Source organism: Oreochromis aureus, linkage group 2 (genome assembly GCF_013358895.1).
Source record: "Oreochromis aureus strain Israel breed Guangdong linkage group 2, ZZ_aureus, whole genome shotgun sequence".
In the NCBI taxonomy this organism is placed as follows: Eukaryota; Metazoa; Chordata; class Actinopteri; order Cichliformes; family Cichlidae; genus Oreochromis; species Oreochromis aureus.
In genome coordinates this window covers 18839644-18981277 of record NC_052943.1, presented here as the reverse complement: position 1 = coordinate 18981277, position 141634 = coordinate 18839644, and the positions used below count along the sequence as shown (strand labels likewise).

Here is a 141634-nt window from a genome sequence, read left to right as displayed (position 1 = left end):
TAATGTAAAGCTCTTTCAAATGTTGTTTGATACTTAAGAGGTGATGGTAATAATAAAGAAGTAATAGGAAAGAGCAGAGCCCTTGTAATAGTAAGTACTTTGACTGAAGCAAGGCTGCAGAGCAGGTGCCTTCTCAATCGAGCCATTGCGAGATGCAGACACAGACTGAGGCCCAGACCTCTGCCCTTTCCTCCTCCACTCCTTCCTCCAGCCTTGCCTCCCCCATGAAGAGATACAAGGTGCTTGGTGAGTCTGTTTCTTCCACCTCTAAGTGTGTTCAAGAAGAAAGGTAAATCTGTACAAGCCTTCCCTGCCCTCTTCACCTATAAATTAGAAGATGTTGATTTTTGGGGGGCTTTTTTCTTTCTCTGAAGTAAATGATTGAGGAACCTATATCGAGAGCTAAAAGCATATTCATTTTCAAGTCTAACAGCACTTTTGTCATCTGCTGTCTCCTTGCTATTTTCTCTCTCTGCCAAATGGAACATTAATTGACATGATGATGGGTTGTATGTAATGGAGGGTCTGGCATGTGTTGCAGTCCTGGGTCTAATGGACCATATATGAGCATATCTGATTGGTAAGTTTCTTTGAACCATAGTATGAAAAACAGCTGTTTTAAGATGCAAGTTAAAGCCCAGTTGAGATGCTCATTAATAACAAAATATGTCATAGCAGAAGCAGCAGTCAACTTGTGCAAAAAACTTCACGTTGAAGGTAGGTGGTGGTGCAAATCAGAAATGTCGCTCCAATTATCAGATGTACTGCAGAATTATGAACATGGAAATTCTGTTTATAATGGCTCATGTTAAGGCCTCTGAGTAAGAGAAAGCAGAAAGATGCATATTTAATTGCACATGCTGCCATCAGAAAAGACCCTTTTGTGTTATTGCCATTCCTCACTCAGTCCTTAAGCAATACACTCACTGGCAAATCATACTTTTATACATATATAAACATACTCTTAGATATCGAAAGTTTTCAAATCTGTTATGTTGTTAACACTGTTTACATCAGGCCTTGGGGGGTTTTCCGTTCTTTTCCTTCCTTGCATACATTAGGGTGCACAGTATGACCCTAAATGTAAACAAAAGAGACCACTGTGGGTGGACACTGCTACTAAATATGTCCTGATACAAGGAAACATCCCTGTTTAAAACATCCTTCGAAGTGTTTTCTCTTCAGGCTGTTTTACACTTACAATCGCTGAGAAGAGATTTAGACACTTCATGACATTGTGTGCTTGAGTCAAAGTGAGAGATAAGTGAAGTAATTTCAACTCTAGCTGTTGGGTTAGCATAAACCCAAGTTGAGTCTTTATCTCTGACTGTTAGGGCTCAGGAAAATGGCCTGGGGAAAAGTGAACGTAACTAGCGAGGTCACATGCAACTGGTAGGCATCTTCAAGTATAGATTAACCTAATAAATCACTCAGTGCCCTTACTCGCTGTACATTCAAACACTGTGAAGTATTTTAGTATCTGTCAACTCATTGCTTTGGATCAGTCTTCCACTTGAGCTTAACCTGCAGCACGCAGAAAAAGAAGACTCTTGTAAAATGTATTAAATAAATAGGGAACAATTACTCAGGTATAGAAAAAATCAACCTCTAAGGAGGCAAGGCTCCTTTATGCTTCACTGAATGCTTACAATTCCAAAAAGTGCACTTGCATTTTATGATTGCTTACAAGAAACACATCCACGCCTTTATTGCTGGGCTGGTACAGCGCACTCAGCTGCGTGAGCTGGAAGCTGTTACCTTTAGTTATATATGGACGTGTAACAAGAGCTGTAAGAGACAACTACACATTGTGTGTGAAGGTCAGAGAACCAAAACAGTGGGTTTAAAAAGTCAAAAACTGCATGTGGCTGTAGAGGTGGATGCTTCGACTTTAACATAGTGCCATTAAAGCTGATAATTTCTTTACATTACTATCAAAATAATGACACGTTTGGTTTTATTTTGGTCATACCTATCTGTTTTAGAGGCTGTAGTGCTTGCAGCCACTGTCCAGTGTATAGAGAATAGGTAAGTAAGTGTGCTTGTTTGGGGACACATCAGAGAGAGCCAGTATCACTCTGTGGCCTAAAGGCGAATAATAGAGGGACGGGCAGCGCTGTTGAGGAGCTGCAGCTCACAGGCAGAATCAGACAACAGCTGTCTCTCTCCATCACTGTTTTTATGTGATGTGCTGGTGTATATGCAGTGGATGTGTGCTTGTACACAGAGGGTTGTGTGTCCACATGTGCTGGTGTGTTTAGAGTACCTGTTTGACCTGTGCCACGGGCTCAGGCTGATAACATCAGCTGACAGATGGTTTTAAATGTATTTACTCTTGGGCAGCTTTTTGCTCCCTCTCCGTTTTAGAAAATGTTTTCAATCTGTTATTTCGTTGATTTAGCACTTTTTATCTACTGATGGTGATTGTACACACAGAACTCACCATATGCATCTTTCCGTATTTATTTCAGTAAATAAATGTTTTCATATTTCACTGTCTTTATTTCATTGATTGCCTAAGAGACACCCTGTTGATAATGTGTCCTTGTCTGTGTAGTTGTGTGTAATACATACAGAGAATATCATGCTTTGAAAAAAATCCTTTGAAAGACACTAAAGGCTCATGGAGGCTTGTTAAGTGATGGCTTGTATGTTTTGCTGTTGTTCTAAAGCACAAATGATATATTTAATGATTTAAATAAATGAATGGAGGTCAAAGTTTGAATCACTTTTGAACACTAAATGCTGTAAATGAGTGAAGTCGCAGGAGAGAGGAGTATCATGGTGAAACGATATTGATCAATGCCTTTGGCTTCAAATCGGCTGCCTCACAGTTCAACCTTTAAGCTGCAACGAAGGTTGAGCTCTATACATGATTGTGCAGCTGTTATATTAACAACTGCTTTCATTGTATTCATTAATATGTGTTGCATACATGTGTAAATCAAGTCATGACCCCTTTTCAGCAGCACAAGCTAAAATATTAGGCATAAGCCTGTCAGAGCATGTAATCGTGCATCTAATGCATCATATATCTAAATTAGCTGTGCATTATAATTCTGTTGAGATGTATATTTTACACTAAAATGCAAGCATGTTACATAAAGGTGCAGACACAGACCAAACAATGAATATGTGGTATGATAGTCTTAGTATTAACAGTCGACCATGTGTTTATATCACAAGGATTTAATTTGTTTGTTTTGACTTCCTCTCAGCACAAACCTGGAAGGTTTTGTCTCAATTACAGCCACTCCAATTCAGTGGTATGACCTTAATCTTTAAACCATTTTGAAACCTGCTTCTGGTTACTGGTCTCCAGATGGATGTAGTCATTAGCGATTCTGTCTGTGAGGGTGAAATGAAACAGAGAAGATTGGTATTTTACAGTTACTGCTGGTGTTTCCAGATGTGCCCTCAATTAGAATAAAACATGGGCATAAAAACCAACAGCAGGCACAATGTGCACCGAGACACTTATCATGGTTCGTTGTTGTGAATCACTGTGTAGTGAAATTGAGGAGCTTTGATTTCATTGACAGATGGTAGAGTTGCATTTGTATGGCTGCTTTAATGTGTAGTGTTTTTCTCCAAGTACAAAACTGTGAGGTCTCATTGTATATGTGCTACCATATACCCCATTTCCTAGCCGTAGAAGGAACTGAGCCCTAGCTCTGATATCATCCTTTTCATCTCTCTGCAGCTGCACTCCTTTGTTCTGTCCCGATATGTTAAAAGTTTTCCTTTGCAGCTCGGTTTTCCTTTAGCGTCAACTTTGAAGGAGTTTTCTGATCAGCACCTGCTAAAATGTGCATCACTCTGGAGTCTTTGCGGTTTTGACCCATCGCTCTTTTCACTGTGTTTTGCAGGAGATTAGAAACATGCACAACGAGCAGCTGATGGGCATCAGACGAGAGGAGGAGATGGAGATGTCTGATGATGATATGGAGGATGCCCCTGACAGCAAGGACTCTGAGGACTCAGGTATGCATATGCATCCACAGTTCAGCACTTCTGTCATCTTGACAGGAAGTACACTGATCACGATTTCCAAAGGATCAGCACAGAGACTGTTAAATAACTGAGGGAGACAGCTCTGTTTGACTGAAACGACAGTAATCATCCCCCAAGCATCTGACATCCCTGCATGAATAAAAAACGCATTCAGACTACATCAAGTTGCTGACAATATGCACGCTACCCTGAGTTAATGTTGAACATAAGTGCTGAATGTCATTCACCTCAGTCCACCCCAGTGAATGTACACATAGGAGCATGTACATGTGCCAATCTGTCCACATCTGCCAGCTGCCATCTAATTTCAGATTGGGGTATCACTGAAGTGCCATAATCTTCTGTTGCTCCCTCAAAGGAGGCTCTTTGTGTTTGCTGAAGCAACAAAAGTTAATGATGCTGCTAATCCCTCAAACCCCATAACAATAACCCAATAATTCTATAGTAGTCATTGGTGCAACATGCAGGGAACCACATGTGAGGTCTCTTCATCCCATGTTCTGTGCCTCTTTTCATGTCTCAGATGTGTGGTTTCTTCTTGGCTTTTTATCAGCCTGATCTCTGCCTTTTGCTAATATGACAGCATCTCTAATTAGCATGCAAATGTATGTAAATGCACTCGTCACTTCAGCCCCATCTCTTTTGCAACCTTGCTGTTTAGCTATCATTAATTAGCATTGCTGTCAAAGACCTGTCATTTCGCTCAATGCTGCAGGATTGGCTGAGGTGGCAGGTGTTAATGTGACACTTTTTCGTATTTGTGTTAACAGGCTGAGTGTTACACCCCCCCCTTACTCACTAACCTTTAAGCAAAGGGGCATGTTTACACGTCAACCATCCCGGCTAAAAACACCTGTGTTATGACTGCAGCCTCTTAAAAAGTGAATCGATGCTCCGCATCTGACTCATGTACAGAATAGGAGGCAAAAGAGCCGCTTCTGTGCATGACTGTACACCCGAAGGTGTATGCCTACGTGCACACTCGCGGATATCTGCAGGTCGATAGCTTTGCCTGTTACGTAACAGAATCTGGCCAAGCAGTTGACATCTCCTCACACCAAGTTGATGAGGCTCTCAGATCAATACACTTCTCACCTCAAACCTTCATTTTGCTGGGAGGAAAGAGCACACACAAACCCAGCATGGACACACACACATGCACACGCCCAGCAAGAGTTCATTAACACTGCCAATGGTCCTCCATGATAGACTGCAGGCAGCACTCGTGAACACCCACACAAAACCTAACAAGACATGCTTTCATGCACACTCACACTCGCACAGGATGGGGCTTATCTCCCCAGTCCAGTCAGTGTATTGCACTTTCCCAAAGAGCTTCTGCTCAAGGCTTGCAGTAGGAGAGCAGAACCGATATAGTAGTGGACATCTTTGGAGCTAAGCAGATCTCATGTAATAATACCTCCTCCCAATCTACTCTCTTTTACTCAATAGGTCAGGTCAAATGTCCAGTTGAGAGCTACTGGCTAGAACACTCTGGGATTATTACAGCTTTGATTACGTTAATATACTATAGGTGTTTGATCCCTGGACATGGTATATAGAAGTGACAGTGCTCCACCAACTTGACAGCATTGTACTGTTGGACTTTGGGCGCTTTGTGTTAGATAGAATGCTTGAAAGGTAGCTAAATATCATTTAAATTTGGTTACTCGGTCTGCTTTCTAAAGGGGACCTTCAATGCTTGTTTGCTTGTCTTAACTACCTTTTCTGCTTTGGTTTAAGGGAGATGGGGGGGGGGCACCTTTTTCAGCTGACATAAGGGTACATCCTGGACAGATCAGCAGTTTAGAATCACCAATTAGCTTTACACACACATCTTTGGACTACTGGAGGAAACCGGAGTACCTGGAGAAAACTCACACAGAAACAATGAGAGCATTCAAACACCACAAAGAGAGGCCACAGCCGACAGCAACCTTTTCTCCTGTGAGGACACTAACCACCTCTGCCTTATGCTCATTTCCAAAGTCTTGTTTTCATTTGTGGACTCTAAAATTGTAGCTTTGCATCAGTAACAGTTCTGTCAAATCTGTATTTATCTTATACTGTGGATTAGTGCAAACCCCTCAGCTTGGTTCAGCCAGTCACTGGTCTAAAACAAGCTGCTTTCGTTCCCTTCCTCTTTCCTTTCCCAGCTTTTCTTTGATTTGCTACCCCTACTAAAAGCGTTTGAACAGGAGTTGTTGGGGCCGTCTTTCACAGCTAGTGCTGTTCGCCTGATGTGTCCATATCAGTTTATCCAGTCTCATTGACATTTTACAGAGCCCAGAGTAGAAAATATGCCTCAAAGTAAACATTTGGAGCAGCCTGAGCTTTTGGCTCACAGGGATAACTTTCATATATATTGACCTCAGTGTTTGAAACTTCTGCAGTGCTTAATGTAAGCATGCACTATTGTAACAGTACACAGAAAATAAGGAAAAGCATTATGGGTAGAATGTAAAGTATCTCCAAGCTTTCCTCCCTGGGTCAGTTATGAAATTTCATATAGTGAACTTGTTCATCAGTCTGGATTTACTCAACATGTGATGTGAGTTGTTTTTTCTTTTTAATATCTTGCCAAGCAGCTGTCATTCGAGTTATGAAAGGGAAGGAGCCTCTGGTTCCAATTTCAAAATGTCTTTGAATGATATCCTCGCTGTTAACCTGGAGACACAGCACTTTCTCAGTTGATCAAACATCATATATATTTTTTTGCTATAAGCAGGGATTAAATTGGGATTTGTATGAGGTTCATAAGTGTGTAACTTATAACTGTGACTGGCAGAAAAATATTTCTGCATACAAAAGGTCCATATTGAAGCAAAGAAAGTTGAAGCATCGAACTTCGAAAAGATGGGAATTAATAATCATGGTCCAGCCTTGATTACTCAGTACTTTGTATTCAACAGTGTGCAAATGTAAGCTAACCCTGCTAGCAGTGGAACTTATTGGCTGGCTTATTGTAGCAACTGGCTAACTGAAATAGACTTTCATAGTTTACTTTCATGAAAGGAAACTACAATAAGCTTCTGTGTCAATTTTCTGACCTATTTCTCCCCCTACCTTGACTCCATCTTCTCCTGGCATCTATTTTATCTGAATGAAAAAACAGTGAGTGGATATGTAAGGTGGCTTTTAGACAAACCCACTGGGAGACCATACTTCATGCACACTACATTATTCACAACCCTGTTAAACCCAATGGTTTGTTTGAAAATGTGTTTTAGAACCTTGGCTGAATTATTAAGATAAAGAATTACATACATTGTTAAAGATAGATCTGTGAGGCTGGGTGTCCCCTGATGGCAGTGAAAAGTAGATGTGCCTGAGCTGAAACCAGCCCAATTTAAGTCCAGGATATAACAGTGAGTTGTTGCCAGCCGTGATACTCTAGCTGGCATGATTTTCATCTTGTGAATCTGTATGTGTCTGTGTGTAGACGTGGCGAAATGTTTCTCTGGCAAAACCTGCACCAAAGGGAGCGTCTGCCTCTGAAACTTTCCAGGTGTTCAGTTTAGATCAAAAAGAAGGCACATCTCAAAAATCAGCGTAGTACTGTTTTGATAATATATTTATTACAAAATTAGATTTTTACCAGTTCTATATCAGAAACATAACATGTTACAGGTAACACGATCCCATCACAACACATTCTTTAGCCTTTTTTCAACTTTATTTCTGAGATATCAGTTTTTGTCCATTATTTCTGACCTTTATGGCTGCCTTTGTGCCTCAGCCATTATTGTTGGGTAGCTGAAGCCAGTCAGAGGTGCAAATCAAAGTGGTTGCAAACAGAAAATGCTTCATTATAGATTGTGTGTATTCCTGAAGTTGATCAAGGGACGGGTGGTATGTAAATTTCATGCCTATCCATTTGAAAGAAATCCTCAAACTGCGAACAAAATAACAATGGGTAAAATCATGGGATGTGAAACCAAGCTTTCTGGAGCTTTAATGTCAGCTGCTTTATAGATAAATACCATCTTTTTCTGTCATGCTCTGCCCTAACTCTTTTGTCATCAATGCTCTAATAGTCACCTCCTGCTGTTGCCTCTGTGCATGAGGAGCGATGCGATCATGACTGCACATGTCACTGTCAGAGGTGCAGCCTTTACTATCTTGTTTGTTTGTTTTTTAATATATACGTCTTCAGAGAACAAACAGGTCGGGGAAAACTCAAGAGCACCATGTCAGAAGTGACACTGTAAAACGGAGCCTCATCTGAACTAGAATTTGTATTATTAGAGGTGTTAAATGAATACATGGAATGATCGGTGGCCATCCATGATAACCAGAATATTTAATTTTCTCTGTGTTTATAATGTAGGAGTTTCCCAAGCAGAGGCATTAAAGGAGGAGAACGACTCCCTACGCTGCCAGCTGGATGCCTACAGGAACGAGGTGGAGCTGCTAAAACAAGAACAAGGCAAAAATCAGCCAATTAGGAGCGAAGAGGACAACACTCACTCACAGCAGCTCAGCTTCCTGCAGCAGGCTCTACAAGGCATGCAGAAGGTGATGCTTATTGTCTACACAGAAGCATACAGAGACACTATCTTCCAGCCTTCTGTCCAACAATGGGTTTAATCTCCTATTCGTTCCTGTCTGCACTGGGTACTTTGTACCAACAAGGTCACTCAGGTTAACTCGTTGAATTTTCTATGCAACGTGAAACCTTCGCTGTCTTTTATCCATGACCCAGCACTTTAAATGGTAACTAAGTGCTATTTGGGAGCACGTAGAGAAGCACAGTTGTCTGGAGCATCTGTGAAGAGCAGCTGAAAAATATTTTCACTTTTACAGGAACACTTGTTCACTGTCAGAATGGGTTTTATTTGGAACTGGAGAGCTGTGTGCTGTGATTCAAACAGCATATTCTTGGAACGAACCCAAGGCTATTAAAACCTTTTCAGACCATTTAATCAAAATAAGATATTGAAAAAATATTCTCTATTAGGATTTTAATGACATGAACTAGGTTTCAATCTAAAAGTTGCTGAATAACTTTTTACATTTTCCTACTTTAAGAAGAAACCCATCTAAGTGTTTTAAAACATTTTCATGTCACACTTAGACAGCGTACACAGGATGCAACACTTTTTACCCCTCAGCTGTTGAGCTGATGGCTTTTTGTTGTCACCCACCCAAATTTGTGAATGTGATAACTCGAAAACGAGGCAACGTCGGATTTTCAAATTCATACCACAGGTGCATCTACTAAAAATCAAAGACAAGTTTCAATCTTGGTGACCTCAACCCCAAGGTCAAGGAGTGAGGTCAAGTTTTCTGAAAGCATGCACAGACAATTTTAGAGGTTGAAGTCTACAAAGTTTAGTTAATTGGCTGGTAAAATTCAAAAAATAATTTGAATTCATGCATTCTCACATGCAGCATTATCTTTTCATCTTTTCATGCACCTCTGGACCCATTTTCGTTCAGCTGATGTTTTACATCCCTACACAGAAGTGTTTTTTCTGGTCTCCTTGCACTTGTGCCTCCACAGTGCCTGCAGAGTTTCCACCTGGTTTCCAGATTGTGGAAAATTGCAGTCAGAACAGTCTGGGGACAAAGTGAAGGTGCAAAGTGACCCAGATCCCCTGGATCACCCTCCTGACCCTACACACCTACATGCTGGGTCATAGCTGAGGACACAGCTCTCATCACCACTGTTGATCCTCTGCAAGGAATTGGCTTTAGTATTTTTTTTGTTCTGGGGGAAAAAGCACCCACACTGAAAGCTGTCCAAAAGTAGAGAAGATAATCTTTAAGAGTATATTGGCTAAGTCATTTAACGTTTTTATTATTTGTATGGGTTAGTTTCTGGTCCCTTTCATTCTTGACCTTGAAAACAGCAGATCAGCAAACAGTTTTATAAGGTCTGTTGAGTAGTTCTGCAGCAAAATGGGGAAACAAATGTCAAACAAGGACATGCCTAAGTTCAATTAACTCTAATTCTGTTTCAGCAGTGTAAACCGGATCTGCTGATTAAGATCAAAAGGACCACTGGAATATTATCTTAACTACTAAATCTTTACCTTACAGGATAATAATCTTTCTAAATTTTAAATAAGTAGCCATAGGATGTCAGAAATCCTTAAATTTGCCTTTACAATGCTAAAGTTTGACTCATTCTGGGTGTCTCAGGTAATGGAAATTATGATCAATTCATGTTTAGAAGAAGAAAAATCCATTAAACTCCCGCTGCTCATTTCTGCTCAAGGAGAGTAATTACCTTTCCAACTTACATATCCCGTGGTGTGTTTATGAAAAGATTAGGTGAATGGATTAAATGAACTGGAAGGCACTGAAATGGGATACCTCTCCTTTGTCAGCGTCCACACGTTGTTTTGCATAGTCGCTCAGACTAAAAAGTAAATAAAAATATCAGCACATACTGACAACCTTGTCTCGTATTCTTGTGAATTATAGTGTAACAGACAAAAAGCACTGAGTGATTAGGAGTGCAGATGAAAATTCCTAGCTGCAAAGACCCCCCTCCAACAAGCGTACCGCCTTTGTGTTGAAATTAACACAGCAGGTGAATCTTTTTATCTGTGTTCAGTAAGAAACTTCAGACAAATTGGACACAAATCTAGTTGTTAACCTTCAAAGCTTTCTCAAAACTGGTTCTTCTGGAACTCAAAGCAAGTATGAAACCCAAATGAGCGTTCCTATTAAGATCCCTATTAAGAGTTTTTCTTCTATATGCATGCATATTCATTTTGGACTAAAAGATCTGCAAAATTATTCCTCTTGGACACATGCAGGAGAGCAGAATTTTTCTTTCTGTAAAAATGTTTATTAATCATATAATTCACGTCCATATCTAATTGCTTTTTTGTATCGAGCTAAAGTTCCAATTACCAGTATGGGGATTAGATGCTAAATATTAATGAACAAATGGCGTATTGTTCCTTTGCTTTCAGTGCAGGTTGATTATGAGGTTAGCATTGTCACGGTTAGTTAGCTCACAGAGGCATTAGTGGCTTAATGTGGTCGCTTTTTTGTTTTTACAGCAACTGTTAAAAATGAGGGAAGAATTAAAACAGCGGGAGGCCGAGCTGGAGAAGAGTTTGGAGGACAAACAACAGTTGAAGAATCAAGTGCAGAACTTGAAGGAAGGTCTCCAGAACCTGCAAAACGCACAGGTAATGCAGGTAGGTGTGACAGACATGCACGCTTTCACTGGGAACATGTGAGCGTTGCCATGGTGCGTTTCATAGGAGAGTGAGTTTATTTGTTTGTTAGAACACTTATTATTCTGCACTTTAATGGGAAAGAAATTAGTCCGAGGCCCTCAAGAAGTTTCAGTGCACAAAAGAAATTAAAGATGTAAATCATAAATAAATAAACAGCGAGGAATGTGAATGTTGCAGTAAGTAGTTTGGGGTTGAGAAAATCAGTTTGAACTAGTTTAAACCTTTTCTAAACTCATCAGGATCCCAAAATGGCCACATTGGGTGGACTTTAATACTCAAGAAAAACCAGTGTGCTTGACTGCAAACAAACAAACCATTCAATGGATCATGGACCATATAAATAACTATATATGAGAACCTTAGAACTCACAATTACATGTATAAAGTATTTAATATCAGAAGTCTGAAAAAAAGAAATTGATGCACTTCAGCATGATGGGTCTTCAAAATATCAAAACTGGAAAAAAGGACAGACTGCAATGAGATTTCTGACTTTTACTGGAGGTTTCGTTCTCATTTTCCTCCCTGGAGTGTTTATTCATTTTTTAAACCACAGTATAATCAAGTTTTTCATTTGTAATTTTACTCCAAAAAATATTAATATTGCAACTTTCATGTTCTAAGTAGTTCAGTAAAATGACATTTATGAATTCCCTCTGCTTATGTAATAGTAATGTGCCCTACTAAAAAACAAAAGAACATTTTAACCAATACTCATTTAAAGGACTCTGTGTCATTGGTGTATTTAAACATTGTTTTTCAGGTTCTGCATGCATCCATAGAAACAAATTGAGCTAGTAAATTATAGCCGCACCATATCTTCTAGGTATAAGTTCCAGTTGTTTCAGCTTCTTTCAGCTCTGATCACTTCATCTGTTGACTGAAAATCAAAGTAGAATAAAATAATAATCAAAAAGTAAAAGAACTTCTCACTTTCACCTTCTCTTAAGTGATGTTTGGTGGCATTTCTTCCCCTTGTAAATGGTAACAGACTGAATGTCATTGTTCTCCATCTTCAAATCATTTTTCCTCCAAATGGCAGCTTGTTGCACGAGCTGACTGTAGAGCAGAAATATGACTCTCGACGTTAATTGCAAAACTAACCAGTGGGTTTCAGCCTCTGTTTTGTTTATTCGGTTGCACCATTTCTGCTTGTGCTTCGACTGTGCTGGCTATATCAAAGGTTTGAAAAAAAATTCAGTCCACAGCACAGCTTGACCTAGATCACATCCTGGTATTCACTTAGTCCTTCTTTACAAATTTTCATATTTTTATGGGGCCAAACTCAGACCTGCACAAGAAACTGAAATCTGTACAGCTGTGCACAAAAACTTCAGGTGCACAGGAATCACTGCTATAAATTTGGCCAGTGCCACTTTGAAGGTCACCATCTTGTTCACTTCTGAACTACTTTCAGTGGGAATGCTATTTTTGGCTCTCTCATAGGAAGTGCTTCTTATGTATTCTTCCTCTTTTAGAGTGTCAAAATGGGAATGTTTCAGCTTTATTTTCAGGATATAGATGAAGGGAGGCAAATTTGGCAATCTAATGATCCGGGTTGTGAGTGAAGATTGTGTTTGTGCAGCCAACAAACTCCTCTGTCTTCATTGCGCGCTGTGAACCAGCACACACTGGCAGTTCCAGTTTTTTCAGCTGAAATTTCTCTGTCAGACGCCTCAGGACAGTACAGTAAAAGTCCACATTAACAGTCTCACCCTGGGGAACCAATTCATGATGCACAACCCAGTGGGGAAAAAATGGGATTTGTCTGAGTGTTTTCTCACCTGAAGTGCCGCCTTAAGCCTTGGAAAGTTTGGACTCCACTGTGACTTCATATAGTATACAGTTTAAGTGATCAGAACAAGGCTTACAGAGACCAATCTATAGTAGATGGTTTCTGGACATGGTCAAGAAGTTGACCTATGAGAAAATGACATAAGCTAAATGTAAATCAAGCAAGGCTTTAGATTTTCATGTATCTATTCTTAGAGTTCAGACTTTATTCAGTGTTTAAGCTGGACTATACAGAAGACTGGGCTGTGATGCCTCTAAAGCACCACTCCCTTGGTCAGCCAGAGTCTCATCTTTGAGTGGGTGACAGCACAATGAACCAGAATGTAGCATTATTTCACCAAAAACAGCGATCACTCTTAGCAAGGCTTGTTTTTCTTTTACATAACTCCCTTAAGGCCAACTTTCCGCACGCACCCTCAACAGCATCCTGCCCAGTCGGGTACATTTAATCAGTCTCCACAGGCTCATCAATCATTATCTCTACATCCTTACTATCATAAAATGAAAACCTGCCCTTGCTGCCTCATTATAACAGTGCTGAGTATTTCAAGGCCCTTATCGTTATCCAAGTAACATACCTAGGTGTAAACAGAGTTTTTAAAAGCTCTCTGCAGAACATCCATACCAGCAAGAAGATTACTGCCAAAATAAATACCTTCAGCCTTTAGGTTGTAACCTGTTTGTCTAACAGTAAGGCAGCGCCAGCAGCAAATCCCATCTCACCGTGCCCTCGTCTGCACCAGATAATGCAGTTTTTAAGAGTTTTTCTCTTCTGTGAGGCAGGCTGTCTAACCATCTGAACTGTATGTTCTTACAACACCCGCATGACAAAAATACCAAAGAAATTAATTCACTTATTTAACTAGAAGCACATTGAGCACAGTTGACCAAAGTCAAATGGTTTCTTCACTTTTCTGCAGCTGAGATTTTATGTCACACCGACCACCAGCCTTACCCAGTCATGCGCTCTCAGTTCTGAACATTTTGTCCTTTGTGTGATGCATCTGCACCGGCATCACAGAAAGCAGGTTTTTTTTCTCTCAAAGAGGTTGTAACTAACAGATCGCAGCGATGTCAGAGTACGGTCACCAGATTGGGGGATATTACCTGCCAAATAGGAGCCACGTGGCCACACCTGCTGCTTTATTAATCGCTGTTTTTTGTGACAGACTGGTAGTAACAAAGTGCCTAAAGATACAATTTAAAATTGATTCTTTGCTCAGTCATCTGTGTTGACATAACACTGGCTCATCCCTTGAGTTAGGTGCCTTTATTTATGCTTGAATGATTCATAGGTCAATGTTAAGTGGTTCCACAAACAAACAAAAGCATTCCTCTGAAAACGGTTGGGTACAAGGACTGGAATGAAAATGAGTGAAACCTTTGAAAGACCTTCAGAAAGCCTTGAGAACTATTGCTCAAGACCACTTAAAAAATACAAGAAAGTCTGGCTCCTTGGAAGCAAAATACAAAGAAATGAGGAGTACAGCTCTGTCTATAGGGCTGAACAATGAATCTAATTTTCATTTCAGTTACATTTCAATTCAGTTCAAGCTCGCAGTGATGAGTAAAACGAGGTGATTTAGATAAAACGACTATTGTGCCACTCTTAAAATGACTCTCTTTAGTAAATTTAGTATTTTTCCAAACTCTGAGTAATTGTGGTAAATGGTCATCTGAATATTGATCATGATAAAAGGATTTTTGCCACCATCGAGCAACCCTGCCTATCCCCAAAAAACACATTAGTTAAATGTGCTTCTTCCACTGAGACACATTTTTCCATTTAATATTGATTCGTGTCAAGCTGTATTACTACACTCTTCCACTGATAGACACACAATCCTCAATCTTATAAACAATTTCAGTTTTCATGGGTCATTTTTCTCTGCTTGCTGTGTCATGTTTACTAATGTTTCAGGTGTTGTCCCATGCGCCGAGTGCTAAAGTGCTTATGTTTGTTAATGTTCCTTCTCGCTCGGTATAATGAGAGAAATGGCTGTCATTAAAATGAGCCTCAGGTTAAATCGCCTATTAAATTGGATGATAATACAAACGAAAGGCTCTCAAACTATGTGGGGAGCCTCTGCGTGTGTTGTCTGTTAGCTCGGAGATAACAGGTTTCATGCGACGCGGAGCTGAATTAGTCATTTGTTAACGGATCTCTTCTTCTTCCGATCAGCTGGAATGACAGGGTTGTCAATAGCTTGTTAAGGGTGATGGGTTTGATTAGAAATGTGTCCCTCCACAACTGTGAGCCCTGGGAAATATGCTAATTAAATTCTTGCATATGGGCAAACATGAATCATGAAAGACAGTCTCATTAAAGGGAGAAAGAGAAATCAATTTTGGGGTGTTGGTTTCTCCGAAGATTAGCAGGCAATGTAGGATGATTTGTCACGCCGAGGACATCTCTCATGCCATCAGTTCTCCTTCACTGGTTCAGTCACTGTCCTTACTGTCAGCGAGCTGTCGCCGCATATCACTTCACCGACGCAAGTGCAGGTCATTGAAGCCATTAACCTTATTATTATGATCACAACAAACATCTTTATCATTTCTTTATATGTATTTTATTGTCGTCACTAAGAGTTTTCAATTGGGATTTATCGGCTGCTTTCCTTTGTGAGTAAAGGGGCATTTCACTGACTTGTGAGACATTATAAATGATAAAGCCAGGATATTCAGACTTTCAGTACCTAATATATGGAAAGCACTTCCCATTATATATACAATAGTGTATTTTCACTGGAAACCTCCCACACTGTAAATGTAAACTCAGCTTCACCCACAATTATTCTTTATGATAAAAAGCATAATTTAGAGCCAGAGATAAGGGTAGCAATCTGAAACCAATTCTAGTTCAGTCCTATCCATTTAATTGTATGCCTTGTAAGCTTGGCGGGTTTATCTGACAGTCTAACTTGTGGCTTTGGAGCTTTGCACACCTGAGTCAAATGCAAGCCTTTATTAAACACAGTTTTTCCGCTGTGTTTGGGTACAGAGCCAGTAAATTGTTCCAGACAGAATATTGATTATAAATCAGTAAAGAAATTGATAAAGCAATTGATGTGTATGTGGAATCCATAACAGTCCATGATATCTCTAGCCATAAATGACTTTATTTGTAGTAACTGCTTTTCACAAGATAAAGGTGTCGGTGAGCTACAGTAGGTCTGTTTGATACTCTGACAGCTTCTGAATCGCCTGATTTTTATATTTGGACTCAGCTTGGTAACATAGCAGGACAGTGATCCGAAACACACCAGCAAGTCCACCTTTGAATGGCTGAAAAAATAAGTAAATAAACAAGCTCAAAATTAAGGTTTTGGAGTGGCCTAGTCAAAGTTTGGACTTAAATCCAAATTAAATGCACAGACTGTACATCCGTGAAAACCCGTCCAGTGTGACTGAATTCACTTATGTATAAAATGAAGAAAGCACCATAACAATTCGAGCGGTCAAGAAGACTGAGAAAGTGCCTTATAAATGTAGTCAATTTACCATTTATTCCAGTATTTGAATTTTACACCACCCTCTGATACACTTTTGTGAACAGCTACAAGACTTTTGAAGACTAGCTCGTTTTGAACATTCCTACATCTGAGGTTGTACTGTTGTTCATCTGTTGAATTGATTATGTCACTATAATGAATTAATTACGTAGTTTAAATTAAATTATGTATACATAGTACACAAGCTTGTTCAGTTTCCCAGACATCAAGGTGAAGTCTTCAAACTGTTTATGCCCTTCAACCAAGAATCACCAAAACCATCAGTGCGCTACAATAAAAGACAGCAACATGCATTAAATCCTTACACCTGACAAGCTGGGGTTTTTTTGTTTTTTTAAGCTGATCATTTAGCAGGTCTGCTGTAGATTACTTTGCTGTTGATGGACTAACATATCATTAGAGCTGTTTTATATTCCAGAAAAATCAGGACGCACACTGTTACATATTTAATAGCTGACTTGTTTGTGCCAGTTTTGACTCAGAAAGAGTTAATTACATCCATATGGAGTTTACTGTCTTAGGTTTTCTTGTTTCTTCACAATCAGCTCATTTCTGGACATTATTCTAAAAATAAACAACTTTAAGACCTCCCTCCTCCCTGTCTGCATACATTGGTGCCTGGCTTGTTTCTCAGTGTGTTATTCTTCATATGTTTCTAATGTGCTACAGCTGGAGATGTCGAAGCAAGACGACAGAGGAAGCGAGGAGAGCGCTAATCAAAGCAGCGTAAGTGGGGGAAAATGCTCAATCCTCCTCAGTCCTCCAAGTATTGTTTTGTGTCCTCATTCTCCCTTTTTTCTTCTTGTTTTCCTCCTCCTCCTGACTTTCCCCTCTCTCCTCTTCCAATGACATGACAGATCATTACGGGCCAAACCAGTTCACTGCAACTGCATTTGTCATTTAATAAATCACCCAGACACAAGTGGGCTAGGAAATAAAGGAGTCATAAAGTCAAAACAGCTTGCACATGTGCATATGTCTACACACCCACACACCAAGACACACTCACAGGGTGTTATGGATGGATTAAAAAAAAAAAAAAAAAAAAGGCCACCAGGGATCCCACACTAGAAGTGGAAATGGTACGCACCGTACTATGTAGAACAACAAACACAGACAAAATCTCTTCTGTTATGCTGCCTTTTTTCTGCCACCTGTCAGAGATCTGAAACAAGCAGCTTGATCATTCGCCTTCCAAGTCTCTTCCCCTCTCCCTCTATTTGTTCTTTTCAAACTCGTCTCCTCTCTTCTGTCATTGTGTATGTGCGAGACACGCTTCCCTCTATTAGAAATATAGCTGCTGGCTGAATATCCTCCCTCGCCTCATTATCCCCTTCCTCATTCATTATCCCCGTTTTCATTGTCTCTCTGGATTGACATGTTGGTGGTGAAACTTTCTGGGGTGCTCGTCGCACTTATTTGTGCATGATTGTCTTTTTATTCTGTCCCATGCATCAGCCTAAATTTGAATTTGTTTACATTGCGCCAGATAACTCAGTCAAACAGTGCCAGTGGCTGTCTGCAGACTCATTTATGCTAACCGTGTGTGTGTTTTGTACACGTGTAGGAAGCCACAGCATCAACGGTGGTGTCCTGCAGTCAGGAGAAAGAAGGTCCCACAGAGAGGAATCCACCGAGTCCTGTCCACTCCGAGAGGGAAGCTCTGCTAGTTGGTACGCTGACACTCTGGCTTTTTCCCAGCACTCTCACTGAGACATTTATTAACCCATGAACTGCTCAGTGGTAGGCCCGGGCCCTTCTGTGTGGAGTTTGCATCCTCTCCCCACGCTTCCTCCGGGAGCTCTGGTTTCTCATCAAAACATGCTAAGCAAATTGTCTTTTCACTGTGCCCTTTACCAAGACACAAGCTTACAGCTACATTTGATCCCTGGGTGGAACATGGTTGCTGCTCTTAATACCTTGGTGGGGTTAAATATAGAAAATTAATTTTTCTGTAGGGAGCGCTAAAGGTTATCTTCATCTTAATATCTAGGAATATTCAGCAGATACAGGGAATTAGTAACTGGCAAAGGAAACCTGAATGTCCTCTCAAAGTTAAGTTGTTTCACTTACATCTTGTGTTTGTTGAATTAAAAATAAGATGTTTTTTGACATATTTGTGTGTTTCATGTGAAGCAGACATCAGCTCCTGGTTACACTCAAATGCCTCTTTCTACAAAAATGTGTGTTTCTTATATGCAGAGATTATTATTATAACACACACCTTACTCGAGCTGCCCTCGGCATTCATGGCCCTGCACTTGCACACAAAGTGTCAGAGTGCTTTGAAGACAGAAAATAGGAAGGTTTGGATAAAGATTCAGAAACGCCAAACCTGACAAGTGCTGCATAGGAAGTATGGATGCTGCACCAACCACTGCATCTATGGCTTATGGGGAAAAAAGGATGATGACTTCCTTGCGACAAGTAAAAATCAAAGGTTACATTGTTTTTCATTTTTGGTGACCAATTGCAAATAGTTGCCGTGACCAGCTGCTTTTGACTACTTAAAATTGAAATGCGATAGCACAGGTTGCCTGGTGAGAGGCAAAATGTCTCTAAACAGTTGCGATCTTCCTTAGACTGACTGCAGTCACACTCAAATAATGATCAACTAGAACACATGTTCTAGTTTGCAGTATGAGACTCAACTCAGATGGTTGCCAACTGGTTGCATTCTGGTTATAATCTTATTGAAAGACAAGGTTCCACAGTGCCTGTCATTGTGCAGGTAAATCACCATCCTGCAGCTACTTTTCAACTTTTTGTGAAGGAATTTCTGAATTGCAGTTTTAAATCTATGAGTTTGGACTCTGGATGTAGTTAATGCAAATTTGTTTTTTGGGATTTTCAGGTTTTATAATTTTTCAAGTGCCAACTTGACCTCATTCAGTAGCCGACTGACTTGGTTTTATTGTTGTTTTTTCAATGTCTTGATCCAGCAAAGTCACTTTGAAGACAACAACTGACTGCAAGTAGTCTCAGTCTTCAAGGCAACCATATCAAAGGCAACAATATTGCAAGTTTGTGTCTCGGTCTCCAACCACTGTTTTCATTAGTGTGACTGTAGCTTCAAAGGTTTCCTTTCTATAGAGCGATCACCTATTTTTGGAATTGCCTCTTGGAACATTTTACAGAAACTTTTAATGTTCAAGTGTTGTTTATATCTATTGGTTTGTTTCTTCAGGTAATTGATAGTTGTGTCAGCTTTCAGACGTGATAGTTATACAATTCTTAGAAAGAAATGTGGTGTAAAATAAGAGGAATGGCAGCAGTGTCTGTTCCTTTCTGGAAGTGAAAATCACCATTTGTCATCTTTTATGGTCTCATCAATGTAATGATCATGAGCTCTGACACTAGCACATTCTGGTAATCTACACACACAGACACGCAGAGAGTGGGTGCATATTGCTCCAGCAAACGTCTGCTGTCAGTTGGAGAACGTGTTTATTGGCTGCATTTTAAGGTGAATAAGCATGGACAGCAAAACGATTGTAGTGGGCGAATTGTTGCAAATAAATCATCGTGAATTTTAACTTGGTGTGCTATCTAAATGCGCCATTAGATTCTCAGTCGGTCTCTTAATCATTGTCAGTGGAGCAGCTCCAGACGAGCACGCTGTTTGTGTTCAAGTATCGATTGACCTCCTGCAGGTGACAAAAATGAAGTCTTGGAATACTGTTTTCCTCTAAAAAGACTCTAATGTTTATTATATTTTTGCTTCGGTGTTTGACCCAGCAGAAATCATCGTTGCTTTCACTTTTTTTGTTATTGTTGTTTGTTTTTTACTTGTTTTTGCTTTTCTTTTTTTTTTTTCCAAATCAGGGTACCTCAATGCTGCATAGGTGATTTGTAAACAGAGGTGGAGGATTACCTCTCTCTCCTGGCCCTGTCTGTGAGCTGATAGCAGATGGTTTGTTTGAGCTAGGGGAGAGTTGGGCTTTGATGAGAGACAACGGCATCAAAGCCACCATTAAACACTCTCTCTAATCTGGAGCCACAATGTACAAGAGGCTCTTAACACTAGTGGGACTCTGGGAGACGCCACTCGAAGCCCAGCCAGAGGACAGGAGAAAGAGTCTGATAAAGTGGCGTTGTGAACATACTTGTGTAGTTCATCGACGTTTTATGGGTGACAGGAGGTTTGTGACATGGCTCTGTGTTAACATCTTCCCACGATTTGTTTGTTCTACCTCAGGGATCATTTCAACGTTCCTGCACGTCCACCCGTTTGGAGCCAGCATCGAGTACATCTGTTCATACCTGCAGCGTTTGGACACCAAGGTAACAGACTCGCACGAATCAAAACGTCTTCTACTGTGGATTAGATGCACCTGTACTGGCAGCGTGTACCCTTTCCTGTATAGGACTGATGTATGGGCTTGTATGCCAAGGCCCTGCTGTGCCATCAAAACAAGCTGTATTGCTTTTAGAGCCCTTTGACAATACAAATATTTGTTTTCTCCCCAAGAGATAGGTGAGAGGAATGATAACGTGTCTGTCCAAACAGATTTACACAAAGCTGTGTTTTAGCCCTCTTTGGTATTTAGCAACATTTTTTTTTGTCTTTGACTTTAACTGGGATAAACTGAGAGCTTGCTGTTTTAATATATATATGTTTTTTTTTTCATTAGCCATGTAAATGCTTCCCTGTAAGTTCAAATGTGTAAATTTTGAGAATTTATTCAATATTTATCTATCACCATTTTATGAAAAGTATGTTTTTCTAACAACAAATTTCTGTCTCTCTTTATGATGTAGATTAAAACCATTTTTGTTATTCATATGTTGTAACACACCTGGGTCATGTGAGTGGCTGTAAGAGTCCATCCCCTATCTTCTTATATAAGCTGGGTTCCTCCTGTCATTTAAAGGCTTGGTGGTGTTTGACATGTACACACCAACACATCTAAAAACTCATTTACACAGTGCTTATTCTTCTTTGCCTTCTAAATGTGTACAGCTTGGTATTTATTATTATTATAATGTTAAATGTTTTGTTAAATATAGAAAAATGTGAGCTAACTGTGGGTTTAGACACTGTTTTGAAAAGGTCTCTTGGAAAAGAGACACTCCACTTTTACTGAGAAAAATACATAACCAATCACAGTAAACATCAGACTGGGGACTGTGAAGGCCACTTGAGTACAATGAACTCATTGACATGTTCAGGACACCATGCCAATGAGTTCATTGAGCTTAGTTTATTTGAGCTTTGTGAGATGGGTCATTGTTCTGCTGGAAGCAGCCATCAGAAAAATGACTGGATATGCATTAAGTTGCTGCCGTGCGATTGGCTGATTTAATGTTTGCATTAAAAAGCAGTTGAAGGAGTGTACCTAATAATGTGGTGAAGTGAAAATGGTTTTCGAGAAAGTTTAACTTTGACAGTTTCACTTTTCTTTATGTGGACTTCAAACATGTCTACTCATATCTGGCTTGTTGTGACTTTTCCTGATGCGGGAACGTATTAGAAGTAGATCCTTCTTCATGTCACTTGAAGCCAGACACCGCCCAATCCTCAGACACCCTCAGCTTCCACTCTGCCCGCTGAGGCTATTTCATCCCCATCTTTCCGACGAGGCATTTTAGACACATTATCGCTCTTCACTGCCACTTATATGAGGCTTTCAAGATGCCAACTTTCAGTGTCACCTCCAAAAAAGCAACACTAAGATTAATGGCCACTTCTCCTCTCCGCCCCAACAAGAAGACCTTCAGGAAAAAAAATGGCAGCCCATCCCTTTATATTCCCAGGCGCTGAGCAAACATTAAACCCTTACAGATTTCAGACAACTTATCATTTAGTAGAATTAATTGGCAAAAATGCGGATGTCTCAACCGCATCGACGTGGCTGCCCCGAGAAATGAGTGTTCTCTGTAGCAACTCTTTAAATATGCTCATCACCAACCTGACTCATTCTCACACATGCAAAGAGTGTGATGGACTTCTCTGATGCCTTTTGGGGATTTTTTTGTCTTGAGTGTGTTTTAATGTGAGCGGACGCCCACGCTTGTCTGTCTGTGTGCGTCTGAGTTTGCCTGTACATCTGTTGTTCCCACACAGACTCTTCGCTACACACATTAAGCAGCCCACAGAGTTTTGTCAATATCACCGGCTGGACTCCCCAACAACGAGTCCAATCCTCTCTCCTTATCTGGTCGCTCCACACACACAATCACGCACGGCTCCATTGTGTGTAATGACACTCTAGTCCTATCTCCATGATGGCCCTTAATGCGTCCTGACACGAGTGCAGCTCTTAAACAATCTACTTATTAATTCAAGTCACTGTGGGATGTTTACAGCAGCTTGTACAGTGAATCTTGGCAGCGTCACCTCAGGATTTAGGTTGACTGATCCTCAGCCCACCCATGTGACTGAACGTTTTTGTGAGTGTAAGTGTAGAGGAGGTGTGGAGTGTGTAAGAGAATAAAGCGTGAATGTTATGAACAACTCACTGGGTGACCTAACAAGGGCTGGTGATAAGCATTTTTCTCTCAAAGTGGTTTCCTGCCTTAAAAGACGGTTCCACTGAAAACAAAGTGGATTGAAAAGCATGAGTACACTTTCTCACTAATGGGTATGACTAAAATGTTTGCGATTCAGTTGTAAAGTTGTAATTATGGGCTAAGTATATTTGTCATCTGTGCCGAGTTTAATGTGCGTCGTTGTGCAAATATAACTGAAAATTAGCTCAAAGACAACTGATGGCAGACATCTGACAAGCCTGAAGTTTTGAGCACTACATTAAGGGGATCCAGAGATTCTGTTAAGCCATAGAAAGCATGGTTTGGGGTTAACTCGCCCCCTTTTGCAATCTGCAGACTACACAAAATCAGCCCGATAATTACCAGATCCAGATGAAATTGGGTGTTGGTTGATGTCTGGAACAAAGATGGGCATCATGCATGAAAATTGATCATATTATCTTGCATAATATGTCGTAATGAGTACCGACACTGCATCTGGGACTCCTCGCGGCTCTCCTGACAAAAAGCCTAGAACATTAGAAACTTCTTCAGCGCACTTCTGTGAGATTAAGCAATATGAGCACACAGCTGTTCAGTTTCTTCTACAGTAGAAGAGAGTTTCCAAAGGCAGCACACATGTAAAGAAAGACTGTCCCTATAAATGAGGAGCATTGCTGTCTGTCTCACAGTCACAGGAAGGTTGAGATTTTATTATTCTAACATGCGTAATTTGACGCACTGCCCATCGGAACAGATGAAAATAGTTGCTCTGAATGATTTATCCTTCATCCTATAATGAAACTTTTCCATTAGGGTAAAAACTTTTCTAGGATGACAATGTCTCCATCCGCAGGATACCATGAGTCACTGAATAGTTTGAGTAGGAAAGGGATATGAATCACATGCCACGCTGTGCAACCACCAGATTTAAGCCCAGGTGAATATGAAAGATTCTGTGGCCAACGTCTCCCACATTATAATTAAAATACCACAAGAGCCTTGAGTACATTTTGGAAACCTGCAGAATCTGTACCAGGACTGATTAAAGATGTTCTTGCGGCATATGGACGCCCGTCAACTTACCAGCTTGCAATTTGGTACACATCTGTATAATAGTAAGTTAGAAAGATTGCAATTAAAACTACTAAAGTATTGCAAAAAGTTTGGTAGTTAGAAGGGGTTTAAAAAAAAAAAAGAACTTTTTGATGGTTAAGTCAAGCATTGAGTTCTTCAGCTAATGAGTCTGTATGGCAGTGACAGGACAAGGCAAAGCTGTGTTTGAGTTACACAAAGGGTCCCACTCCCGCAAAGTTTTCAAAGATAGCAAAAATCTTAAACTCCTCTAATAAGAAGTCAGTGAAGGACGGTAAGGACGCGGCTAATGTGATAGATTATCTCCACCAGCAGGACTCTTGACTAGCTGTAGTTTCTTAATGTTTTTCCTGTAAAACCCCCCAAAAAAGCACATCACTATAATTAAGTCTGGAGGAGATAAAGGCCTGAATGACCTTCTTCAGGTCTGCTAACAAGAGGAATGAACCGATCATAGTCACGTGTCCCAGCTGATTAAAACACAGTTGCACCGCTTACTTCAGTGCCATGAGCAGACTTTGACAGTTTTAAATTAAAAAAAATTAAAAATGATTTTAAAACAAAAAATAAATCTAAGGGTTTTACGTGTAGTGATAAGCTGTCCAACAAGATATGATATAATTAATAGTTCCACTGCTTAACTCCAACATCTGGCTTCTAACAGCTGTGTAAGTGTTTTATCTGTGGATAATGTGTCTCATGTAAGGACAGTAAAAACAGAATTGTAGGAGAGCCGAGTGAAGTCACAAGAGGCTTGTGGGACCGTAGATGGATATGACCTGTGGTCTGATGCTGGTTCTCCAGAGGTTTCACTACTTTCGAGTGTGATTTGTGCAAGATCTATACTTTTTTGATACTTATTTTTTTCTTTTTTAATTAATGTGATTGTGTTGTGCACACGTGCAGATAGATCTGTCTTAAACATGTGGGCTTATAATCTGTACCTGTGTTTGCAGATCAACCCCAATGAGGTGGAGTCTCTTCTCTCTCGGCTGCCCTGCACCTTCAGACAGGAGCTAACTGGTGTCGGAGCCAGTCTAGAGAAACGCTGGAACTTCTGCGGCTTTCAGGGCATCAAGAGCACGTAGAGACCGCCGGTGGCACTTGTGGAGAAGAAAGCAGGCGGACAAGGCAACACTGAGATACTGTAGACATGTGAAAGAAACCGTGTAAAGTCCACAGCTATCAAAGACCGGACTGCGCCTGACTGTACGAGGACACAGCAGACTGAGCACAGATCAGAGAGGAAAGTTAACAGCATTTCAGGGACTCTGTGTGGGTGGCAGAGACGTGAAAATGCTGCATTTCTATGGTTACAGTAGTGTTGACACCAAGCCCTGGTGATGCAGTCTTCATGAGCTTGAACTCAGTTTCTCGATGTCGGCTAAATATTTTTAGACACGATGACTCCCTGCGAGTCGCAGAACAGCACCAATTCCTACAGTCACTGGATTATTCTGTAGTTTTTTGCCCACAGGGGCAGGGCATTGTGATTCCAAAGCCTACAGTTGGCTCAGTGTGGTGTCAGTGTGGGCCGGGTCTACAGGGCTACACTGGGAGGTAATCAGGGTACGCCTGAACACTTCAATCCTCCAAACCCTTTGGCCTCCCTCTCTTCTCTTTTTTGCTGTTCCTGGTTTGTAACATAGATCAAAAAATAGATATATTTCTTCATTTTCTGTAAAGGCGGTTAACAGTTGCATAGAATCATTTGTTGTAATACACTGTAAATGCTTGGATGATATTTTTGATTATAAAAAAGATGTTTGAGTATACATAAATGAGTCTGTTTATTTTTTTATATATGTTTTATATATGTCAATGAAGGTTAGCAGGGTTAGGGTTGTACATATTTCAAGTATTATTTGGAGCCAAGGAGTATAATAAGGACTTATAAATTGTCTATGCCATTACAGACATGTTTTAAATACCTAAACCTTTCTGATTTCTCACTCTTTACTCACAGGTCTCAAGACAGGATCAGTTTAGGTTGCAGATTAGGAACTTCTGCATGCAAGGTATGATATGAAACGATTCCTGAACATGTTATATTGAGAGTGTATATCTTAATCCTACCATGTTTAATCCACGTGGAAAGGTTAGATGACTGGTTAGATCACAAGCCTGCTGTGTCAGCTTGTCCAAAAAGAGCCTCACAAACTCTGGTGATAAGTGATCCGGCTTCTGGTTCTAGTGCTGATACGCACCATTGAAAATATCAGAAAAATGTGGATACACAGAATTGATGTAAATTTGGGCCACAATGCAGTGCTGTGAGGAAGAGCCGCACCTACCATAGTGAAATTGTAGCCCTTTTTTTGAATATTTAATACTTTCTACATGTTTATTCTGAGGTATTTGAATCAAATATTTTTTCCTCAGCTGTCTTAAAACTTTCAGAAGATTTCCAGGTTGCTAATAGGAGGATATCATATATTTGGGGAAGGGTCATCCCATATAACGTTGTTTAAATCAGCAAAATAAGTTCTGTGCTCAAATTAGAAGGTTTTCAAAAAACACTTCAGGACCTGTTAATAGTGTGGACACATGACACTCATTAAACAGAGCGTGCTTTTTTTTCTTCATTTAAAAAGATAGGACTCTAGTAGAAAGTAATTTTGAAGCAGATGAAATCACGACTAGAAGATGAGTGTCAAAATGTGATGATGTGCCCTCTAAAAGTTTGCCCAAAAAAGCACTTTTCATGGTATTCTCCAGGGTATTATCAGAAAATTGGAGGAAAAAAATCCATTTCCTAATAGCCTACGTCATGGACATTAAATTGGTGCAGTGTGGAACATCTCACAAAAAAAAAAAAAAGATTTTGTCTTTAAATTGTGGCACTGGAGTGGGTGTAAAATTGAGCTGGTTGCAGATTTGAACGGAGCTGAAGTGTGTCTTTCAGTCCTGGAAATTGCACGCACTTATGAAGGTATAAGAGCTCGGAAATCCTGGAAAAATACGGTGAATTAAAAAGCACCTAAATTTGCAGTTTCATAGAATAAAGGTATAAATTTGCATGGCTCCATTAAAAATACTAAAGCTACAAATAAAAAGTTGACAGAGAGCTAAATTTATTTATAAAGCACATTTAAAACGGTGTTCACTGAGCAAGTGCTTTACAAAGTATGTAATACACACAAGCATTAATTAAGAGGCTTTCAGGGCAAAAACAGAGTTAGAGATGTGTGTCTTCTGTCTTCCTCCCCTCACCCTCAACCGGTCATGGCCGCCCCTCCCTGGGCCTGGTTCTGCTGGAGGCTTCATCCTGTTAAAAGGGAGTTTTTCCTTCCCACTGTCACCAAGTGCTTGCTTGTAGGGGGTTGTCTGTGTGTTATTGTACGGTCCTCACCTTACAACATGAAGTACCTTGAGGTGACTGTTGATGTCATTTGGGTCTATATAAATAAGACTGAACTGAATATACATAAGAACAAATGAGAGGTTAGTGGGTTGGAAGGGTCAGAGAGTAAAGGTGTTCTGAGTTTTTACCAGTGGATCTGAGAGAACTGGGAGATGAATGTAAACAAATAAGACTGTTAAAGGCCTTACAAACAATAAATTCTTAAACTTAATTGGAGAGGAAGTTAATGTAGAGAGGCCAGCACTGGAGTGATGTGCTCATATGTTTTAAAAATGGGCTTATTCTGAGAGGGTGAGGGGGGAGGCAGCGATTGATTGATTTTATTTTTTATTTTTTCATGGTATGACCCTTAGGGAGTATTTTATACTTGAAACAAAAAGCGTGTTTATCACTTTGTCCAGATAGGGTACTGTCTGCTCCTTTGCCTACAGCTCAGCTTTGTGTCCTTCATGTTACTGCAGACACAAGTAAGCACATGACAGACACCAGAGAAAGGTTTCTAGGCCTCTAACAAAATCCACTCATGTTCCAGAGCACAGCCCAGAGGTTTGGCCTTTTGGGATTTTCTGTTAAAAGGAGCAATCTTGGCTAAAATCTTTTTTTTTTTTATATATATATATATATATATATATATATATATATATATATATATATATATATATATATATATATATATATATATATATATATATATATATATGATTTTCAGAGATGGGTGTATGGGGGAAATGGATATATGATATTCAGGTGCAGTTGTTCAAACATCTTTATGCCTGTCATCCCTTACTATCAGTCCTGAGAGACACATACATAGACCTGCACAGAACAAGACAGGTGGTCCACTTCAGTTTGTGCTCACTCTTGCTTGAAGGGCTGTATTTCTTTAGATTTCCTGTTGTTCTTACAGAAGCTGTACTCAAAGCTGGTTTTAGAACCTTAGAGCAGGGCATTTGTGTCTTTTAGAAGCCAATTAAGCCTGGCTGTCAGCCTGACTAAAGGCACAGTGCGTCCACATCGCACTTAACTAGGAAGCACACCTAGGGGATCATGTTAATGATGTTTAATTGGTGAGGCAGTTAGTTTGTGAGCATTCTGGCATACATGAAATGTTTGTGTTTGTGTTCCGCTTGCCTGGATCCATATATTAAGTGGTTATACAACACTCTTTCTACAGAGGGGAGTTTTCTTCTCCACCTTCGCTAGATAGAGAGTTCTCGCCGCCAGGACTTGGTGGTTCCTCCCAGAAGCCCAGTCAAGCATTCTTAATACGCCTCCACTGGGCTTTTTGGCGGCATGCTTTCTTCCTCAGTTGCTCTGGGAAACAAAGGTTTATTATTACGCATGATTTGCTCTCATTGGCCTCCTCCATCTCCTGCTTTCACTGCATTTGAAAAATTAGCACTCATGCACTTAGCATACTACTTCGTCTTGTAGCTGAATTAATAATGAGAAATGTTTTTGCCTACAAGCTCTTACAAGACTTTCCTTCCTGTACGCATGTGTCCGTTATTAAGAGCGGCGGTTTCATGGATGGAGAGTAAACTGTCTGTCATGGGAGTGGAACTGTTTGCACGTTAAATATAGTATGTAATATCCAACCCACTTAGCCTGTAGGCTTCTGTCAAGCGTGATTAGGAAGGAGAGGAAATGCTGGTGCTGTAATGCAGGGCGTTATGTTTTTGTGTGCAGGGAAATCCAGCCTTCTCTCTTCTTATAAAAGCATGCTAGAGTTATTTGTTATGATAATGATGTTACTGATAGATGTGGAACTGTGAATCTGTAGTTTTTAGCCTCCCGTCTGTGTGACGGTGCACTTTGGGATTGTGAGAGATGTTGCCTGTGCAGAGTTGTGCATCGCTACACTTCCTCTCCACGCTGCAAGGCTTGATTTCAGCAGAAACATCCCTGATGGCAAACTCCAGCACACCTCACACCAGCCTCTTCACTCTCACTCACTAGGCTCGCTCTCTGACATAAACAAAACACTAATACGGCGAATTCTCTTTTCAGAAGCTGTTTTCTGTCTGCAGTTTTCTCCCAACTGAGCTGCCATTCCTACGCACTGATAGACCGGAGGCGCTTGCAATTTATCACTTTTATAGCTGTTTGTGCGCAAGCGTGCGCGCACCAACGTTCTTGTGACTGCGCGTCAGGTTCTTAGGCATCACACGAGGAGGTAAACAGACTAATTAAATCCACCGGCAGTCCCTGGTGAATGCCGCTCTCCATTCATTGTTGTCGTCTCATCGCTGTGGCACGGCGAGGGACTCCTCATTAATTCGATTCAAGGTGTATGCAGGGGAAAAGGGTGTGATTTAACTCACAAACAATGACGATGCCGGAGGACAGCTCCCACCTTGTAAAGTCTCTGAGAGAGATATTTGGAGATGTCCTTGGGCATCTGCTCACGTTGAGCTTGAACAAATTCTTAGCGTGGATTTAAAATTTTAGGGCACAGGTGTCATACTGGGGAGATTTCTTCAAATGATTTTGTAAATCCATTTATAAGTGTAAGATGGGTATAATTGGACGTGAGGAGATAACCAGGTTCTTGTGGGTGATATGATGATGCTTTAGACACCCTTAATTACCTTTTCCTCTCATGTTGCGTCCTGAAGGCATCTTCATCTACTTAATTATGATTATGGCCTCCCTTAAGCGAGCAGGTAAGATGATGCTGTCTGCGTGTGCAACATTTGTGGTCCAAAATAAGATAAACAATTACCTCAGGAAGTGGATTAGAAGAGCACAGAGGGGCTTCGCTTCTAAGCTCGTCTGCGTTATGGACCTGGATGAAGAGTTTAAACTCTCTGACCGGCATCTCGCAGCCTGGCGCACTGCTGTTTTGGCTGTCGCCAGATAAGCTACAGTTTATCTGGATATATCACTGAAAAAAAACCTCAGATGGCTCTTTGACTTGAAGCGTTAAGTCAACAGCTCCTCCTATTGAGCCTAACAGCAAGTACACCTCACACTGTAATTCTTTTTCAGTCTGCAGTCCAGCACCAGGGGTGATTTGCATTGACAGCTCGGCCACAGCACCGGGGGACATGCTCATGCAGGTTTCTTTCTCAATAGAAGCTCCACGGTCCTCATTAATTTATGTATGCATAAAAGCCCCTAAATTGTACTCTATATCCAGGGTGCCAGTTCTGCAGTGCAGCTCCAGAAATACTTGCCTGGAGGCACTTGGAATGACATCTTAGAAACCAGAAACTATGGAATATTAAAGCTAGAACTAAAGAGATTTGTTTCTTTGAGGCTTATTAGTTTGGCAGGTAGCAAATCTTTTTTTGTGTGTGTGTGTATGTTTTTTTTTTCCCCACTGTGTTTTGGTAAGCTCAGAGAATTGCATGCACTTTTAGCCTGAATGAACATCAAGTGTTAGAATAACTGCTTTACACTGTGCTCCCCAGGGTGTCAGAGTACAGGATATTAAGCTGAGGATTTCAGTGGCATATGTCACGCAATGCCAGCGCCGCTCACTGTTTCCTCTGCCCCCTCGTCCCACACTTTTTCCTTGTACATTGCTCCTCATACAAAGTAGGCACAACTTGAAAGCACAGTGGTGAATGCCCACGAGGTATATGAAACCGCTAAGCAGATGTCCGCAACATCAAATGCTGAAACCCTACAGGTAAGAAGAAAGGTTTGGTGGAAAAAGTTGGAGGGAAACTCTCTCTGTGTAGTTCAGGAAATATATTCATTGGATTCTTTAACCCTGTTCACTGATAATAAGATGTTTGGACCGAACATCCTCCTGGGGTGAGGTCCTACACTGGTATTTGTGGCCCATTAGTTGATGAAACCAGTCGGCCTGATGAGTGTGTTTGATCTGAATGCCAGCACAGTGTGGCCCATGCCAGGTTAGGTGGGACAGTGATACTCTCTCCTAATGAGCGATGGACTCTCATGCTGATATGAATCGAGTGACCTTTACCGGAGAAGAATTGCTTTGCACTGACAGCAATTATCTGCACTGCGGACATTTATTTGAAAGAGGTTTATTTTTAGAAAGGAGAAGTGGTTACGCTAGCATCAGTGCTTTGACATTTTCCTCAGCAGATGGGTTTTTTCCTTACACGCTCATTTTAAGAAATTCTTGTGTTTGACAGCGGAGCTAGCAAAGCATTGCTGCGTTGTTTCGAGTTAAGTGGATGTAAGACTTTCATCAGCTTCCTGTTAGACTGAAAACAAAGACAGCCTTCAACAACAGTCCTTGAGCCTGAAAAAAAAAACTAAAATTCACTTTTAAAAAACCACCTTTGTGTCCATGAAATAAATATTTAAGATGAAAGTAGTTTGTAGTTTGCATACAAATCCCATTGATTGTATATTTAATTTTAAATAGTGTACCAGTGATGAAATCTAAGATAACTATTAATGGAGCTACCACATAGCATTGTGCACCGTGGCTTTTACAACTGAAAACAGTGATTAGTGATCATTAGAATAAACTCAAAGCTTTGTTATTATAAAGTGCAAAAAACTAATATGATGTGAGTGCGTATGTATGACTAAAGAAGCCAATATTTGCATGAAATCAGAATCAAAACAGAAGATCTGGTGACGACTTGAGAAGTCTGCTTGTACAGTGCTGTGAAAACACATTTGCCTCCCTCCTCCTTTCTTAGTTTTTTGGTATATTTGTCACACTTAAATGTTTCAGATCATCAAACAAACTTGAATGCTAGACAAAGAAACTCAAAACCCCTCTGATGTGGCTGATTTATTAACAGTATTATTAAAATCCATTTGATCTGAAACGTGTAAGGGTGACAAATATGCAAAAAAAGAGAAAGAAATCAGGAAGGAGACAAATACTTTTTCGCAGCACTGCAACTTGAGCTCTGGGTGGATGGATTAGAAGAAGATGGAGAAGGGCCTGTGCTATGGATCACAACGACTAATGAAGGTGGAGCACAGCAGGGGAAGTACATCATAGTGCTAAGAACAGGAACAAGTTTAACTCCTGACAAGCACACGATGACCAGTGTCATGCTGACATCGCATTAAAGTTCACAATCAAAATCAGCTTATTAAGCCCTCTCAGCTGACACTGAAAAATATGATTACATACTACTAATATTTTCTCCATCACGCCCTGCCATAGGCTGGTCACCTTTCCAGGGCATACCTCGCCTCTCGCCACTGGGATAGGCTCGAGGAGCCAGGTTGCAGATAAACAAGGAGCCCTCGTTGGCTAAAGCACGAAGTCCGGCTGCTTTTCCTTGTAGACTGGCAGCGCTCCTCCTTCAATAAACCAATATGCCAAGAATCGTCTGTGAAGTAAAAAATAATTTATCACAAATGAGATGCAACCATTTGTCTGACTAGCAGGGTCAGACTAATGGTTGTACAACAAGAAAGAAAATGGATTCAGAGGATCTGTAAACAAACTGCTCTCCATTACTCACTCTATAGTAAAACAGGAAGTTTTGCTTTTTTTGCTGAGGGGAATTAAAGTATGTTCTACCACACAGTTGCACTCCACATATCTAACTTGAAACCTGATAAATGGTGTGTAATAGTTAAAAAAAAAGAACATTTTAAAGCACATTTGAAGGTAATTTACATATAGCATGAACAACTGCAAATTAATTGAATTTCATGCATGGAAGCCACTGAGTAAATGTATAATTAACATCAGCTGGATTAGCATAACCGGGTACAACATAGCATAAGGAGGAGACATGGCGCTGAGAGCGTCCTGAATTAAAATGTATGGGAGAATTCCACAGCAGCAAATATGATGATAGAAAAATGACGTCCACCGGGGGGGGGAAAGGGCCTAAAACAAAACTCATTTGGAGGAAAAGTTGGAAGAATATTTAAGCTCTTATTCTATAGGTGCAATTTTACATAATGCTTCAAAATAACTCAAAAAAACCCCCAAAACAACACATCTAATTGCCTGGAAGCATTTCCAGATAGCTGCCAAGTTTGGAGACTTGCATACATTACACAGACTTTGGCATATGTCTACTGATTATATGAATACAAACAAAGAGCATGTTCTACAGTCAGGTCATTAATTGGTTGGATAAAGACAGTTTTTGTACTTTTGCTACTGAACAAACAGTGCAGACTTTCAGCTTACAGAAGTATTGCATTAACTGTTCAGGAGGTGCTGTGGTATGATCACGTACAGTATGGCTGCCAGTGGAAACAGGTTGCAAGTGTTTATTGATGATGTCAATCCTGATAGAATGCTGAAAGCTAAGTCAGTGACCTGATCTCGGTCTGATGGAGCATGCTTTTCAGTTATTAAATACAAAACTGGATGTGGAGCGACCCACAGATAAGTAGCAACTGAAGCCTTTACTGCCTGCAGTAAAGGCGGTCATTAACTCTAAAGTACTTCTATCCAAATATTAAAAACCCATTGTTATATTCAAAATGATGTTCGTTTATACAACTGGAAAATTCATGCAATATGGTCTCTGCTGGATAATAAACCCAGGTATGCTTATTGTTTAATGGCTTGTTAAAGACAAGCTGTTACGCAGGTTGTTGGTTGGTTTCAGATAAACCCTGAGCTTCTGACATCTGGTTTCAAAAAATCGAGGATGGTGGAAATGCACAACTTGAGGCTTTAAAACAGAACTTCACTAACCTATGAGTGATATTACAGTAGCTTCATTCATCTTTTTTAAAAATGGTGTGTAAAAGAGTCTTATGTGGGTTCTTTTTTCCTGATCTGACCTCTAATGCAAGAAAACCAACTGCTGTTATTGTCCCTCGCCCAGTACAGTTACAAGAAAGGTTTGTGAATGTTCAGCACTTTATTGCCAAAAGTGTTCACTTAACCATCCAAATCACTGAATTCAGGTGTTTCAGTCACCTTAGACAGTTCATTTAAACAAATGACATGAAAATATTGGACTTAGTTCTTGATTTATTGAGGAAAAAAGAAAGAAACATATTTTTAAAAAGCAAGGTACAAATCGCCACTGATATCTGCTCTGACCCTCGTGTTTAGCAGTAACTGAAATTGAGCTAGTTACTGTAAATCAATCAAACAAACCAGACATGATGAGGGATTGGTTGGCTCTGACTGACAAACCAAAGGCACTGCATGCCGATTGGCTAATGACCTATGTGTATGCTGATGATCATACCCTGGATAATTCTCCTTTGTCACTCTAATAAAGAATGTTATTTAAAAACTAAACTTCCTGTTGTTTTAAATATGACTTAAAACTAGTGACTGACCCCCTAAAGTCCCCACCTACCCGAACAGAAGTCTTGGTCATTTAAAGTAATACACACCAAGGTTATATCCATCTGTTATATGCTTCTTCATTTCTAAGAATTAGATTAACCATTAGTTAATCATGGTTAATCTAATTGCAATACTCTTTTTTTTTTTTTTTTTTTTTTTCTAAATGGCAAAGCCTAATAGCATCATGTCATTTGTTTAATTGGATTCTGTTTCCACTTTTAGGACTTGTGTAAAAATCTGAGTATGTTGTAGATTTTGTTTATTCAGTAATATCAAAAACCTTGATGTTAAGAGTAAAGCGTTAAGATTCACTGCATGCCTGTTATGTGTGCACCTATCCATCTCCTTCTTATTAACATATAACATATTACAGTGTTTCATTCCCAAATTACAAATTTAGAAAAAATATATTTAAACTTTTTTTGCAATTTGTAAAACGTACTTTAACTCCTTACTTTCTATGAACTGTGGAGCTGGTTGTCAGTAGAACTGCGTCGGTTGTCAGTTAATGTCTTTTAATTCTTTGCTGCACAGCTTGATCGAGATCCCAAGGATACATTCTAGGAAAATCAACAGTGACAGCCCTGGAGCTTTCACTCAATGCATGACTGACCCTTTATTAAACCAGACTTATTGTCAACGTGTAAGCTCTGCTCTCTGAGTCACTGTCAGGGATTTTGTAGTAACTCTAAAAAAAAAAAAAAGTGCTGAAACAAGCAGCATGCAGGCTCAGATTTTCACAGCTTCTGAGACACGTAGCTCAGCAGCAGGGAGCAGTTGCTTTTACATTTGTAGTTTTGTCAGACATGACAAAGACATGTTTTTCTTTGCACGCTATAATCAGTATAGAGGCCTTTATTTTAATATTTTGCATAAAAAATTATTGTTAGGCTTTGAACTGTTGGTCAGACAGTTTTCTAAGAAACGTGTTAAAATGGCTACAAATAATAATGGATAATGAAAATAGTTCTCAGTCATGATTCTAACTAGACAGCATTGTTACTGCACTGTACTCCACATATATAGATATTTTTGCTTATTTGCCTTACGAAGTCTGCATTAATACGCTTACAATTTCCATAATGTGTATTTACACTCACCAGGCACTCTGCCTCTCCTTTTCCTCCAGAACTGTCTTAATTCTTCATGGCATGAATTCAACAAGGTGGTGGAAACATTCCTCAGAGTTTTTTGTCCGCACTGACATGATAGCATCTCACAGTTGGTGCGGATTTGTTGGCTCCACATCCATGATATCAATCTCCCGTTCCACCACAACTCAAAGGTGCTCCGTTGAGATGTGGTGACTGTGGAGGCTTTTTGAGGACAGAGACCTCATTGTCTTGGTCGAAAAATCAGTTTGAGATGATTTGAGCTTTGCGACATGGCGTGTTATCCCGCTGGAAAGAGCCTTCAAAAGATGTGTAGACTGTGGTCATAAGGGGATTAATTGGCCAGCATTAATACTCTGGTAGGCTATGGTATTCAAACAATGCTCAGTTGGTACTATGGGGCCCAAAGTGTACATAGGTTCAATAAGGAAGATCTGTAGTAACTCATCTGTCTGCTTCCCAAGTGTTGGCGGCTAATCTAAGCTCCCACTTCCACTTTCCTACACTGTCAAGCTGATGGTGACATCACTGGTCTAGTCCAATTATCTTCCTGCTGGCCTTCTTCGGGCACGGCCATTGGAGTCTAACCACCAAATACCTCCACTGAATTCTGTACATCATGTTCAGTTACTTCTAATTATCTCTTGTTATTGAACTATTGATACAGCACAAGGCAGGATGATCCATTCTTTCATGTTGCTTATGCCAATTAATATCCTACCATCCCAATATAGCAGGAGAAATCAACACCAACAGACAACAGACCAGGCAGCATTTTTCCAACGTCCTATTGAGGCTGTGTGAGTTGTAGCCTCAGTTTCCCGTTCTTAGCTGACAGGAGTAGCACCTGGTATGTTGTTCTGCTGCTGTCACCCATCTGCTTCAAGGTTCAACATGTTATGTGTCCAGAGATGCTCTTCTTAATACCTTGGTTGTAACGAGTAGGTACTTGAGTTAACTTTGCCTTCCTATCAGCTCAAAGCAGTCTGGCCGTTCTCCTCTGACCTCTGGCATCAACAAGGTATTATCACCCAGCGAACTGCTGCTCACTGGATATTTTCACTTTTTCAGAAGGTTCTCTGTAAACTCTAGAGACGTTTGTGCGGTAAAATCCAAGCAGATCAGCAGTTTCTGAAATACTCAGAGCAGCCTGTCTGGCACCAACAGCCATGTCGCGTTCAAAGTCACTTTTTGCATATGCATAAAGGATGGAAAATGAAAAGAATCGTCTTGAAATGAAATGAAACTGCACACTGAGGCACCAAACACAACAAACAAGAAAATTCATTTTGGGGAAAAGTTATGAGTCAAACAGAGATTCATTTTCAGATGGCGCTTACAAACAGAGGCCAAGCCTCTTTCAGACTTTCATCCAAGGGCTTCTGTTAGTTATGAGTTTTCTCTAAGATAATGATTACAGTCGTGGCGATACATATTCAGAGACGTGTTCTGCTGCTTTAAATAATCCAGGGGCCTCGACCTTGTGTGTCAGCTGTAGGTTAATTTCCTTGCACAAAAGCATGCAACATTTGCAACATTTTCACTATGTTAAGAACCCCGGTTGCTAATAAATGCCAACTAATTAAAATGTGCAGAGCTACTGACAGATTTATGAATATTAATGGCATTTGACAACTCTCCTAAAAGAAAGAGACAGGCTGTGCTCCGCATTTATGTGTGGGAACATTTAAGGTATCATCAAGGAGTGATGAGTTTGTTAAAAAAAAAAGCAACAAAAAAAAAAACATGACAGCTATCGGCAATGTGCTGCATATATTTTTCTCTATATATTTCTCTATATATTTATATATATATATTTTTTTGTCTCTCACTCAACGGCGGAGCAGCCTGCTCCTTTTCACCTCACCATTTTGCACGTATATTCAACAATCAGAGAAGAGGCAGAGAAACCAATTTATTTCTGACAGCAGCCCCAACTGGCCATAACCAGTGGAAATGTCTAGCCTAGAGCAAAGCTCATATAGTAAGGCACTGTGTGATGATATTGTGTGAGGGCTGCGAGAAGATGAAAAATTTCAGATGAAGCAGTGAAAAAGGGCCATATGAAGCTCCAGTCTCTACTTAGTGTAAATTTCATCTGTCCATAGCTTTAGACTCAGGGATCTTTTCCACTTCAAATGTACTTGTACAAATCCAGCGTGTATAGCAAGCCTTTTACAGAACATGTCCCTCATGGTCAACCAGTCCTCCTTAAATTGTAGAAAAGAAAGGACTGTGTGATTGTACTGTGCTCCAGGCTTAACTACGGCGTGGTCGCTATCTTAAAAGTCTCAGGAGGTTGATGGCAAAGCCCACATTCAGAGCATTGATTGCAGAAGTTCAGCAAATTTCCCAGCTCAGTAAAGTGAGACCCTATCGATGATTTTCTTCTTTGTGTACTGCTTTTTTTCTCTTCTTTTTCTTTCTCTGCTGCCAGCGAGATTGCACAAATGCTGCAAAATAATTATAGGTGGAGTCCTAAAACTTTTGAACTTCTCCAATAATGTTTGGATTAATCTCATGAAAATTAAAAAATCAGTCCATTCAGATGGATTTATCCACTTTAGACAAAAGGCTGTCACAAAAAGGCTTCGGTTAGTTCAGCAAATCAATGAAACCTTTCCATAAATCCTCCCAGACAGCATAATTTGTCTCTTCCAGTTTAAACTGTTTCGTTTTTAGACTGAAGATGGTGAAGGGAAACTGCTTGAGAGAAGAAAAAGTGGCCACTGCACCTGTCGCCAGTGATCTGCCTGAGAAATTCAGCTACTTACTTTGGGTAAACATCTGGTCTTTCTCAAAATGTGAAAAAATTAAAGAGATTTTTGGGAGTCTGGGGTTTTATAACAGTGGACACAATTTACATGTTTCACCCGCAGCTGGTGTATTTTTATTAGATAGATTTAAAACTCCCATATTACTTTTGGTATTACATGTTTAGCACAGGACAGATTACCCCAAACACCGGGCATATACTCCATAATGTAAAGCCAGATAAATATTTTTTAAAAGATCTATGGGGAACATTGTAATGCAGCATACGTAATAATAATAATATGCCGTATACAGGTGGTAACTTTTGTTACCAAACCTTGGGGAAAACTTTTGGCCAGTGTCCCGGATGCACTTTGGATGGTCTCTGTTTTCATTGCTGCTCCACCTTACAAGTATTTTTAGGATTTTCTTTATTGATGCTGTGATAACAACCCAGGGACATTTGTAACAATTGGTGTTGCTTATCCTGAACCACAAAGCAAGCATTTTAAAAAGGTGCAAAAAAGTCTGATATGGAAGGAGCCTGTGTCTTGATCTGTGACTATATCAGCAGCAAAGACAAAGCCCTTCTCCCCACAATTATTTCTACCCTCAATTATTATTATTATTATTTTTTAAAAAGAACTATTAATTTGTAGAGGCTACCATTTTACCCGAGGAGAGTGTAGAAAGATGGGTCCATTTTATAGCTAAGCTGCAGCTGTATTGTTGTGTTGGGTGGCTTTATTTCCCATCCTGTTGTGCTCGGCTGAGGCTTGTAAATTGCCGTTGCCCGACTTCTTTGGCTCGTTACGAAGTCTCAGTGAAGCTTTTATTTGTAAAGCCAGCTGAGCTTGAGGTCTTAACATTTACATGAGGACAATTTCAAGTCACTGTAGAGTCATAGTTAGTGTAGTGAAACTCTTCCAACCAGTGAGAGTATTTTATTAGCACCAGCAGCACAGCTTTATACACCTCTCAAGGCCCTTTGTGTGATCAACCATCTTCGTTTCTTTTTGCTTATGTCCTTCAACCTTTTGAATCCCTATCCTGCCGAGCATGAGCCGTGCTGTTCAGACCTAACTGACATGTTAATGCTTTGAATAGTCTCAGTTTATGGGATGCAAAATGATATTTTCAGTCTTATGGGCATTTAGGAAAATATGAAAGGACATAGTCTGTGCTTGGATCGGTACCTTATGTGACTTCAAATATAGTGACCTTCAAAATTAAATAAACATGTGCACGCAAATAGGATTCATTATAAATGCTCCCACAATGTATGGGAAGATATAAAGCTGAGTAGTTGTTAATTACCGGGCATTAGGCCGCAGATGAAGGCTGTCAGCTTTGCAAATGTATTCATCTTATTGACTAATATTCAGTGTAAAGTGAATCTCTTTGAGTTTTAAAGTAGTCAGACGAAAAATACATGTGATTAAATGACCTTGTGCACCGAAAAACTGCAGTAGTCATTTTTTCAGAGCTTTCAGGTCGAAGAACTTCAAGAAGAATTTAGATTATAATTAAAGTCTGCAGATAAATAAATAATTTCAGTCAGATTAATGAACTAATTGTTTATAGCACGTGCAGATCAAAATCCATATGAGACATCTGACCAGAAATCTTAGTTATTTAAGCCAATTCTTACCTTAAATATGGATTTTTTTTTTTTTAATTAGTGGCCATAATTTAGAAGATTATTAATATTAACAGTCTTGCACTCACTCACTTTCCCCTGGCCACATGCATTCAAAGAAATTCTGCCCAAACTTCTAACTTTAACTACTTTAATTGCATGTAAATTTTCCATGTAATTTTGTACCATGTTATATTTAATGGAATCTGTTCGATGAAATCTGCTCAAATGGTGTACATTCAGTTTATACCGAGCACATTTTCTTTAATATATATCAACCATTGATTTTATATATCTCAGTTGCCAATTTACTCAGAATTATTGCTTCATGTTTATTGAGGGTGATATATCATTTTATGTCTGATATAACAAAAAAGCCCATTCCCTTCTGAAAGAGTAAGAAATACCTGATAGGGTCACTCACTATATATTATTTCTTTAGCTCTAGGACATTTCTCTAACCTAGACTTTAAAAATCTGGAAGTCATTTGAAGCTTAGGTGGGCGCCGAATGATCCATTAGAAAGCTGTCTACATTCTGATGTGTACATTGTGCAAAGTACAAGGGCCTGACAGTATATATGTGGTGGACTTAGAGTTGTAATGAGAACCGGGCGAGCCAAATATGACCAATGATGTCATAACCAATCACAGCAGAGTGGCCCTCCCATTGCCTAACAACCTAGCAACCAATTAAAATGCAGCCTTCTTCCGCCTGTTTAAAAATATCCTCTTTGGACCCGCCTCTCCCTGCTGTGTGCACTTCCTCGTTGTTATCCCCGTTACTAGGGTGACCGCTAATCTCTTTCAGCGGTTGGTGGAGACCGTGTGACATAAGAGCGTTATCGGGAATTCCTCTCCCCTCGGGGCTCCGTGTGACGGCAAAAGGAGGTAGCTTCAGTTAATGCCGGGAGAAAGCAGCACGCATTTTATACACGTGAGGCGCTGAAGTTTCCCATGTTTCCTGAACGTATATCCATCCGAGCGCAGCTCCGCAGATGAGGAAGATGTGTCTGTGCGGAGTTTAGACTTGAATGAAATGACAAAAGTTAGAGAAGAGATACCATGGTCGTTAGAATCTTCTTCTCTGGTTCCTGCTTATAGGCACAACATCTGAGATCTGTACTGACCTGACCAAGGAAGACTTAAAAGTAAGTGTCACAGTGAAAACATAAATTAATCCCTCTGTTTCCTCACCGGTAACAGGAACATGTGATGTTATGGTGTCTCTATAATTTAAGTAGGATGTCAAGCCATTGTAGTTATATTACGTTTTACGTCAGTAAGGACTTTCTAAATAAAGACCTTAAATGCCTATTCAGAGGGAGGCTGTGTTTTAATATTGATTTATGATAAAGTCACCTAGGAATCTAAGGGACGGCAAAGCGTGTAAGTATGTCTATCCTAATATCAGTCATTATGTTTACCTTAACTCCAATTATTAACTTCTTTGCCTCTAATTTCAACTTTTCTTTGTGTCTTTGCTACTTTTTAGTTGATATGTTAACTTTATATGTTCATGTTTTGGTAAAATGAAAGCTGCAAAATGACTTCTCTTATGCACGTTCATGATTTTGCTGTGCAATGTGAAACCTGACTAACAAGTTAAACAACTATACAGCATATTTAGTTTGAACATACTTTGTTTTGCTGTAGGAGCTCTTTGCATGCAGGCTGCAAAGGTTTATATTTTAAACTAACAGCGTGCAGTCTTCCCCTAAAGAGAGCTTTGAAACTTCACAGCCATATGACAAACTTCACATGACTGGGGCATTGAGGACTTTTTTTCTGTGTTTTTCCTGAACTCAGAGTTAGGTTCACATCATACTTTTACATTAGGAGTTACAGCATGTTGGGTTTTTTTTGTTATGCAACTCTGTTTATGCGCCTTCGGTACGCACTGTATCGAATCTCACTATCTACCACGTTCTCTGGTGAGTCTCTTGGCACCCCACTACAGGTCAAGCTGACCTTGTCACGGAGGTTTGCCATACAAGGGATCAGTGACGGTGTGTAGACACACCGACAGCTCAGATGTCTGTTCCCGAGCTCCTGGGGCTGCTGGCAGGTCGTCTTTAAATAGATAAGCACTTTAGTTGTACACTGGAGAGGGGCTGTGACCTATGAGCAAGGTGATTTCTTGAGCCTATCTGTGTCTCAGGGGATGATTCAGCAAAACACTCACCATATGTTATAAGCCATAAGGAAACTCCAGAGGTTTTGATAATGCTATAATGAAGCAAAACTGCTAATAAAATCACAAGGTCCTCAAATATGAACATATGTTATATATTATATAACAATGTTTTGGGGTTTTGTACTATCGATCAGTTACTGTATCTCTTTTATATGTAACAACTTAGTGTAAATAAATAGAAATAGTTGTACAATGGCTTTCACAATGCTCTTTTCTCCTCAGAGGGCCCAACATGTTCCCTGATGCCCTGGAAGCAGCCGGGTGTGTAGAGGGTCTGTCACTGCCCTCTCTGCAACCGCTGCCAGAACTGGAGGAAGAGGAAGCAGAGGCTTCATTGGAGAGGGGACCAAAGAGGCCAGGACGCTACAGGAAAAGCCTTCAGCTTTTAAAGCCCTTCAGGATAAGGCACAAGTAAACAAAATCAACTTTAATTGTATTTGATGACTCTGGTAGCGAGAGAGATGAATGAGAACATAAAGGCAGAGACAGTTTTAAGCTCCTACAGTGACAGATATGTTGAAGTGTAAAGATACACACAGACTCCGGAGTACACATTTGCTCTGTTTGGCCCCTCCCTAATGTGCTGACTATTCGGGTGTAGCCTGAGGCCATGATAAGGGCTTGCAACATATCCCCCAGCAGCACGCTGCCATGTCTGAACATATACCCACTGATAACCCCCCCCTAAACTTCTTTTTCTTTTCACTGCACTCTTAGATTTCTGTGAAGAGCGTGTAAATTACTATCCAAACACAGCCGGCATGATTCACCTTTCATTGACTCTGGCGAGTCAAAGGCGCCGATTATTTCTCAGAAAACCTATGTCTGTCTGCTCCCCCAGCATAGCGCCTCTGTGTGTGTACCTGTGCTTTTATACATCTCACCTATTTCCACGTCTTCCACTCTATTCCAGGCACCAGCATCCAGTCGATAATGCTGGCCTCTTCTCATTTATGACTCTGCACTGGCTCTCGCCGCTGGCAGTGAAAGCCTACAAGGCGTCCAGCTTGTCTATAGATGATGTGTGGGGACTGTCTTGCCACGAAGCCTCTGCAGTCAACTGCCAAAGGTGAGGTAATTGTGCCAGTGCTGAGGTTTGCCTGATGAAAGGGACCCGCGGTGTTAGGAAGACTCTATTTATTGTTGAAACACAGTATTCCCACAATACTGGAGCCTGGTGAGGCATGAAATAAAAAGGTGAGGTAGGAGTTATTTGGAAGGTGTTAGATTTTTATGTTTTCTTTATGACAGTGAAATTTAATATACAGGAACTATCCCCTCTAAAAAAAAAAAAAAGGGTGGGGGAATTTTGAGTGAAATCACAAAGCAAAACTTTAATATGCTGTTTACACAGACACTACATATTGTATACCATATTAAAATTGAGTTTTGATGAGCCAAACTGCTTCTTCTGCTTTCTTTCTTTCTTTACAGTCAACAATCTGGGAATTATTTTAAATCAGTCATCTGTGTAGCATACCGCTGCGGTAAATACAGGCTAGTATATCTTGCTGGCTGTATTTACCCAGCATCAGATGTGCTGTTCACTGCTTTCTGAACAGCATTTACTAAAATTTGCAGTGTCATTACACAAAATTATAGCCTTATTCAAGATTTATGTCTTCATTAACAAAGAGAGCGTGAGAATGAGGGTCACAGACAGAGTGTTGGAAACTACTGAAAAACAACTGTTAAATGGATCTGCCATTTTATATTTCTTCATTTTTTCTTCTTCTTTGTATTGTTATTAACATCCAACACTACATATACAACATAGATACAAAGGAAAAAAAGAAACAACTTTGAACAAGCAGGGAGGCTTCAACTGGTCAATACAATTTAATTATAGATGTTCAATAATAATATACTCATTAGAGGAAGTTTTCAATTAAAGTGTCTTTTATCACCCTCCAATAGTATTTAATAACAAGATGATGAAAAGACAAGGTAGTACTTTGTTTTAGAGATAGGTGGTAGTAGTTAACAGGGAGGTTAGCCCTCTTTAGCCCAAGATTTCTGAGAGGGTGAAATAAAAAATCTTGTCAAATTCTTCCAAGAAAACCTAACCCGTTTATCTTTTTTTCTTATTTATGTTAACATTTATTTATGTTAACATAAATATGACTTATTAACACTTATTTATGTTATTCTGATATTGTTCCACAAGTTGGAGATGTGATATTTTTTATGTTTTGCAGACTGCGAACCTTTGCCTATCTTTGCTTCTATGACATGGCCTCTCTAAGACACTCTTTGTATAACCAGTCATGTTATTGACCTGTTCTCTTTGGTGCCACTTACTCTTCTAACCTTTTGTTGAGCCCTCCACAACTCTTTTGAGACGTGCTGCTGACGTCAAATTCAAAATAAGCTAATACTTTTTTGTGAAATGGTACATTTTCTCAGTTCAAGTATTTGATAGGTTTTCTACAACCAGCTGCAAATAAAATATGGATTCATGAGATTTGCAAATTACTGGATTATAGGTTAATACATATGGACAAAACTACAGTTTTAGTAGCCTAACCTATAGCATAGATTAACTGGATGGTCTGTAAAATGGATTTCAAAAGGAACCGGTACCACAAGGACAGTCGAGAGGGCACAGACTTAAATGAACCCAAATGAAACCTGGCAGGCAGGCTAAACAGCCCCTTTTTGGCACTAACATCAGCCCTGTCTCTCAACAAGAAATGAATAACTGAGTTACCTTTTTTTGGTTCAGTGCAACAACATTAATTTATACAGTTTTTTCGAGGGGAACTCTATGTTGACTTCCATTTTCAGCCCTTGTAGTTGTTGCTTGGTTTCTTCATAAGTGTTGAGTAATGCCAGTGTCATCATTTTAAGTAACATGCAGTCAGCTCACTGCACATGACTGGCATCTTCATTATATGCTCTAATGCTTTAGCTGAAGGAGTGAAAATGAAGTTACTAATTTTCAAATATTCAAATTGCTAATTAACATCTAGTGAAGTTGTAGAGGAGAGTTGCTAATCCATTCTTGGTTAAAATGTGCTTCGGTCACTTGTATAAGTAGATTTTCTCTGTGCTGTAACCCTGAGCTGAGATTGTGTTATTTGTCCAGAGTATCCTGTGGAGCTTGCTGTTTGAGGATGAATTCCAGTGATATGATATGTAACTGTACAAGCCTGTTTCAGTCTCGTGGGACAGGATTGTCTTTTTAAAATAAATATGGAGAAAGGCCTTTTGTTAAACCTGGTGAGATTAATTGTGAGGAAAACAGAATATGCAGGTTCACGTTTCATTCACAGTGTTATTAGTCAGGGTTTTTGGAGTGATACAGCTGTTATACTGTCGTTTTAGTATTCATATTTATGTACTGTTTGTGTGTTTGTGCAGCAAGTAGTCAAGCTATAACTTGAGACTTAACTGATGAACATCCTGTGTCTGTTTACAATACAGGAACGATGTGATGGGATAAAGGCGGGGGAGTGTTGCTAAGAATGGCTGGGATTACAGATTACCGTGAGAATCTGTGCCTCTCTTAGACAATAATGGCATTATGTGTGTACCTGTAATGCACAGTGTCTCTCATTCATTAGCTGTCACTGACAGGAGCCAGGCTGGGGCAGACTGTGAGATAAAAGGCCAAACTACAGCTTGGGAAATGCCTCGTAATGACGCTCTGATTCTATGAATGAACTTAAATGTTTTACATGAAGCTTATTATTTGTGCTACTCAGGGAAAATAAAACCAGTGGTTTTTTCCATTACTGCTGTGACTCAGCAGTAAAAAGGAGAGCGACTATTTGAGGAAGTTCACTCTTGTATCTGGTGACAACTGCGTAGGTTGCCAGTAACGCTTGTTCTGTTTAAAGATCGTGGCTCAGGGCTGAGAGTTTTTGTGCTGCTTTGTGTATGTTAAAAAGAAGCAGAGACGAGAAGCAGCAAAAGAGCACAAAGCCACTGGGTGGGTGTCTGACACAGTTTACATAGCAAGAACATTTACAGAATGGAGATGCAAAAGCACAGATGATAGCAAGACGGGAAATTGGAAAGGCACCCTGGGAGAGTTGACACTTTTTGGTTGCTCAGTGAGGTGCGAACCTTGAATGCTGTGTCCTGTTCAAACACACTCCTGCAACATCAGCTTTGCCTGCCATCTGGCATGCTGAAACGATGGCTGTCAGGAACATTTCACTCCTGCTCGAAAGCAAATAATTCCTGCTTTACAGCCCACACTGTTGCCCTGCTGTTCTCCTTTTCATTTATATGTAGGTACATGTACGCACATGAGATCTAATATTGTATTTCTAAATACACATGACTTTGGATTTGTGTGATCAGAAGTTTGCATGTGCTCATGATGCATATAAATATGATGGCAGCTGTTTAGAAATGGCTCAGAGAGACCTCCCCCGCTCGTGTAAATCTAAAATTTTCCTTCACAGATCTTCACTGAGTTCCTTGGACTTTCTCATTGTTTTGAATATTGGTCAGTCCTGTCACACAAATGCTACGCATGTACATATTTTAGCCTGTATGTGTACTTTTGACCCTGTGTGGATTAAATCCAATATAAATTCATACTTGTGCACCCAGTTCTTGCTTTCTAAAGTAATGCTATAAAATCGTTCCACCGTGGAAAAAGAACAGTTCAAACTCAGACTCATTAAAACTCATTAAAAATCCCAAATTATCTGTAATCTTCTGACTACAATTGTATATTAATTTTTGACAGTAATGGGGGGGGGGTTAAAAAATCTCTTTTTTGTTGTTCTTCCAGTTTAATTTGCTATTCCTCGCTTGGTCCTTTGATTGGATTTAGGAACACTAGTCTAACTTTCTATGAATCAAACTGTGTCTGTGCAGCATTTGGAGTGCAAATAATTGCAATTCCTTAGATTTAGCACCATTTGACTTCAAGTAGCAATTACCAGGCCATGCAAGAGTGTAGCGGGTATAATGTTCTGTCTATCTCTGATACGTTTTTAATAAAGTCGTTAGGGCGTTAATTACTTTCTGCAGCTGCTCGACTGCTGCTTTATAGAGTCATTAGCCGTGATGCATTTGGCCAACAAGATATTTACCCACTTCAAATGGCATTATACAGCAATAAAAGTGCATTAGCACATCTTTAACATGTTTGGTAGTACCTTTCTCAGTGCAATTATGTGAAGCGTGATTGTATATTGTAGGTCACCTTTATACTATTATCACCCTAGCTATCTTCAATTGTCTTTTGGGGGTTTTGATTGCATTGATTGCCTTCTATACTGTTTTTATCCTCTATTTTAGGAAGTGCTGATTTTATCTAATTAAAGAAAAAATATCCAAGAAACTTTTGGGCTCTTTACCACCACATTGGATAGCACTGATGTGTGAAAAAAGGGGAAGCAGTTAGAGAGTTATATATATTTAGTTTAGTGAGAATGCACTCATGTTTGGCTGAACTGTGCACTCCTATAGTTTGTCACTATTTGTGATCCTGGGTTTTGGTTCCAGGCTTGAATATTTGTGGCACGAGGAGCTCAAACGAAGCGGGCGAGAGGGGGCATCCCTGACAAGAGTCTTCTGGAGGTTCTGCCAAACCCGTACGCTGGTGGCCGTGTTCTCCCTGCTTCTCACAATGGTGGCCGGCTTTGTTGGGCCTGTGAGTACAGTCTAAATCCTTCTTTCCCTTTTATATTTTTTTGCTGATTCAGCTAAAACGCCTTTCAGCATGGTCGCTGGCTTGGAGCCTCAAGTCCATGTATTTTCAGAAAATCACTTTATCCTGTTTCATGCTGGTCTGGAAATTGAAATGAAAACATACTGGGAGATTACAAAGCCTTAGATACTGAGAGTCATATTAATACCATAGATTAGCTGTTTTGTACCCAGTCACACTTTGGTCCAGATATACGCAGGGCTTTTTATGTGGCACACTTGTAGCTTTAGATTCCCTGCCAAAACAGCTCTCAGATGATTATCGGAGAACAAACTCAAAGTGTGAATATTTCTAAACATTCCTTATCGGAAAACTGAAAACTGAAGGGTAATTATGTTTGAAGTTCTAAGTCTGTGGCATGTCTGAGTGACTTTCATTGTTCTTTTTGCTCCAAGCTGTTTCTTTTGATGTCTTATGTGTATACTATGTGATTCCTGCTACCCACAACTAATAGCATTAACTGGATTTAGTTCTTAGACAATGACGCATTTGTCACATTCTTATGTGATTTTTTTTTTTTTCTTTAGTGCATTTAATGACAAAGAAATGTTGTATGTATTCTTTCTGCTGTGGAATGAGTTATTGACTAATTTCACTTATCCAGGCGAGCAAAAATATTGCTTCTCTTTTCCGTCAGGCGTTTTGTCATATTTTATTTTGTCCACTTTTAATCCAGTTATATGTAAAAAAAAAAAAAAAAAAAATCCCATGTCACTCTGTCCTGTCACTCTATGTCGGCAGGCTATCCTGGTTAAATCTCTGCTGGAGTATTCCCAGAGCTCAGAGAGCTCTGTGTGGTATGGCCTGTCTCTGGCAGCCGGGCTCTTCCTCATGGAACTGATACGCTCCTGGTCTCTGGGACTCATGTGGGGCGTCAATTACCGCACTGCAGCACGCCTCCGTGGGGCCGCTCTTACCCTGGCCTTCCACAAGATCCTCCGTCTGCGCAGCACTAAAGACATCAGTCCGGGCGAGGTAGGTGGTGTAACCCTGGAGGGAACTCCTCTTCATATTAAAGAAATCAGCCCTCGCTGCAGGGCACCACATGCAGATGATTGAGATGGATTTAATTTCTGCTCTTACACCAGTCCTACTTAGCTTTCGACAAATCCCATAGCCTGAGGGAGGGGAGGCTGTCTAAGATTAGTCACTACTCAGCTTAAGAGGAATCATTGTCCAACAAGTAAATGTGGGAATAAGGATAACTGTATTCATAAAACTGTTTTTGTAGTAATATTTGGAGGAATTTTTAAGCAGTGCTTTATGTAAATCACTGTCTCTCTCTACCTAGCTGATCAACATCTGCTCCAGTGATGGCCAGCGGCTCTATGAAGCAGTGTGTATGGGCTGCCTTCTGGCTGGAGGGCCACTTGTGGGAATACTGGGTCTGTCTTACACTGCATTCTTCCTGGGCCCCACGGCTCTGATAGGGTCATCCATTTTCATCATCATTTACCCTGTCATGGTACGACTTTCACTATAACATCTAACCAAAGGCAAAGAATGGAAAACATGCTTGCTAGTCTGTCATTCTTTTTAAAGTGGACCTTTTATGCTAATTTCTGGCTCCTTTTTTTAATTCCTGGACTCTGCTAGACTTGCATGAGTCACAGTTCAAAAAACTGCTTATTTATCTTATACTGTGGCTCGGTTGCAGCACCTCTATTCCTTCTCTGTCTGAAGCTCTGTTTGAGCTTTTCTCCTTTTGCTCCCATCCTCCCTGTAAGCCAACTTTTTTTTAACTCCAAGACAGAGTGGTGTGCTTTAGATGACCGTATTAGGAATATCTGCTCTCTTTGACAAACAAATCCAGCAGCAGAAGAAACTGAAATGGAGCGTTTAGGGCAGACTGAAGCATTTTGGCTCATGTGGATTACGTGTATATAAATTAACATGATTTAAAATTTTGGTAATGTTTAATATGAGCATTCATCAGTGTGACAGTTCATAGATATGAGAGAAAATGAAGTAATAGGTCCACTTTAAGGCAATGTAATTATAGCAGCTTCAAAAAGTTTTACCAAAACTTACTCACCAGAGAGTTTATTATTGCTGATTCATTCTTTTCAAGTTAGATGTTTTTTAAATCTAATTTGGTTAGTTGAAGACAGAAATCGTAACGTCATTAAAGTCTTTAAGTTAATTTAGATTATTGGAGAGCCAAACAGACACTTTTTAAAAGCATCATAACTCTGTGGCTATCAGTCGCCTGTCAACTTTGTAACTGTTATTTTCAAATTACACTCAGTCTGAGCTGTAGTCTGACAGCCAGAGACCCTGCTATTGATGGGGAAGGCGTTTATCACTCTGGTCTCTGGGACAGGCCTGCAGCACAGCTAATGTGATTATGTCTGCTTTCATTTCCTCCCCCGCCACTTGTTCCTCCTGTCATCATTTCCCCCGTTCCTGTCTGGACAGATGCTTGCATCGAGGTTGACGGCATATTTCCGCAAGAAGTGTGTGACAGTCAGCGACCAGCGCGTGAGGCTGATGAACGAGATCTTGGGCTGCATAAAGTTCATCAAGATGTATTGTTGGGAAGATGCCTTTGCAAAAAACATTCACAGTGAGTGGCAGTCATGTGACTCAGCAATATATCTAGTGCTCATGTCTTGAATGTGGTGAAGAATTGAGAACTTTGTGCTGGTCAGCATTTTTCAGAATAAGGTGTCACTTCACTTGAACATCTTTAACTCATGCAAATTAGTCACTAAATGAGCGGTTTATCACCTAAAATTAGAGTTGTCCTCGTAGCAAACTGGCATGATAACCCTGCCCCTTAATCCATTTCCATTAACCTGCCCTGTTTAAGTGTGCCATTGTCTATAATCAAAGGCAGTTTCAATCCCTGCGCTTCAAGATTAATTTGCAAAGTGTTTGGGGCCCTATGATACCTTAAATGGCTGTCAAGGCTGCTCTACTTATTCATGACTAAGCGATGGCCTTTTCTCGTGAGGTCCTTGCTCTAGGTCATGGATAAGCATCATTTTCCCTATTTAATCTTCTCCAAATTAGCCAGCTGGGTCTCACTTTCATTGCTGTCCTGTGATTACCTGTTATAATAACAATGATAAATTGGCGTTCATTGGTGAATGAGTCTTAAGCGTTACAATGTCATTCCAAATTTACAGTCAGCAATTGTGCCTATGACTCCTCCTTTGTAGTTTATGCAGGAACACACATATCCCAATGGGGTATAAGGACAATGAAGTGACTCAGCGAGCCCATGCAAACGGGATATACAAACATAGACGAGAGGGTCAGGATTCAGGAATTGGACTTGAAAAGTTTTCAAGGATCGGCAAGTTTTGAAGCCCCTTTGAAGAGCGAGGCTCTTGTCCTCTCTTGTATCCATTTCTGTGTGCTTGCTGTGTTGGTTAGTGACTCTGATGGTGGTGTGGATTGACTGGGCAACGCTTTCAGAGTCACTCGACCCTTACTTCACATTCGCATTCTTTGTGTCTGTCCTGTGTTATTTATCATCCCTGTCTTTCTTATCTCCTGGACAGAGGTGCGGTTAGAAGAGAGGAGCATACTGGAGAGGGCCGGGAACGTCCAAAGCATCACAGTGGGACTGTCTCCTATCACTGTGGTGCTCGCAAGCGTGTGCACTTTCTCCTTACATATGGCCTTAGGTTATGACCTAACCGCAGCTGAGGTATTTATATATAAAAATCTACAGGTGTGTGACAAGTCAATAGGAAAAACAAATCATAAAGACAATGAATTACAATTATGCTTTGTGGTATGTATAAAAATACCAAGCCCGGCCCAGAGGATTCTGATTTTCAGATCAAAATGGCAACAGGACAAAAAAAATCTAAGGGACATGTTGGGGCAAGGATGGTCCACTGGCTAAATCATTAATAAATGTTGTCCAAAACTGAAGCACTAGGGTGTGGTTTTCCTATAATTTGTCACCCATCCGTAGTCAGCATGTTGACTGCATATTTATTTAAATTGTGTAACCTTTAAGATCCCCACCAAGTCTCTGGTCATGATGAGCATATATACGCATTTTAAAGTCAAACTTCATGAATATAAATAAATTATTGAGTATAACTCTCTCCATGTCTACACATCCTCAGGCTTTCACTGTGGTTGCAGTTTTCAATGCTATGACCTTTGCCCTGAAAGTCACACCACTGGCGGTGAGGTCACTATCAGAGGCTGCTGTTGCAGTCAAAAGATTTCAGGTGAGGAAGATGGACTGGTGTCTTGTAAAAGTGGATAAATGATAGTATTTCATGTAAAGAATAGTGATGTAGCTGTTGGTGTCTTCATGTCTTAATAGTATTTTAAGATGTCAAGGTTGATAAAGCATAGATGAACTTATTTATCCATATCACTTGTCAGAATAAGTAAATTTTTTTAAAGGTCACACGCTAAATTAAACTTGCATAGTATGTCAGTGGGGAAGCAGTTTTTAGCCTATTCACGTATCACATCTGACATTTTTTGCTGTTTTCCAAACACGTGATCAAATTCACATGTTATTCAGAAAGCCAGCAAGAGCGAAGTAAGGAAACATCTTGGCAAAGGTACACCAGTGTATAAAGTACTAATGTCTAACACGTGAAACTGTGAACATTTGTTCTGTGATCAAGTTCAGGGTTAAGTTCAGAGTTTGTTCAACCTGTTATTAGGAACAGGGCCTTGTTTTTTGGGGGGTGGGGGGGTGACTGGTGGATTTGTTTTGTTTGTTTTGTCTTATTTGTTTCACAAAGCTAGGACTTTTGCGGTTAGCGGAAAAACTGGAATTTACAAAGGAAAAACAAACAACATAATTACAAAATTGCGGTATAAATTGGGAGATTAATACAAAGCTAAGTAAGAAGCAATTTTTTTATATACTTTATTAATCCCCTGTAGGGAAATTACTCTCTGCATTTAACCCATTCACTCAGTAAAGCAGTGGGCAGCCACCAGTCCAGTGACCAGAGAGCAGTGTGTAGGGACCGTACCTTGCTCAAGGGTACCTCAGGATAGCCGTTCGGTGGATTTGAACCCCCGACCTTCTGATCATTAGATTTATCCTTGGGTTTTCTGTATTTCTGTATTTTTTATTTTCAGTCATTTCTTTATTTTTTCAATTTTTTTAGTACTTAACGTGTTTACCACATGTAAACATGTTTTTAAAAAAGGATTAAACTGCGCTTCTTTTTTTTTTCAAGCACTAAAATATTTAAGTAACTATTAAACTGGTCATCACAATGCGTGTTGCCTATAATCCAGCCCACTACGTTTGACTCCACAGAGGCTCTTCATGATGGACGACAGAGAGGAGGTTGTAGAAAAAATGGAGGATCCTGGCAACGCCGTAGAATTTCAGGTTGCCACGCTGGCTTGGGAAAAGGCAAAAGGCAAAAAACCAAACCCGGCTCCCAAGAAGCGAGGAGTAATGAAGCATGTGCTGCGAAGGGAAAAGCTTAGCTTGTACATTTCCACAGAGGATGGCAAAGGAAACAAGGAAAACCCCAATGTCCAAAGTCTCCTCACAAATATGGAGCAGGAGAGTCCACAAAGTACCGTCTCCTCCACTCAAAGCATACGCCCTCCGCTGCACAAGACCCTGCACCGAATTAACCTGTGTATAAAGAAGGTAACACCACAAACACATATCAAGTCGATTAATTATGCTTTTTCTCAGTTGTTGTTCTTACATACATGTTACTTACAGTGGTTAGTGCTCATTTTAAACATGACAAAAGGGTCTGCGCCTGGGCCCAGTATAAAGTAAAAATCATTTTAAACAGTGATTCATACAAGGCTACTTAGGTAGCATTAGCGAATTTAAAAAATGAAGTTGGAAACGAGCTGTGTTCTCTATTTTTCCACTGCTACTAGGGGTCGCTGGTTGGAATCTGTGGAGGTGTCGGGAGTGGAAAGAGCTCTCTTCTGTCTGCTCTGCTGGGACAGGTGAGATTCGAGTGAATGCTCAACTAGATGCTCACTTTAGGTTTCCTCTTCAGATAACCCTGAATAACTCATGAATAACAACAAGGACAGCTTTTCTTGCTGAAGTTTTCAGTCACACACAATGTCACAGAATAACCTGCAATTTGAAAAGGACTTTTTCAACTATTTTCTCTGCTCCCTACCTTCTGCCTTTGTGTTTTAGATGACGCTGTTAGAAGGAAAAGTTGCTGTCAGCGGTGGCTTCGCGTATGTGTCCCAACAAGCCTGGATCCTAAATGATTCTCTCAAGGAAAATATCTTGTTTGGAAATGAGTATAACCCAGACAAGTAAGGATAAGTACTGTATAACCATGTTATAAGTAAAAAAGCGCTAAACCATCAAATTTATCCCTAACTCTGCATATTTGTTTCCACATTAGATACAATGCAGTGCTGGAAGCATGCTGTCTACTCCCAGACATTGCAGAGCTCCCATATGGAGACATGACAGAGGTATCTGTTGCTTCTTTTCAACAAAATGTCAGCTCAGAAAACATCGATTTCTCAAATATCATGCCCAGCAGTTTCAGTTCATGCAATAAATTTAATTCAGCCTCAGCACGAGGAGAGTTTTGTGCAAAATGTATTTTTATTTTCTCTTTTTAGATTGGCGAGAGGGGTGCCAACCTGAGTGGAGGGCAGCGTCAGCGAGTGAGCCTGGCGCGTGCACTCTACAGTGAGCGACCCATTCTTCTCCTGGATGACCCTGTCAGTGCTGTTGATGCCTGTGTGGGCTCCCATATCTTCAGTAAAGCCATTCGGGGGGCCGCTAAAGGCAAAACCATACTCTTTGTAACGCATCAGCTGCAGGTAAGTATCGCCTGTGAAATTCCAATAATTTCCATCAGCATCCTTTTGCAGTTTCTGCTCTTTTAGAATATTTCAGTCTTTTCTGTCATACTGAGTCTTTCTTGGTTTTTCAAACATGAGAAATGTTGCTTTTTTGCTGGAAAAGCTACAACGATCAATTAATAAAAAGTTTAAACCTTCAAAAATCCACAGAATGTCTGCTAAATTAATATCTTGCTCTTTTGCCTCTTTCATGCATGTATCTTTTAGTATCTCCCTGAGTGCGATGTTGTTATTCTGATGAAGGACGGCCAGATTGCTGAGCATGGTACCCATGCGCAGCTAATTGGTAAAGACCGCAACTATGCCATGCTATTCAACAGCATGCAACAGGAGGTAAGGCCAGGGGCACACGAGGAGCAAAGCCAACTCTTTTTGAATAAGGCATCTTTGCCCTCACGACACAATAAAACTGAACATTACAAGCTGAATAATTCATAAGCCCAGAAAGGCAGGCCCTGTAGCAAGGAAATGTTAATGCATACAAAGGCTTTTATTATTTATGTGTGCAGTGATTTACTGGTGAGCTGCTAAAGACCATGTCACCGATATCTCTGTTGTGATAACGTCCACAATGCCATTGCTATGGCCGTTGTGATTTCTGCTGGTGACATGTGTCAAAACTCTTCCCCCACTCCCCTTTTTGTCTCTCAGAATCTGGTGAAAGAGAAACTAAAAAGCAAAGAGCAGAGGGTAGGTGGAAAAAAGGCTGACAGTGCAGTTGATGTTGCCAAGGTCGGCCCAAAGGTGGAAAGCAAGAAAGGAGGTGAGAAACTCTGCCCGTTTTCATGCTTCTCATGTAAATTGCTGTTTACCATGAGAATGGTTCATAAGTAACTTCTTTTCTGGCTTTTATATTTAGAACCACTGATGAAAGCTGAAGAGAAAGGCTCTGGTGCAGTCCCGTGGTCTGTTTACGGAGCCTACATCAAAGCAGCGGGAGGCCCAGTAGTCTTCGTCATCAACATCTTCTTCTTCTTTTCCACCACAGGCAGCCTAGCTTTCAGTAACTGGTGGCTGAGCCACTGGATCAGACAGGGCAGCGGGGTGAGTGTAGATGACTCTAGTTTTCTATAATACAGGATTCTCTGTAGTGTGTGTTTGGCTCCCAAAAGAAAAATAACTACTGTGTTTGGATGAGTGTGGCAGCCGACTGAGCATTAATCTGGATGTGCATGATTAAAAAAGTAACAGCACCTTGGTAAACTTAATTAAAAACAAGAGTGAGCAGTAAAGAAACAGATGTGCAGCTAAGCAGTTGGTGGCTGCTGTTGAGAAATGTGCTTGGAATGGCAAACACCACTGAACGGACTGATTTTCATGATTTTTTTTTGTGTGAGCCAAAGTGTGCTTTTCTCAATTTCATTAGAGACCAAATGGGGAAAAAATGATTTTTTTTTTGTCAGCCTGTAATTTGTTGCTCCATCTGCCCTCAGAACACATCATTAATCTCGGTGAATGAAACAATAGCGAGCAACAGCATGAGACTCAACCCTCATATTCGGTACTATTCAACGGTTTACATCATCTCCATGGGAGCTGCTTTGTTGCTGAAGACAATCAGAGGGTTGGTGTTTGTGAAGGTAAGCCCCTTTCTTTCACAGGTTTGTCCCCTTAACGACTGATGAACTTTAAAATTGAGTAAAATTTCTACCTTATATCCAGATAGCGCTCCTGCTTGGATGTCTACCCTGTCATTTGTTCATGCTCTTATGGATCCAGTGCTATAATTGGAAATGCTTGCAGGACAAGTCCGTTTATCTGTCCACTGTCCTGTCTCACAACTCTTACAGTGGCTGCATGCATATCAGTCTGTTTCTCTATGAGAAACGGAGACAAAGAAGCAGAGAGAAAGAGCGTGTGAGTGTGCGTGTGTGTGTGTGTGTGTGTGTGTGTGTGTGTGTGTGTGTGTGCACGCTCGTGTATTTCAGCATCCCCTCGGGTGTGCGTCCTCGTTTTCAAGCTAACCCATCCTGACACTGCGCTGCAGAGGTTAGGTCCCCACGTTAATGTGTGCCACTTGAAATTGCTAATTTTTCAAAGATGGCTAATCTTTTTTTACCTCTAGCTGTGATGAGATCTTTGTGAGTGTTAAATATTCCATTAATAGAATTAATTTGTTCTCTGCTGCCACATGTCATTTCTGTCCAATTGTTGAAATGTCTCATGCGCACTAGGTCATGACCTTTATGTCAGCCTCCCAGAAACTCATTATAAATGAAGATTTGACAGCACTACTCTGTGCATGACCCACCACTGTGCACATGCATAGCATATGTAGCATTTATAACACTCAGGCAACATATGTGTTCCACTGTATTTACCCGTGATGTGATTTGAGGTTTAAAACTGTGTCGACTAGCAGACAATTTCACTCCAACTGTCTGTTTATCCAAGCAATGAATGTGTCCATATGGTTCCTAAAGTTGTTGTTTACACGTGTCAGGTCTCGTGTTCAAGCACAACATGTTGTCTGTGTTGACAGTGCACGGTGAAGGCTGCCTCCGTGCTCCACGACAAGCTGTTCAGCCGGATCCTCCATTGCCCTATGCACTTTTTTGATACAACACCTCTGGGTCGTATCCTGACCCGCTTCTCTAGGGACATGGACGAGGGTGAGTCTTGATTTGTCTTGACTGTGAACCTTTTCCCCAGGAGAGCTTTCAGTCAGTGAAGTCACCCTGGTTGACAAGGTGTAGTGCCAAGACACAGTGTGATTTGACATGGAGCATTTTCCCTAGTGAGTGGCTCTCTGTTATCCACTTCACTGGTGTCTTTGCTTGACATGTTGATTTGTGAGCTGTTGTTTCTTTGGGTGGTTGGGTTTAATATTTTTGCAGACTCTGCTGTTTTTTGCTGCTCATAGATTTTCCCCTGACAAAAGACACTTAGTGGGACCTAGAGAGACTCTACACAGTGCATCTGATGTACTTTATTTCTCGTCCCCACAGTGGATGTGCGTCTCACCATGCAGGCTGAGATGCTCCTGCAGAACCTGTCCCTGGTGCTGCTTTGCTTGGGAATGGTGGGCATTGTCTTCCCCTGGTTCCTCATTTCAGTCCTGCCTCTGGGAGGCTTCCTCTACATTGTCAATCATCTTTCCAGGTCAGACATTCAACACTCTTCTTTTAATCTTGGCTTTTGTTATTTGTCCAAAGAGTACAATGCAGACAGTGTACAATTGTCAGCTCCATACTGTGAAATTGCTCCATACTCACAAAATGGCTTAAGCTTTTTATAAAAAGCAGTAGATTTCACTGTGACTAATATTGAACCCCAAGTACCCCATGATGCATCCATCTGGGTTTGGATAAATGCGTGACAATTAACAATGTCTCTGTGAATGCAGTTATGATCATGGCTTTGAAACTCAATTTAGGATTCAGCATTGACTAACTAACTTGATAGATAGTTAGGTTAATAACATGAGTTAGCCAGTAGAACAGCTTGGGAGCACAGTGGTGCAGTGGTTGCCAAGCAAGAAGATTCTCTGCTTGTCATTTTAATTCGTCATTCTAAAGTGGTTGTTGGCGTAACCTCTCACCCAGTATCTGGTGTATGCTTCCATGAATGAATGAAGTGTGCCAACATGATTGAGCTGAGCCAAGGCTAAAGAGCCTTCATGCATCAAATACATGAAATTCACTCCCGAAATAAATTGGCACTGTGTGTCTGAACTGAGCTGTATGCATCATGGTGTCATCAAAGGGTCAAATGGGTAATCTGTCGCATTGTGTAGCTGCAGTTGTAATCTGACCACTGCAGCAACATGCAGCACATGTGTCATTTTATTTACCTCATTTTACTTAAAACAAAAAAGACTTTTTTCAGTCATAAATGTGACTTTATTTTAGTCTAAAGCTTTAAAAATCAAGAGTAAAACCTCTATAACTTATCCAGTTTGAGGTAAAAGAGCTGTTTTCTATGATAGATATGGCAAAATGGAAATTCTGAAAATTCAAGTAGCTAATATGGTCCTTCAAATTATGACCCCAGAGGGATGAGCATGTAAAGTTTAACGATTGTATCCACTTTTGAAAGATTGTATCAACTATATGCTAAAGGTGTGATTTGTGTACACTAAAAACATGCTGCACATGCAGGCATACCAAGAGTCATGATCACACGGTTTCTCCATTTTTCCTGCCTTCATAAGTATGCAAAAGTTACGGGTCCGCTAGTCTCTTGGTGGTTCATCCCACCACACAGATGCTTAAAGTCTTTTTTTTTTTTTTTAATAGCAGGCGGAACTGACAAGGAGATACCGTCATGCAATGCAAAGTAATTGGAGAGCAGTAAATTGTTTTCCCCTATGAGTTGTATTTTTAACTGACAGCTGCCTCTTATTTTCTCTACATGGAGTTGATAAGAGTGAAGTGCATGCAGTAAAGGTGAGGCTTAGCACACAGAGCTTACACAGGCAAAAAGCCCACTGTAAATCTTTAAAGTTAGGGTGATAAGTCACTAACTAATTAGAACACCTGCATTTTTGTTTTATTTTGTTTAGTTCTCGTCTCGTTTAGTTCTGGTCCCCATATTGAAACGACACCCTTCAGTTTTAGTGTCTCTAATTTTAAAATTCAAAGTTTTAAGAGAGACACTTTTCTAAAGTCCAGCCTTTATCTGACAGCAGTGAAGAAAGTAAAGTTAAGCAGATTTTCTTTGAGTTTGATGGACGCTTTAAACAAAATTAAATCCAGCTATAACAAGGACTGAGAAATTACTTGAGAATGGAGGAAAGCTGGTGATTCTCAAAGCCTTTTTGCTCTTTTCCCTGAGTTTTTTTCTTTTCTTTTACTTTTCCCATTTTTGCACTGGGGGAATATGACACAGTACACAAAGTTTAGGTTAGATATATCAAAATTTAAGACTTCCTCTCAGCATTTGTAATGTGGCTCACGTTGTTCTACACAAACATATTCTTTGCCTTACATTTAGTTAGTCAGTTTGTATCTAGTCACCCCAGTGTGTGTCTGTGTGCGTGTGTATGTGATCCCCACGAGTTTGAAGGCGTTTTTGAGGCTCAAAATGTGGTTTTGGTGTCAGGGTTACAGGGTAAGGGTTGGGGTTAGGCATTCATTTTTGATGGTTAGGGTTAGGGTAAGCGGCTACGGAAAGCATTATGTCAATTAGATGTCCCCACTAAGATATGAAAACAGGACTGTGTGTGTGCGTTTGTTTGTTCCTGTTTAAAATGTGGCCATGCAGAGCTGGCAGATTGTGGGTTGCAGCTTTCTTGAGAACTGCTCATCAAAACATCACGAGTGACTGAAGTAAAACCAAAAATACATGAAAATAAATCGAACTGTCTACCTTTCTGTGTGCGAAATAGTTTGAAATTTAGACCCTTAGAGTGATGACATTTTGTAAAAGGTACATGTCTCTGTCATGTCTCTTTTTCAAAGGCCTTTTCAAAGACTTCAAAGGCCTCTTTGAGGTTTAAACGATTGAATAAGTTTTAGTTTTCTGTTAGGCAAAGGCCTTGTCACGTACTTGTGATGGTTGAACTTAGTCGTAAGCTGCTTCGGGCTAATAATTGTCAGTGAATATACTTACATACTACTTTCTGCATTCATAATTTCCCAACACCATCACTGTTTTACAGATAGCTGTAGACACTCACTGTTGTACCACTCTCCTGACCTCCTCTGTGCAATTTGACAATGATTTGAACCAAAAATGTCAAATTTGGATTCCTCACTCCATAAGACCTTTTGCCACTCACTTTCAGTCCAGTTCTTGTGTAATTTAGCAAACCTCAGTGTTTCTCCCTGTTTGCCCTTTTTAAGAATGGCTTCTTGACAGCGAAGCCTCCACTGTGACCATTTCAAATGAGGCTTTGACAAACAGTAGATAAGCTGAAGGGACAGATGTATCTCTCAGGTCCTATGTCAAGCCTTTGCTGGCTTTTTTCCCCCTATTTATTTAGGACATGACTTTCATCTGCTGAAGATGTTCCCTAGGCTTGCCATTTCTTTTGTCACATATAGCAAGCTGCAAATAACAAAATATCAAAAGATAGAATTTAAAATTGGTTCTATCGTTGATTGTCTGTTAGGTGTACACACAACACTGGTTCTTCCTTTGAGTTTGTTGCCTTTTTATGCTTGAATGATTCATAGGTCAGTGTTAAGTGACTTGGCAAACACAAAAAATATTCCTCTGAAAATGATCAGGTGCAAGGACTGGACTGAAAATGTGTGGGGTAAACAAACAGCCAAAGATAAACTTTGAAAGGCTTTCAGAAAGCCTAAAAACTATTGCTTAAGACATTCTTCCCATACACGAATATGAGCAGGGATCATTCAGTCCTGGGGGAAAGACTGGTACAACTCTTGAGAACTGCTAATCCAAAAATATTTAACTCAGTATTGAACTTATTCAGACTTAGAACTTTTATTGTCATTGTACAGTAGCTTGCACAAAGAAATTATGTAACAAGACCACAAGGTGCGAAAGTAAAAGACAATTCAGGTCCCCAAGCACACACAAGCCACCAGTTAAAATCTTCTCCACTTATTAAACTCTCTTTTAAAACATGCTCTAATTGGTAGTGTTTAATATGGAGTCGCTTCAGACCATAGAGAGAGACTGCTAAAGGTAAATACCATGGAAAGAAGTACTGTGATAATCTTTATCTAAAATGATCTGTTCCATAGTAAATTTTGCAAATGCACCTAGTCATTATATATATTTTTTCAGCAGTTGTGCAATATAGGTGAAACCACAGAGGGAAACAAAAGCTCGCTGGAGTCTCGGGAAATAACCAGAGCATATTGTTATTTCCTCTATCAGTGAGCTCAAGAAGCTCACGAGTCTCTGTGTTATTGCTGCTCCGATGTGAAATCTGAAAGCACATTTAGATTTAAACACATAAAAGTATGAGTATTTTTGACTTTTAGACTTGTATCATAATGACAAATATAAGATAAACTGATATACAGTATCTATGATTATGTTTGGAGGTGGATTTAGTTTTAGGGAGCTCAGACATTTAAAACTTTCCCTCCCACTCTCTGTATGTACTGCTTGATATTTTTAAACTGGAATTCTTGATTACTTTAATCAGACTTGACACCATTTTTGTCTCTCGAGTGATTAATAAATCACTAAACATCTTCAGTCATCTTTAAAGAAACATTTTATTTATGGGTAGTGCAGGAATTAGTGATAAATTCTGAGTAAACAACAGAGACCCAGAAGGAAGAGATGATCCCCACCTGTCACTGGAAGGTAGTGATGACCCTTGGCAATGCTGTTGAACAAGGCGAAATACTGTATCTGACAAAGTCACGACATCCCGAGATATTTATGGATGTTACATCAACTTAGATCTCCCATTGAAATTACCCACTTCTAAAGCAGCTTTTTATTGAATTCTGAGACGGAGCAGCCCAGGGCATAAACATGTTTGTCTGGATCACAGCCTCGAAGCGAGGAAGTGTCATGTTCCTTCCGTCTCTCTTCTCAGCTTTTTATGAGAAAACTGAATGATTCATAGGAGATGTGTAATTCCCATGTACCGTTCATTCAGTCTTAGCATCTAAAAATAGAAAGACACCACACCTTTGTCAGTATAACTCTCTCCCCGACACTTTGTCTCGAACGGTGAGTCTGATGTCTGGCTGTCTGTGTGTATGAAACACTGCTCATAATGTTGCACAAGCATCAGATAGAGGGAAACGGTAGGGAAGTAAGAAAAACTGGTGCCATGTTTTGAACCATGTGTCTATCCGTCTCTGCCCGTCGTTTCATCATGATTTGTCTGCAGCGCTCTTGGATCGTTAAAGCTGATGCATTCTCCATTCCTTCACTCCTCACATGTGTTTCGGTATTAACGTGTGATGTCAGTTTTCCCTCCGAAATAGAGGCCGGTACAAGTAAAGTAAAAATGTGGCTGAAAGCTGCACTGTCAATTTAACTGAAATATAACATACGTGCGTTGGTTCTCAAAACAAACATTACTCTCGTGTTTCATAAAATTGTCTCTTTTGCACGTACTCTGGCTCGTCTTTTGTGATTTCCAGTTGAATGTAATTCATTTGAACCATTTACCCCGCACATGCTAGAGCGTACTTTCTCACAATGCCTTACAATTTTCATTCAAATGAGACTAAGATGAGTGGAGGCTTTACAGTTCTGCAGTGTGCTGACTCATTAGGATTTTCATAACCATTAAGGGCTGCAAATCACAACATAAATTAGTTCTAATGTGTTTCTGGAGTTGCCATATATCTGCTTCTGTGATGTATACACAGTGAAAACGGCTCAGAGTAACATCAATACTGAGCTATGTATTTTAAATAAAAATGTGAATTTCGTGGAAGTTTAATGTAAGGATTTTCATTGTTCACTTGCAGGGTACTACTTCGTGAACTAAAGCGCCTGGAGAACATCAGCCAATCACCATTCACCTCTCATATCACCAGCAGCCTTCAAGGACTCTCCACCATCCATGCCTATGGAAGAGGGCATGATTTCCTCCAAAGGTGAGTATAAGGCTAGCTATGGGTATCATTAAACTTTAATTTCATCTTATCTCTTCTTGTAGTTTTTGAGTTTGCTCCGCTGCTAGTAAATATACCAGAGCCCATACCAGAATATTTCCCCTCAGCAAGCAGGAGAGTGCAGAGCTCTGCTTGCTTCTGCTCTGGCTGAAATTAGTTTACGGTATCTCTCTTTCTCTCCCTCTCTTTTTTTTTTCAGATACCAGGAATTGCTGGACACCAACCAGGCCTCAAACTACCTCTTCAGCTGTGCAATGCGTTGGCTGGCTATCCGCCTGGACCTCATCAGTATCTCCCTTATCACTGCTGTAGCACTGCTCATTGTCTTCATGCACAATCAGATACCTCCAGCCTACGCAGGCTTGGCCATATCATATGCAGTGCAGGTGTGTAAACAAACTCATGTAGTAACACAGAATGTGCAAAAACACTGATGGCTCTGGTCTCTGGCTCTTGAAGCTCCAGGCTGTGTAGGAAGGGTAGCAAGGCAGCCTCTATAACTGTTTGGGTCTAAATGTGAGTTCAAACTTATCTGAATCACTGATCACCTTGTGTACTTAACCTTATTGAGAAAACTGGTCTGGGCAGTTTGTGGCAAGGACACGTGGCTGGATGTTGCCAACGTCTACAGCACGGGCCCAGAGCCTTTGGTTCCTGTGGGATCTGGAGTGGGGCCTCTGCGGATAGGTCTTGTTGCAGGCACATCCTGTGGATGCTTAATCAGACTGGGATTTTAGTCAACACTGGGAGCTCTTTGTTGAGACCTTTAAGTTAGTCCTGAACAGATTCTTTAGTGTGGGTGTTCTGGTTGCTGCCATGGGTGGTAAGCTTTGTCTGCACCACTGTTTGGGTAGCAGTTACATAACCACAATATAACCACAGGAATCCCAGGAAATAAGAGTTCAAGGTGGAACATTGAACTCTAACAGGGTTATCATTGTTATTCTCGTCATCTTCACCTTGCCTGATTTTAATGTTTGCTTGATCGATTTGAAAAGGCAGATTAAAATGAGGCTTTTTTTTGTTTGACAGAACATAACATGTTCATAAAATACATCATTCATCCTTTTTTATTCTGTAGTATTTTAGCTGCTATTTGCTGCTTAATATGGGTCTTACAGCACTGCATGAAGCAGCCATTGATTAGCACAGGTTACATGGTCTTGCTTTAACGCACACTCTCACCTTGCTGTACACAGACAGGATGATTTTCACAGTGTGTCTTAGAAATATGTTTGTTTTCTCATTGCCCAGTTTTTGTTTTTTTAAGATTCTGTTCTTTACTGCATGTTATAATCGACACAGCCATGGCAGAGAATTGAAATCGATTAACAAGATCGTGAAGGAGCCATATCAGCAAACCTGTTTATTAGGCTGTAAATTGCCAGTTGTTTTATTGCTCAATTGCTGAAGGGGGGGCAGCGCACATAAATAGCGAGTGTTTCATAGTAATTGGTGTGACACTGTTAATCATTAACCTTTTTACCCCTCTGCTTTACTTTCTCTTCCAGCTGACTGGCTTGTTTCAGTTTACCGTGCGGCTCCTCACAGAGACAGAAGCTCGCTTTACATCTGTTGAGAGGATCAATCATTATATAAAGGTAACAGCATTGATTAGCACAGTGAGAAAGGTGGATTGTGTAACAGCACGTCTGGAATAACAGCACTAGACCAGACCACAATAGATATATGACACCGTTTTAATTCAAGGCAGTTGGCAAATCCAAATGTATGTGTTTGTGAGTGAGTGTGTGTGTGTGTGTGTGTGTGTGTGTGTGTGTGTGTGTGTGTGTGTGTGTGTGTGTGTGTGTGTGTGTGTGTGTGTGTGTGTGTGTGTGTGTGTGTGTGTGTGTGTGTGTGTGTTTTTGTCACGAGCATTTGATTAGGAATGTGTGGTAAACCAAGATAGAAACCTCTTGTGCAGTATTAACACACTCCAGGGCACATGATAGAGCTTATATCACACAACTGCCATCAAACCACAATGTCAGCTCAACTTTTTCTTCTGACGTGCCAAGAAAATCTCATAGAAAGAAAATCACTACAAATCAGTTAGGGGGCTTGCCCCTACACAGAGATTTACAGATTAATGCCAGATACCATCACCTTTTCCTTATCTAAGACTCTTGAGAGCGAAGCACCTAGACAAAGTCCTGAGGCTGCCCAACCTGCCCCCTCCTGGCCTCCGGAGGGAAAGATCACCTTTCAGGATGTGGAGATGCGTTATCGCGATGATCTGCCGCTGGTGCTTAAGAACCTGTCTTTCACTATCCTGCCTGAAGAAACCATCGGCATTGTGGGCCGCACAGGATCAGGTACAACTGACCTTTTCAGTTCCCCAGCCGGCAGACTTTTCAGCTTCCGTTTCCACTTAAATGTGTCTGCATTTGTTAACACAGCATGTTTTCTATATGTGTTTGCAGGAAAGTCCTCCCTAGGAGTAGCTTTGTTCAGACTTGTGGAGCTGACTGGGGGCTCTATTATCATTGACGGAATCAATGTTGCACAGATTGGTCTGGATGACCTGCGGAGCAAGCTAGCCATTATTCCTCAAGAGCCTGTGCTCTTCATCGGTACTATCAGGTAATCCATTGATAATTACTTTCATTATTAATCACTGCAACTGGTTTATTGAACTGCCTTAAAAATCTTTTGGCTAAAAAAATCATATCAGAAAGCACCAACGTTTTAGCAATTAATACGTCTGCTTTAATGGAAAATTTGTTTTAGTTGTGCAACCAGGTAGATAGCTACTCTCTACCTCGAAAGTGCCTATAGTCAGCCCATCTGTTTAAAGCTATAGTTTATGTGTTGAACATCAAAAGTGAGCAGGATATTTTTCCATCTAGTCACTCAGTGTCTGTGATTGTGTTTTCAATTTTGCCTGAAATTGGCTTTTGGGAGATATTGAAAGATGTCGCTGCTGTGTGTGCACAGCGGTGATCTGATGTGTGCCCATTACAAAAAGGAAAAATGATGCTTTGTGTTAACAAATTAAACAACAGGGGTGCTAGGTCTGACAGGCCAGAGTATTCAAAAGCAAAAAAGCACCTCTGTTTTGTGAATGAATTCCCTCAGCTGCAGGTCAGAATCGATCTTGGTCATGGATTGTTTTGAGCTCAGGATCAGAGTATGCTGCCCTTCTTGTCATAATGTAAAATAGACCAGGGCAGATGCATTTCAGGAGGTAGAACCAATCGACCGATAATATTAAATCCCTGCTTCGATCACCCTAAAAACTGCCCCAGATCTACCAATTTGTGAGTGTGTGTGGTCCTCTATGCATAAAAAAAACACACTTCATGAGACTAGAAAAGTATAATAGTATAATATATAAGTGTTGTCCATTTATCATTGTCATAATGTATAATCACTATGAACGTCATTATCATGGTTTATTTCCAATAGGAGCAATTTAGACCCATGGGATCAATACTCTGATGCTGAGATCTGGGAAGCTCTCGAGAAAACACATATAAAAGAAATGGTGAGTTACAAATTGGTTGGAGTGTAAATTACATTTTACATGACGAGAGCAGCTTTCCCTTTACATCTTTATGTCCCTTTGACCTTCCTCAGGTCAGCCAGCTGCCTCATTCACTCCACTCAGAGGTGACAGAGAACGGAGAGAACTTCTCAGTGGGAGAGCGGCAGCTCCTCTGTGTGGCCAGAGCCCTGCTGAGAAACAGCAAGGTGCTGATTGTGTAATGCTGCTGGTTTATATTTGCATGTGGAATAGTTAATAAACTCCTCAGTTCTAAAATGAATAATCAGTCTTGCCATACAACCAACTGCATGGGATACCACTGCCCCCTGCTGGTTGTATCCCATAGCTGGTACGGCTTATGAACTGATAGCATGAGGTCAGACATCATCAGGATATAGCGTATAATTTTATTTGTTTTCAGCTATTTTTGTGAAGTACTATTTCATAACCATGCATGTGCACCACAATTTCAGCCTTTTCTTTGTTTGGAAGGTTTCTTTTAGTTGTCTTATTTCATGTTATTTTTCTGCAACCTTGGTTGATTAAATCAGCTATCACACATCTGCCCCTCAAATACCTCTCACATCATATCATATAAATTCTCCTTCATTGAAAACAAAAACTTTGCTTTGAGCAATATTTGCATCATTTTTTATATTATACAAATTACTCTATTCCATAATGTGGGTCATTAGAATCAATGAAACTGTGCAATCGAAGTAACCAAACTCCTATAATATGAATGCATGTGTCTCTTTTTTTTCATATTGTCCTTTTTTAAAGATCCTTTTATTGGATGAGGCAACAGCAGCCATTGACACTGAGACAGATCGTCTCATCCAGGAGACCATTCGCACTGCGTTTGGCAGCTGCACTACTCTCATCATCGCCCATCGTCTCAACACAGTGATGAGCTGCAGCAGAGTCATGGTCATGAACAACGGCCAGGTGAATATAAATGCAGTATGTCTGACTGTGAAACTCGGTCCAGTGGTTGAAACTCAATCGTTGATGTGATATTCCCTAAATTACTGTGTGTTTGATATGACTGATGGGATGAGACGGTTCATATTTCACTTGAGCAGTTTTCAAGACTTTTGATGCTAGCTGATAACATGAAATGCACACAAGTAGTCAGCAGTTTATGTGTTTCAGCCCTTATCCCTTAATAAGTTGAGTTTGCATTTTTGGCATCAGTATGTAGAGTAAAATAAGATGGATGCATCAGAAGAGACAAGATTTATAGCTTGAATTTACACCCAATTTTTTGGCTGTGCAGTGGAGTGAAAAAATCACAGACATTCATAAACGTGTTGTTTTATTACTATTAGATGTACCTAAATGGTTCATTACTTCATGCATTTTGCATTAAAAGACAATTAAATTTCCATTTTGTAATCTTTGGCTTTGTCTGTATTATAAAAGATCCCAAAATATCTTGTTGTTCGAGCCTTGTTGATAATGTCAACATGGCTCAAACAGTCAGTGTCGGCCACTGTGTGCCGGGAGTGATCGCTACTCCTTATAGGAACTTGTGATTCAACAAAGTGCAGCAAAGGCTGTCTGAGGACAATATTTCGCACATATTGAAATGCTTTTCATACACTGCCGCTGGGAAATATCTTCGGTTGGAGTAAGTTTGGAGATAATGTGCAGATTTTATATGCAAGTGCTGATTTTGTTTTATCCTTTTCATTCTCGTAGATTTTGGAGTTTGACAGTCCCGTTGCCTTGCTGGCAGATGAAAACTCAAGATTTAGAGCCATGGTAGAAGCATCAGAAAACCAAAACAGATAAAACACGCTGGAGCTGAACTTTGGACGTGAGCTGTGATCCTACAAAATATCCAGCTGAATAAATGATTTGCACACATGCACACACACACCAATCCTGCCAAGTGTGAAAATGATGAGTAAAGAAATCCACTGATGGTTAGTCCATGCAACCGTGTCCGTTTATTTCCTCACCAAAGACACAGAGACAGCACTTCCTAACAGCACATCAAATCTCAGTATGCTAAGTGAGATCTATCAGCCACCTGCTCTTTGCCGCCGTGTCACAGGAGTTGTTTCCTGGGGGCCAAACAATTAACTGCAAGTGAAACAGAGCTGTGTCTCTGACAAATAGCACTTTATGTGTCATGTGGACACTTGGAAGGACGTAGGATGGTTCTTTTTTTCTCTGGAGGTCAGTTAATCAGTCAGACACTAAATTAGTTTTATTTCCATGACTGAAACCTGACAGTCCGGGAAATTAATGTTAGGCAGAAAATGGTGTGGATCAGATTTAATTTCTTATTTGCAATGCTACTGATGTTTATTTGTTTATGTCAGGAATTTATTTGTTTGAATTAATTATTAAATGCAGTATATTTGAAAAAATCACCTTCTATCCATTCCTCAAAATGACTTTCCAAAAGAGGCTAAAATGTTTGTGTTTTTTGTTGTTGCTATAATGAGATAACTTCAGTAAATTATTGCAGATGTGATATGTGCCTAGACCTGTAAACAATTCCAGGTTATATAATGGAGTTAGCCATGTAAGCATGCTTTTTTTTTTAGACTGCATGCAAGCACTGTGTTTTCAAATTAGCTCATCTTTTCAAATGCTGGAGTTGAATGTTTTACCAGCAAGATCATTTAGGTGTTGAGGTATGGTGTGTGGTCTGCAACAAAGCTGAAAACAATCAGGGTGTGTCTGTACATGTTCTGTTTTCACACATGAGAGGACTGCAGACTTCTGCCTTCGAGTATGTGTTGAACATTCATGAAAAGTGCAATATCCCTTATTTTCAAGATTGCCTTTGTACACTTGAGATTGTGAAGCTGTAATATAAATTTGTTAAATGTGGGATTTTTGATATGAAGAGGTTTTTTTTGAATAAACTTATTTTTTATTTATTGGTGATGTGTCTAGTCTATTCTTATAAGATGTCCATCAAGGATGTTATGTGGTTGTTTGACTTGTTTCTTTGGATTCCTCAAAAAGTTATGAATGTATACGCAGGAAAGTGTTACCAGAGGAATTTTTGGAAAGAATCTATTGCATTCCTCGAGAAAACAAACTAGGGCAATTCATGTTTTATCTTCACATTGAAATAATTTCGATACATGCTTTTGATTTACCAGACTCGATTCATACATGCTGTGGAGGTCTTTATCAGCCTGAAAGCCTTGAGGTATGTAGCTTCATGGTACTCTTGTTTTAATGGTAAAGGAAATTGCAGTATGTTAAAGTAATAGCAGTCAGTATAGTATAGAGGGAAAAAGAAAGTTTTGTAAAGTGTTTTGTTGCTCCTTAGCAGCAAAACATCTGATGATTTTTCCCTGTGTGACTTGCCTGGAGTTAGCTACAAGTTTCAAAATGAGAATCAGTTAAAAGAAGTGAGCTTACAGGCCTTTGTCACCCTCACTTTATTCCCGCTTGAGGCTATTAGCCTGAGGAAATAGTAGCCAATGCTACCAGTAAACATGATTTGCATTGTGGGTACTGCAGACACAGTGTTTTTTTTGTTTTTGGCAGGGGAAAAGAATGCATGGAATACAAAACACATCTGGTTGTACTGAATTTTAAAGCATTTCCAGTGTAAGTGAGACAGTGCCGCAAACAAGCCACGCTGTATCAGTGGACTCCTATTTTTCAGTCTATTTTATAAAAGTCACAGAGACATTTATATCATGAATATTCCATTAGCTCATTAGGGAATTGTGAAGCCTTTTGTTTCAGAATAACCCCGCATCAACATGACATCTAAGGCCTCCTCCAAGACTGTATGCAGGCTTTCAACAAACGCAAAGGTTAAATTGGGGTTTTATGAGACCATTTCAAAAGTGTAAAGCCCCAATCTGCAGATTTCAGCAACAATCCGCCCACATGCACTTCAGCAAAACTAAGAAATCCACTTTTTTTACCCTTGAGATCAACTCCAAGTGAAGAAACATGAAAGTAACAAATAGAACATACGACTTTCCCATCTGGTCACCTCTTCCTGCAGTATGAAAATCCACCAAACTGGCATAAACAGCTGTTGGTAAATAACATAAATTCCTTACAAGGTAGGGAAATTTCACACAGGAGTAAAGGGAATACCTATTAATTTATGAAACTTGAACTATTCCACATAATGCAAAAATTACACTGCATTTCATTTGGAGTAACCTTTGTGTGTGTTTTCTCGGACCCCCAAATTATTGCATATCAGACTCAGAATGTCAGTATTTTTTGCCCAGGATCTACCTCCTCATCACACACCTTACAATAACCTTACCTGCTGCCTTCATCATAATGCATACTTGAAGAGTGTCCACAGTGTTTTTGTGTTTTAACTTTTTATTTTATTTTTTGGGGAGGAAAATATTCGAAATGTTTGACTGTGAAGTTTTTTCTTCTTAAAAACTCTGACTTCCTCAGTCCGAGCTGGAAGGACAGATGTTCATATTACACTGAGATAACTGTTAATGTGCTGAAACTGGAGTTAAATATAGCATCCAAGCATTTTTGGTCATTCTTTCATTTATTTCAGAATAAAAATGGGCTAAGTGACGCATGTTGTATATATGGCAAAGTCCTGAGTGCCCCTCATTTACAAGACATGTGTGCTGTGTGTTCTTAAAAAAATTAAGGAAACTGGATAAGTGGAGGACAAAAGCAGAAATGGCAGATCTAAAAAAAATATCTGTAGCAGAAGAATAGTATCTGAAAGTCATGCTTTAAGAAATGGGGGGGAAATCCAGCAAAGACCTGACAAAGGAACAGACCGATGCATCTGGCCTTTGAGTTGGTCCATTTACTGTTCGCCAAAGCCTCATTATAAGTGGTCTCAGTGTCAGGGTAGCTGTCAGGAAGCCATTCTAAAGGAAGGAAAACAGGGAGAAACAGCTGAGGTATTCCAAATTACACAGACCTGGACTGCACAGAGCTCTTATGCAGTAAGTGTGTATAGCCATCTGTAAAACACAGTGTACGCTTTGTCATGGAACAAAAGGGAGGCAAAATCCAAAGAAGAGCTTTGGAGCGTCCTTTCTGGAAAATTATTTCTGAAGACATCTTAAAGAAATTACAAGAAAGCTTGCCTGAGTTCGGACTGTGTTTAAGAATAAAAGTGCTCATACCAAATATTGACTTTCCAGTTAGTTAGAGATGTACAAATTTCTTTTGCCTTATTATACCATGTATAAAAACCACGTATATTTACATTTACATGTGTAATCATATCTGTGTGCGTGCGTGTGTGTTGACTAGGCTTTAAAGGTTAAATGGGAGACCACAAATTATGCAGGATGTAGAATTTTTAGTCAGACATTAAAGCTAAATACCCCCTAATTAAACCTAATATTATATAATAGCCTAATAACCAAACACACGTGAGTGTTTTTAATAGCGCACTTTTAATCAGAAAGGAAAAACATGGAAACGATTAAAAAACATTATTTGTTCTTTATTTACTTACTAGAGTAACTAAAAAGCACAAAGCTTTTTATGCAATATATTTTCCTTGACTTTTATTTTGAAGTTCACGACTGGAACCCTGCCGGAAGTGAGTTTGGTTGTTGTAGCTCGCCCCAGGCTGCTGGAAGGAGGAAAGCCTTAGCTGTGATGCCGCTGGATGATGGCTGCTTTCGGGATCTTAAGTTACGAACACCGTCCATTAAAGCGGCCCCGACTCGGCCCTCCGGACGTTTATCCGCAAGATCCAAAGCAAAAAGAGGTCAGATTTGACGACGTGCTCGATGAACGGCCAGGAGTAACGTTTTCTCGAGGAAAATTGTAGGCAGAGGAGCTGTGCGAGCTAACACTAGCTAGTCAATCTTAGCAGTCCTGTGAACGGTCTGGGCCTAGCAATAACAATGAACAGAACCTAGTTGTCAGTTTGTTAGCTAGCTTGCCCTGCTTAGTTGACAAGCAGCTACTTGGTAAGGTCGCTGAGTTTGCTAAGCTAACTCTTTGGGTGGCGGATGCTTTGCAGTTTGACATAAACTGCAGCCATCGTCTTACTTTGTGGTTTTAAACAATATGCGCTCGGTTTTGGATTGTGCGTGACTATTGCTGTTTAATAGCCATATGGTTTGTTTTTACGAATAGCCAGACCTTCAAAGCTAACCTTTATTACCAGCAAGCTGTAAATGAAGCTAAATTATTTGCTGAGTTTTTAGATTGGAGTTTGGCCTAGCTGAGGTATCCCTTTTCGTTCATATCCAGCAATAACCTGATGTAATCTGTTGATGCAAATGGAAAAGTGACTCTTTATGTTTCCCCAATAATAATTTAAAAAATGTTTTTATTGTTATTTATGTTTACCTCATGTCTGCAAAACCAATCAACCACACATCCCGACTTTCTCAGTGGTCTAGGATCTCAAATTATACCACTAACGTCGCATGAAAAATATCAATTTTCTTCGCTGAAATGTGTTTCAGGATGAGTTGACTGCATTGAATGTGAAGCAAGGATTCAATAACCAACCAGCTGTATCCGGTGATGAACATGGCAGTGCCAAAAATGTCAACTTCAACCCTTCCAAGGTAATGGCTCATTTTAACACAGCTCTTGCCCTAGCACACTATTCACAACTGGATAGATTTTTCCCCCCTGCTGAGTTTTGGCCATCTTACATGTTCCCCTCTCTCTTTATAGATCAGCTCAAACTTCAGCAGCATTATTGCAGAGAAGCTGCGCTACAGCACGTTTCCAGACACAGGGAAGCGTAAACCACAGGTCAACCAGAAGGATAATTTCTGGCTTGTCACAGCGAGGTCACAGAGCTCCATCAATAACTGGTTCACAGATTTAGCTGGGACTAAACCTCTGACACAGCTGGCTAAAAAGGTAAGACTTAAAAGCCTTGTTTATTATTTATTATTAGGTATTCATGTAATTGCTTTCCTAGTTGAGCACAAGTCATTAAGCCACCTAGTTAGTGAGTTAATTGTTTTTAAATTTATGATATTAAGTAAGTACACATTAGAGCATAGTTTAAATTCCTGGGCTGTGGAGAAGCAAAATCACAACAACAACAACACTTTAAGTCTTCCCAAAGCATGCAGGAGGAAAGCCTCAAGTTAAGAGAACCTGAAAAGTTATTAATGATTTTGAATGTGCTTCAGTAGCCAGAAAAGCTACTGGGGGGATGGTAGCCAGTGGTCTGACCACAATGCCATATTCTTCTTCAGAAAGCTGACTAATAGCGACTGAGACGTCAGTAAAAGCATGAATATAAAAAAACATTTATTTCAAATAGTCAAGAACAACATTTAATGGCAGCTCTAAATAATTTTGATTGGACTAGTATACTATAATATGATGACACTAATAAATGTTGTGATTTATTATAGTCTTCTATTAAAGGGGTCTTGTCACAGTTTCAGAAAGAGAGCCATTTAAAGAAACGAGTTTATTCTTTGCCTTGGATTAATACTGAGTGTAAACAGCTTATGAGACTCGGAGACCAGCTATTTAAAAAATCGTTACAATCTGGATTAAATACTGATCGATTAAATTTTATATCTGCAAGGAATAAAGTCACACAAACTTTGAGAATGGCAAAAGCAATTTTTTTCATGACTAATTAATAGTGCCAAAGGAAATTGTAAGCTAATTTGGGAAAATATTAACAAACTCCTTGGTAACAGTAAGCATAATGCTGATAAATAGAATAGAATAGAATAGCCTTTATTGTCATTGTACAGGGTACAACGAAATTGGAGTGCCACTCCCTTGGTGCAAAAATACAATAATAAATATAAATGTAAAATATAAAAGGTGCAATAAAACAAATAATACTAAGTACAATATATACAGGATAGCACAATATATACAGGATAGCAGCATTAATATAATGACAGTAAGAATAGCAGCATAATAATTGACGGTGACAGTATGGAGTAGCTAAGCAGTTTCAATTGTTTTTGTGCTTATTTACTATGGTGATAGCTCTGGGAAAGAAGCTATCCCTGAATCTGTTTGTCCTGGTTTTATGTGACCTGTACCGTCGGCCTGATGGTAATAGTTCAAACACTTGATTGCTGGGGTGAGAATGGTCCTTGATGATATTGCCAGCTCTGTTGAGGTACCGAGAGTTTGCAATGACCTCCAGGCTGGAGGTCATTGATAAAGACAATGAACTTAAATGAACTTAAACTTAAATTTGCCAATGAACTGGTATCAGAGCCTCTCACCCTAGCTGCTAAATTAAATGATTTTCTAATTCTAATGACCCTCAACAAAATATTTGGAATAGCAACACCAAAAAGGATGTTTCTTCTCAAGATTCAAAGTTCAACATTAAAAAAATTACAGTAAGTGAAAGTAGAAAATATAATCTCTAAATTAAAAAGTTCTAAAGCAAGGGATGAGTGTGGATTTGCTACGAATTTCTTGAAGCATTATAAATCTTGTCTTTTGGTGTCTGTGACCCATCTTATTAATTTATCAGTCACGCAGGCAGTCGTTCCTCTGAGTTGGAAGGTGGCAAAAGTTACACCAATTTATAAATTGGGTGATAAATCAGACCCTGCTAATTATCGACTTATTAGCATACTCCCTATGTTTTCAAAGATAGCAGAAAAGTGGGTTGCTAATTCTATCATCGAATATCTTAATGACTCCAATCCGGGTTTGCACCCTATGCAGTTTGGATTTCGCACTCTTCACTCAACTGAAACGGCTGTCCATGTTTTTGTTGAGAGAGTGAAGTCTTACTTAGACAAGAGCAGTTATGTTGTGGCTATTTTTCTTGATTTCAAGCATGCGTTTGACACTGTGAATCATCTTGAGCTCTTGTCTAGACTGTCAACATTTAACTTCAGTAATCACACCGTTAAATGGATACAGTCTTATCTATCAGATAGAAAACAATGCGTGCAAATAAAGAATAGCAAGTCACCCTATCTTTACTGTACGCAAGGTGTCCCTCAGGGTTCAATTCTAGGCCCCCTGTTATTTTCACTTTATGTAAGTGACTTGTCCAATGTGTGCAAAAATGTGGACATGATTATGTATGCTGATGATACGGTAATTTTTACACAAGCCAAAACTGCTGATGATGCAGCCCATCAGCTTTCATTGTCATTACATGATTTACAAAAATGGCTGAATGACTCATGCCTGTGCCTTAATGTTAAAAAGACCGTGTCTATGTTTTTTAGTAAACTTAAAACAGCCGTGGCTGCAGTAAAAGTTCGCGTGGGTGCACAAGAACTAATTAATGTTGAGGAATTTAAGCATTTGGGAGTGCTACTAGACTCGAAATTATCCTTTAAAAAACATGTTAAAAAAGTAGTGAAAACTGTAAATGTTAATATACAGAACTTTAGACATATCCGCACATCATTAACAGACACAGCAGCGATTACATTCCTGCACTCTATGATACCGGCTCATATTGAATACTGTATTACAAGTTGGTCCTATACGAGCTTTGCTGCTAGTGGGCCAATCGAAGTATGCTACAAAAGAGCATTGAAAATATTAGATAAGAAACCTTTTTCATATTACCATTGTCAAATTTTAGATAAATACAAGTTTCTAAATTTTACTAATTTCAAATTATTTAAATCTGCCTGTCTAATATACAAAGTTATGCATGGTCTGGCGCCTCCACCAATGAGTGATTTTTATTAAACAAAAGTCTAGCAGTGTTGCCGGGTCTCGCCTGACTCGAGCCACTGTGAAAGGGTGATTGTGAATTGGCATTTAGACTCACCACCTTTTCACAGAATGCTCTGTCATATCAGGGAGTGAGCTTCTGGAATACTCTTCCACTGTCAGTGAGGGAAAGTACAAGTCTCCCTATCTTTAAGTCACTTAAAAGGGTGGCTCAGGGACAGACAAACATGTGATCATGTTTAATTAATCATGCTTTATATTGGACATGAAAAACAGTTAGTGTATTACAAAAAGGGAAACAACTATTAGTGTAATGGGTCAGTGCAATATCAGGACAGTCAGGGCAAGTGTAGTACTGGGGTTTTTGCAATATAATTGATGTGTTTCCATTATTGTTATCTATATTGTCCTCTGTTGTCCACTCTTCTTGTCATTGTTTGTTCTAATATAATGTGATCACTGTTTTTGTAGATACATGATCTATAAATAGTGTCTCTGTATGTTTTTACTAACTTGTGTATAACACCAACCTGCCACAGGGTCTGCAGATGGAAATTAGCCCAAGGCTATAATCTGGCATATTTACATTTGTTAAAATGTTCATTAATATGTATTGCCCCTCTTTCTAAATAAAATAAATAAATAAAAGAGACTTTAATGTTTAGCCAGCAGGCATGCTAAGTGGATCCATGTTTCAAATGATGGGCCATTTCTTAAAGGTTGATGAATGACAGGGGAATGTATGCGTGCAGAGATTGCATGTTACCGTTTTAGGATTGTCTTTTACCCTACTGAAATGGTCCCACACTTTGGATTTCCTGCATGTTTAATAGCTATATAACCACAAGGAGCAGCAGTTTGAAGTTTAGTGGCTCCTTTGCCTGTTCAAGTTGAAATGTGATGTTGTGTGCTCTACTAGATAAGCTATTAACAGTGCTGAGTGTTGTAGAATATCATTTATAAGTTGTCATTTTTTGTGTTATATGTGTGTGTATATATGTATTAAATGGTAGACATCAGGAATAAATGGCAAACAGGAGAAATATATACAAAAATAAGAGAAAGGCACACATTGTAGAACATGGACTGGTACTTATATACTGCCTTTCAACTGCAAATCTCATTTACCCAATCACACAGACATATACTGCTTATGCTTTCTAACATTTACACACACACTTGCACCCTGATGGATGCATCAGAGACAAGTGGTTCAGTATCTTGTTAAAGGATACTTCTGCATGAGGACTAGAGGAGTCGGAGATCAATCCACCAAACTTCCAACTGGGCACTCCACCTGAGCCACAGCAACAACTATATTTTTTGCTAGCTATATGAATTTGTAATTTTTTAAAACCTAGTGATTTTAGCGAATAACAGTTTGTTGTTGTTTTTTTTTTTAAATTGAGCTGACTGAAGTTGATAGGCTTTATCTGGTTTGAAAGCTTTTTCTAGTGAGACAGAACTTGGTATTTATTATTGTGTTTCGATCGAGCGATCGTGGCTCGTGGCTCAAGAGTTGGGAGTTCGCCTTGTAATCGGAAGGTTGCCGGTTCGAGCCCCGGCTTGGACAGTCTCGGTCGTTGTGTCCTTGGGCAAGACACTTTCACCGTTGCCTACTGGTGGTGGTCAGAGGGCCCGTGGCGCCAGTGTCCGGCAGCCTCGCCTCTGTCAGTGCGCCCCAGGGTGGCTGTGGCTACAACGTAGCTTGCCATCACCAGTGTGTGAATGTGTGTGTGAATGGGTGGATGACAGGTTGTGTAAAGCGGTTTGGGGTCCTTAGGGACTAGAAAGCGCTATACAAATACAGGCCATTTACCATTGAGCAACAGTATGAGGAGTCATCAACTCCTCATACTCTTGGGTTGCTTCTCAACCCAAGAGAAGCAAACTGAGTGTGTGTATAAAGCCCAGGTGAGGTCATCAAAGAGGACTCTTGATAGTGTTATAGAAAGCATCTGGGGGTAAACCACTCCAGAGTGTGGCAGATGAGGAGGTCGTGATCAAAAGAAACTGTGGAGTAAAAAAAGAACAAAATATAAAAATCAGGGGAAAAAAATATTGTTGGCAAAATCCTTACGTGTACATGACCATAAGAAAGTGTGTTGGTTCTGTAAAAGCTGAAGGACAAAAGGCAGTAGTTTGAATGAGTGTAGAGAGAATAATTCCTAAATTGAACAGAAGTCTCCTGTTTGATTCAGATGTTACGAAACGGGAACAATTCAAAAGTGCTTTTTAAATAGCCTAGTTAAGAAAACGTAATGCTTTTGTGTAAATCAAGCCTTTTGTTTGTCTTGTTTGGGTGTATTGACCCAAAACACAATGCATGTCTTTGTTTGAAAGTGTCAGCAGCTTATTTTTCTTTTTTTAAAGAACTATGAAATCTATTATTCATAGATTGTCTGAATTGTTTTGTTCAATATTGTGAAATTATTCTCCAAGTAAGTGCCCTTACAAATTGAAGCATATAGATTTTGAAGTTTTAATGCATCCAAATAAATCAAAGGTGAGCTTTGTGTGTGTTTACAAGCAAGCTGCTTATCATTTTACTGGCACATTTCATTTTTTTTATTATTATTTTATTGCTTAACATACTTCACTGTGCCGTGATAAACTAGCTGGATTTATTAATGACTTTGGCAGATCAGTTTTCCCGAAGGATAACAATTCCAGGTTTCTCCTTGGCTACATTATAGGTGTTTTCTTTATCACCATTTATTTTCAAAGCAGATTAAGCAATGAATGAAATGATTTCTGAAGACTGGAGCCATATAGTTTCAAAATCACATACATTCCTGATATGTATGCTACATTATAATGAAGAAACGTGACAGAATGAGGTGAAGTTACTCAGGTCTCAGTCCTGGGAACAATTAAAAAGTAATGACCTAATAAAATAAAAGTAATATGAAAGTCAAAAATGTATTTAAATGTAATTCAACATTAATGTTAATAATAATAATATAGATAGACATAATAAATAAAGGAATTATTAAATAATAATGGCTTAGTAAGAAGTCTATAAAAAGTGCAGAATGCAAATTGTGTGTATTTAGAGGTGTGGCAATTCGAAACAGTTCAGCAGCCTCTCTTAATTTTATCCATGTTAAACATTTTATTGATGGTCGTCATCACTGTGGATATTTTTAGTCTTTTTTTATGATGTTATTTTCTCCTTTTTAACTTATGATTAAGGTTCTTTTAGCTCTTTATTGCATGGTTTTGAGCAGCTTGCCAGCACACAGTTAAGATAACACAACAAATAAATATCAGCTACTGCAATGAGAAAATGCTATCATTTTTTTATATAAAGAGATGAAGATATCAGTCAGATATAGCTATATTGTTCAGTCAGTGTACTGCTGCGTCCCTGTCAGCAGTTCAGTACAGCACTTCCATTAAATTTGTTTGACCTCATGAAGTCCCCCCCCCCCTTTTTTTTTTCTTTCTGTGATATTTCAAGAGATGTTTGGGGTGCTTCACTGAGCATTACTGACACTTGCTAAATCTTTTTACAGGTACCGATCTTTAGCAAGAAGGAAGAGGTTTTTGGATACTTGGCCAAGTACTCAGTCCCTGTAATGCGTTCAGCATGGATGATTAAGATGACCTGCGCATATCATGCAGCTATCACAGAAACTAAAGTCAAGAAGAGGCATGTGATTGACCCGTGCATAGGTGAGAATGTTACTTGGGTCTTTTCAGTCTCGAGGGATCATTTGACTAAACGATATAATTTTACCTTTCATTAGATATCGTGAAATCGTGTATTAGATATTTTGGTGGCTGTGAAAGTCATTTCTTTGTGTGTGTGTATGTGTGTTTGTATAGAATGGACCCAAATCATTACCAAGTATCTCTGGGAGCAGCTTCAGAAGGTGGCTGAGTTTTACAGACAGTTTCCCAGCCAAGGCTGCAGCTCACCACTGCCAGCTAATCCCCCTGATGTGGAGACGGCCATGAAGCAGTGGGAATACAACGAGAAGCTGGCCATGTTCATGTTTCAGGTCAGCTCACACTCTCAAGTCTGCTGCTGAAAAAGTCTTGGAGTTAAAATGCTGCAGTTGAGCTTTGGTAGTTACACGAGTTACCTGCTGTGCACAAACTTAACGACGCTCCGTGGCAACATTTAGGTTTTGATGAATTGCATTGGTTTATTATACTAATTTATCTTTGAGTCACAGGTGTGTAATTTGGAACAAATATTTATCATATTTAATTCACTAAATTGTGCCATCTGTAATTGATATTTTAATTTAAATGGACGTGTTACAGACGTTGATTGATTCTTTGACTTTCAGGGTTGTTACTATATCAATAGTTTACCTTCTAAAAATAATCATTTGTGTTTTAGATCTGGAAAGTTTTGAGGTTAGATGTTGCCAAACGATGTTGCTCTTGCATGTATGTGCAGCATATTCAGTCATATCAGTAGTCTTCTGAGTGGATGATATGAAGTCTGAGGCAGCTCCTGTGTTCTGTGTATATATGATAATGTTGAGATGTTGAAAATGTTCTAATTTGATACATTTTTCAGCCACACAAAGGAGACAGTGCGTAGGAGTGTTAAGATCTGCATAGTATTAAGCTGGACTTGTGTTTCTGTGCTCAGGATGGTATGTTAGACAGACACGAGTTCCTGACATGGGTGCTGGAGTGTTTTGAGAAAGTCCGGCCTGGTGAAGATGAGCTTCTCAGACTACTTTTGCCCCTTTTACTACAGGTATACACATCTGCTCATTCACTGTCACCTCATTATGAACCTCAGTCTTTAGTCTCAATCTAACCTCATCACTCCTGCTTTAATGGATCATATTTGAAAAACCTGCACTCCTCCTTAACATTCATACAGCTGTGCAGATACACCCACCCACCTGCTCTGTGTGATGACATGCTTCTACAGCTGTCGCCACTTTATCCTGTTTTGTTTCTTCGTGTGATGGCAATGACCTTTGGTGACAGCACCCACCGGGGCCCACAGCCCTCATTTTGTTTCCATTTCCGTAGCTGACTAATGTGAATGAACACCAAGTGCTCTGGTTAATGCTGTGAATCTCTCCTCTGTGCTACAGTACTCAGGGGAATTCGTACAGTCTGCTTACTTGTCACGAAGACTGGCTTACTTCTGCACGCGCCGCCTCAACTTGTTGCTAAGTGACGGGAGCCTGGGCCCTGGCACAGGAGGGCATCCAGCTCACGGCATCTTGACACAGCAAAGCAACGCTCTGCCCTCCACACCAACCTCCCAGCCAGCGGGAGGGAACCAGCCCCAGACACCTTTTACAGACTTCTATATCTGTCCACAGCACAGGCCTCTGGTGTTTGGTCTCAGCTGCATGTTACAGGTATTTTCTATGTCCAATTTCATTCTCATGTACTTAGTACATGGTTTCTAAGCCAGGTATTTATTCCTTTATTCCTTGTCCCTGCCCCTCTCTGTCCTGTCATTGTCACATTAGAGCATTGTGTTGTGCTGTCCCAGTGCTCTCGTGTGGCATTACTCTTTAACAGACAGCAGAAACAAGACTGGTTCCCCTCTCGACCTCCTGCCCATCGCTCCTTCCAGCTTGCCAATGCCAGGAGGCAACACTGCCTTTACACAGCAGGTACCTCCATCCACACTCACATTTTCCTTTTTTTGAATGTGAAAATATTCATATGGTGCTCAAAAAACCTCATGGTCTTTTCTTTCATTTTGTTTGCAATTAAAGTCATTGTATTGGCGTTTCTAGTGCACAAAAGCAATGAATTCCAGTGTATTACAGTAAATCAATAAAGAACAAGAAATGCACAGAGCAAAACAGATTTGTGCACAAACAGGCTCCTAGTACAGAAAAACAAAGACAGTCTCTGAAGTACAAACAAAGCCAGTTTGAGCAAATGGAAGTTTGCATTGAAATATATGTCAGGTGTTTGGAGATGTCTTTACTTACAAACACAGCTGTGGTTTACATAAACCTTCTTCACTACTTTTAATTGGTTATTTAGTTACCTCATCATCTTAAGATTTTGTTAGCAGTCCCAAAGGTTTTGGGTTTCTGTTTCTTGTCCTGTAACAGAGTGGTCTTTCACAGGTTCGTGCAAAGTTGCGGGAAATTGAGGAACAAATTAAGGAGCGAGGTCAGGCAGTGGAGTTCAGGTGGTCGTTTGATAAGTGCCAGGAGACGACAGCGGGTATGAAAACTGTTTCTTTCACTGTTTAGATACTTGATCGCAGCTTTTAAGAACAAATTTAAATAACGTTGATCTTTTGGCAGGATTCACCATCGGAAGGGTTCTCCACACTCTGGAGGTTTTAGACAACCACAGCTTTGAGAAGTCTGACTTCAACAACTCCCTGGATTCACTGTACAACAGGATATTTGGTTCAGGCCAGAGTAAAGATGGCCACGAGGTAATGAGTTTTGTTTATATTTTAGTGAGTTAATAGTTAAATTCAGGTATAGTTAGTTACATTTTGTTTGGTATTCAGTTTAGTTTCCAAAGTGGTTTCGGTCGTTTCCAGTTTTGATTGAATGGTCCACTGAAGGCTAGGTTTTTATTTAAGTTAGCAAAAGTGATTTTTCCCACCGTTTTTAGTTTAGTTTTAGTTAGCTATAGTAACTTTGCTTCTCAGTTGCATGCTACAAGATAGTACTGACCACATTGTTGTTAATTGTAATAAAAAGTAGACTGCTGATGCCATGTGATTACTGATCATCAGATAATAGTGTGAGACCAAGTGATGTTATTTTTGGAGATGTTGTCTCATAAAGCGTGTTTCTATCCAGATGTCACCTGATGATGATGCAGTGGTGACCTTGCTTTGTGAATGGGCTGTGTGCTGTAAGCGTTCAGGCAGACACAGGGCCATGGTTGTGGCCAAGCTGCTGGAAAAGAGGCAGGCTGAAATAGAAGCAGAGGTAAGAAACAGACCGCCCTCCAATCGGAGTTCTGTTGTGCCTCTTCTGCACCTTTAGTGCACCTTCTGCCACAGAAACCTTATAATTTATTACATTTCTTACACAGGATATGTTCAAATTTAATGACATCCGTGGCTGTCAGCCGCAGATCTAACATTAATAATAATAATTTTTGCCACGTTATTACTGTTACAGTTCCTTACCGAATGTTGCCATGCAATGTCATCCATCATCATAACATCATCATCATCTTATAATATTTTCCTTTTGTGATGGATTTCACCATACTGTTTTTATGAATGGGTCTCTGTGCTGTGAAAATACTTTCCAGACCGTCCCTTATAATTGCCGATACAAACTCCCTAAAACCTCCTCATGCAGGAGAGCAAGAGAAGAAAGAAGCAGGGACACAAATGAAATTTGTTCAATCCTTATCTTTTGAGTCTAAGATTTAGTTAGAAGCTTTAAATGTGTATACACAGTTGACTTTGAGCGTGTGTGTAGATCTACTGTAAATCCAAAGAAACATGCTAAGTAAGAACGGTGTGTAAATACATTTTTCTGAATTTAGCACTCAAAGACTGTCTGTTGCACATTTGTTTGCAGAGGTGCGGCGAGTCGGAGGTGGTGGATGAGAAGGGCTCTGTGTCATCCGGTTCCCTCTCAGCTGCCACACTGCCAGTCTTTCAGGATGTGCTGCTGCAGTTCCTCGATACTCAGGCTCCCACCCTGAGTGAGTCTTTCTTTTTGTTTGTTTCTTGCAGCGATGATTCTCTGATGTGTCACACATGATCTCAGTCTAAATATTGAACGAACTTTACGTCCTTTTGTCTTTGCCTTTTTACTTCATTACTCATTGCATATTTATTCGAAATGATTTGGCAGGGGAAATCTGCCAATAAATTATTCAAATCCTCTTTTCCCCTTCACAGCGGAGCCTGGGAATGAAAGCGAACGCGTGGAGTTCTCCAACCTAGTCCTTCTCTTCTGTGAGCTCATCCGTCACGACGTCTTTTCCCACAATATCTACATGTGCACGCTCATTTCCCGTGGCGACTTGGCTTCTGACTCCCACCTGCCCCGCCCACGTTCACCCAGCGATGAGCCCTCTGATGAATCAGAGCGCAAAGAGCAGGATGCAGGCAGCAGTGTCAAGATGGAGGCATGTTGGAGGAATCTGTTGTCGGTGTTGTGTAGTGTTACAGACACAGTAGCTGTGTGGTGTAGAAAGATAACATGAAGTTCTTGTTTGTTCAACAGGATACTGGCCTATCAGAGTCAATGGAAATCGATCATAACTCCAGTGCTAATTTTGACGAGGTATATTTTTAACATAATTTATACATAAACACTAGGAGCCATTTCTGTCTGAACGTTTTGGTGGTCCTGGCTTGAAGTAATTTCAGACTTCTTTGTCCTGCAGATGTTCTCACCTCCAATGCACTGTGAAACCAAGGGAAGCCCCTCTCCAGAGAAGCCGGTTACAGATCAGGACAGCAAGCCCAACTGTAAGGACAAGGGTATGGACCCCGCCTTTCCTCAACTGTATGAGCAACCCCGCCACATCCAGTATGCCACTCACTTCCCTATTCCTCAGGTAAGAATCCTTACAGTGTGACTTTGAAAACATAAATACCTGATACTCTCTCCTACAGGGACTTAAGCACAGATATCTTCCTAATACACTGAAGACACAGTATGACTCAGTGATATTATGTAGTAAATAATACAGATGAAGAATAACCTTCTTCCTCTGTACTTTGACGACATCTGAACTGGATGTTTCTCAGTACATCTGTTAGTTTTTATTTAGTTTCCTGAAACCTGTTTTCATTTTCAGTCTCAGTTTAACTATAGCCTAAATTACTGAAAAAGCAAATTTACATTATGAAATCAACCCAGATAAACTCGGGTGGCTAAAAGAAAATATGTTTTCGTGGTTTCCTAGTTTCCTAATGAGGTCTGGAGTTGTTTTTCAGCTATTTTAGATTTGATTTCCGTTTCCCGTGAAGAGCTAGCTTTTACTCTCTGTATCAATTAAGTATTATATATTAACTTTATTTGTTTTGCAAGGTCTTTGTGAATGCTATAAAAAATGACTTTGCTTAATACATTAAGTTGCACATACACTGAGGCCATTTAACTTTTGAATCTATTAAATCTTAGTCCCCAAATGTTGTTTGAATTATATAAATAATGCTTTATAATGTCTTTGATGGACAAAAAGCATTGATGTGAATATTTTCTAATATTAATATAGGTAAATTAATATAATATTTTTAATGGTATTTGTGAAATGGCTCTGTTTAGTGCTCGATGAGATTTTTTCACACACAGAATTATAACTGCTTTAATTCTAGACTCATTTACAGCATGATTTTAACACAGTTCACTGTAAGATTTTTTGTTTATCGATATATTTGTTTTGGTAGGTTTTTTTGGTAGTTTTTATTGTCCTTATCAGCTGGTTTGAAAAGTAACATTTGCTAAATTATTGCTTGTCTTTTTCTTTTGGTTCCTGTCGTTCTTGATTTTATTGAAGTTCATCAGGATCTCTTTCTTTCTTTTTAGGAGGAAAGTGCCAGTCATGAATGCAACCAGCGTTTAGTGGTCCTCTACGGTGTGGGCAAACTGAGAGATGAGGCGAGACACACCATTAAGAAAATTACCAAAGACATCCTGAAGGTGCTAAACCGCAAAAGCACAGCAGAAACAGGTAACAGTGTTCCTCCTTTGACTGATGCTAAACATTTCCTGTTTGCTTCTCCGGGCATGAATTTTGTCTGGCAGTTTTGTTTTTTTTAAAGATTACATTACAGTTTTATTTTACCTACTTTTCATGTTTAAGGATGAAAATGGGAGTCGGGGGATTGCTTGAATGTTTTATACATGTTCCCCAATTTGTTGACTGAATTTTTCCCCCGCATCTTTCTGCAGAATAATCCGTGTTTATCATATGAAAGATAATGTTTTGGCTCAAAGCAACATGGAAAACAGAAGCTTTATCATGTTTGGTTGTTTGTAAAACATTTTTCACACGTAGGGTAATTGCTTGCTTTCCCACTGTGGCCATTCCAGCCGTTATCCGACTAATAATTCTCCTCTTTGTGTACTTTACATTTGTAACGCCTTTCTTCTGCCCTTCTTAAAAGAAAAAGCCCTCTTTTTTTTCCCTTCTGTTCTCTATGAACCCTCAGGGGGTTACATCACTCAATCTTCTTTCTACCCAATTTCTATGCTAATAGCTTTCATCTGTTCACAGACACTTTATCTCAAATACACGTGACCTTATTAGGCTGATTTAAGGTTTTGGGAGTAATAATTGCACATACCGGAATGTTTTGTGGCAGATTTCTGAGGTTGTGATGACCTTCCTTTCACAACTATGTATCTCTTAAATAAAAAGTGCCTCGTTCCTTTTCTTTAAAGTGCCTCCATAGCAATGTATTTTGCAGTGAAGCTTCGAAGTAGGCTGGAATAAGATAAGACTCCACTAGCTTAACTAGATTTCATGGCTGGCCTGTTTGGCGGACTGGAAAGAATACTGCTGACTAGCAAAGAGTTGCTGCTTCCTTTTTTAAAATTTCTTTTTCTTCTGTTTTTTACCCTCTGCATACACAGGAGGAGAGGAAGGACAAAAAAGGAAGAGGAGTAAGCCAGAGGCCTTTCCCACTGCAGAGGATATCTTCTCCAAATTCCAGCACCTCTCCCACTTTGACCAGCACCAGGTCACCTCCCAGGTTAGACAAGGAATGATTTTATGTTCTCATTGGTGTCGCGTTTTAGATTCTGTTATTGTTTAAACAGTAGCCAAATGGACCCGAAGGCATGACCTTTCAAATGTATCCGTATAAATATTTCTTCTGTAAGATGTCACAAAACAATTTAATGCCTCAGAACCAAAACAGCTCTGAGAAGGCTGGAACCTGAAAACCTGAGTTTATAAAATATAGCCATGGCCATGCCATCAGTTGGTTTTATATATTTTGCACCTTAAGGCCTTAACATTAGCATTTTGGCCATTTTAGTTTTGACTTGTTGGAGCAAGAATTGTGAACGTTTAGTTGAGAGGGTACCAGCTTGGTTAGCATTTAGCATGGTTTCAGCTCACAGACACAGAAACCTGCTAGTTTGTGTGAAATAACAAATAAATAAGCTACTCTAATTTCACTTAACGAAAACTGAAGCACAAACTTGTTGGGCAACCAGCACCAATCAGCAGAACACATGATTACTCTGATAGTTCAGCAGTAAAACACCAACACTGCAAATACTGCCGAGAGCTCCAGTTCAGTGAATCCCGCTGTTGGGAAGGAAAAAATTGCTATGGATGCCGAAAGCAGTTTGTGTTTTACCTCCAAAATATTCCTTTAAATACTCATGTATTAACGTGGTACTCCATTAAGAGCCAGAGCTGGAGTTTCTGATGCTTTTCAGGAGAGACAAATCTCTTCGGGGTTGAGTCAGTAAGGGCATCTGGTGTAAAAACACTAACTGGAGCTACCTGCTGGGGTGACCCCCTGTGTATAAGGAAGCAGCTGAAATAGCATTGGCTTTATTTTCATCTCCTGAGATTACCACTTGGTAAAAACTAGAGATGGACCGATCCGATATTACGTATCGGTATCGGTCCGATACTGACCTAAATTACTGGATCGGATATCGGCGAAAAATAAAAAATGTACTCCGATCCATTAAATATCAAAAAAAGCATCTCACAAAACTTGCGACACGGCGTAACTCGGCTCATAACCGTAGCACGTTGCAGCAGTATGCCTCATGTGATAGAGCGGCTGTGTGTATTTGTAGCCTTGCTACCAAACCAGCATTTCATCTCCGAGGAAGTTATCCCAGAGAGAAGTAAAGCAAGTGTGTAAGTTCATCTCTGAATGTTTGTAAAGTGTTCCCACGTTAAGCTTAACAACCGATATATGGAGCGACTGCCTCTCCCTCCCTCTCCTGCCGCTACTTCAATCGTGAAACTGCTTAATGATCAGCTGATCGGCTTTTCTGTCGCGAGTCCGTCTCTCTTCTTTGTTTTTGGCCCACTTCGCGCCAGAAAGAGGAAACCAGCGGCTGAACAACAGCAGCACGTTTAACCTTGATAAGCTGTTGTTAGAATTTATTTAATATTACTTTCTACACCAGGATCCTTTTCTACGTAGCTGACGGCTGGTAACTGTGCAGGGGCGGATCTAGCAAAGTGCAGCCAGGGGGGCCGATAGGGCATGAACAGGGAAAAGGGGGCACAAAGACATACTTTTCTTTCTTATTCTCATTTAAAATATGTAGCTTTTAATAAATAATTATCTGAATCTTACACCCAAAGTTTTAATCTGATGTAAAATGTATAGAAGTCCATTACTATATATTCTAACTCTTAAGTCTATATACCCTAGTAAGCTATAGTACTTTTTCCTTTGGGAAGGTACCATCTGTGAATTCTGCAATTCTGTAGAAGAAAGATTTTGAATCTATTTAATTATTCTTGAAAAATAATTTGTTTCTGTGCATTTTTTTTCACCCTGCATCAAATTAAAGTTGATTACATCGATTAAGCATCATGAGGTGGAGGGTGGGGGGTGGTTCCCTATTTTTTTTTTTTTTTTTTTTTTTTTTTTTTTTTTTTTGCTGGGAGTTTGCAACCCTATTAGTTAGGTTGCTTAATATTTCTGCTAAGTACTCTTTAAAATACCAGAATAGGGAGGATGGAGTAGGTTTAAGTTAGGTTTTAAGTTAGGTAAGGTTTATTAGATTGATCAGTGTTGCTGAACTATGAAATATTTTGGGTGCAGTGTATTTTTTACACACAGGTATAACAGAATAGCTTTAGTGTTGTTGTTTATTTAAACTTGAGTATGAACTTATACAAAATGCAGCAAGATATTAAAAAAAACAGTTTTATTGATTAAAAAACACAATATCGGATTCATATCGGTATCGGCAGATATCCAAATTTATGGTATCGGTATCGGACATAAAAAAGTGGTATCGTGCCATCTCTAGTAAAAACACATCATAAATATAAATATATATATTTAAATTATAAATGGCAGGGAATGCAGTCAGTCCTGAAAAGTAAAGTGTTTTTAATATTAGCCCACATATTATAAACTGTGTAAAACATTTTGAAAATTTCATTTGGAACTTTATTAGTCTTGGCCCTAACTCTGCAAGGGCCTAATTCAGACTACAGAAGCCTCAGGAGGCCAGACATTGTCTCATAGTGTTTGGGGATTTACAGTTTAATACATAAGGATAACGTTCCACCACTTTACGGCTGAGTCGGTGTCTGTATTTATATTAAAGGAATCGTTTGACATTTTCTGAAATATGCTTATTCGCTTTCTTGAAGATTCAAGTGGGTAAGAAGATTGATTCCATCCATATATCTCTTGAACATTAAGCTTTTTTTTCTTTCTTTTTTTAAACTTTTATAAAGAGCCAGACTGGCTACTTCCCCATCTTCTGGTCTTTACTATAAGCCAAGCTAATCACCCTTCGGCTGTAGCTTCAGATGTGACAGATCAGTCGTCTTTTTTATTCATCAGACTCTTTGTGAGAAACTTTGAGCGTTTATTAGTTTTCCTCTTTTGCTGGTAATTAAACCAAGTTTGCCTATTTAACATGATTTGATTTTTAATCCACGTGCACCTAAAATTTCAAATTGGTTTATGACTCTAAAGAAGATATTTGTTCTCATATTTCTTGCATTAATTTCATGTCTGGTATTTTGCGTGCAGGTGTCCAGAAATGTGCTGGAACAGATCACCAGCTTTGCCTTAGGGATGTCCTACCACCTGCCTCTCGTCCAGCACATTCAGTTCATCTTTGACCTCATGGAGTACTCCCTTAACATTAGTGGCCTCATAGACTTCGCTATTCAGGTACTGGCACTTCAGTCACATTTTATGCAGACAAATCAAGTTAACGTCACCATTTACTCAGCGTCACGTGTAAACATCTGTTGACTGTGTTGCGCAGCTTCTGAATGAGTTAAGTCTGGTGGAAGCCGAGCTGCTGCTGAAGTCATCCAGCCTGGTGGGCAGCTACACCACAAGCCTGTGTCTGTGTATTGTAGCAGTGCTGAGGAGGTACCACTCCTGCCTCATCCTCAATCCTGAGCAGACAGCCCAAGTTTTTGATGGGTATGTTACAAGTTTTAATGTTTGGAAAAGCTCATTTTATACCAGTTTAAATTGCAGTCGGTGGACCAAGACTGTGTTGTCATCTTTCTGCTAGATAAACTGAAATAGAGATTTCATCACACCCATAAAGGGATGTTTGCAGGGTTAAGGCTTCAGTTAAACTTGTAATTAAAATAGTAAAGAGAGGATGCGTTTAGTCATTACAGAGTTAAAGAATTGTTGTTGGTTTGCACTCATTCAGAAAGGCATTCACTTGACTTTAATTGGGATTTTTATACCGCGGGGATGCTGACGGTGCATTTGATTCCTGAATGCTGTGTACCGTAAAACACTTAACAAACGCCTCTTAATTGCACCTCTAAAGCGCAGTTATTACCAGAGTATATCTCTTTCTATTCTTTTGTGGAAACAAATGTTCAGATTTTATGTGGCAGGCAATTTCTTGATTTTTAATGATGCAGGCCAACAGGACCCTCATAACCTTGCGTATATGGTGCATTGTTATTACAGTAGTATTTTTATTATTGGTTTTTAAATGGATTTTATTACATTTTATCAGAGTAACACTGTTTCCCCTTGCTGTCCTATCATATCCTACTCAGCAAGAAATACCCAAGACTTTTTCTTTTCATAACTGAACGAATCACATTTTCGTTGTATTCACAGGTTACGCATTGTGGTGAAGTCAGGTGTGAACCCAGCAGACTGTTCCTCTGCTGAGCGTTGCATTCTGGCCTATCTGTATGATCTCTACACCTCCTGTAGTCACCTCAAAAACAAGTTTGGTGAGATATTTAGGTAAGGAAAAAAACAACTTGTATAAATGCACAGGAAAGAATGCGTAGACTCATAAATTATGCTAGAATAGAATAATTTGAACCCACTTTTAAACTAATGTTTTTTGTTTTTTATTGGTCAGTGCAACATAATCTTAATTATCTGTTTTCGCCTTGTGTTCTACCACAGTGAGTTTTGCTCTAAAGTGAAGAACTCCATCTACTGCAATATCGACCCATCAGACTCCAACATGCTTTGGGATCCTATGTTCATGATGGAGGCCATCGCCAACCCCTCAGCCAACAACTTCAACCACTCCATGGTGGGCAAAATCTTGAATGACAGCCCAGCCAACCGCTACAGCTTTGTCTGTAATGTGCTAATGGATGTGTGTGTGGATCACCGAGACCCAGAAAGGTGCGTTACTCCTGCTGGGCTACACGGGTGTAGGGCTCGGATAGCTACGCTACTGGACTTTGGTTTCATGACATGTGATGTGCTTTCAGGGTGAACGATATTGGGATCTTGTGTGCGGAGCTGACAGCATATTGCCGCTCCCTGAGTGCCGAGTGGCTCGGCATCCTCAAGGCTCTTTGCTGCTCCTCTAACAACGGCAACTGTGGCTTCAATGACTTGCTGTGTAACGTAGATGTAAGTTTCTTTTTAAAGCAAACCTGTTTTCCTTATTTTCTCTTATACACATACTCAACAGTGATTGAGGCTCGTATTAAGCAAAGCAAATGCTAGTTTCTTCCGAAGTTTCATAGTATTTTTGTTTTTTTGGGTTGTTTTTTTTTCTAAATTAGGGAAGAATGTTTTTTCTCAGAACACGTGTGTTAAATTTGATCTCTTTACTTGTCTTGTGTCCTTTAGGTTAGCGATTTGTCCTTCCACGATTCTCTGGCAACCTTCGTAGCCATTCTCATTGCCAGACAGTGCTTGCTCCTTGAAGACCTGGTTCGCTGTGTTGCCATTCCTTCCCTTCTCAATGCAGGTAAGAGTTTTTAAATCCCATGAATTCGGGTAAAGGAAGTACTTCATGCCATTGGTTCAAATATTATTGGTCAGATGCCGGGAGCCTTGATCACATTGGTGAAGTTTACAGTTGTAGTACTAAAACAGAATCCACAGGAGCTTGATGCTTTTGCTAGCTTGTTTTCACAAGTTCAGTTAGGGATGCCTCAATTGTGAAATTGTTAAAGTAACAATTTGTTATTTTCCATCAGTAAACATCACATTGTTGATCAGCCGGTATCAGACAGAAAGGACAGTTTTGGCAGATGCAGATGTCCAGCTGAGATATAGATTTATCCATGGTTTCCACTATTCATCAAACGCTTTAAGTTTTACAATCTACAATTCAGCTCCTTATCTTTTCAAAAGTAAAATTAAGCAAACCAAGTAAAATAAATGTGAAAATTAAAAGAAAATAGAAAGCATTGAACCAAGACAAAAGGAAAAAGTAGCTGTGTTATGTGTATATGCAAGAGTTGAGATTTAATTCTGATCGTTTCACAAAAAAAGAACAATAATGACACAACTCCATCTTTTGATTAGATGTAGCTTTGTGAAGTTTCAAGGAGTGCGCTCTTTATTCCATGCGACATATGAGGATTGTGAAGTTTTGTGACGTACACAACTTCACAGTCCCAATAGTGCATTTTGACGTTTAGTTTTGTCCACCTAACTGCATGGGATGCATTTCATTGCCTTTAGCATTGTTCTAGAAATTGTTAAGCTCTGTCATCAGTGTGCTCCACTGCTAAACCCAAAATAATAATAATAATATTACTAATGTATACTTTATTGATCCCCGTGGAGAAATTACTCTCTCTGCATTTAACCCATTCACTCAGTGAAGCAGCAGGCAGCCACTAATCAGGCTGTGGGGTACCTCAAGGTAGCTGTTCAGTGGATTCGAACCCCTGACCTTCCGATCATGGGGCGACCACGCTACCTACTGAGCTATCCCTAAGTGTCATAGTGGAATATGATATGTGTGTTTAAAATACTCATCTGTGCCTCAAACTCCTCCAACATCTATGCATTTTCTGACTATTTTAGGGATAAGGATATGGATACGTATACTTCCTTTATGTATTATTCAAAAACTGCCCCCTTTGGGAGTGTTTTCTTTAAAATATTCTTTATAGTAAAGCCCATTTGTCCACTAAATCTCTCGCTTACATTTTTCCTTTAGCCTTACTTGCGTTCTCTATACCACTTTCCTTCCAAGCATCTCTATATAATCGCGCAGGCATTAGGCATTCTATAAATGAGTGAGCAGTACATTTCAGCCTGGCTCACAGGAAGGAATATCCAGCTTTATAATGCATTAGTTCTATCAAAGGGGAGAGTAAACGTGACGGATTTGATCTGGGTCCACAAAGCCTCGGTGCAGTTTGTGCTTTCGCCAGAAAAGTGCCTCTCTCCCTGCTGTTAATCTTTTTTTCCCTCCCAGAGTGGAGACAAAGCCTCATTCAGCCATGCTGTTTGGTTGCATTTGGCTCATGTTATAACACTACTACATGTGCCAAATGCCAACAGCTCTCACTTGTAGTAAATGCTTTGTTCTCACTCCCTGTTTCACGACAACAGCTCTATGAAAATTCATCTTTATCCTGCCTGATGAGGAGCCTATCTAGGACAGGGTTTAAATTTAGATGTGTGACTTTGATGTAGTGGATTGTGTAGCCCATCCAAAAAAAAAAAAAAAAAGGAGTGAACCTTCCTAATGCGATGTGAAGGAACTCTGTGTTAATCAGAGCATATGTTTTGATCCGTGACTTCAGCCTGCAGTGAGCAAGACTCTGAACCAGGAGCCAGACTGACCTGCAGAATTCTGCTGCATCTTTTCAAGACACCACAACGCAACCCTGTCCCCCAAGATGGTGTGAAGTCAGGTAGTGAGCGCACCTACAAACGTTTTACCATTTTTTTTCAGCTTGAAGCAAAGCTGGTCTTAAACTGGTGTTATAACTTTGCAGACAAGGCTTCAGTTGGTATCCGGTCGTCTTGTGATCGCCACCTTCTTGCCGCCTCTCAGAACAGCATAGTGGTTGGAGCTGTATTTGCTGTTCTCAAGGCTGTGTTTATGTTGGGTATGAATATTTATATTCTTCTTGTATCATTTAAAGCTTCAAGTGCACCATGTAAAAACTGGTATCAAACACGGGCATAATCGGTTTCGCCAAATGTTTACTGATTGGCTTTGCCGGTTCTTTCTTGTTGCAGGTGATGCTGAGTTGAGAGGCTCAGGGTTGTCGCACACCGCCGGCCTCGACGACATATCAGAAGGACGCAATGTCTCGATCGAGACAGCCAGCTTGGATGTATATGCGAAGTATGTTTTGAAGACCATCTGCCAGCAGGTGAGAATATGAGTTAAGATGGTGTGACTATAGTCCACAGTAAAATGAGGTAAAATGGCTAAAAAAAGAAGATTCTCTGGTCAATGAACATTGCTTTTTACTTTGGTCTTATCTTCGGTGCATTTTTTTTGTCAGAAAGCTTTTGTGAGACAGCAAATAGTAACTGATTATTCTTATTTTGTACTTCACTGCTGAATTTATAATAAATTTATAATAAGTTCAGTAAGCCAGAGGTGCATAAAAAGCATGAATGAGATCATTTTCTGCACCAGATGTCACTTAGATATGAAGGCTGGAGGAAGAGCTGGCAGCTCATTATCTTAGAGGACTGTACTTGCTCTGAGGTCTCATGAAATTTCCAAAATATTATTTAGTTAGCAGCTCTGTTTCATAAGAATTGACCCATTGCCCTGTTTTCATTACCACCCACCCAGCTTTAGTCATGCTTTTGGATAACTGAGTTTATCTTGATACTTGAACCTGAATGTGGGGATCGCTGAAGTTGTTGACGTTTCCCACTTTACGCCTTTCCCCTTCTTTTTCAGGAATGGGTTGGAGAACGCTGCCTGAAGTCTCTGTCTGAGGACAGCAGTGCCCTCCAAGACCCAGTGCTGGTGAACATTCAAGCCCAGCGACTGCTGCAGCTTATTTGCTATCCTCACCGCCAGCTGGACAGTGATGACGGTGACAACCCTCAGAGGCAGCGTATCAAACGCATCCTCCAGGTAGAGAAAAAAAAAGTCACTCACATTGTGCTTTACTTCTGGCTGAATAATTTATTTTTGGTTCACATGATGCATGAAACTTTGTTTGCCGTTTAGAACGAGCGTGTTAACTGTAACAGCTTTGGTGGAGTGTTGCTGCCCTCTCCTGGCTAAGTGAGAGTTTTAGGACAGGAGTGTCAAACTCATTTCATTTAATGGGCCACCAGAAAAAATCGGATCAGTGAAGAAAAACGTGCCCCTGTTTTAAAATACAGACACATGGTGAACAGTTTGTTTACATAATAAATTATGAACAACCTTAGTCGCTTAAAGTATCAAAGGCTGTTTTTAATATTCACATTATGTCCCTTTACATGTGCTTTAAAACAAAAGCAGAAAATCTGATATGTTTAGGACATGGTTTAACACAGGACTAATGCCTCAACTATCCATAACTTGTTCATGACAGGTTGTTAATTTCTACCACAAGAATAGAATTTAACAGTAATCCTTTCCCTGATGCAGAATATGGACCAGTGGACGATGAGACAGTCTTCTCTTGAGCTGCAGCTGATGATCAAACAGAGCACCAACAATGTAAGTGTTATCTGTTTGTTTTTTATTTTTAAAAAGAAAAGAAACAACATAAGTGTGGGATTTCTGTTATCAGACATATCAGATTATTTCTTATTTGTTTCCCTTTAGGAACTCTACTCTCTCTTGGAGAACATAGCCAAGGCCACTATAGAGGTGTTCCAGAAATCAGCTGAGATGAACTCCAATAACCCCTCAGGGAACGGGGCAGCAGTCCAAGGAGGCTCTGCATCTAATAACAACAGTACCACAAGCAAAATGAAGCCTATTTTAAGGTGCGTTTCTCCTCAGGTCTTGTTAAAATTATTTTATGTGGGGCTTTTTTGTTGCGCGTGGACATTCTTTTATAAGGAAAAAATGATAGCCAATGCATTTGGGTTTGAATACAGCGATGCTGACATCTAATATTTCTTATCTGCAGCTCATCAGAGCGATCGGGTGTTTGGCTGGTGGCTCCGTTGATAGCCAAGCTGCCCACGTCAGTCCAGGGCCATGTGCTAAAGGCGGCAGGAGAGGAGCTGGAGAAAGGGCAGCACCTTGGCTCTTCTTCACGTAAGGAGAGGGACAGGCAGAAACAGAAAAGGTATGTGGCAAACTCACATTTCTTTGTTGTTAAACCAGTTAGATTTGTTTGCCCTGGAATCTCAGAAAGAAATGTTTGGCAGGAAGGACATTTTCATTTTGTAGCACTTACACATGTTATGAAATCTCCCAAAACTCACTTGTGGACCGTGATTCCTTTTTCATCAAGTGAAATTTGTTTTCCTTTCACAGTATGTCTCTGCTGAGCCAGCAGCCATTCCTGTCTTTGGTCTTGACCTGCTTAAAGGGGCAGGATGAACAGAGGGAGGGTCTCCTCACCTCCCTTTACAGCCAAGTGCAGCAGATTGTCACCAACTGGAGAGAAGACCAGTACCAAGATGACTGCAAGGCAAAGCAAATGATGCATGAGGCACTCAAGCTACGACTGAATCTTGTAAGCGTTTTTTTTTTTTAAAAGAGCCAGCTGGGTTTTTTTTAAAAAAGAAAGAATTGCATGAATTAAATCAAATTACAAAGAAGGCAAAAAAAATCCACATTGTTTTATAATCTTTGTGGGGAGAAGTTGTTCATGTGAACCTCTAGTTGTAGCTAAGTTTTTATACACAGGTGTAGTCATTGGTGGAAGATGAACCTGGTATTCACACATATACATACAAGCACTAATTACCTAACATTCACACCATTGCAAACTCATTGAGAGCAACTCAGCATTCAGTATCTGAAATCTTTGGCATGCAATCCACTGGAGCAGCCAGGGATCGAACCAACAACCTTTTGATTATCTACATCTGTAGCCACAGCCACCCGCCCAATCATAGGACGCATCCTTTGTGTAGTTTTCTTCAGTTTATTATGAGAAAACAGATATGTGGTGTATCAGTGCTATTTTTCTGTATCTCTACATCATTTGCATTAAATTGGTGTACATTAGCACATAAGTTTCATTTCTGAAACTATGATGTATTCCATCATTTTGTTGCTCAAAGTTTGTTTTAGAGAAGATGGTGCTGAACAAAAATGTGATTTTGGCTTTATATTTGAGTGGGTGTAAAATGGATTTTGCTGATGTTTTTAGCAGAGCATAAATATGTTTTTCAGCTCCGAAACATTTATATTTGAACTTAAAGTAATTAAAAATGCTTTAAATATGTCCACATTTAAAAAGAGTGAAATTTTGACCGGCTGCTATGTGCTGCGAGGGCCTGTAAATCAAACAAAAATGTCATAGTTGGTTGCAGGGTAAAATTTTGCATGGCTTTATTTAATATATGGTTTATGAAGCAGTCATGTGGAAACAACAAGCCAAATCCACTAAGATTTGGTTTGTTGAAAGCTGGAATGACCCAGCTTTTATCGTGGACAAAAGCTGAGACTAATAAAAGAAATGCAAGCAAGAACATCTTTCATGTCAGCACTGTTAAAAATCACCTGTTTTTTTTCTTCTTATCCCATCAGGTCGGTGGCATGTTTGATACAGTGCAGCGCAGCACGCAACAGACCACGGAGTGGGCGGTACTACTCCTTGACATCATCAGCAGCGGCACAGTGGACATGCAGTCCAATAAGTAAGTGTTTACTTCAAAGTAACTTCTATTGAAAAAAAGTTGATATAGGCACATTATTTCTTGAATTGGACACTAGGAATTTGATTTTCCAGCTGACACCACTTGACCTGCATTTTTAACAGTTACAGTCGTATTTTGCTTTGCAAGAAACTGTGGAGTGCCATCTAATGTCACTCAAGCGAATTTTTGAATAAACAGTCTAATAAACTATAGTTTGAAAATCGTGAGTGTTACTACTGGACACTGACTTTATCTAACTGACTCCTAACTCTGCTTCTTTCCAACAGCGAGCTCTTCACAACAGTGCTGGACATGTTGAGTGTGCTGATTAACGGCACACTGGCTGCTGACATGTCCAGCATCTCTCAGGGCAGCATGGAGGAAAACAAGAGAGCCTACATGAACCTGGTTAAGAAGCTCAGGGTAGGATGAGCACAGTTTCCTCACTTATGCAAGATTTTGTTACTGTCTATAATACTTTCCATTTGTAATTTTATGTAATGCTCAACTGTGGTCCTCATTATGGACCAAAAAAAGTCACTCTCTAAAGAAGTATTGCATGAAATATATTAACAATGTCATTTAATTTTCCATTTAATTGTATTAACTCGTTAAACTGTTTTTAAATGCATGTATTTATTCCTTTTTTTAACTTGTATTCACAGCTAAATGATCAGTAATATTAAGTTACTATTACATGATTATTAAATTACTTAATACAATTAGTAAATAAATACCAAAAAAAATAAATTCAGTGTCAAAAGAAAACTGTTAATGCATGATCTGCTTTAGAAATTACTGCGTTTGTAACAGCGACTTCCTGCTTTCCTTATGAGTAGTAAAGGTGTATTAAGTAGCGAACTCACCAGATTAAAGGGTAAGCGCCGTCTATAAAAATAACCACTTGAGTTCAAGTTATAAATGAGGCTGACCACATTTGTCAGAGTGCCAAAAGTGAAACAACTGGTTTTTCACCTTAAGTGCAAAAGGCTTGTGTACTTTGAAAACTAAAGGTCATGGTTAATTCTAGCTGTAACTATCTTGATTATTGATCATTTTGTATGTGAAGGCAGCCAAAGTAATGGCTTTGCTCATGTAGACATTAAATGAGAAGAACTGCATTTTGCCCATGTAAAGTTAAGTTTTATTAACACTCACTCCATCTGTTTTCTGTCCACAGAAAGAGCTTGGAGATCGGCAGTCAGAAAGTTTGGAAAAGGTTCGCCAGCTTCTGCCGCTGCCCAAGCAAACCCGAGATGTCATAACCTGTGAACCTCAGGGTTCGCTGATAGACACTAAGGGCAACAAGATTGCTGGCTTTGAGAAGGAGGTAAACACTTTCTTTCTATTTGTCAATATACATCCGGTACATTAGGCTTATAAAATTAGATGTACACAGTTTTTATATTTTGAAAGAGGGGTAGAGAAGTATGTTGAAGACAACTAAAGATGCAAATACTGCAGCTTGTAAAGATAAATACAAGTTAAAGTCACAGGAAAACCAGAACACATCAGGATTATTTATGTTATGATCTTTGTTTTTGTTGTTTTTCTGTGTATTTTTAAAAATTTGCCATTAATAAATCTGCAACGAACTGATGCTAACTTGATGATTTTGAATTTAGCAAGAGTTTAGTAAGTTTAATTTGTCTCTGATCTATCAGGGTCTTCAAGTATCTACTAAACAAAAGATTTCTCCGTGGGATGTTTTTGAGGGTCTGAAACACTCCGCCCCTCTCTCCTGGGGTTGGTTTGGTACAGTACGTGTGGACCGTAAGGTGACTAAATTTGAGGAGCAGCAGCGATTCCTCCTTTATCACACCCACCTGAAGCCCAAACCACGGAGCTATTACCTGGAGCCACTTCCCTTACCCCCTGAAGAGGAGGAACCCCTGACACCTGTCTCACAGGAACCAGAGAAGATGATAGAGGCGGTGAAGACAGAGAAGAATGTAGCCACTGTGCCACCCGAGTCCAACAAAAAGTCCAAATCCAAGAAAAAGAAAACTCCTTCTAACAAAACAGAGGTCTGTTATCCTGCCAATTGATGTTTTTGCTATTAAATATGACAGATCATTGATTTCTAAACTTAAATAAATGCTTTATCCTCTGTGACTAGGACTATAACCGAACACCAGGTCCTGCCTATACAAGTATGGCACCAGAGTTGATGCAGAACCCCACATATGCCAGGACCATGCCCTATAATCCACAGAACGTGTACACACAGAGCCAGCCTCTACCTCCAGGTCAGATTACAGGTCAGATAGTAACTGCAGGATACTCTCATCATTATGACTTATGCTGTTGTAGCACCCAAGAGGAATTTCCATACCTGGAACATCTGGGTTTGAGACTTATGTTTTATTTGTTTCTCCACAGGAGGTCCAGGTTTAGATGCTCCATACAGACAACCAGCCCGCAACCAAATTCCCAAAATGATGCCCGCTCGGGCTAATTATCCAACCATGATGCCCGGCATGCCGGGAAGCATGCCTGGTATCATGGGACCAGACAAACCGTACCAAATGACTTTTAAGCCCCATGCTACCATGTCACAAGGCCCGAATCTGCGACAGCAACTACAGGTCAGACTGGTGAGTCTGTACCTCTGACATGTCAAGCAATACTTACTCCTTGAGAATAGTTGTGCCACCTTAGCACTATTTAGTAAACTTAAACAGATGTAGTTTGTGTTTAACTGCTGCTTAAATTCTGATCCTTGATTGTTTTTATAGTAGAGAAAAATGAATAATTCAATTTTCGTGTTTTCAGCATCAAAATCCAAACGCATTAGGGCAGATTAGACAAATGCCACCAAACCAACAATATACTTCAATGCAAACATCCCAGGTAAGTGTTTTTTTTTTCTTTTTCTGAGGTTTATCACATTTAACACAAGGTTGTATACACGATCAAACATGATACCAGAGACCACAGACCATTTTTGAAATCCTATATCTATATATCCTATATTTTGCCTGTGGTCTTTCCTGGTGTTGTTGGCAGTTGTCTCCTCGTCCTTTCTTGGCTTGAATTATCAACATTGTCTTTATTTGTGCTATACCACAGGGCTATACCACATACGGATCACACATGGGAATGCAGCAGCATCCATCTCAAAGTGGTAGTATAGTACCTCATTCCTATGGCAACCAAAATTTCCCAGGCGCACATCCTGGAGCCAACCCTGCTGTAGTGGATCCTCTAAGGCAACAGAGGCCAAGTGGGTATCTTCTCCAGCAGGCCCCAGGCTACCCACAGAGTATGCAGAACACACAGAGGTCAGTATTATGTTGCAAGTAAATCTGCTAGTTTGATAATTAGTAGCACTTAGAAGTCTTCTTGCAGAAAGTTAACATTGTTTTGATGAAATTTCAAATACAGCAAAAGTTAAGTCTTTGTGTCTTTTTGTCCTTGTTGTGCTTGCTGTATTGTTGCATGTGCTAATTTTTCTTATTGGCTTGTACACATCAGGTTTCCCCACCAGCAACTCCAGCAGAATCCTATCATGCCATCCCATCTTGGTCAAATGGGACAAGGTGTCCATCCAGGCTTGTCAAGGCCCAATCAGATATTAACAGAACAGCAGCAGCAGCAGCAGCAGCAGCAGCAGCAACAGCAGCAACAATTAGTGCAGCAGCAGCAGTACCTCAGACAACAAGCAGCGATGAGGGTATGTCACTTATATGAAGTTAGTCACATCTTAGCTATGGCTTGGGTTTATTTGTTATCAACAACAGATTTTCTTAAAACAGAAAAAAAGTTGCCTGATGCAGCCTTAAAAACTAAAAAAAAGGTTTATGGGAAGGCTGTGCTTAAAAGGCATGACCTGTAAAAGCATAAACACCTTTAAAGTTCCTCTTCTAGTATAGATTAAAGTACTAAAAGCACATCACTACTGTGTTAGAAATGTAGTGGTATTGAATAATGTTAACTTTACTTTTAAACATATTGTCACAGGTAAATGTTTCCTCTTATGCTGAATAAAATTTGTCCCCAACAAAATTAGTCTTATCTCAGATTGATGGGATTGGTTCCCTAGCTTTGTCTTCTACCATATTAGGGGAAAAAAACACAATTTGGACATGTTAACTTGTTTAAATCTGCATCTTTTGAGATTAAATCCAGTGTGCAAGAGGCCCTTGCTGTTCTTTCAGCTGTTGTGGTGCACTATTGAAATTTACAAGCTTTTTCTATGTTTTGTTTCCCCAACCAAAACAGGCACAACAACATCAACAACAACAGCAGCAGCAGCAGCAACAGCAGCAGGTCCAACCACAGCAGGTTCCTCCTCAACAGCAGGTTCCACAGCAGCAACAGCCACAGGTGACGGCTGTGCCTCCACCGGGCCAGGCACCGAACCAGGGCCTGAGCATGCAGCCGCTGCCACCGCAGCAACCCATGGTAGGAGTCCAGGTGATTTTAGTGGCTTTTAGTAGTCCAGGCATTCGCAGGATTTATTCATTACGACTGGACAGGTGCTGGGAAGTTTTCGTGGAAACGTCATCTGTATTTAAATATGTTTTAGATATGGTGAGATAAACTAAAGGATTAAGACTTCTTGTCATGCTGCTAAATAATTATTTAAAGTCTATGTAGAGTTATCACAAAAATTAATTTATGAAAGGGATAAAAAAAGGTGCTATTTGCATCAAAGAGTAGCTCCAATGTTGTGGGGGGGTTTTTTCTCTTCCATTAATTCTGATGTTTTTCTTCCATTTTTTAGAAAGTGCAATAAGGAAATAGTCTTTCCTAATAAAACAAAAACAATTACAGATAAGGACACATCCACCCCCATGAAATTCAAAGTTTTTGTAAAAATTTTCCCAAGTGCTTTTTCAACAGAGCAAGGCATTTATAATGTACTATTTGTAAACATACTAGTTTTTTTTTAGAAAGCTTAAATTAGTGATTTGAACACAATGACAGAAATTAATCCAAGAAAAATATAAGAGTCAATATAATTAGCTGCCTGGAAAAACTGACCTTTTTATTGAACAATAGCACAAATGACTGACATGTAATGACACGTTTTAACTTAGTAATGATCAAAGCATGTAAAATCAAGTTAAAACCAATCTACCAACTTACACTCGGTGTAAAAACTTCTGCAAGGGTTTTAGCTGTCACTTAAGATAAATGCCAAAAATAAAAGTACTCATTTTAGACTTGAGAAAAAGAATTGTTGACACTCACAAAGCAGGAAATGGCTATACAAAGTTACTGCGTTTCCAAGTGCCAAGAACTGGAGTGAAAAGTATCATCAGGAAATTCAAAGAGAGCCACACAGCACAGAAGAAGGCTGGCAGAGGTAGAAAGGGAAATGTTTCTGGAGAGAAAACCGATGAGAGATGTGTTTAAAGACCCCAGAACAACTGCCAAGACACTAGGGAATTTGTTAGCCAACTCGACGGTCACTAGGATCCTGCACTGAAAAACTCCACTTCTGTAGAAGAGACGCCTTAAAGTCAGACTGAAGTGTGCTAAGGACAACCTGGAGAGGGATCATGCATACTGGAAGTGCATCCTTTGGTCAGATGAGATGAAACTAGAGCCAGCAGCAAAAGTGGGTCTGGGTCGTCACTTTGTCTTACAGGATGATAGCAATCCAAAACATACGTCATTCCTGGTGAAGAACTCACTACCGAAGACCAACGTGAACATTATCGAGTGGCCGATCAGTTTGTGATCATTTACCAGCCCACTTGAGGATTCAGGCACCCCAAATATTCAGTTGCTGCTAAATGGCTGCTTTTTAAATAAATCAAGGTTAAAGGAGAGAGACTGGCCAGTGCTCTGTGTGTGGAATAGTAATAGCAGAGTTTTACTAAGGTTTCTGTGGACTATTGTCATCTTGCATTAACCCTGGTTCTGTAGGGCTGCTCTGACTTCCAAGTTGGAAAACCAACTTGAGTTTATTTAAAATGAGTTAATTTGGATAAAGGTGCAAAAATAGTTTTAAGTACACTCTCTCTCTTTTAGTTCCCCCGAGCGGGAATGCAGCAGACTCAGCAGCAACAGCAGACCGCAGCTCTGGTCAGACAGCTGCAACAGCAACTATCAAGTAAGTCAAAAACATCTTCAGTGGCATCTTCTCACATTTCTAATGCGTGTTCATTGTTCCACATTTGTAAACCTTTCCCCTCTGTTTTCCAGGTACACAACCATCACAGGGCACCAACTCTTATTACTGATAATGTTTGTTCATAGTGGTGGGCAGAGTGGAGGCCCTGCTCTGTGGATTGGGGGAATACATGTGTCCAGTCCCATGAAGATAGTTAGGAGGGATGACTTGAAGGCACAAAGGACCACCAAGCAGATTAACGAAATCCAATATTGACCACTGAGGCAACAATCAGAGATGATCTTGTGTCACTTGTGTAATTATGGAATATCAATGGAGTGATCATTATCTGAAGTAAACACGTAATGCTTAATGATGGAGCCTATGTAAAGAAAACAATTACCACAAATTATAAGAATAATGCAATTTTTTTTTTTTTTCAATTTGTACAATTTTTCAGTTTCGTGTATTTCTCATTAAAAATCATGTCAGTTTTTAATGTCTGGTACTTGTGTTGGCTGCCTCTTTTAAAACCTGGTAGTGAAAGTTTTTATCTTTCGCTGCTCTTTTTCAAGTTCTGGAGAAGGAAAATGAAAATGACAACGAGTGCATAAAATGTATCAAACTGGTGTAAATACCACCATAAATGACTGTTTTGTAAAAGTGTTCCAATAATGAGTAAATAAAACGGTGTTCTTATTACAAGGACTATGAAACTGAAGCAGCTAAATGGAACTGAGGCATCAGTTCATTATTCACGTCTGTGTGTTTAATATTGGGAGAGAGGGGGAAGGCATACTGGTAAATGGAAAACTTAAAGTTGTTGGTGTGTTTCCTCAGCTTTGGACTATAGTGATTAGTAAAAAGATAAAATTAAACAGTGGAAGGATACTTTGACTAACAAGTGTTCAGAGACTGGGCAGCTACTAAATATGTAGTATTTCATTTTTTTTTTCAGTACAACTAATCTGAGTTTTCAAATCAATTTTCAACACTGAGAAATACAAACAGCAAAGTGTAAAGACCCTGTATACACGTGTAACTGTACAGGTGTTTTCATTTTCACTTCAGGTTAACACTGTTTAGAATAGAGTTTCAATGCAGACAGTATGACATCCAACAATAGAAAAAAAATATGTTAAATTATGGCTCCATTCGGTTTAGAGTGATGATACTCTTAACTATTGCCATTTCTCTGTAAATTAAAACAAAGGCTTCAGCTGTTTTCAGACAGGAACTGTAGATTTTTTGAATCAGAATGAGACTGATGTCCTTTCTGACATCTAGCACTCAACAAGAAATGACTTCAGATATATTCACTACTGGAAATACTCTGCTTGGTTTGAGCAAATGTGCTGCAGTATAGTGTGCAGATAGCAGTGAATGCACTTAACTACTTTGATGCAAGCGCAATCAGATATAAACCCTTAGACTAATGAGGTTTTAGATGAAAGATAGACTAATGTGCGGTGTGACTGAGTTAGATCTTTGTGTTCTCACACCCACCACTGGAGAAAAGGTTCAACATTGCAGTGCATGTGTGACAACTCTCACACTGTGAAACTTAGTTTTTAGATTACATTAAAAACAAACAAACACCATCCTCATTTCTAATTTGCAGACTTTTTTGTTTTCTTAGGTTTTTGTTTATCGGCATTATGAGGTTCCAAGCGACTGAATAGCACTCCGCTGTCAGATCCTAGTGCTCTTCCTTCAAAAGGACAGTCCATTCCTTGGTACCTCGCCAGGAAGTTCAGGGCTGCCCAGCTCCTCTCATGTGGTTGCACCCCAAGTCTTGACAGCAATTTGTTAGAAGTCTCTGGCACAATTGGCTGGAGAAGTGTGCCATACATCCTCAGACACTCAAGAGAGATGTGAATGATGGTGTCTACCCAGCGCTCGTCCTCACTGTTTTTCCTATCCATTTTCCAAGGTGTGTGGCGCTGGACAAACCGGTTAGTGAGCCTCACACAGGCACTGATGGCCTCCAGAGCTTTGTATATATGCATAGTCTCATAGTGCTTTTCCACCACAGCTGGGAGTTTCTTTACAGCATCCAACATGTGGTAGTCTTCACGCACAGCTCTGCCTCCGTGTGCTCTGGGGAAGGACTGAGGACAGAAAGAGGGGTAGACCTGAGCTGGGTTGAGAGCTGGTGCCGTGCAGCGGTTAAGCAGACCACCCAGAGAGTCTGCGAGCTCTGCGTTGAGCAGCTTGGCAACTTTGTCATCTGTGTAATCACAGTCTGAGTCAGGAACACCCTGACGCAGGAGAAAGTATCTCATACCATCAGCTGTAAACATTTGTGAGCGTTCAAGAGGATCGACCACATTGCCCAAACTTTTAGACATCTTCTTTCCTCCTACTGTCCAGTGGGAGTGCACATGAATCACCTTTGGCAGTGGCAGTCCAGCTCCTAGGAGAAAAGCTGGCCAGTAGATGGCGTGAAATTTTAAGATGTCCTTTCCTATAACATGGCGGGCCACATGCCACCATTGGTTGTGTTTATCTGGATATCCAGCTACTGTGAGGTAGTTCACCAGAGCATCTAGCCATACGTAGATAGTCTGTTCATCATCTCCGGGGACTGGGATCCCCCACTGAAGACGGCTTCTCTGACGGGACACCGAGAGGTCAGGAAGGTCTTCATGCAACCACTTTAGTACAGCCTGGTGAAAACGCTCAGGCTGTACAGCCTGAGGATTTCCTTTGAGCCAGTCAAGCAGCTGAGATTGAAACGCAGACAAGCGAAACATATAGTTCTCCTCTTTCATCCACTCCACCTGCAAAACAGTGGAGAGATAATCTGTTTTTGAAACTTTGTTAATAAAGTAAAAATAGCTTAATATAAACACTGAAAAGGGGGAAACGGATAAAAATCTCCATTTCACAATTCATTTGGGAAGCATTTTCAGTGTTTATTTGGCAGGGCAGTAGAGCACAGACAGGAACGACATGCAGTAAATAGTCTGTGGTAAAATCGAACCCACTGTTAGGCACCACTTAGTAAATTTCATACACACTAAAGATTAGAAGCTCAAGTTAGCGTATTTTTCCTAGACTTCTTAAAGCTCCTTAAGAGACAAAAGGAAAAAATTGTTTGCACGGTTTGATCGAAATTACCTTGTGTCCACTCTCCAGCGACACTTTGATCTCCTGCCCTAATGAGTCCAAAGCATCACCGACTTGAGAGGGCATAAGGAAGCTTTCATCTTGCGTGGAGTACCAGCCTTCGTAACTCCCCTTGTAGATGAGCCCTTTGTTCCACAGCACTGACCAGAAATGCTCCACAGCCTCACGGTGTCTCTGCTCAGTGGTTCTTATGTAGTCTGTGTACGATATGTTGCAGCTGCTGAAGAGATGTCTGAACTGCTTGGACACACCCGTGCAGAAGGTCAGGGGATCTTTTCCTGCAGCTTCAGCAGCTTGTTGGATTTTCAAGCCATGTTCATCAGTGCCTGAATGTATTACAAACATAACAAGAGCATCATCAAAAGCCAAAAAGTCAGCTGAGCAATAATAATGGTTAAAATTCACATATATTCCAATCACAATCATATAAAACAGAAAACAAACTAATTTATTTTTTCAACAGTTTCAAAATGTCAAAATTATTAGGTGATTACAGAACAGTTTTATGTCAACATATTAGTCTTTTCTTCTCTGTTATACCATTTTTCTCATTTGCCCTGATCTATTCAATGTAAGGCTTAAAATGGTGTATAATAAAGACCTTAATACCTATAGACACCCATTAATAAAAGTAACATGAAAAACGAACATTTAGCGTAAATGGAAGATTTACCTGTTGCAAACTTTGAGTTAAATCCCTGCAGTAGTTTGTACCTGTGTAAGCAGTCTGCTAAGACAGCTGAGTACAGGTGTCCTAAATGAGGTGAAGCGTTGACATAGAAGATGGGAGTAGTTATATAGTAACTTCTGTCATCTTTGCATAGCTGAGTGCTCACAGCAGCGCTGCTCCGATGTTTCCAGAGAGGTGGAACCGGTGATAAAAACTGCTTTTGATGGAGTCTGTAAACCGCTCTACATCCTCTGGTAGCAAACAGAAAGGGGAACCTCATAGTTGGATACCAAGCGACGTGCACATGAAGACCAAAAAACGATACTGAATCCACGTAGTGTAGAGAGTGTTAGCGTAAAACCGGCAAATTCACTTCATTGTAAGCCTTTTTCGTAACCCTGGAATCCATGTGTTTCATTGCCTGTGAAGGTTAAGGCTTCTTCCGGTTTCTAAGAGCAACAATAATTTGTCCAATGAAAACGCTGTATGTTGCGCATTGACTATCAACCACCAATCAGATTACGAGGTGTATTTTCGATAAGTTGGCATTTCCCCCTATTTCTTTCTTATTTTTTTCTAACAAATATTAAAATAGAAACTATACAAAAAGCAAAATATTTACGGTAAAAAAAAAAAAAAACTACATCGATTTCAGTGGGACGTTTTTTTAAACTTTAACTTTATTGACAAAAAACAGACCAGGAAGTTGACATGTGCACAGGCACATGGTTTCAGTGCGGTAAATACAAAGGATTTGTAATTATTATTTTTTAATCGACTTATTACAATTAAGTTGTTGAGTTGTTGCATATATTAATACAACAATGTGCTTAATAAAATGCACATTGTTGATGTGATTATTATTGGAGCACATTGTTGATGTGATTATTATTGGAGCACAGTTCAAACAAAACTGTGATTGTTTGAATCTTCTTCCAAACCTTGGCATAGTAGTTACACATCTGAATAACCTGTTCCCCCTTTCCTCACTCAAACCAGATCCTGGGATACTTGAATTCCTCCAGAAACATGTCCCTACTCCAGAGTGGGCACTCCACCTTTTCTGGCTGAAGACCATGGCCTCAGACTTTGAAGTCACAAAACACATGCAGACTGGTTGGCAAACTCCCATGCACACTCAATTATCCTCAACAGGATAAAGAAATGGTCCAGTGCTCCACCAGCGCAACAAAAAACACATTGCTCTTCCTGAATCTGGGGTTCAACTAATGGACAAACTCTCCTCTCCAGTAACCCCCGCTTCCTCTACAGAAGACATGTCAGTAGGATTAAAGAGGTCCACAAAGTATTCCTTCTACTGCTTGTCTATGTCCTTAGTCGAAGTCAGCAGTGGTGGAGTACTGCTTTCCCCGCCTGATTTCCTGATGATTGGCCAAATTTTCTGGATTTGGTGGATTTACTGTATCCACCAGTAGCTTCATTGAAATACGAATTATTTTGTGTTGGTGAGTCCAATGAGTGGTGTCAAACAAATCATTCTTGCTGGCAAAGATAAACTTCCAATTATCAATCATTACTAACGAGAAGTTAGTATGCCTTGGCTTTGTCAAGTTAAAAGATATTTTAGAACTTTCGGCACCACTTCTGAAAAGATTTAAGTGGTTCTGTGTATATGTTTGACTCTGTATATATACTTTTGTCCCAGTGTGGATTAGAGAAAATACAAAATAAATCCAAACTTGTGCATTCAATTATTGCTTTGTAAAGTCAGTAAACATGTGTTCTATACAATTTAATCTACCATGGAAATTTTTCAAAGAAATCATCAAAAGCCCAAAATTACCATCACATTCATGCCCATGACAAGTGTCTCCTGACCACAACTGTATATCTATTTAATAATAATGTAAATATTATTAAATAGTGATATTGCCTGATGTTATCAACTGTTAGCATTATTTAAGTAAATTAGTGGTATCTGCTGTCACAGATTCATTAATATTTATGTGCTATGTCTGGCTTTTATTAGGGTCATTATTTGGAGGAGAATTTAGGCTTCAAACAAAAAAACAAATACATGACCCTTTATTTGATCTTTTTCTGTTATATATTGCTGCTGTATAATCTTTTTTTAAGTTTAAATATTAAACTTACAAAAATATTTTCCAATTCTCCAGAACCAGAAAATGTAGATTATAAAATTGTAAAAGTTTAGATTTTAAAAAGGTGATGATGGTTGCCTTTATGTGGAATACTAATATACTAATACTAATACTAATAGCTAAGATTGATTCATTTAAGCAACTTTCCAAATCTACCTTGCTGAACTTTATAATAGTTACAATTACAAAGGTAGTAGATCAAACCCTTGTGAGCTAATAAAAACATTTATGTTTATTTTTAATAAAAATTATATAGTAACAGTGTTAAAAACAGTGTAGGACAGTAACAGGGTCGAATAGCTATATTTGCTTTATTTGTAGATAATGTAATGTGGAATGTAATGTACTGTGAAAGTCAGGGATAAACGTAGTTATGTAAATAAAAGAATGAAACTGTGAAATTCATTTGTCTTCTTTTGATAATACGGGTAAGAGGCACTTGTAATGGTTAGAGTGACATACTTTAGTCAGAAAAGCTTGGACAAATACAAAATATGTCAAAGGGGACTGACCTTTGGTCTACCATTGGTGTTAGCACGCGACTTGATCATGTCACTTCTTCTTTATCATGCCACCTCATTGTTTTGTCTGTTCCTTTTTGAGGCTAAATAGGTTTCGATAACAAGTCTGCACATATTTTGTGGGAACTTGCTTTGGATATATACGGTTTTTTAAGCTATCCTGATGTTTAAAAAAAGTTAAACAATTATAGATATGTTAACAAATTCAGAACAATAAAGTTAATTTAAAACTCATTTAAAATCTTATAGTATATAAGAAATGTCATTATCAGCAAGTAGGGACAAGAGAAAAATGCAATTTTTCTGTTTTAAATAATATTTTGGAACCACGTTTTAAACAACTAGGTACATTTTGTCTTAGTAGAAGTGTGTTTTACACAACAAACATGTTATCGTATTTCATACAGAAAATGTCCTACAACTGTAGAATGGCCCTTTACTGTTTTATCAGTATCATATTCTAACAACTTTCTGTGTTATTTCTTATACGACTTTCTTTCCTGTACTTTGTTAATGTTATTAAGGAAAACAGCCATCATAACTAAATATCACGAAAATAATTTAATCTGTAATACAGTATGAAAACATGGCGAACAGCTGTTTGTTTGACCGGTAGCAGATAACCGTTTCCAAGACGATCACAAGGAAGTTGCTTGGTGACGACCAGCCAATCAGCTGCTCCTCCTCCCGCGGTCCGCAATGAATGTGACGAATTGCTTTAATCTGACGACGGAGGTAAAACATTTCACAAAATGTGACGTTAGCCGAAGCTGAATTGCACTAAAACAAACTACAACCAAATCAGAGCGGTACGTACTTTCATATTGCTCGGCATTTACGGTCGTTTTAATGGGTAGTTTCAGCTCGTCGCGGTACAGTCAGCCTGTCATGTGACTTCTTTAAACATGGGCTTTCTGGCGTTGATTCCTGGAAAGTTTCGTGTTTGAAGTAGGTCGACCATTTTTACACCCGGAACATGTTTTATTGCATTATCCGCTGTTTCAGATGGAGGTGACTCGTTTGGACTTCTACATTGGCCTCTCTCTAGCTGTGAGCTCCAGTGTTTTTATCGGCTCAAGTTTCATCTTGAAGAAGAAAGGCCTGCTCCGATTGGCCAGCAAGGGGTCTATGCGAGCAGGTGATAAAACAAAACTCAACTGTAGCAAAGTTTATGCAAGCGTTTGAAGAGATTTTTAGAACACGTAGTTGTACTAACAATAACTCCAACACGATGAAGTAGCCCTTTAATCGGAATTGTTATCGCAGTTGTCATGATGGATATGATCCAGCTTTCATTATCAACAGTAAGATGGAGGGAGGTTAGTTGTCATGCAGCTGTGTTGTATTCACATACACTGAGACTCTTACTCACTTAACAATCACATAAGACTAAAAATGTAATCATTGCATCGAAGTCTGACATTTTAGAGGGAAAAATGACAGAATATTGGACTTTTCTGTGACAATAAACAAGTCAGATCATTTAAAAATCATAACTATGAGGAAACGTGGCATATTAATTTGAGAAAAAATGTAAGAGTTTTCCTTGTGACTTCACTTCATGTGATTCTGACACCTAGGTATGAAACCACTGCACTGTAGCACCAAAGCTGCTAGTCAGAGTATGCCAGTAGTATTTAATCCTGTTTTACAAGCGTTTACTAAAAGACACACCCATCTGGTATAGTAAAGATTTATCCCTTATTATAAATGAAAGTAGATTTATTTATGTATGTTTTTTTTAAACAAAGAATGAATTTACTTTTTAGGGATTTGCTAATTAACCAAGAGTTAATAAGTTTAATAAAGCTTTAACTTAAGACGTGGAGAAGCATTAAATGCATACATTTAAAAAGCAGTAAATATGTAATATTTTGCTTTTGACAAAAAATTACTCAAACGCACTCATGGACTTTGAGCATAGTTCTTCCATAAATACATAGGGATTTCTGTTATTGTCTTATTACTGTATTATCATTATATAAACAGCAGTTTAGCGTTTTGATATGGAATTGATTTAAACTAATTTATAAAACTTTGGGCTTTTTAACTGAGAACTTTATATCATGTTTTATGAGTTAATCATAATCCGTAAGGTCCTTGAGATGTTGACTGTTTTGAACTGCATAAATAAAATCGAAAGAAGACAGGTGTACCTGAATAATAAAAGTATACTACACCGGGTATCAGAAGGGCTGTGCAAATTCAAGCTACCGCAGTACATTGTGTAACTTATGACTGATAACATTAAACTGGTTGTTAAATGTACCAACAATGATGATTTCGAGGGAGAAGTCTGCAGCTGTTATTGTGACATCTACTGCAGTTTTTCTTTGTGCAACTCACAGGTCAAGGGGGCCACGCTTACCTGAAAGAATGGCTATGGTGGGCAGGATTAATTTCAAGTAAGTGAATCTTTGGTAGACTTAATTCTGCCCTGTAAACGGGCAACAAGGTCAGGATTCTTCCAAGAAACACTGTCTTCTTTGTTTTCTTAAAACAAAAGAAGGCATTTGTGGGTTTGTTTTTGTTTTTTTGCTGGTGACGTGGCAGTAAGCACTGCACCCACACCAAATATTCCAAGTACACATTCCTTCAAAGAGCACATTTGCACATGTGGGTTTGGAAGAAAATATTTAACCTAAACAGCTGCACCCGATATGAATATATCTGCATGCTAATGATGATCTTTGTTGTGTTGCAGTGGGAGCTGGAGAGGCTGCCAACTTTGCCGCATATGCATTTGCACCAGCCACACTTGTGACTCCACTAGGAGCATTGAGTGTACTTGTCAGGTAAACGTTTTAAAGGTTTAATGTATTATGTTGTATAATAGTATTATTAATGAAAGATCCATGTTGGAAATGCATCTGAGATTGAAAATGATCCCCAATAAATACAGTATATTTACTATGGTTTGAAATATCTATCTATATATATATATATATATATTCTAAAAGCTGTTGCTTTCACTTTTTTCCACTATGAAAGAAATACCCTTCTAAATATGGAACAGTACCATTTGTGCCAATGCTGCCTCTGCTGTGTTTGTTTTTCATCTCCAGTGCCGTGCTGTCCTCTTACTTTCTGAACGAGAGGTTGAATGTGCATGGGAAGATTGGTTGTTTGCTTTGCGTCTTGGGCTCCACAGTCATGGTTATCCATGCACCGCAGGAAGAAGAGGTGGCTTCCCTCAGTGCCATGTCTGAGAAGCTCCTGGATCCAGGTATGAGCAGACCTGCTTTGTTGTGATCTGATTAACAACACTGTGGAAGCTGAATCCCTGAAAGGAGCTGGATGTTTGATTTTTTTCAGGTTACTAACTCATTCTTGAATGCTCCCATTAGGTTTCATTGTGTTTGCTGTGTGCGTTGTGGGAAGCAGTCTGATTCTTATCTGTGCTGTGGCTCCGCGTTTTGGACAGAAGAATGTGCTGGTCTACATCCTGATCTGCTCTGTGATTGGCTCGCTCTCTGTGTCTTGTGTCAAGGGCCTGGGCATTGGCATTAAGGAGCTGTTTGCCGGGACAGCGGTGCTGAAGGAACCTTTGTTCTGGGCCCTAATCATCTGCCTGGTAATCTGTGTCAGCCTTCAAATCAACTACCTGAACAAAGCCCTTGACATTTTTAACACATCCCTAGTGACTCCCATTTATTACGTCTTCTTCACCACATCTGTCATGGCCTGCTCGGCCATCCTCTTCAAGGAATGGTTAAGAATGAACATAGATGGAATAGTGGGAACAATCAGTGGGTTCTTGACCATCATTTTGGGAATTTTTCTCCTCCATGCCTTTAAAGACATTACATTTACCTGGGATTCCCTCCCATTTTATCTGAGGAAAGGTCCTCAGGGCTTTCCATGGGGCCAACAGCCATACTTGGCTCTTCCCAGCTATGACTTACAAGCACAAGACGAGATGAATCTTCCCAGAGAAGGAGCCACAAATGGAGGGTGGGGTATACACCAGAGAGCACCTTAAGGAGGACCAGTATTGTTATTACCACTTAAAAGTCATTCTAAAACTTTAATGCATATGAAAGCTTTACAATCTATCTTACAAAAAAGCGAGGAGGATGGGAGAGGAGGCTTTAAAATGAGAGTAATGCTATCAGTACACTGGATTTTATTTAAAATTAGTTGTCCAGATCATACTGGTGTGTACATTTTTTTTTACAGCATATTAAGTTAAAAAATAGCCTTCACAAGCCAGATTGTGCCTTCTGTTACTGAAAACTATAACCAAAGTTTTGCACCTTTAGCTTTCATCATGCTTTCGATGTGTGAGCTTATTTGCAGTCAGTGTTAAAGTCTTAATTTGCTTTGAATCGATGAGGTCAGTTACTGCATTACCTCAGTATTACATACAAACCACACCAAAGAACGCTGTCTACTTCTATAAATGTCTACCTAATGTGTGCCAAGCTGTAACATATCGCTGCGTTAACTGTATTTTGGATGTTTGATAATGCCGATTAAAACACATTTACAACATCATTTCACTGCACTCTTCCAAAAGATGGACAATATTGTTTGGTTTTTCCTTTTTTTAAAATTTATTTATTGCATATGTTCAGCCTCAGCTGCTGATCATGCCTCTTCTGTCAAGACATCTTTAGTTCCTTTCATTACACCAGCATGTAGTTAAGTCCTCTTGCTGCAAGTAAACCCCCTCCCAGCAGGCCAGCTTAGTTTGTTTTTGCACATTTTGTGAGTTTTCACATTCAGACTCAGTTTTAAAGCTTGAGCTTGAATTCTGTGACTTGACAAAAACAGAGTTTAGGTTTGTGGGTTTGTTTGTTTTTTCTCAACACTCAGATGCCAGCAGAAGACAAATAAAAAAAACTACAGGAGTCCATACTCGATGTTAATTTCAGGCACTTGTATGAAAAGGTAACACTTTAGGTTCCTTTCCCCCCCCATTGGCTGGACAGTTCTTCAAGGTACTGTACAGACAGCAGGGTCAGAGGTACGGTTCCTCTCAGAGCAGTGCCCGTGTGCCTCGTTAGTGCTACGACAGACAGTTTTTAGTCTGACATGGTCTCTGAGAACGACCCCCGGCTCCTCTGAGTCTGTTCCAGTCTGTTTAAGATGAACTGGCTGGTGTCGATGAATCGCTCCACGCAGTTAACAAAGCACGCTTCCGTCCTCGAATCCAGCTTCGGCCCGGGCTTATCCATACACTTCTCCTGGAAACAGAGACACCGATTAATAGGTAACATTGTAGCGCGTGGCTGTGCCCCAGCTGTGACCTCAGGACGCAGTGCGGCACTCCACGATTCGGACGTGTTGCTCAAACACTCAAAAGTCGAAGCCAAAAGTGTATTTTAAACCCATTATTCAGGAAATTCTTAGGCGGTCCTTCGTGACCTCACACGTCTGCCTTTTGCCTGCTTTGACATGAACATTAAAATACTACATGTCCGTCCACCACGCGTCACTCCGATAATCCTTTCCTAAAGCGCCAGCTATACCAAGCCGGGGTACAGTGAATAGGGGGAAATTCAATGTTAGAGTCTGTCTCTAACACTTTATTACTGAATCCCTGCTTTGAAATAACGGCAAGGGTTGCCTAAGAAAAGTGGTGCGTCCCGGTGAGTCACCCGGTGTTTGTAAATGGTTAAAGTCAATTTTTAATATAATTTTCTGTCCACGGCAAGCAAAAACGGAACCCCAAAATTTTGTAAAATATAAGACACACCAGCAATCAGTCAAAAAAACAGATATATTTATAGATATAGCAAATGGCAGAGTTGAGCTGGTAGCTTAACGCTTGTCTTACCCAGCAGACCTCCGTCATTTGATGCACCAGCTGCTGAAATCTTTGTTTCTGAGACTCGATTTCGATGAATTGCTGAAGCTGAGGGTCAGCTGTCGCTCCCTGGCTGTCCATACTTGCTTATAAAGAGGTCGTACTAGTAATATTTTGCAAATTGTAAATGCTTAATGGCTTTATTGCTGACCTTCACGTGTGTATGCACGACGGGAAACGGGAAGTAGTTCAGCCAATCACGGAGCACGTTTGTGTGACAAGACTCGTCACCCTGTACACGTAAACTTTCGTAACAGCCGTATCCATTTGTGGGTGTGTTTAAGCGTTTGTTTTCAGTAAGGTGAGGATAACGTGAATACAGCAGGTCTGTCGCATGGTTGGAAATGTTCATTTCGTCTTTTGCACATGTTCATTTTTAATTTTCATTCCACATGATGATGTTTCAAACATTTCAAAGCCTGGTATACTTGGCTTTTATTTGTGCAATACATATGCGCGTACAAAGCTTGTTTAGACATGCAAAGATGTTTACACATTCAACAAATATTTCACAAAATTCACTAAATACATACAAACTCAATCCAGTGCTCTTTAATAAAATGTACACAATTGAAATGCTACTCTATAGGAATGTACTTATGGATTGGAAAGGATAGTATAATCAGTGAGCAACAGTGATATTCACAGTACACATATTCACATTTCAGAGGACTTCGCTGTGCTGTTACTTTCACTGATTGTGTTATCTTTCCAGGGGCATCTGAAGATACGACTCTGTGGGCTTCTGAGTGAACTGTCGATGTTTTGTGCTGATACATTATTCGGAGTCCTACTGGAGTTCATACAGCAGATCCTGAACAGTCAGCGCCAGCTCCTGAAAGTTGGGTCTCTCCTCTGCTTTCTGAAAGAAAAAGCAAAGGAAAACTCTAAGATTAGGGCCAATATTCAATGTCAACTCAACCGAGAGTCGCAATAAAATATGAAAATTCACTTACATCAAGCCAGCAGCTTGACATAATGCTGTAAACTCTTTCGTTGGCCAACTGGGGGCGAAAGAGGCGCAGGCCCCGGGACACTTGGTCCACTATTTCCGTGTTGTTGAGGCGCTCATAAGGAAGCCGTCCCAGAGTGTACACCTCCCACATTAAAACCCCTAATGGATTATATAAATGGTTAGAATTTAAAATCTTTATGCTTTTATGCAATTTGAGCAGACAAAACAAAATATGGAGGGACCAAACTCCCAAAATAAAATATAGAGGTTAAAAATAGATATCAACAAAACAATAAAACATTACATGCATAAAAATATTTTTTTTTAAATGAAGGTATTAATGCATTAATTGTAATATAAATTCCCGATGTATGTATTTAGTTTTCCATTTAACTATTTAATTAAAATTTTAAAGAATAATTTTGTTAGCACATTTATTTTCCCTATGTATTCACCAAAACTGTTTTTTATACAGTAGAGTAATGAATTAACCTATTAAGTCATTTGCACCTTTATTTTTTTTTAATACTGAAGTTTCTGTGTCCACTCACTCTGAAGTACATCAATAAAACAATAAAAATATATACAGTATGTATTACTTACCATATGCCCAGATGTCAGACTTACTGCTGAATTTGCAGTAAAGAAGGACTTCGGGTGGCGACCAGCGGACAGGGAACTTTGAGCCAACCGAGCTTGTGTATTCATCATCTAAAACATACCTGGAAGGTTTGGAGGAAGAGGATTTTAATATTATGCTGATGATGTACCAGCATGTCTTGTTCTTTTTGCAACTTATGTAAAGTGTTTTACCTTGATAGCCCAAAGTCAGTCACTTTGACAGTGCCATTTCCATCTACTAAACAGTTCCTGGCAGCCTGGAGATAAAACAAACAACACCTTTGGTTCAGGAATAATCATTAAACCTTCAGCGTTATCTTTGGATAGCAAACAGGAAAGCAGTGGGATTTTTCTTTTTTAAGCTTTGACACAGTGGATCATTGTCTCTCACCAGGTCTCTGTGGATGTACTGGTGTGCCTCGAGGTAGGCCATGCCCTCAGCGACATCTTTACACATCTCTAGCAGCTGGATGCTTGTTGGGTGCTGCTTCAGGCCCTCCTTGAGGTATGTGAGGAGGCAGCCGTTTGCAAGGTACTCAGTCACTATATAAATAGGCCTTTGTTTGGTGCACACGCCGTAGAGCTGGACCAGGTTCTCATGGCGAAGCTTCCTTGTTTGAGCAAAAAGAAGAAGGAACTTAAGCACTGTGAGCTGGGTTTCCTCAAAGACATTATAGGAACTACCATTCCCAATATGACAGATCAGTTTTATGAGTCTTGTGCACAAACAGACTCATCTTATAGTGAGTTAGATATTCAGCTATTATCATTTAGTTGTGCTTACATCATGATTTTTGCTTCTTCTATGAAATCATCTTCTGACATGGAGCCCTCTTTAATCATTTTAATGGCCACATCATGCTGTCCCTGCCACTTCCCATACTTCACCACTCCAAATTGTCCAGATCCCAACTCCTTGATGAAGGTGAGGTAGCGTGGGTCAATCTCCCACACACCTATGTCAAACAAGAGAGATTGTGCTCTTTTAGCATGCAACAACCTCATTAAAATAACTGCTTGACACGTTGTATATATCTTTATAGCGCTGCTGCTGAGAGATGAATGAGATACCACTCTTGGTTACCATAAACACTAGAAAAAGTTTTTCTTTAATCAAACTAAAAACCAGGTGATCGGGTGCACAGACAGAAAAACATTTTTAATCTTCTGATCTAATGCTATGCACAAAAATGTAACAACTTTGCCAAATATACTAATAGCACAAAACACTGTTAAAACAACAATCAGTATCTTACATGTTAGCTTTTATACACTCTCTGAAAGCTGTTATGATAAAAAAGAATACATTCATAATCCAAAAAAGCAGGTGTAATTAAATTTCATCTGCAGTTCAAATGCTGTCATAATCTTACCATAACCAAGGCCTGCTGTGGATGGGGGCCGTGCCCGGTTAGATACGATGTGTTTCAGTCTGCTAACCATGCCTAGTGGGGGAGATAACAAAGCCACATTACCTATTAAGATAGTCATTTTTGATAGGATGACTGGAGTATGGATTGTAAGGACGAACTAATTCATTGAGCTTTGAGATGTGAGTGAAAGGGTTACAGAAGACGTTAAAAAAGGAAAATAAAAAGTGTTTTCGCATTAAAAAGCAACTGTAAATTTAAGTTAAATAAAGTGGAGATTAATAATAAAAAAGAATAATTAAACCCACAAAATGTCCAATGCCCCCCCTAACCCCCACTCAAACTTGCTTATGACTCATTTCCTTTTTCCTGTTACCGTAACCAAATTTGAAAATGAGTTTATTGTGTAACAAATACCACAGTATTAAAGCTGAGACTATGTATCCATATGACCCGGGCAGTTATATTGACCTGCTGCGTTGTGCTGGTGATAGTTGATGAGCTCTGCGATGGTGTTAAAATTATGCTTTTCTGCCAAGTAATACTGGCCCTGCGGGGTGGTGCAGATGTTATAATGTCGGCAGCTTCCAACAGCTTCCCTGAAGAGAGAAGAGTAACACGAGTAGATTTAGTCCGCACGTTTTCACTGGAACCACCGAACAGGAATCATTTATCATATATGCATAATTAGGTAAAATCTCCTCAGTGTTCTGAACAGGGTAGCTCAGTCTTGGAATTAAAAAAAAGTACCGCAGACACATTAGTCCTAGTTTTGCATAAGTCATTTACATCTCTCTCCCTCTGCGGGCCACTGTTTCCTCTTTCATTACAAACAGTTCTTCTTTTCATGCGTTCACACATGACTGGAGCTAGTGGATACACTATATAAATGGTAGCAGTGTTTAACACCACTAAGCTTACTCACCCGCCACCCTTTGTGAGCAGAGACACAGTGTATTTCCCAGCCTTGCTGGAGTCCCGTACCAAGAAGCCTCCATCTTTGTTCTGATTACAACAACATATTTCATAAGTTTTGACTTAAATACAGTCCGGAAACATATTTTTGAGTGGAGCAACATGTCACATCTACATTTTTAAGTACATTGGTAATGACAGTCATGGGTTTACCTCAGCCTTTAACAGTTTTTCTGCTTGACTACGGTTCATATTCTTGCAATACCAGCTGTCAATAAAAAAATAAACAATTTTTAATTCTTCCTGAATGTTGTTGTATTAGTCCAACAATAAGAAATGAATTAGAGTGCAGATAAGGAACAAAGAATGAATTAGGTTAAAAAGAATAAAATGTATAACTATATGTGACATTAATACACCTATTTAGGGGCAAAGCAATAACACTGATACTCACTCGAATCTTTCTAGCCCATCTTCAGCTTCTACAACATAATTGCTTGGTATATAACCCTCTTTCCTGGAAAAGAAAAGAACATCAACAGATGGCACATGCAAAATGTGAGCTTTTGCTGGACCTTAAAATATTTGTTAACACAAGCAGATTCTAACTTTTACAAATCATTCAAGTGAATCATATATTATATAAGTTCATTTCTACTCGTTATGCAAAATTTATGAACTAACGAGCCGTGTAGCGCCGGAAGCCACTTTTTGAACGTTCTCTTATATGAATGATCTTTAATCTGTGTGCTTCAAAATCATCACTGATTATCTGTCTTTATCATTATAGCGCTTGCAGTTGGTTTACTTTAGCTTCCATTGTAAGTTTCCAGGGTAAACTGATTGCGCTTGATTTATGATTTGTGTGATGGGCTACGTGCGGCCACACTCTTCTTATGAGACATTTTTGGGTCACCTCCAGTCAGCTTACCCATATTTGTCTCGAGCTCTCCACCAGTTTGCATCGGACTTTTCCAGGATGGTGTACTCCTCATCCTTCCTTAGCTCCAGGTCTTGTGGTGTCATGGGTGTGTAATTGTACTCAGCTACAACAGTCATGCCTGCAGAGGAAGCTGGTGGGTCAGGAGGCTGTGGAGGTAAAGGACGAGTAGGCTTTTTCTGGAAAAAAAAAAGATTGCTTTTTTTCATATAGAAGAAAACAGTGTGTACTTGGTGAATGTTCATCTCAGTCCTAGGTCTATACCTCTCCTGGGGTTGGAGGAAGCGGCTTCCTTGTTGACCTTCGAGATAGCTGTGATGTCACTCCTGTAAAGGCATTATTTGATATATTAATTCAAAAGTTTAGGACCTGATCATTTTAGACTTTAAACTAAGGGGAGTCTAATTCTCACCATTCTTACTATCGAGCACTTTGCAACCCATGGCCTGTTTAACTTCCTGGTGGCAGCACAACCACACCCCATCAACCCAGAAGCACGGATGGTACTTCTGCATCAGATCACTGTTGAAGCGCACCACTGTACACGCATATGGTCACAGAGTTTTTCAGATACACAAGATATGGTCATGTTCATAAAAGATGATAAGAGATACCGTGACGGCGTGAGAGAATATACATGCACGCTTACATTCTTTGAGCTTCTTTATCCACTCAGCCCGGGTGTCTTCAGTCTTAGAAAATATATACAGTGGCCCTTCATCATAAATGACCTATGGAAAAATCCACAGCGGAGCAAGACGGCAATTTTCAGTATTTTTTTATTTATTTTTTTCAAGTTTGGTATTGCAGAATAGATGGCTGCAAGTGTGGCAAAAGTCTCTTCAAATGCGTTCACAGAAATTCAACACATGAACCCACAAAGTGTTACTTTGCTTTTTCTTTAATTAAGACATGTTTAGCTTGAACTTTAACTATTTATGGCAACACTGGCACTAAAAGCCCCTAGCTCATCTGAGTGTGAGAGGAAGTTTCACTTCTTAACAATTAACTTTCACAGTGTTAACTATTGGAGCACTGAACAGTCCCTGGAGAGCCTCACTTATGCTGCTGTGTGCTGCTTGTACGTGTTTTTTTTTTAATACAAAGTGTTTGTTGTTATTCTTTTTCTGCAGCTCTATTCTTATATAATCTTCCTGTTATGTGTTCTGGCCCGAAGCTAAACAAGAGAAGAGATAGCAGTGAAAGCAAGCAAAGTGTATATTTTATATAAAGTTTAATCAGGTACAAAGCATTTGCATTTGACTCTTGTTTATAACTTCAGTAATGAAAATTGGATTGAAAAATATCTACCTGGAATGGATACATGCGCTCTTGTGGGGCATTGGGCTCTGGCTGGACTGTCTCTACACACTTGATCTTCTCTAGGTCAACTGACCCTTTCAGACCTTTTCGCTTCTGCTTAACAGAAGAGGAAACAGTCAGGTAAGTCCAAGATAAAGACCCAAGTGTTTATTTAGTGGCTCAAGGTTGCCAGCCAACATTAATATGAAACAAACCTTTCTTCAGTTCTATATACATACCGCTTTGTCTATGTCAAAGTCATAGTAGAATATTTTTTCCGCTGTGAGAACAAACAATCTCTCTTTGTAGTTTAAAGGTGAGGTCTTCTTCTTCTGTTGAGATCTTTTAATGAAGACTTGTTCCAGTATAGAGTCTGACATGATTCAATCAGGATTCAGCTACACTGGAACAAATGACAAATGGATACGTTTAAAAAGACTAATCATGGCGTAACACAGGGCTTCTCCACTAAACAGCATGTTCTCACCCCGACTACAACAGCATCTGTAATTCTGCTGAGAGCTGTGACTGGCTCACCCATTGTGACTGTGCTCAGCATTATAATAAAGCCTCATGTTTTGCTGAACTTTACACTTATTCAGTGTTTTCATTTCCTTTGAAAAGCGTTTTAAAGAATGTAATACCTACCCACTGTTCATAGAGTTGGAGCAGTGCCACTACAACAGGTGAGAGTGGAGATCTGGAAAGAGATGAACAGGCATGCAGTGTTAGCGCATATCATTGTGTGATTAGGTGTAGTTTGCATAAGCCCTGCTTTTCCTGACAGCAACATCCTCGGTTTCCAACATTTGCCTCTGTGGCACATCTGTTTCTCTTAGCTGTTACATCCTGGTCATCTGGATACAGTATTTAACTCGTCTTTGCCTTTGGAATGAATATCAAGTGCCTGATTTGTTGATCCAGAAACCTGGCTCAATACAGTAGTATAGTTCTTTCATTTTATATAACTATACAGTCTAGACATGATCCATTTTACTTCTAAATAAAATTTGTTTGCTGGCAAACATATCATGTAATATATCACTCTTACTATCAGAAGGCTTCCTTCCCCTCGGGCACATTTATACATTTTACCACGCACATAAGATAAGTAGGCAAATGAAAAAGGCTCTCTTTTTGCTTTATGGCAGTGTAGTGTGTCTTGTTTGCAGCACCTCCTAACCACCAGCGCTGAAATGAAACTTGCACCTCCAAAACAAGACACATTGATAGAATCTGAGTGAAGGGGAGCATACAATAATTTCTCTTTGTGGAAATTAGTAACATAGCAACATTAACAGCCTGATATTTTAGGGGAAATAAAGCTAGCTGAAACTTAATTCAGCATAAATAGTATTGCAGTGACGTTACACGCAGAAAATCACGACAACTGATGGAAACAAAGCTGAAAGATATTGATGTTGATGATAGGTTGGGAAGCAAAGTCTTCTTTGGTTCTGACCAATGCAGAACTAAAACTAAAATCTCACCAAATGACCAGAAGAAAAGCCGAGGCATTCCCATCACCACATTGTTCTAAAAGTGCAACAAAAGTGCACCAATGCAGGGAAGTTATTTGTTACCGGTTACTGCTCAAATGTGAACTATCAAATTCTCAGACTCACCCTCGTTACACGGCCGAACGCTCACTGTGTGTCAGTTTCTGTCAGATGTGTGCGCACTTCAACTCAGCCTATTTTCAGCTTAGTGAGAGAGAGAGAGAGAGAGAGAGAGAACTTCCTTCTATCATCTCAACTGTAACTGTAGCACTACGAGAAGCTTCTGTTGCTCTCTGCTAACGAAGTCTGACATTTCTTCACACTCGAGTGACACTACCTGCTGGTGTTGTTTGTGCCTTCATGAGCAGACAGAGGTGTTCCCTATTCTGTGAAACATTGTTTACTCATTCCTCATTTAACACGACCCGTTTTCTCACATCACTAACTCGAGTGAAGGTCAATAAACTCTGAGGGCGCACGCCCAAAACCGTGATATGTGCCTCTAAATAAGTGAAGCCTTTTGACTGAACTGTGCAGCTACTAATGCATCATGGCTACTCAGAGATTTTTTTTTTTTTTTTTTGCCTTTTCTGCTGGGAGTTGACTCATGGTGGCTGACACAGACAAAGTCATAGGGAAGTTGCATCAGTATTGCGTTGCAATATGAAGAGAGAAGAAACCCTGTGGCCTGCACCTCTTCTTACCTGACAGTATCTCTTTTTTAAATGTTGCTGTGCATGATTTGGACATTTGAAAAGCATGTAATCTACCAGTTTTTGCAGGTTCCATTTGTAATTTATTCTTCTGTGTGTGACCTGGACTGTATAATCTAAAACAGGCCAAATGTGTCGCTACACCCTCTGTGTGAAAGGCAATTAAGTAGCAAATAAATCATTATAAATTATCATTATTGGCATTATTGTTTTTTTATTCTAAAGTGCACAAGTTTTGACTGCGTGATGTCTGATGTGAATGACACAGCAGACACAACCTTATCATGAAAGACTAATGTTAACAGGAACCTGTAAAGATGCTGTGTTTCCTGATGTTTCCTGGTAGATAAGTGCTATGTGCAATAAAATGCGTACTTGTGTATGTGTGTTTGTGTGTGTCTCTGTGTGAGCATACGTAACAAAGAAAGAAAAAAAAGTGAGTAATGTCACAAGACTGATTCTAACCGCAAAGAATACTCAGGCATATTAAAATACCACATAAGTTTAACATTGTGGTAACTTGTGAGAACTATTTGTCAGAATACGAGAATTTCCCATGATGCACATGTAAGTATTAAAAATGATAATACAATCTATGACAGTTCAATCCAAGGTATCTGCCATGAAGAGTCAGTAACTGTGTGAAAGTACAACCTGATTAGTGATAGTGATTTGCTATACATTGAACCACTTTTCTGCTACAAAGAAAGCACTTTGATAAATAATGTCAGTGTATGCACATAAAGGATTATCAGCACTCTGTCAGCGCACAACAGTACATTTATGTCCAGAAAACATTCAAAACTTTATAAATCTTTAGACTTTAAGCTGAAAATGTCACTTGTGGACTCATAATTTCATTGGTTATTTCACAGGATTTGCATACAAACGAAATTACATTGGGTTTCAGTTGAGTACTTGCACTAATCTATGCTACTTTTGGCCTCGGCCTTTCAGATGAAGTGTACTCAAAGGTTGCTTCTCTCATTTATAGTTCTGTGAACAAAGTGCGACTAAAAATACCTCCTTTAGAAACAAGTGCTGCTTACCCAGATGTCGAAAAATGACACACATCAGACAACTGCAGATGCTGAGGCTTGAAGAGTGGCATGGACCTTTGCCTCAGTAGCTGGCTTTCCATAAAATGTGTGTTGGTCTGTGATGCAAGAAGCTTAAAACACACCCACAGAGAGGAATCGACAGGGCTTACTTCCCCTTTTTCTTGCTGCTAATTTTCATATCAGCCTTCTGGACAGTTTTCTTGATAAGTGGAAGCGGGCTAAACATTAATGTGAGGCCATATTTGGTTGTTACATATAGTTACACTGTAACCTGAGGGGATTTCTTAGTTTCTCACCTGCTTATTACGTTGTTAAAAGATATTTCAAAATGATAACTTCTGCAGGAATTAAAGCCTACTCACTGTGAGTAAAACGTATAGCTTGTGTTTTAGTATATTACTGAGGCACTGAGATTTGTCAGGTTTATGCTGTGGACTCCATGGCTGTCACTCTCCTTAAAACTTGGGGTGTTTGCAGTCTTTTTATGGTTTTGGCTTCTTTGCATCTCCGGCCGCTAGGGGGCAGACCTCTCTACGGCTGAGGTCTATTGAAGGGGCGACTTTAAGAACTGCTTCCGGCCTCCTTCTTCCTCTTTCCCTCTGCATCGGGTTGCAGCCATGGTATGCTACCATTACACCTAAAACAAATCTAATTCAATCCTGCCGATTAAAGTACAATTTCTGTATTTGATACACCCGGTTATGTTGATAATGTCACGATGTGCGTAACGATGGCGGTATTGGCCATCTTTGGTGTATTTAACGTTGTGATATTGATGGATGCTATCTTGGTGGAGAAACGTCACTTGGTTTTTCTACTCCAACCGGCCTTTCTGTCAGAAGCGAAAAAACAAAACAAGCTAAACATTAAAGTCAATTAACAGCTATGTCAAAAAGTGTTTTGCTTTGTAAAAAGTGTTGGAGCATCACTTGTTTACGCTGTTTTCTTTAAAATAGCGATGCTAACGTGTTAGCTTGCCCCAACACTGCCGGCCACAGTTTAAATGATAAACTCGGTGCTTCTGTGTATTAAGGTAAATTTCGAAAATGATTTAACAAAACTCTTTATAGCTGTGCGCTTTATTTTTGATAAGTGTTGTGAGTTTTATGGCTTGGGCCTGTTGGACGTGGCTAGTTAGTCCGCGTTGTGGTATTTTGTGTATACTGCACGTCTGCTCAAATGTTATTCTCTGTGTTGTGCAGGTGAACGTCCCGAAAACCCGCAGGACCTTCTGCAAGAAGTGCAAGAAGCACCAGCCCCACAAAGTTACCCAGTACAAGAAGGGGAAGGATTCTCTTTATGTACAGGGTGAATATGTTTGTCCTGTATTTAAGGGATGCACTGGTGTCTAACGCCAAAAAAGTGTCTATATATAAAATATTGACCTGTGATCTGTCAAACACATCTTTTGTAAGTGATATCAAGTCACTATGAGCCAGAAAGAACGTTCCTGTCACAAAATACAAGCAGTTACAAGTTTATTTTTCAGTAGATTTGAGCAAGAGTGGAGAACAAATTGCACCAAATTTAACAGCATCTCTATAAATATATTTTAGGTAGCCAAAAAGGACTGGCTTGATGACGTGTAAAACACAGGGTACAGTTAAGTGTCCATATGACAAAGAGTCATAGGGATTCTTGCAAAACAGGTCATTTCTTTATTTTATATATAACTCCGTAAATTCTGCTTACTACATCTACCTACTAATATAAGCAAAGATATAATATATATATAATGTCACATATTTTGATAAATCAATCAGATTAGTGTCTTAGCACTTAATATATCTGCAATCTTTTTCCTGTCACAGAAGTGAAATTGGCCCATATTTGCAGACATTTTACAATCTTTTGTTTTGAACCCATGCATCAGTGCATCCTTGCTTTATTTTATTAATTGTTCAAGTATGTGTTGACTAAACTCTAAATGTTTTTCAGGTAAGAGAAGATACGACAGAAAGCAGAGTGGGTATGGTGGTCAATCTAAGCCGATTTTCCGAAAAAAGGTAATCATCGCTTTCTCATTCAGTGCTGTAATAAAAGTGCGTCCTTTTCCAGATTTATATTTTTCTGCTAATTTTGTCACACTTTAAAGTTTGAGATCATCGTCATACTAATTTTTAATATTATAAAAAAATAACCCAAGTAATTAGAAAGCACAGTTTTTACTTTGCCCTGTGTGAAATCATGATTTAAGTGTAATTAGCCACATTTTTTGGGTAGTTGAGTTAAATTTCAATAGCCTCTCCCAGGCGTGAATACTGCCATATCTGTTGATATGAAGAAGTCACTTACTTCAATGTGTTGTAGAAGTTTTAAGTTTTTAAAAATATCAAAAAGCAGCACATCACGCCACAATCTAAGGGAGTCAAGAAACGATGACAAACAAGACATTGATGTTATTAGTGCGAAAAGGGTTGCAATGCATTTCTTTGGCTTTGGAAAGGTGGAGAGAGCCATGATCCACAAATGGAGAAAACTTGGGGACAGTAACGAACCTTCTCAGCAGTGGCTAGCCTATCCAAATTACTCTTAAGGGCACATCTATGGCTCATCACAGAGGTCACAAAAGATCCCAGAATAACATCTAAAAAACTTCAGGCCTCACTTGCCTCAGTTAAGATCAGAGTTCAAGGTTCAACAGTGTGAAGAGAGTTGGGAAAAATGGTGTCCATGGGAGAGTTTAAAGGTACAAACCATTACTGACCAAATGGTTTCACATTTGTCCCCCCCAAAAACCATCTTGCTTAACTCCAAGACAGAAATATTCTGTGGACTGCCGAGAAAAGAGTTGAAATTTTTGGAAAATGTAAATAATGTTACATCTGGCATAAAACATACAGCATTTGATAAATACATAACAATCGAACATGGTGGCAGACGTGTGATGGTCAGAGGCTGTTTTGCTGCTTTAATTGATGGAAATATGAATTCTGCTCTTTGCCAGAAAATCCTAAAGAAAAAATGTCCAGCCGTCTGTTTGTGCCCTTATGTGTAAGTGCCCTCGGGTTATGCTGCAGGACTGATCCAAAGCACAACAGCAAGCCCTACTCAGATTATCTTTATCTAGTGTTAAAATGCTAAGGTGTGACAAGTTCACAGGAAAAAAATGATTATGAAAAGGGTCAATACTTTCTCACAGCATTGTACTGTTGGATTGATTGTGTTGAGATATGTGAGGGGAAATGACACTCACTGAAATACTGTCACACAGGCTAAGACTACAAAGAAGATTGTGTTGAGGCTCGAGTGTGTGGAGCCCAACTGCAGATCCAAGAGAATGCTGGCCATCAAGAGATGTAAGCACTTCGAGTTGGGTGGTGACAAGAAGAGAAAGGTAAGACTCACATATGTCCCTGGTATTGTAAAGATTAAAGTTCACTATTCTTTACAACATATTCTTTATATTAACTTTATTTCAGTAGTACTTTTCAGAGTGGGTTTAATCTCTGCTAAAGCTACAGTTTGGTGTCAGAATCATCCCACAGAAATCTGTTATCAAAATATTCTGACTTCTCATATTTGTAGGTAATTATCTTGTGTTACACATTTAAAATTTAATAACCTCATGTTTATAACCCACTATTAGTTTTTCATGTGACATATTGACATCTGTTGTGTTAATCATGATAAATTACGGAAGTAACGCGGTGACAGCATGATAAAAATGCACAATTTGCATATCAGCTGATTTTTCACCTAAACATGGATTTCCTGTTCAGAAAAAATAGTTTGTATAAAGCTGTTGTTACACATGCACTGTAGCCTTGCACGCTAAAGATGGATATTGCTAGATATCCAAAGAAGGTGCACGAGAATGCAAATGCCAGATGCAGTTGGATCGGATATGCAATTATCTTGAGCCTATTCACTCTCTAGTCATCCCGTTTCCTGTTAAAATAATTCGTTCTGGCAATTGTTTAATTTTTCAGATGTACATATAAAAATATGGATTTTAGAATATTTGTCGAAGCTTCTGCCTAGGCAACACTCTTCAAGAGGTGGAAAAATACCCCCAACAGTTCTTTCCAGTAGTTTGAAAGCGTCTGACACATGCTCTGTGTGTTAGACGAGGGAAAGGGCCACCTCTGACCGTGTCCCGACTCGATTCTGCCCACCCTTTTCCGATGTAATTAGTGAGAAACGGCTTTTGAAATTGAGTTGTGAAAGAGGCATGGCCACATGAGTAAATGCGTCTGCGTGCATTTCACACGTTATAGCACCACAATCGCATTAGGAAATGTTTGTTTGCTGGACTTGATAAATATGCAGCCCATTGTGGATTTTAACTGGAGCATATTTTGCTTTCAGTGACAGATTGTTTTTCTTTTTGTTGTTGTTTTTTTGTGGTTAGTGGTAAATTGTATTTGTTTTGATGAGATGGTGACTCTGGGTTGGGTGTTGATTTATTGTGGTGGTTAAAATACGATGCATGAGTTGATCTCATTATATATACTGTCAATACACTTATAGTTTATTTATTTATTTTTACAAGGTTTGCTGTTGAGCTTCTCTTTTTCTTTATTTTTTCTTAAACATCAATTATTTTTTCTTCCTTCAATACAAGCTCTAATACATGATTCTCAAATTCATGATTGGCTACCTTTTATTTCAGTTTCAAATCGCAACAACAGTTTCCTCAAGGTGCTTTGGCTCCTGTGTCCCCATGACTCAGTATTCATCTGTTGGGTTACCTCATTAATCAGACTTTACATTTACTCTATTTAATAGCTGCTTACTGTCTTCCTCATCAACAGAACAAAGGTTAAGTCATATCCACTCTGTCTGCATATGTGGCAATACTTTACAACAGGCTGGTAAAGCTGATGAATGTGAAGACACTGGGTTTTATTTAGTCTTAATCAACTACAGTACAAAAGTCAGAATTTAATTATAAATTCATGGCAATCACCAATGTAAATTAATCCAAACATAAGTTGCACATTCTCACAAATGTTTTCCCTCTGTTTTCTTACAGGGCCAGGTCATCCAGTTCTAAACTGTGGTCCAGTCTTATGGATGAAGTTGTCACTATTTTCAATAAATGGATCCAAACATACTTTTGAGTTTTTGAGTTTAATCCTTTTTTCCCTTGTACAAAAAATTCAAGCTTTGTCTCTTATGGTAATTTAACCTTTCAGTAGTCTAGACAGTTAACAGCAAGTGTCTAATTTATTGGATATAAATGGGACCAATGAAGTGTAATCCATTTCCAGGCTGCTTTAAGCTACCATTTTAATTCACTAAGATTTACACAAGATAAACACCTAAAAGTTATTCAGCTTCAATTTTTTCCCAGACAATTTAGATATTGTACACGTCTCGAGTGCGTTTAACCACCTGAGGACTACAAAATGGTGTGCTTTCGTCTGACAAATGTACCCTGCCAGTTCAGCTTGTGAAGCCTTCTGAAATCGCTGCTGATGGGAGTGACAGTCAACAGAGCTGTGCCTGAAGGGTTGACAGATACAATTATTTTGCTCTGCTGAGTCTGAACTCCCATCTCCTTGTACTGAGGCAGGATCTGTGTGACGTTGCACTGTGAGCCACAGATTTTCCAACCGGGGGCAGCCCCAATGTTGAACCCTCGAGGACCGCCTGTCTCCAGTTTGTTCAGCACAGCAATAGCCAGGCGGTTCTTCGACAGCGGCCTCTCCCACACTTCAAAATCGTTCCCCTGTAGAAAAAGGGAAGTCTTACTGGTTTATACCTTCATCTGCCATTACCCACACTGATCATTTGTAATGAATGCTATAAAGAGCCTGTCAGGCTGATCACAAACCATTTCTAAACAGCGACTACAGGCTACCATAAATACTCTGAGCTGCCATTGCAGAAGGAGATCATACTGAGTCACACACCCACCTTGGCAGTGCGATATCCCTGCTTGCCCATTGAATCTTGGCTGATGTCTATAATGCGTTTGTTCTGCAGGAGCTCCTTGGAGCGAGGACAAATGTCTCTGAGATCATTGGACATGAGTAGAGGAGATGCCATGATGGCCCATAACGCCATCTGAGACTCTTGCTGGTCGTGACTCAGACCAAAGTTCCCAATTACAAGCTAGAGAAGTAAAGTAATTCAATATGTAAATTCATAAGCAAATCAGGCTTAGTGATGATGCTACAGTGTGTCCACAACCTACTAAAAAATGTCTAAATACAATGGTAAGTATGAGGAGATTTAGATTAATCAACATCTTGGGGAATTTTGATTAGCATTAGATAAAAAGAACCACGTTCATGATAGTAAAACCACTTATGTCCAAGGCCTTCAGTAGAACAAAGTACCATATCGGGGTCATTCCAGCCTCCAGGTCCAGCTGCAGGGACGATGATGTCCTGATGAGCAGCAGTCCAGTCCAAGATGGATTTGATGGAGCTCCACGAGTCGAACACGTCATCAAAGTTGCGCCAGTGATTACAAGTCTCACGGATAGCTGTGTAGTTAGGCTGGAAGCACAGAAATGCTCTTTATTTTGAGTATACTCCATTATTTTTGCAGCATCTTCTAAAAAAAACAAGTTAACCATAAAACAAGTTCTCACCTGTTTTAAAGGCCACTCGTACAACGGCCACTCACAAGAGTACAGGATAGGCCGTCCAGTGTTGTTCAGTGCTTTTGACATGTTTATGTAGCCTTAAACAGAGAAAATATTTAGTAGTTAACCCTTTAAACACCTTAACTGGTAAATAAAATAATGTTTAGGAAAGAAATTTGACCTCCCGTATAGATGGAGAGTACATGTTTGTGTGCGTGTATATTTTTATATATACTTTATATTTGATATATATTTTTGTAAGCAGCTGGATAGCGTAGTGATAAGACTACACGCCTTTAGAGTTGGAGTCGCAAGTTCGATTCCTGCATGGAGCGTATGTATCCAGAAAGGGTCCTAGGTTACATGAAACAACTAGCCGTCTTCGGAAGAAGAGGCTGCTCTCACAGCTAGAGATTGACGAGGTACAACACACATGCTACGGCAAGGGGGAGCCAGGACGCCAGGTCAGGGGGGGAGATATCATCACCCTCACCCGAGAAGAAGATTGTAGCCAGTTACCAAGACTATGTGAAGTACCCTCAGAAGATCTACTGATGTGAATGCAGCACTATAGACGATACCTACTGCCACCATTACCGAGACTAACTAAGCAATACTCCACACACAGAGAGGTTGATGGTTTGATGGTTACCGCACCAGGCGAAGTGGCTGCGTAAAGATGCCCCAATCCAGCACATAACAGCAGGCATGGAACGCCATAACCAAGTGGCCAGCAAAGTATACAGAAACATCTGTGCCAAATATGGCGTGGACAGTCCTGAGGTCAAAATGGGAGAGACCTGAGTTTTTTTTTCTTCTTTGTTTTTGTGGTGTTTTTTGTTCGTTCGTTCGTTCATTCATTCATATATGTCTGCATGTTTAGCTGTATTTATAAATCTGAAATAAACCTAAATAAAAACCCACCCTCTCCCAGCAAAGCCCGATTCATGAAGCAACCATCAAATTTGAGCAGATCAACATCCCAGTCAGCAAAAGTCTGAGCATCTTTCTCGTAGTAACCCAGGCTCCCAGGATATCCAGCACAGGTTTTGTCCCCCACATCTGCGTAGATACCCAGCTTCAGGCCCTTAGAGTGAATCTAAAAGCATAAAAAAAATATTAAAGATTTGTTGATTCATCTCAGTGAATGACATCCATTTTCTTTCACTTGTCCAATTCAAGGTCAGTTGGGTGTTCGAGCCCATCTGAGCAACCATGCCACTGTGCATGCTGGAAAAAGCATGTACCATATCCCTTTAAGGGGTAAATAGTAAATGGACTGACACTTATTCAACCAGTCACACGACTATTTCATACACTCCCACTGCCGATGAAGGCATCAGGGGCAACTTGGGGTTCAGCATTTTGCCTAAGGATACTTAGACATACAGACTGGAGTAGCCAGGGATCGAACCACTGTCTGTCCTATTGGTAGATGACCTGCTCTATCTCCTGAGCCACAGCTGCACAGGAAAATTGCTAAAAAAGATGAAACCCCCCAAAAAGTAAACAAATCATCCCAAGGGGCTACTTTACTGAAACCCCCCCCCCCACAAACAAACCACTGATTCTGCTTACAAGCATAAACTTTCTGAGCAGGCAATATATTTCTTCCAGTAGGTGGCAATGTTGCACAGCTCTAAACTTGATTCTTTTAATACAGAACTCAAGTCTGCCTTAGTGGGCCTAAACATATTCCTTTCCTGCTGAACATTATATTTTAGCCATCTTTATACGTGAAGCCTTATACATCGAAATCCGCCTGGCATCATGGATTCCAGCTCCTTTCTATTGTTAGACTCCTGCGAAGAGGGCCAACGGCAGCACTTTCCTACCCAAAACAATATGTGCTTGCAGATCTTCCCTGGCTCCAGGTGCTATACTGGTAGGTAATTTGACAACCGATTCCACATCTGGTCCTTTCCTATTCATTATGTAAATACCTGCAGGTCAGCTTGAATGGGTATATAATGAATATGTAATCAGTTATTTCTAGAGATATTCAACCAGGGCTTCAAGAACTTTTTAACATTTGAAATTTTAGACACGTTGTACTGACATAATAATACTGCATAACATAAAATCACAGCGGCATGTTGAACATAAAATGGGTTTATCATTCTTTGAACTGTGTATATTATTCAAACTGCTGCCCCAAAGCTGGAAGCTACAATAAACGCAGTCATATCCTCTCACATAGTCTCATTTTGCTTCTCCCAGCTAGTAAAGTATTTCTCACTTTCACCGAGTCTCTCTGAAGCTCTTTCTGTTTGATGTCCATAGAGGAATTATGGCATTAATACTATATTCACATCTAGACTTTTCATTCCTCTTTCATAACTAATACTCACATAGTCGGCCAGTTTCTTGATGCCTCCTGGGAATCGTTTGGGGTCTGCCTGCAGGCGGCCCTGGGCATCACGCTGGTGGGAGGGCCAACAGTCATCGATGCAGACGTACTCGTAACCGGCCTCTTTCCAGCCCTCCTTCACCATCACATCTGCCATCTGCATGTACAGACGCTCACTGCCAAGGCAACAGGAGGAGACAGGCGGGGCTGATAGTAGCAGTTAGAAGCCAGTGTACAATGTAATGTGTAGTGGAAATATGGCACACACCAATATTTAGAGATGAAGGAGATATTATAACAGTGAACAAAAGGTTTGCTCAGAGGTGAATAACATTGCGTTTTGTGAGGAAAAATATGCCAGGCACAAAAATGGACGTATTAGTGAGGTTGAAAATAAAACAGAAACAAAACCATGTTTACGTTATCTTTAATTCAAGAAAATATATATGTTAGATATGTTAACCTGTAATTATGACTTAACATATCATCATTATGAGAAAACCCTGAATGAACTCTGTGGTAGTGTTGTGCGAAACTGCAAATTTTGGTATCAATCCCATACCAAGTAAATACAAGGCCAATATTACAGATACCAAAAACAATACTAATGTTTTTCACCTATAACAGCATCTTATGTAGGGGAGAGCAGTGTGTCACTAGTACTGATCCAGTACCAATATCAGTGTAGGTATCGATATTGGCTTGATCCGCCCACTTTTACCCTGCACCATCAAGTACACCCGGGCCTAAAACAGACCTACTGTGATCACTTCCAGCTCCTCTAGAGCAGCTTTGCATGATTTTGATTGCAAAATAATGAGTAAAATGAGTTTTTCCTCATTTTTAAAGCCTTGTTTTGTATGTGCATCATTTTCCCCCAACCAATCTGGACCTTACGTATTTCTCCACTAGACTTTAACAATAACTGACTTTTATGTTACAGCTTTTGCAAATTTTGCTTCCACAATACACAGTACTTGCTGACACCAATATCTCACACATCAACGTCCCCCAATGCCTGAATCCAGAGAACAAAGAAAGGCGAACTTAATCAGCTGTCAACGACTATTTCAATCACGTGATCCTGCTCTTATTCTTATGACAGCCTTTCATAACGAGTTCCTCTGTACTTCTATTAATACCAAACTTTCAAGGCAGATTAAACATATAATAAATGGTGAAGGCGTGCTTACTAGCTGCCACATGCATTTTCTTTCCTCTTTTATAATACCTGATTACCTGGGTAAATGCAAATGCCACTTCCTGTAATCAATGGTGAATTCTTTTACGTGAGGTTTTTAAATGTATTTAAGTGATATGTTCAGTTTTAAGAGAGTATGTAGGCTTGTGCTTTGATTTAACGTACATACACGTCAGGATAACCGGATCACCTTCTTACCTGATGCAGTTATTTGGGTCCGTGTCACAGTCGATGTTACACATGAACCTCTCCCAGTGCAGCCAGCCCATGGTGGGTTTCAGCGCCAGCCCATTGTCCAGCGCCTCAGCGGCAGGACTCATTAAGCTGATAATTACGAGAAGACAGGCAGCTCTGCTCATTTTTGATTTTCAGCTCGACAATAGTTGTGCAGTGACCGGCAACAAACGACTGTAGTTGTTTCACTATTCATTTCCTCGTGCCAAAGCCAGCCAGCCCGCCTCCCCTGGATGAGTGACACAAAGCTGGACCAATTGAATTAAAATGCGTCTGTTACCGTCCAATGACGTTACTGGAAACCAGGAAGCGCCGGGGTTTAACGCAAAACTCAGGTGAAAAACATGAAAAGTCAGGTGACACCACGAGGCAGGTGATGGTCTTATGATTCACCCAAATACGAAAACATCCCCGCAACCACGTGATTAATTTCACACCTAATCTGGTAGATGGGGAAATAGTAAAGCTAGTGCACATTTATAAAACTAAATTGGCTATAAAAACATTTTTTTTTAATTGAAATAAAATAAATAAATAGAGTAAATTGAACAATAGGTAAATAATTTAATATTTTGAGGAGGCAGTGGTGCACATTGAAGTCGTAACTGCACTGTTGCTGCTCTGTCATCTGCTCATTCCTGTTTCTTTGTGTAAGGTTTGCCATCGCACCCACATGAGCTGCAGGTATGGCAGCGTTTTGACACCCTTTTCAAGTTATGTCAATACCAGCAAATAAAGTACTCTCCACCTCTATTGTAGTAATTTTACAAGTTCCACCCTAACACTGTTTACACCGCCTTTGTCTCCAACAAAAGCTTTTAAAAATCAGCTTCCATCTGCCTGTCTGAGTACTCAGACAGGCATTTTACTTAAAGTATGCATTGCTTAGGACAGAATTTCAGTTTCCATCAGTATGCTTTAACAGAGATAAATGCATATGGGTAATTTAATGTAGTAGAGCACATTGCCATTTTTAAAAATCACAGTTAACTTCTATCATCATTACTGTCCTGCATGGCAAGAAATTTTTTATTTAAAGTTTTATTACTTTGAGGTTGATAGTTTTCAGTCCACTTAAGATCGAGTGGATTTGATCCATAAAGAAACGTATTCGAGTAAATTACCTTGTAGCGATAGTACACCTGTTATTGAATGACTGTGCATCATGTTTTCAGCAGCACATTGCTCTTTAAAAAAAGCATTTAGCAGTGGGAATAAGTAGTAAGTGAATGAGTATTAACCCCCAGAGTGAAAGTATGAAGATTTTATCCACTGCTTTGACTCCACCATGTCAAAACAGTGTGCTGCATCTAAGTAGAAGCAACCCTCCAGAGACATAGCATGTTTTCTCCTTTGCATCTTTTTGGAGAAGGAGTTATACAGAGGCCAAAGGATTCCTCGAAGCTTTGCAAGAATACTTAAAGACCAAAAATCATCAAGGAGTGCTCACTGCCATGGAGTTTCTTCTACAGTCACCGGAGCTCAGTCCCACTGAACCATTATAGCAGGGGTGGGCAACTCCAGGCCTCGAGGGCTGGTGTCCTGCAGGTTTTAGATCCCACCCTGGGTCAGCACACCAGAATCAAATGATTAGTTCATTACCAGGCCTCTGGAGAACTTCAAGACATGTTGAGGAGGTAATTTAGCCATTTAAATCAGCTGTGTTGGATCAAGGACACATCTAAAACCTGCAGGACACCGGCCCTCGAGGCCTGGAGTTGCCCACCCCTGCATTATAGGGTTACCTGAAGACTAAAAAAAGCAGGAATTACATTATAGGAACACCGGGCTTTTTGGTATAATAACATTAAGTTATCCATTTCAGCTCACTATTCAATATACAAAGACATTATTTTTTTACACACAATAAAAGTGTGTTCTAAATTTGAAGCTGATGAAAAAGAGAAGTATATTTCAAAGTGATCTCAGAGTTTTGGACCTTATTGTCAACTCCCGAGAAAAACAGCCTTAATTTCAGACTTTAATTTCTTCTGGTGTCATCCTAAATAGCTTGTTTAGTTTAATGATTTAAGTAGATGTCTTAACTTAATTGTCAGTTAAAACAATCTAATCATCTAATTTGATAAAAGATTTCAGATTAGTTGCTATGTAAACCTTGGAGGTCTAGTTCAGGTAAATCAGTCTTTCAGGTCTTCCTACATACACGTTTCTTTTCTTTAAAAAAATGTTTTTATTAGGGAAGTAAAGGGTAAGTAAATTAATGCAGGGAAGCATCACCCTGTGCCCAAACTAAAGCCATGTTTTAATATAGGAGACACTCAAATTTAAATGAAAACCCTTCACCTGATACTTGCATTTTCTTTCCATCAGACACTAAGAACAAAAGAAGAAAAGGACCAATTTACCACATAGTTCCCTGAGGAGCCCGCCTAATCAAAAATGCCTCGCACAGCATCAGCAGTAATGCAGACTTTGTACATATCGACGTTGCTTCAAACTGTGTATTAGCTATGGATGCGAGACACTAATTTGTCTGCCGCTGACACTAAATGAATTACAGATAGCTTTCTTAATTTAGAGGTAAACGGACACCCTGGTACAGAATCCAATTAATCCTGGATGTTTTTATTTGTGAAATCGTCTCACACACGCAGAGAGAGCGATGAGTCTTGCATTAATCGTGCTACTTTGCTCTTTTGGAGAAATTGAAGGGACAGCTGCAACTGGTTTATTTGGCTGTCGGATCAGTTGTTTTGGGGTAGGCACAGAGTTGCAAAGGAGAGGTGACATAATTTGAATCAGCAGACTGCCTGTGTAAAACCCCCCTGTGATCTTGCTCCTGACACTCCGTCTTTGTTGCTCATGACTCCTTGCATTCTGATATTGAGAGGAGTCGAAACAAATGAAGCATCCCTGAGTTGGCACGCACCCAGATTATGACAATAATATCACCCCCCTGCTCCCCCCTCCACCAGTGGGTGCATGTAAAAAGGGAGCATTAATGAACACAAAACATGACCTTTCAGCGAAATGTCAAGGGTGCCTATTTCAACCCTAAACATTATCAGAGGCTTCACCCTGGGACAGGCCTGATACAAACAATTTGTCACATGCTATAGTTCATATCAGAGCCAGTGAGCAAAGGCGTTGAGGCTCTAAATGTCAGATTTCAATTTGACTCCCCTCCCCGCTGATGGATGGGCCAATCCAGCTCATCTGAATACACAGTTTTCTTCTTGTAAAAATGGGATGTCGCCCATGGTTGTGATGGAAACCGTTGTTTTGTCACAGGACCGCATAAAAGAGGAGCATGCCTCTGTCTTTACAGTGGTTAATTGAGATTGTTGACATATGGGCAGCCCGTGCTTGCTGTCTGGTATATATGGCTCCCCGGAGCTTTGACACCAATCCATCATGTTCCTTTCTTCCCCACTGTCATATAATTGAAATGACTGTCATGGCTGACTTATGTTGGCAACTTTGTTATGAAGTGTAGGGTGATAAAATAAAAGGCAAAGCTGTGTTACGGTGTGCTTCCTCACCACTGAGTTTCATTACTGTATTGATCTCTATGGGGACAGGTAGCAGTGCAAGTAAATGCCATCAGAAAGTTGTGCTTCCTTAAATACGACGACTAACACTCTATGGCTCACATATCCTCACTGGGGAATCATCTGTTGTTGTGTAATTAGGTGCTTAAGTTGTTTATGCCAGTGTCACAGGGGAAAGAGCCTACATGTGCTGATGTGGCTACTTTAATTAGGTCCTTGTTGGACGCAGTGTGTCTGAAACAGTCTCTGGTAATAACCTTTAGTGGCAAACTCATGACCCGTAAACGAGTCAATGTATTGAGTGCATTTTTCAGCTCGGTTATGTTAGTTAAATTCAAATCACTTGTGCAAGCATTTTTGTTAATGAAGTAAAGATTATATTAAGTGTTAAACCCAGCGTGTTTAATGATCAGAGGATTTATTTTGGTTTTTTGTTGTTTGTAGAGCTGCTTTCATTTGGAAGTCTCATGGCGTGTGACAAGTAGTCTACATTACCTAGACTTGATGGAAAACCCATATTTTATTAATCAAACAAATGTAAAAATAGCTTAAAAATGGATTTAATACCCCCACAGAGATTAAGTTGTTAGGTAAAATAATAACTGTTCTCAGCTTTTTGTCAGATGATCTTCCGTTTTGACCTTTGCAGAGCAGAGATGCCCAGACCTCCGTCTCCTGGGCTTCCAGGAGGGCACCAAGGCATTTCCATGTCATCTGCAAGATTTAATCTCTCCAGGGTGTCCTGCTTCTATCCTAGGGCTTTCTTCTGGTGGGAGATGCCACCTCATAGTTGGTGCTGGGAAGACATCCTGGTCAGATGCTTCCGTTTTTACCACAACTTTAAGCTGTTTTCATAACAGCTCATTATGACTGAGAATTAGTTGAGTTAGGAAAATCTGTTCTCACATTATGTATCTGTTCATTCTGATGTTATGTGCTGTTCTTGCTTCACTGTTTTCTTTGGCACTTCGATTTTTTCTCTCTGTTAAATTTACCTCAGTTGTAGTTTCAGTGTCACTGCTCTTGTCACATAATCCTTTGTCATGCATTCTTGGAGCCAATCAGCCTTCAGTCCCTTTTCTTCAAATTCATTGAGATCTGTCACTCTCCCTTTCAGGCACTTTGTTGTGGAGCTCTTCTCCTCCCCATCTCCACCTCATCCGGGTTGCCCAGGGCATCTCATTCAAAGTCTCCATCAGCCATCTGCTGACTCTGTTCCACCACCAGTTTCTACACTCCAGGGGGTCTGTAACTATATCCTGCCTTTATCTAGGATTTTACCCTATGATGTTGCTTCCTGATGTTTCAATTTTGCAATAAATTGTTCTTTTCTTCCAAATGATTTCTCCTTATTGGAATAAAGCTGCCAGTTGAGGACCTATGAGCCATCTCTTTTAGTTGTCCTCTCACTAGCAGAGTGCTTCATATGTTTGGTTGAAATCTTCTATTTTTGATTGGTTTTTGTGTTTTTTTTGTATTTCCTGCCTTTATTTCTTCACCCAGCTGAAGGAAAGCTCTTTTTTTCCCATTTTAAGAGTGCACATGGCTGTTGGTGGAGACACTCAACTATCTATAACTCTTTAATACTTTGTTAGTTTACAGCCATACCACCCTGTGCATGTATGATCTCTGAAGCTTAGCAGGATTGGGCTTGGTTGGGCCTGGGAATACCATGTGTTCTAACTTTCAGCTCAGGAGGTAGAGCAGGTCATCTACTACTAATTGGAGTTTGATGGTTCAATCCCTGGATTTTAAACATTTCTAACTAAAAACAATTGGGGGATGTCGGCTATTTACACATAAATATATTTTATAGCTCTACAGATGCATTTGGATGAGTCAAAATTGTGTTTCAGCTTAGTATAAATATTCAAAATGTTAGAAATCCACAATAACTCATTGAAGTGACAAGATTTCTTTTACAGTTGTCTGAAACACACATATGAACATTGTTTAGCCAGTTCTCCTTTCACTGGACTGGATATTTGAGAGAGGACAGTATGTTGCAGTGGCAAAAATCTTCAAGCCTACA

At 39.7% G+C, this 141634-nt stretch overlaps 9 protein-coding genes across 21 annotated transcripts in view; 5 read left to right on the top strand and 4 right to left on the bottom strand.

The window, feature by feature from the left end:
* Window positions 1-25866, top strand: part of enox2 (ecto-NOX disulfide-thiol exchanger 2) — a 178755-nt gene extending 152889 nt beyond the window's left edge. For 6 of the 7 annotated variants that reach the window (XM_031740797.2, XM_039620331.1, XM_039620341.1 and 3 more), the window contains 7 exons: window positions 3870-3984; window positions 8345-8532; window positions 11034-11174; window positions 17195-17251; window positions 18093-18198; window positions 20724-20809; window positions 25048-25866. In XM_031740797.2, the coding sequence (XP_031596657.1) occupies window positions 3870-3984; window positions 8345-8532; window positions 11034-11174; window positions 17195-17251; window positions 18093-18198; window positions 20724-20809; window positions 25048-25179 (825 nt within the window). In that variant the 3' untranslated portion in view covers window positions 25180-25866. The remainder of the gene's footprint in view (window positions 1-3869; window positions 3985-8344; window positions 8533-11033; window positions 11175-17194; window positions 17252-18092; window positions 18199-20723; window positions 20810-25047) is intronic. The other variant, XM_039620342.1, reaches the window with a different exon arrangement.
* Window positions 25867-40970: 15104 nt separating this feature from the next.
* wu:fb13g09 (multidrug resistance-associated protein 5) lies at window positions 40971-69756 on the top strand. Its single transcript, XM_031740777.2, has 29 exons — window positions 40971-41335; window positions 42604-42792; window positions 43295-43450; window positions 47851-47998; window positions 48797-49030; window positions 49347-49520; window positions 50474-50621; window positions 51565-51713; window positions 52144-52251; window positions 53313-53657; window positions 53903-53974; window positions 54177-54301; window positions 54394-54466; window positions 54620-54823; window positions 55073-55198; window positions 55517-55628; window positions 55725-55909; window positions 56299-56445; window positions 57348-57477; window positions 57814-57967; window positions 63223-63351; window positions 63569-63755; window positions 64881-64970; window positions 65492-65684; window positions 65793-65952; window positions 66778-66856; window positions 66949-67062; window positions 67640-67804; window positions 68561-69756. The coding sequence occupies exons 2-29, from the start codon at window positions 42614-42616 to the stop codon at window positions 68651-68653; spliced, it is 4179 nt and encodes a 1392-aa protein (XP_031596637.1). The 5' UTR covers window positions 40971-41335; window positions 42604-42613; the 3' UTR covers window positions 68654-69756.
* A 2650-nt stretch (window positions 69757-72406) lies between these two features.
* med12 (mediator complex subunit 12) lies at window positions 72407-104838 on the top strand. Of its 3 annotated transcripts, none has more exons than XM_031740794.2 (43): window positions 72407-72563; window positions 73273-73377; window positions 73490-73681; window positions 79978-80137; window positions 80291-80466; window positions 81072-81182; window positions 81532-81804; window positions 81919-82065; window positions 82534-82633; window positions 82717-82853; window positions 83230-83361; window positions 83968-84094; window positions 84294-84523; window positions 84622-84681; window positions 84785-84958; window positions 85933-86077; window positions 86983-87101; window positions 90105-90248; window positions 90346-90509; window positions 91176-91307; window positions 91476-91703; window positions 91793-91937; window positions 92160-92280; window positions 94079-94189; window positions 94274-94387; window positions 94521-94657; window positions 95203-95382; window positions 95887-95958; window positions 96067-96230; window positions 96377-96538; window positions 96730-96931; window positions 97954-98063; window positions 98351-98486; window positions 99244-99393; window positions 99728-100090; window positions 100183-100312; window positions 100446-100660; window positions 100839-100916; window positions 101136-101347; window positions 101541-101739; window positions 102288-102470; window positions 104049-104130; window positions 104223-104838. In XM_031740794.2, the coding sequence occupies exons 1-43, from the start codon at window positions 72462-72464 to the stop codon at window positions 104258-104260; spliced, it is 6462 nt and encodes a 2153-aa protein (XP_031596654.1). In that variant the 5' UTR covers window positions 72407-72461; the 3' UTR covers window positions 104261-104838. The 3 variants fall into 3 exon arrangements, with proteins under 3 accessions (XP_031596654.1, XP_031596653.1, XP_031596652.1); XM_031740793.2 differs by having other exon boundaries at window positions 100183-100324; window positions 100446-100651; XM_031740792.2 differs by having other exon boundaries at window positions 100183-100324.
* A 160-nt stretch (window positions 104839-104998) lies between these two features.
* On the bottom strand, window positions 104999-108480 carry mars2 (methionyl-tRNA synthetase 2, mitochondrial). Its single transcript, XM_031740795.2, has 3 exons — window positions 107936-108480; window positions 107254-107588; window positions 104999-106913 (listed from the first exon to the last, which is right to left on the bottom strand). Exons 1-3 carry the CDS (start codon window positions 108210-108212, stop codon window positions 105741-105743), a joined length of 1785 nt encoding a protein of 594 aa, XP_031596655.2. The 5' UTR covers window positions 108213-108480; the 3' UTR covers window positions 104999-105740.
* A 2762-nt stretch (window positions 108481-111242) lies between these two features.
* Window positions 111243-115073, top strand: zgc:101583 (uncharacterized protein LOC494104 homolog). Of its 2 annotated transcripts, none has more exons than XM_039620311.1 (6): window positions 111243-111311; window positions 111582-111714; window positions 112925-112981; window positions 113281-113371; window positions 113642-113802; window positions 113924-115073. In XM_039620311.1, exons 1-6 carry the CDS (start codon window positions 111276-111278, stop codon window positions 114556-114558), a joined length of 1113 nt encoding a protein of 370 aa, XP_039476245.1. In that variant the 5' UTR covers window positions 111243-111275; the 3' UTR covers window positions 114559-115073. The 2 variants fall into 2 exon arrangements, with proteins under 2 accessions (XP_039476245.1, XP_031596638.1); XM_031740778.2 differs by having other exon boundaries at window positions 111254-111385.
* A 364-nt stretch (window positions 115074-115437) lies between these two features.
* Window positions 115438-116603, bottom strand: timm8a (translocase of inner mitochondrial membrane 8 homolog A (yeast)). Its single transcript, XM_031740780.2, has 2 exons — window positions 116359-116603; window positions 115438-115765 (listed from the first exon to the last, which is right to left on the bottom strand). The coding sequence occupies exons 1-2, from the start codon at window positions 116467-116469 to the stop codon at window positions 115604-115606; spliced, it is 273 nt and encodes a 90-aa protein (XP_031596640.1). The 5' UTR covers window positions 116470-116603; the 3' UTR covers window positions 115438-115603.
* Window positions 116604-116806: 203 nt separating this feature from the next.
* Window positions 116807-125882, bottom strand: btk (Bruton agammaglobulinemia tyrosine kinase). 4 transcript variants are annotated; one of them, XM_039620298.1, is made up of 20 exons: window positions 125753-125882; window positions 124117-124194; window positions 123140-123191; window positions 122731-122894; window positions 122501-122605; window positions 121839-121920; window positions 121602-121727; window positions 121454-121515; window positions 121181-121368; window positions 120704-120766; window positions 120463-120517; window positions 120260-120339; window positions 119806-119933; window positions 119338-119409; window positions 118749-118920; window positions 118356-118575; window positions 118157-118221; window positions 117947-118065; window positions 117345-117502; window positions 116807-117250 (listed from the first exon to the last, which is right to left on the bottom strand). In XM_039620298.1, exons 4-20 carry the CDS (start codon window positions 122869-122871, stop codon window positions 117179-117181), a joined length of 1908 nt encoding a protein of 635 aa, XP_039476232.1. In that variant the 5' UTR covers window positions 122872-122894; window positions 123140-123191; window positions 124117-124194; window positions 125753-125882; the 3' UTR covers window positions 116807-117178. The 4 variants fall into 4 exon arrangements, with proteins under 4 accessions (XP_039476232.1, XP_031596648.1, XP_031596646.1 ...); XM_031740788.2 differs by having other exon boundaries at window positions 122731-122889; XM_031740786.2 differs by lacking the exon at window positions 124117-124194 and having other exon boundaries at window positions 125753-125861.
* Window positions 125883-126279: 397 nt separating this feature from the next.
* On the top strand, window positions 126280-130823 carry rpl36a (ribosomal protein L36A). The gene is made up of 5 exons (XM_031740776.2): window positions 126280-126384; window positions 126967-127072; window positions 127703-127770; window positions 128979-129101; window positions 130743-130823. The coding sequence occupies exons 1-5, from the start codon at window positions 126382-126384 to the stop codon at window positions 130761-130763; spliced, it is 321 nt and encodes a 106-aa protein (XP_031596636.1). The 5' UTR covers window positions 126280-126381; the 3' UTR covers window positions 130764-130823.
* A 1-nt stretch (window position 130824) lies between these two features.
* On the bottom strand, window positions 130825-136330 carry gla (galactosidase, alpha). The gene is made up of 7 exons (XM_031740775.2): window positions 136055-136330; window positions 134657-134831; window positions 133230-133404; window positions 132312-132403; window positions 132055-132216; window positions 131630-131827; window positions 130825-131441 (listed from the first exon to the last, which is right to left on the bottom strand). Exons 1-7 carry the CDS (start codon window positions 136213-136215, stop codon window positions 131112-131114), a joined length of 1293 nt encoding a protein of 430 aa, XP_031596635.2. The 5' UTR covers window positions 136216-136330; the 3' UTR covers window positions 130825-131111.
* Between the last annotated feature and the right edge of the window lie 5304 nt (window positions 136331-141634).

Coding starts and splice junctions, on each gene's coding strand:
- btk (XM_039620298.1), bottom strand. CDS start 122,871: ATGTCAGACTCTATACTGGAACAAGTCTTCATTAAAAGATCTCAACAG. Junction 119,410..119,805: donor TCACCAGCACAACGCAGCAG/GTCAATATAACT, acceptor CTCCCCCACTAG/GCATGGTTAGCAGACTGAAA. Junction 118,576..118,748: donor GAAGAAGCAAAAATCATGAT/GTAAGCACAACT, acceptor TGCTCAAACAAG/GAAGCTTCGCCATGAGAACC.
- rpl36a (XM_031740776.2), top strand. Junction 127,073..127,702: donor GGATTCTCTTTATGTACAGG/GTGAATATGTTT, acceptor AATGTTTTTCAG/GTAAGAGAAGATACGACAGA. Junction 129,102..130,742: donor GTGGTGACAAGAAGAGAAAG/GTAAGACTCACA, acceptor GTTTTCTTACAG/GGCCAGGTCATCCAGTTCTA.
- mars2 (XM_031740795.2), bottom strand. CDS start 108,212: ATGAGGTTCCCCTTTCTGTTTGCTACCAGAGGATGTAGAGCGGTTTAC. Junction 107,589..107,935: donor TAACTCAAAGTTTGCAACAG/GTAAATCTTCCA, acceptor TAATACATTCAG/GCACTGATGAACATGGCTTG. Junction 106,914..107,253: donor CGCTGGAGAGTGGACACAAG/GTAATTTCGATC, acceptor ACTGTTTTGCAG/GTGGAGTGGATGAAAGAGGA.
- med12 (XM_031740792.2), top strand. CDS start 72,462: ATGATGGCTGCTTTCGGGATCTTAAGTTACGAACACCGTCCATTAAAG. Junction 73,378..73,489: donor TCAACTTCAACCCTTCCAAG/GTAATGGCTCAT, acceptor CTCTCTTTATAG/ATCAGCTCAAACTTCAGCAG. Junction 84,682..84,784: donor CCAGTGCTAATTTTGACGAG/GTATATTTTTAA, acceptor TTTGTCCTGCAG/ATGTTCTCACCTCCAATGCA.
- gla (XM_031740775.2), bottom strand. CDS start 136,215: ATGAGCAGAGCTGCCTGTCTTCTCGTAATTATCAGCTTAATGAGTCCT. Junction 133,405..134,656: donor TCAAGAAACTGGCCGACTAT/GTGAGTATTAGT, acceptor TTATGCTTTTAG/ATTCACTCTAAGGGCCTGAA. Junction 131,828..132,054: donor GCTGGAATGACCCCGATATG/GTACTTTGTTCT, acceptor TTACTTCTCTAG/CTTGTAATTGGGAACTTTGG.
- timm8a (XM_031740780.2), bottom strand. CDS start 116,469: ATGGACAGCCAGGGAGCGACAGCTGACCCTCAGCTTCAGCAATTCATC. Junction 115,766..116,358: donor AAATGACGGAGGTCTGCTGG/GTAAGACAAGCG, acceptor CTCTGTTTCCAG/GAGAAGTGTATGGATAAGCC.
- zgc:101583 (XM_039620311.1), top strand. CDS start 111,276: ATGAATGTGACGAATTGCTTTAATCTGACGACGGAG. Junction 111,312..111,581: donor GCTTTAATCTGACGACGGAG/GTAAAACATTTC, acceptor CCGCTGTTTCAG/ATGGAGGTGACTCGTTTGGA. Junction 112,982..113,280: donor GTGGGCAGGATTAATTTCAA/GTAAGTGAATCT, acceptor GTTGTGTTGCAG/TGGGAGCTGGAGAGGCTGCC.
- wu:fb13g09 (XM_031740777.2), top strand. CDS start 42,614: ATGTTCCCTGATGCCCTGGAAGCAGCCGGGTGTGTAGAGGGTCTGTCA. Junction 51,714..52,143: donor ATGACCTAACCGCAGCTGAG/GTATTTATATAT, acceptor ACACATCCTCAG/GCTTTCACTGTGGTTGCAGT. Junction 63,352..63,568: donor GGGCATGATTTCCTCCAAAG/GTGAGTATAAGG, acceptor TTTTTTTTTCAG/ATACCAGGAATTGCTGGACA.